Genomic DNA, 105,477 nt, shown 5'->3' with positions numbered 1-105,477 from the left:
CTTGAAAATCTTTTGTGTTGCTTGATTGGAGAAACATATGGGTAACTGGGATCTTTTGCTGCCCCGAGCCAAATTTGTATATAATAGCTCTGTTAATAGGTCCATTGCATGAGTTCTTTTGAAGTAGTTCATGGATATCAACCTAGAAAATTAATAGACCTCATCCCACTACCCATGCATACTAGGATTTTCAAATCTGCAGAGTCATTTGCACAGTATGTCAAGAGTCTGCATAAAGAGATCAGTAAAAAAATTAGTATGAGCAATAAAGTTTATAAACATAATGCAGATTCTTATCGACGGTCTAAGAGTTTGCAGAAGGAGACTATGTGATGGTTCGATTGAGGCCTGAACGGTTTCCACCCGAAATTATGAAGAAGTTACATGTCCGAGGAGCAGGTCTGTTTAAGATCATAAAAAAAATTGGATCAAATGCATATGTTGTGGACCTAACTTCTGATTTTGGGATTAGCTCTACTTTTAACATTACAGATCTTGTTGCCTATAAAGAACCAACTCGGATACCTAGTGAGCCATTTGAGCCTGAACCAACCTTTGAGAGCGAGCCTGTCCCTGAGTGTCCACCAGCCCAAAATGTCAGCAAAACATGATCAGATAAGAGAATTTTGGATGAGCAGATCCTCTCCATCTAGAGTCGAGGCTATCAGCGGTATCTGGTCAGATGGCGAGGCCGACCGGAGTCTGAAGATACCTGGATCACTCGAGAAGAGCTGCAAGTATTGATCCCGATCTACTTAAGCATCACCAGAGTGGAATCGACCCACACTCGACAGGGTCGAGATTTTCTCACCTCGAAAGAATTGGTGTGGACACCAGAGCCATCAAAAATCGACAACATGATTTAAATTTGATTTGGATCGAAGAAGCCTCATTAGATTGATTTTACATCAGTTATTTATTTTCAGTCAATAAATTTTTAATGCATTTAGCTTTGGGTCTATAGGGCCATACTTAGATTATCCATGTCACCTTTGGAGCCACCACTCTCCACATGCCAAGAGAAGAAATATGCATGCCAGCATGTGCCGTGCTCATGCTAAGTTGTCAAGCATCAAGCACCCACATAGAGTTTCATTTCTTTCCTAGAATTTCTTAAGAGTTCTTGGCTACTTACTTATTTGTTGAGGACTGATTTCTTTTCCATGATAGATTATTTTATCACATATAATTCTTTACTTTTTGTGGAGGACTGATTTCTTCCTTGTAAAAGGTAAAAGATTCCTAAAGAAACAGACCCTTAGAGTCCTATATAAATCTTTGTATCTTTCATGAAGAGGACAATGAATAATTTTACAAACTCCACAAATACTTGTGTTAATCACTCAGAGAGGGAGAGGGTGTGAGACCCAAATCACCCCACAAGGGGAGGGTGTGAGGTCTACTTTCTATCCTACTCCTTCTACTTAAGATCCAGTGTTCCTGTGACTCTGATTCGACTCCACCATCTACCCACGCAAGCCTATTTCTGCCAAGAAAAGATTGTCTCCTCTAGAATTTCATCTATCGTGCTGAGAGGGAGTGATTTCTTATTCTACATATCATATGCTATCAAAGACCTTCGTTCCTTAACAGTTGATCTTTGATTTTTTTTTTAATCTGTTTGGTTAAAAGATTAAGAGCCCTAATCAGAGTAATTCTTAACTACCACGATCCGGATTCTTATCATCTTCTTGAATTTTTCTCATGGGTTTAATATTTATTTTTTCTCGTTCTATTCATATTTCTTTTTGTATTTACTCGTGAGCATGTTTAATTTCTGCTATCTATTTATGAAATTCTCTATTGCTAGTTATTTACTGATCTCTCGAATGGTATTCATCTGTATCATTTAGATTGATCTCGTTTTAGTCTCGTATCAATCAATCACGCCTCCTGAGCAGAGTGTAGGCAACTATACTGTCTGTCCTGAGAATAATGAGTCCCTGGTTGGACGTGATTTGTGTTGATGAACAGAAGAGAGCTTGATCATTATGATTGATTTTCTTTTTCTCTCTCCTTTAGGATTGTCCCGCATCAAAAGTTTATCAAAGAGACTTACCCCGATGATGGTCGGATAAAAGGACGAAAATATTTCGACCACCGACCGTTTCCTCTGACGTTCCCGATCGGTCGGAAGGAGAGTTGCCTGGCAAAGTCGCTTGGCCAGTACAGATTTAGCCAGGGCCGATTCATCGACGGGCACTTGGAGGTTGAAGTACACTGCATGGCCCTCTGATACTGCATCATCCGCTAACGCCATCGGAGCTTTTCCCCGGTCTGTTGTTGGTGGCCCCACGTTTGAAAGCGAGGGGAAGCTTGAGCTTGACTGTGCCCCAATTGAAGGAACAACTGGCGCAACCGTAGATTGTTCGGGCTCTCTTGCCTCGACCCAAACCTCAGGTGGTGGAACTACCGATGTTATTTCGGTAGTTCCCCTCGCCGCCCTTTCCTCGGATGATGTAGTAGGGAACACTGTCGGAGCTGACAATGCCAAGACTGGTTTAGAAACCGATGTCGATGGGACATCGGGTTCCACGACCGACTGGAGCCGGTGCTTGATGCCTCTTCGGTGGTCATGAAGCCCAGCCTCAGATGCTGTCCTCTTCTTGGCAGCGTGCAGATGAATGTCGGCATTCGACACATGCACCCTCTGCTGCATGGCTGCAATTACAACGGAGATCAATACAATTCAGTAATTAAAAAAAATCAGAAATAACCGACCAACTATACTATGCCTAGACGAGAAACTGAACTAAGACCGGCATCATAAAGGGCCTGTTCGGTTACAAGCTCTTTCTGCTTCGGCACCGACATGTCCTTCAGTCGGTGAAAGTCCTCCTAGTCGTCGACCTCTATCCGACTGTTGTCGTTGGGACCGGTTCGAGGATCACCCCAATAAGAAGAAAAATCCCAAGGAAGGGAAGAAGAAGCAAAGAAAAAACTGATTCTTCCATTCATGAATGGACGATGGAAGATCGGTGATAAAGGAAAGACCTTTTCAAGGGTTGAAGAATCACCACCCTCAGGCCTTCAAATGAGGTTAGAAGATGAAGAAAGCTCGAAAAAGAGAAGGGTGGGGCATGGTCAGCAACATCCGACACAATAAAGCAAAGCTAATTATCAGTCAGACCGAGTTCAGTGCCAACTGAGCCAGAAAAAATCCATAATAATCTAAAATATTTCGAACAACTTTGAAATTAAAAATCGGAAGATCCATCTGAAGATCTTCAATGTAGAAGGCCACCTGATCCGAAGATGGGTTATTCACCCGACCATCGGTCCTAGGGGCGAAAAGTTGAAACTGCTCCAGGATACAAAACTACCTCCGAAGCTGTTCAACATTCGATCCTAAAAGTGAAGAGGACTCCACATCCGGACTCAACTGGGATTCATTAGTCGGATTCTCCAATCGATCTTTTTGAGAAGGAGAGGCCCTAGCCACGAGAACAACTCTGAAGAAGACAAAGACTTTAGAGGAAAGAGGAAAGGACTCGAAAGAAAGATGAAGTTGACCTGAAAGTTGGGAGTGATAATCTTAGACGTTGGGACAACAATCCGGCAGAGTCCCAGCAGCAAAAGCAGTAAAAAGTAAAAATTTGACTGAGAGTGACCCTATATATAGGATCCCTCAACGGTCGAGATGAAGGCGGTCAAATCGAAGATCTACCAGATGATGACACGTGACAATATCTGGACCGACCATTGATCGGATGGTTCGACGCATCTCCCCCAGATTGAGCCACGTCATCTCTATCCACGTGAACAATTCTGATCCAATAACATTTCGACACGTGGAACAAATCTACTTGTCAGAATCATATCGTCAGACGTCGAATCGATTTTTCGAGATGATGTCTGACACTAACAACTAATACCGAATCATCCGATCAGTACGACAGACGATTGTACCAATCAACACGATAAAATAGCCGATTATCCATATCTCGAAGAAAACGGCATCAAAATCGAGATTCGATGTGATAAAAAATAACTTCCTTCGTCCAACGTGACAAACTACATGGTAATATACACGTCGACTCACCTTGGACTTGAAAATAGGAAGCAACTGTTGGGGTAAGTCAATCGACCCCTGACTCAGTTCAGCCGACCGATCGGACATACAACTCCGACTCTACATCGGCTGAATATGCGGTTCCGATTCTTCATCGATTAATTGAGTGAACCGCACCGACCTATTACCGGCTGACTGACTAATGATTCGACTTTTACCGATCGATAGCAGACAACTTAGACCATCAACATAACAGAATTACTAGCCGATGGTTGCTCATGAATTCTATCGATATACGGTCGGTTCTACCGATATATGATCGGCCAATCTGCTCAACATACCATAACCGTCACGAACGGTTACCAACTACATATCACAGCGCGATCAGTAGAAATGAACAATCCACTACATGATTATGGCCGATGATTTAGCGCCATAAACACGGGACCACATCCGACGGTTACGAAAATCTCATTTATAAAAAGGGAGTAAGGAAAACAGAGCTGGTAAGCTTACGCTGGGTCAAAACTCTGCTACTGTTTATATTCAACTTCTATTCACCAACTTCCCTCTCTGACTTAGGCATCGGAGGATCTTCGTTGGACACAAATCCGGTTTGCGTGGATGCTATTTTGCAGGTATTCATTCTCGATGACAGGCGACGAAGAGTTGACCACAACAAGATACTTAAACCCAACCTGTAAAATTTTACTAGATCCATTTAAATCTATTATTTTGAAATTAAATTATAATACATGAAGATCATATATCAATAAAAATGAACTTCATAGTAAGCTGGATTGTCTGGAAAATAAAGACTCCAAAAAATTTGGTTCTTTCACCTTTTAAGGGCTTCTAAGCAAATAAAGATCTCTTTTCCTTAATTTAGTAAGAGAGATTTAGGTTCCTGTTGCGGCCAATCGCCTCGTCGTCCGATCGTCGGGGAACGTGCACCTGCAAAAATGAGAAGTCCACACCGACCGGAGGTGGCTCCAGCGGGGGACCCTCCGACGGTCAAGTCAGAGAGGTGACTGGGCAACAGTGAAATGAAGACAGAGAGCTCGATCGAGGGAGAGAGGGAGAGAGGAGCGAGCCTGTAGTTTTGGAGTCGAGAAGTGGGTGGGAGCGGATCCCTTGCACTGTTGCCTTCCCCGAGTTATATAGTGGAGCACGGTATGGCGCCATCATTAATGACGCAGACAAGTGAGGAACTGTCAACTCACTGTAGACTGTCAGAGTCGCCGTGAAAGTGTCATGTCGCCGTGGGGCTGTCAAATCGCCAGGGTTGACAATGCCCTCGACGGGACAATGTCCTAGATGGCCGCGTCGCACGCGGCTGTCAGGACTGACAAGCTCTGACGGCTGTACGGCGATCGGAGGAGTCGACCGACCCTAGATCGGTGGCCAGCTGAGTGGCGTCGGGCCCCTCCGTTGGTCGGCGAGTCTTACGCGAGTCGGCCATCAACCTCCGGGTTTAGTCGGTCGGGAAAGGGTATGCCCGATATATCATCAGTCGGTGATGGGCCGTCAATTGGCCGGTGATGGCACCCGCCAGTCGGTCGCTCCGGCTGTCAGTCGTCGGTCGGTACCCTCCGACCGTCGGTCGGTCGGTCGGTCCCTCGACCGTAATCGGTCGGTCGGTCGGTGGGTATTTCCCAACAGTTGCCCCCCTCCACTCCTGAGTCGGACGGTGAGCTGGCCGATGCTTTATTTGGGCAGCAACCATGGGCGAACAGGAGTGGATTCGTCGCATGCCAGATTCCGACCGTACCTGCGGGTTGATCCGATGTCAGGCATCTCATAAATGCCAAGCGATTCGTCGGTCAGATCTAGTCGGTGTCAGATGTCACATCGGCGTCAGGTGTCAGACGTCGTTCTTGTCATCGTCAGATTCGTCACAGTCGGGTGCCGGACGATGCGTGTCAGATGACCGGATACCCGGCGCCGATTCTGGGAGCGCGGGGCACTGTCAGGCGTCCCATCGAGAACGCGAATCGACGCGGGCGCATTAATGCGGAACCGCGGCCCCGCTTGCCGCGTGTCGAAGGTGGTTGGCCGGCGCCCCCCGCATTTAATATGGGCGGTGCGGCCGTCCTGGGATGGGGCGCGCCGAATCCTCAGGCCACCCGGAAGCCGCCACGTGTCGCTCATCCGCGAGCTCGGTCGGCGGCGGAGATCATCTCGACCGTCGGACGGCCCTATATATATAGGCCATCCGGACCCAAGACCTCACTATGCCATTTTGCTGCCGAAACTCTGTCCGGGCGATTTCTCAGTCGTCGCGGGCAGAGCTTTCCTGCTTCCAGAAGAGTTTCTTCCGGTTCGTGGTCTTCCCTTCATCCTCCTCTTCTTCTTCTTCGCCTCTCCTTCTTTCTCTTCGCCTCTCCTTCTTTTTGTTCGGTTCCGGTGTAATGGCCGGAATCCGACTCGGGGAGCTCGGTCGGGAAATCCGACTGACGACTCCCGGTCGACTCCGAAGTTGAGGTTTCCTCACTTTCGGGGCCGAATGTTGATCGCTTCGGGAGCAGTATTGCATCCCGGAGCAGTTTCAACTATCCGCCCAGGGGCCGGCGGTCGGGTTAACAGCCCTCCGCCCGGCCAGCTGGCGCTGTACGTCGAAGACCTTCGCGCGGGTCTTCGGCTCCCGATTGGAGTTCGTCTGGAATCTGTGAACTATTACGACTCTGTCCGGCGCAACTAGCGCCGAACTCCGTCCGTCTCATAATCAGTTTGCGCTGTTGTGTCAGCTCTTGCCGACCAACCCTCGCATTTCGCTCTTTCGGGCCTTCTTTGTGCTCCGACCCCACCTAAAGCCCGAGGGTGGTGGCTCTTCAACCCCCGGAAGGGCCTTTCCTTCATCACTGGTCTTCCATCGTCCATTCCATGGGTGGAAGAACCAGTTTTTCTTTGTTTCTTCTCCATCCTCTTGGGGCTTTCCTTCCCATGGGGCGTGCCCCGAACTGAAGCCAATGACAACAGCCGGGTGGAGCGGACGACCGGGAGGACTTCCACCGACTAAAAGATATGTCGGTCCGAAGCAGAGGGAGCTTGTTACCGAACAAGCTCTCTATGACGCCGGCTTAAGCTTGGTCCCCCGACTAGGTATCGCCCGATCCCCGGTCTCCTTTCATTCGGCCCTTGTCCGGTTCTTTAATTAACACTTTGTCGGTATCGCAGGGACACCTCCAAGAATGCGGCCGACAGACGCGAGATTCGGCAATTCACGACAAGGAAGAGGCCAGCATCGGGGGCCGGACCTTCCGCCCTCCGAAGAGGCCTGCTCCAGCGGCGCCGATCGTCGAAGCGTCGGTGACCGATCCAATCAGAGCCCGTCATAGCGCTCGCGGCTCCGGGGCGCGTACGGAGGAGAGGCCGGTGGAAGAAGCGGCCGAAAGAAGTCGGCAGCATCATCCGGAGGCGGTGGAGCCGGATGTCGTTCGGGAAACCGAACATCATCCGGCGGCGTCTGTGGCCGCAACGGGGGGTGCTGGTTCTACTTCGAGCATCCCCTCGCTGCCGGTTCGTCGGTCGGGGCGACCGATCGAGGGAAAGCCCCGATGGACCCCGCGGATGAAACAAGGTCGGGGAGCCGCTCTGTGCCGCCCCAGCGCACAGTTTCCCCGAAGGGGCGTCGGCGTTGGCCGACCACAACCTGGCGAGGAGGTTGTGCCAGGGGATCCTCCTCCCGGCCGATGTGGAGTCGCTGAGGTCTCGGCAAGTGACCGAGATGCTGTCCAAGTTCTACCCGACCATGGTCGAGGTAAGCTTTGTATCGCCTTCTTTCTCCTTAGAAATTTTCTCATTATGATTCCTGACGAAGCTTTGCAACGACAGCTGATCTACACAATGTCGGACTCGAGGCCGGATACCGGAGGTTCGGAAACGTCCGGGCGGCATGGAAGGAGAGGTCGGCGGTGGCCGAAGCCGAGAAGGCAATGTTGGTCGACCATCTACAGCAGTCGGCCGACCGGGAGGCCAAGTTGGTAGACGAGGTCTCCCGGCTCGGGTCGAGCTAAGGTCGGCCAAGAAGGAGGCCAGACACAAGGGCCGGGCCGTGCGTCGTCTGCGGCATGAGCGGGACGGCGTTGCCGGCCGAACTCCAAGGCGAGCGCGAGCAGCTTCGGGTCAGCCTGGAGAAGCTTCGCCAAGGCTGAGGAGGAGCTTTCGTTGCCCAGGCCGACGCCGACATAGCGAGGCGGAGGTGGAGTCGGTGAAGGACGCGCTCGGCAGGGCGGAAGAAGAGGCAAGGTCGGCGAAGGAGTCGGCCGATCCGGGCGGTTGAAGACTTCCGGGCCTCCGACCAAGTATCGGGAGGAGATGCTCGAGTCGGGCTTCGCCTCGTACCGGGTGGGGTACGAGGACGGTCGGGATGCGGTCCGAGCCTTGTACCCAGAGCTGGACCTCAGCAGCATCGTCCCACCGGGGGCTGAGGAGGAAGCCACCGAGGAGATGGCCGACCAGCCATCGGGAGGCGTCGTCACTGCGGAGGAAGCCGTCCCGGAGCAAGCGGCACCGACTGCCAGTCTCCCGCCGATCGAAGGGCCAGCTTCAGCCGTCGACCCAGCCCGATCGTGGCCGACACACCAGTCATCCCCGATCTTTCGTCGGTCGAGGAGATCGACTCAGAAGGGTGATCGGGCCTTACCGACTTTCTTTTGCTTTTTCTGTTTTTGAAATACTTGTAATCGGGCCTCGACCCGACTTTGTAAACCTTCTTTGATGAAACTTTGAATGAAAACTTCTTCCGCTTTCCTTTGTCTACTTCTTTCAAATGTATGGTTGAATGCCTTAGTGAATCACTAACTTATGTAAGTCGCTGACTCACATAAGTCGGTAGGACGTTCGGCAACTCGTGCCGCTACGAAGGTGGGGTAAGTCCCGACTTTGGATCGGCTTCTGATAGTCAAGGTCGTCAATCGGGCGCGTCTGTTGAGTCGGGAGCCGACCGAACGTGGCAAAGGTTCGGTAGTCGGGTCTCCCCTGACGAGTTCAGTCGAATGTCGTCCGGCGCATTGTCGGGTGAACGACAACAAGTCGGATCCCGATGCTCTTGCGTCGGGTATTCATGATGTGTCTTTTGATATACGGTGGTAAGCCGAATATCGTCCAGTCGTGGCTCGGTCGGCAAGTCGTAGATGCGACTAAGGTCGCGTTGTGCGATAGATGGTGTTAAGCCGAATATCCTTCGACCGGCCGTAGCTCGGTCGGGAGTCGCGACGTCAGTCGCGTAGGCTTTCGCCTCTCTTTGGTCGGGGCCCGGTCGGCTTGTTAGCCGATGGTTTGGCCCGAAAGTCCGACCGTAGAAGGAGTGTCAACTCCCGTCAATGCAGATGCATCGGTCCTCGCAAGAGTCCGATGTGTCGTCGAAGGTCGAAGGAGTGTAACTCCCGTCCTATATGGGCGCATCGGTCCTTGTAAGGGTCCGATGTATCGTCGACCATCGAAGGAGTGTCAACTCCCGTCCATGTAGATAAGTCGGTCTTCGCAAGAGTCCGATGGATCACCGACGTAAAGTCGTCGGCTTGAGGGGATACCGAGTCCAAGTCGGTATGTCGGGGCTTGGCCTTGGTAAGCGCCGATCATTAGTCGAAGAATTAAAACTCCGAGATTTCAAACCGAATTCGTATTCCGACTGATCAATTACAAAGTTCACGGGTAATACAACTTCAAGTTGTCGGCGTTCCAAGTCCGGGGAATGGGTTTCCCTCAAGGGTCTCCAGTCGGTAGGCTCTCGGACCATAAGTGTCTGCTACTTGTAGGGTCCTTCCCAATTTGGAGCCAACTTCCCTTGGTCCAAGGGCTTCGAGACTTCCGCCTTCCTCAAGACCAAGTCACCAGGCCTGAAGAGCTTCGGTCTGACCTTGGCGTTGTAATACCGAGCGACCCTCTGTCGGTACGAAGCCATGCGAATTTGAGCCTCGTCTCGCAGTTCGGGGAGGAGGTCTAGGTCGGCCCTCCGACTCTCGAGTTGCCCGGCTCTTGATACCGCTCGACTCTTGAAGATGGCAGTCCAATCTCGAGCGGGATCATGGCCTCCGTCCATAGGCCAAACTGAAAGGCGACTCCCCGGTCGGAACGCGGGGGTCGTTCGGTAAGCCCACAGAACGGAGCCTAGCTCGTCGACCCAGAGGCCTTTGGCTTCGTTTAGTCGGGTCTTGAGTCCGTGGAGCAAGGTTCGGTTGGTCACCTCGACCTCGCCGTTGGACTGTGGTGCCCGACTGAAGTCAGTCGGTGCTTGATGTGGAACCTGGCGCAGAAGTCTTGAAGTCCTGGTTGTCGAATTGCCGTCCATTGTCGGTGACGATCGTATGCGGCAACCCGAACCTGAAGATGATGGACTTCTGGATAAAGTCCTCCATCTTTCGCTCGGTAATCTGCGCCAGGGGCTCAGCCTCGACCCATTTGGTGAAGTAGTCGATGGCGACGACTATGAACTTCCTCTGACCCGACCTGGTGGAAAAGGACCGAGAATATCGACCCCCCACTGGGCGAAGGGCCATGGAGCGACAATAGGAGCAATTTGGCTGGCCGGTTGGTGTTGAATGTTGGATACTTTTGACATGGTTCGCACCTCCGGACCAACTCGGCCGCATCCTTCTTCATGGTAGGCCAGTAGTAGCCTTGTCGCAGACTTTGTAGGCCAGAGACTTGCCCCCCAAGTGGTTCCCGCAAATTCTTCGTGAACCTCTCGGAGAGCGTAGTCGGCGTCGGTCGGTCCCAAGCACCTAAGCAGGGGAAGGGAGAACGACCTCTTGTAGAGTCGGCCATCCATGATACATATTGAGAGGCCGACCATCGGAGTCGCTTGGCCTCCGCGGGATCTTCGGGACCGATCCCGTCGTCAGATACCGAACGATCGGGTCCATCCAACTTGGTTCGGCCGTTAGCTGCTGTACTTCTTCGACCCGATCGATGCTCGGCTGCTCGAGGTTCTCCACGAACGTCCGACCCAAGGAGTCGAAGCCGAAGTCGCCAGTCTGGAAAGTGCGTCGGCACGGGCGTTCTCCGACCTAGGGATGTGAAAATTTCAAAATACCTGAGGCATGCCACGAGGTCCTTCACTTTCTGAAGGTATTTGACCATGGTCGGATCTCGCGCCTCGAATTCGCCCTTGACCTGCCCCACGATCAGCTGAGAGTCGGAGAACGCTCGGAGGCTGTCGACGCCCAGCTCTTTCGCCATCCTCAAGCCAGCGAGGAGTGCCTCGTATTCGGCTTGGTTGTTGGAGGCCTTGAAGTCGAACCGGAGGGCGTACTCGGTGACCACCCCATCCGAATTCGTGAGCAGGAGCCCGCCCCGCTTCCCTGAGCGTTTGAAGCTCCGTCGATGTGGAGTACCCAGGTGGAGATCGGGTCTGGCTCAGAGACCGCATCTCGTCCCGGGTCTTCAGCTCCCGACCCTCGGTCGGTTGTCGGGCACTCGGCGATGAAGTCGGCCAAGACCTGAGCCTTCAAGGCAGGCCTTGGTCCGTACTGAATGTCGAACTCGCTGAGCTTCATCGCCCACTTCGCGAGTCGTCCAGATGTGTCCGGTCGGCGCAATATGGCCCTCAAGGGCTGGTTGGTGAGCACCACTATGGCGTGGGCCTGGAAGTATGGACGGAGTCGTTGCGCGGAGACGGTCAGGGCGAAAATCATCTTTTTCGTCTCCGAATATCTGGCCTCGACCGTGGAGCACCTTGCTGGTGTAGTAGATAGGTTGATGGGTTCGGCACTCGTTTTCTCAGACGAGCACCGAACTGATCGCCTCAGAAGATGTGGCCAAGTAGAGATACAAGGTTTCCCCGACCTGCGGCTTTATGAGCAGCGACGGAGAAGCCAAGTACTCCTTTAGGTCTTCGAAGGCCTGTTGGCACTCATCCGACCAAGAAAAACCATTTGCGTGGCGCAAAGTTTTGAAAAATGGGAGGCACCTTTCAGCTGATCAAGAAATGAATCGGCTGAGAGCGACGATTTTTCCGTTCAGCTGTTGGACCTCCTTCTTGGTGTTCGGATGACGCATGTCGAGGATTGCCTTTATTTTCTCAGGGTTGGCCTCAATCCCTCTCTGAGAAATGAGGAATCCGAGGAACTTCCCTGAGGTCACCCCAAAAGCGCACTTGGTCGAGTTGAGCTTCATTCGGTGTCGTCGAAGGGTGCGGAAGGTCTCCTCGAGATCCTGAACATGATTCGAGATCTGCGCACTCTTCACCAGCATGTCGTCCACGTAACCTCCATGTTGCGCCCGATCTGATCTTTGAAGACCTTATTGACAAGTCGCTGGTAGGTGGCGCCGGCGTTCTTCAGTCCGAAGGGCATCACCCGATAACAGTAGAGGCCCTTGGGAGTCACGAAGCGGTATGCTCCTCGTCTTCAGGCGCCATCCGGATCTGGTTGTATCCGGCGAAGGCGTCCATGAAGCTGAGCAGTCGGAATCCGGACGTCGCGTCTACCAGCTGGTCGATCTTGGGAAGTGGGAAGCTATCCTTTGACAGGCTCGGTTAAGGTCGGTGTAGTCGTGCAGATCCTCCACTTTCGTTGGCTTTTTTGACCATGACAACATTGGCAAGCCAATCGGGATACGTGGATTCTCGGATGAAGCCTGCTTCGAGTAGCTTGTCCACCTCTTCGTCGATGGCCCTCTGCCTTTATGGAGCGAAGGACCTTCTCTTCTGCCTCACCGGCCTCATCGTCGGATCGATGTTGAGTCGGTGGGTTATTGTTTCCGGGGGGATGCCCGACATGTCTGCTGCCGACCAAGCAAATATGTCGGCATTAGCCATCAGCAACTCCGTCAGTCGGCGTCGTTCTGGGTCGGACAGTTGAGACCCGACCCAAACCTTCCTGTCAGGATTTTCTCCTATCGGGATCGCCTCGAGCTGCTCGGCCGGCGAACCTCGCTCTTCCTCCTCCCGTTGGTCCAGCTTGTCGATTGTCAGGGAACCCCTCGACTCGTCGCTTTGAGCGGAGATCTGGAAGCATCGTCGGGCGAGCTGTTGATCTCCGCGCATCTCTCCGACCCCATTTTTGGTCGGGAACCGAACGAGGAGATGGTACGTCGAGACAATCGCTTTAAGGGCGTTCAATCCGGGTCGTCCAAGGATGGCGTTGTAGGCCGAAGGAACTTGGACGACCGCGAAAGTTAAGTGGACCGTGCTTTACTGTGGTTCGGTGCCGGCCGTCACGGGCAGGGTAATTTCTCCCTCTGTCGTGACGGCGTCTCCGGCAAAGTCGATCAAGGGAATGGAAACCCTCCTAAGTCGGTCAGTTGACAGTTGCATCCGGGAGAAGGTCGAGTAAAACAAAACATTCGTCGAGCTTCCATTATCAACAAAAATACGTTTTACATCATAATTTGCTATTGTCGCCGACACAACAACAGCATCGTCGTGGGGAGTTTGGATGCCCCGAACGTCGTCCTCCGTAAAGGTGATTACGTCGTTCGGGCGTGGCTTTTTCGTCGGCTCCCCTCCCGCAGATGTCCCCGGGCCCAGCCGCTTGGAGATCATGTTGATGACTCCGGCCGTCGGCTGATTGTTCGCCGCTTCTTCAGTCGGCTGGGGTTGTCGATCGACGACCGGTTGGGTCGGCGGACCCTTCCGAAATTTGCCGAGATACCCCCGGCGGATGAGAGCTTCGATCTCATCCTTCAGCTGGATGCACTGCTCGGTGTTGTGGCCATGGCCTCGGTGAAATCGACAGTACTTCCGACGGTCGAGGCCCTTTGCCTTCAGAGGCGGAGGCCGTCGCAGGTATTCTTCCCCCTCGATCTCCATTAGAATCTGTGCACGAGGAGCGGAGAGAGGAGTGTAGGAATCATACCTGGGGCGTGTCGGCCTCGGGGTTTGTTGCCGGGGCGATTTTTGGATTCGTCGGGGTGGCGAGACCCGACTATCGGTCGGGGGCCTGCTGGGTTCAGTGGGCTCCCGACCTTTCCTCCGCTTCTCTTTCGGGCCTCTGGGCTCGGCCAAGCATCGGTCGGATGCTCCTTCATCCGCGCGCATATACTTGTATGCGCACTCCAGTAGCTCGGCATATGTCCGGGGGAGGGTCTTGTCCAGAGAGTAGGTGAATCGGGATGCCCTCAGGCCCCGTTTCATGGCTGAGACAGCCATGTCTTCGTTGAGGTCCCGGACCTCAAGCGTGGCCGTGTTGAATCACGCCACGAAGTGCCGGAGTGTCTCATTTTCCCCCTGTTTGAGGGAGAAAAGGCTGTCCGACGTTCGCGGCGGCTTTCGGCTGGTGCCGAAGTGGGCCACGAACGAGTGCCCGAGCTGCCCGAAGGAGTGGATACTTCTCGATCGGAGACCGGAGTACCAGGCCCTGACAGCCTTGCGGAGTGTGGCGGGGAAGCCGATGCAAAAAAGAGCGTCGGTTGCCCCTTGAATCGTCATGAGAGTTTTATAGCTCTCGAGGTGGTCGACTGGGTCGGTGGAGCCGTCGTATGGCTCCACGTGTGGCATCTTGAACCGACTGGGAATCGGTTCGTCGAGGACCAATCGGGAGAGAGGTTGGGCGGTCTGGAAGTCGACGTCATTCGAAGACTTCTGGCCGTCCATCTGCAACTGCGCGAGTCGACGGTCGATTTTCTCGAACTGACGCTCGTAGTCGTCCGCTCGTCGATGCTGGGAGACCCCGGGAGTGGAGTCTCCGGAAGATTCCGAGAGGGAGGCCGACGGCGTGCGCGATCGTTTCTCCCTCCTCGCCCGTTCCAGCGGGGAAAGAGAGGGCTGCTGGGACCGTCGGTCATCACGCCAGGGCCGCTCCTCCTCTTCTCCGTGGGAGCGTTGTTGAGGGCGCTCGTACGGAGGCGACAGGGATCGGCGCGGTCGGCGGCGGCTGCTCCTGGAGGGCATCGGACGGGCCGCCGGTTGTTGCTGGAGGCTCTTGACTGCGTCCGTCAGTACAGTCATCTGCCGTACGATGGCCGCGATCTGCGCCTCCGTGGTCACCGCGGGGTGTAGAGAGCTGAGCTCCGCCACCGGCGGTGGCGGGGAGGCCTCTTCCCGACGGGAAGAGCGCCTTGCCGATCCGGTGATCCTCGATCGCTGAGCTCTTGTCTTTGTCATTCTGTCTCCTTCCTGGCGCGCCAATCTGTTGCGGCCAATCGCCTCGTCGTCCGATCGCCGGGGAACGTGCACCTGCAAAAATGAGAAGTCCACACTGACCGGAGGCGGCTCCGGCGGGGACCCTCCGACGGTCAAGTCAGAGAGGTGACTGGACAACAGTGAAATGAAGACAGAGAGCTCGATCGAGGGAGAGAGAGGGAGAGAGGAGCGAGCTTGTGGTTTTGGAGTCGAGAAGTGGGGGGAGCGGATCCCTTGCACTGTTGCCTTCCCCGATTTATATAGTGGAGCATGGTATGGCACCGTCATTAATGGCGCAGACAAGTGAGGAATTGTCAACTCACTGTAGATTGTCAGAGTCGCCGTGAAAGTGTCACGTCGCCGTGGGGCTGTCAAATCACCAGGGTTGACAATGCCCTCAGCGGGACAATGCCTCCAGATGGCCGTGCCGCATGTTGCTGTCAGAACTGACAAGGTCTGGCGGCTGTACGGCGATCAGAGGAGTCGACCGACCCTAGGTCGGTGGCCAGCTGAGTGGCGTCGGGCTCTTCCGTTGGTCGACGAGTTTTACGTGAGTCGGCCATCAGACCTCCCGGTTCAGTCGGTCGGGAAAGGTGCGCCCGACATATCCTTAGTCGGTCGTGAACCGATGATTGGTCGGTGATGGCGTCAGTCGGTCGGTCCGACTGTCAATCGGTCGGTCGGTCTGACCGTCAATCGGTCGGTCGGTCCTTCCGACCATCGGTCGGTCGGTCGGTGGGTATTCCCCAACAATGGAAATCTTACATAATTTTAGAGATTACACGAATATCATAGAAATATGCTTCAATAATTCTTTAATAAAAAATATATGATGATGGATTCAGAAAATATATTTTGATAATTTTTTAATATATTTTAATAATATTTTCCAAATGAGGAATTTTCCTTTTGAACACAAATGAGGGCGATGATAATTGGTAAATCCTTGGAAAGTGGATGCATGGCAAAGGTCAAGCATCCGGGCCAAGTGGCTAATCATCGCCTTTATTTGGTAACCAGAATCATGACCATATCATCACGTGTCTTGTCGAGGATTTTTTTTTTTTTTTTTTTTTTGGTGTGTGTGTGCAACAATTAAGGATGGGTTCACTTAGCATGCATGCATACATCAAGAGAAGATCCATAGCAAGCTACGTCTCTATCCAATCCAGCAATTTATTGTTTCCTTCTCCACTGAAGCAAAAGAAGCGATCTAGTTTCGAAAGAAATTTTGGCATATTAGGTGGAACGCTAGGAGATACTACGCACCGGGGGATTGATTGTTCTAGACATAACCATAAAGCAAAGTTACATGATGGCACTTAAATATATAACTGACATAATATGTTTTTTTCAATTGTTTTAACATAAAAATAATTCATGAATATGTTTTCAAGAAATTATTGTGATACATGATAATATTGATCGGATGCCATCAATTGATCGGCGAGGAGTTGCTTTAGGAAACGGGCGGGAGCAGGCGGTAATTTGCAAATCCCTTGGATGGTGGATGCATCCATAAGACCGGGCAAAAGGTCGGGCGTTCGGGGGTCGGCAGGCCAATCATGACCTTTACATGCTGACCGGACTTATGACGCCACTTCTTCACGTGGCTTGTCGAGGATGGGCCCGTCGAGCACGTTTGCGCCAGGCTGGCGCCGTGATTGGTCTGCCATAGTGGTCCCCTAACTGGTCTCATCGTGGTGGGTTTTTTTTTTTTTTTTTTTTTTGGAGTAATCATCACTATGCGTGTCAGGACTTGAAACCATCTAATATAATTTTATTATGTCAGTTGTATCAGCTGCTACTGGAAACCGGGGGGACCAAAAGAGGACAAAACGTGGAGGACCTCCACTGGGTGATGAAGGTGGAGCCCAGTGGTCTCATCCAAGGCCAAATTCAAATCCGGAGCCTAGTGTGCATGCCAGTCTCACCATTATTAGTCAATGAAGTCAGCCTTTTCTTTACCCGGATGTCCTTCGGAATATTCTGGTGACTGATGCGTCCGTATGAATTTGCTCCAAAACTTTGCAAGGCAGCCAATCCACCCAAATAAACAAAAAAAAAATTCTGCGGTATCAGCTCCAAGCACGTAGGCTCTCTCTCTCGCTCTCTCTCGCGCACACACATCCGATGTGAGAGCTGAAATTACCTTTTTTTTTTTTTTTTAATTTTGGTAAGGAGTTGAAATTACCTTTAATGGCTGTTATTTAACACTCAGATTGTTTTAAGGTTTTCATATCATTTTTTAAAATTGTTAAACAAAGATATGTCAAGAAAAATATCATATAAACAGGTGATGAATTTTATACGAAAACATGAAAATGAAAATGAAAACATCGTTTGTTTCTCTCTTTCCATAAGCTCCAAATCTCTGCTGAAAGCAACATATCCAAACCCCTGATTGAATTCTGCCTGTGGCTCTTTTGCCTCCAAACACTCCGAAGTTCCAATTGGGAGAATGGCAGGTCATCTGGGTAGTAATCTTTCAGGAGTGAACACCATATCGTTCTAGCGAACGGACATTGTAAAAATAGGTGATCAACCGTCTCAAAAGAAGCATCGCATAAGGAGCAGCGATCTGATCTTTTCCATCCTCGCTTGCAAAGGTTGTTTTTGGTCAGGATTGTGTCCTGATATGCGAGATATAAGAAGAATTTAATTCTCTCCGGTATGCTGATTTTCTAGATCACTGTACAATAATGCGGTCGCAGCCCTCCATCAAGAAGGAATCTGTAGCAAAGTCTGATCGAAAAATTTCGTGCTGTAAACCACCTCTCTTCAATTGAATCCTGCTGTTGAGAAAGGTGGATAGTTGACAGATCCCGTCTGAGTTTCTGATGTTCTGGAAGTGCAACTGATATTGCGTAAAGAGACGAACTGTGATGATCCGCAAGAGCATTGATAGCTTCCGCAACCACCATATCTTTATTATGAAAGCAGGCGTAAATCTTTGGGTATTTATTCTTGAGAGAGTGCTCGTGAAGCCATATATCATCCCAAAACAGAGCACATAAACCATTTTGGATTTTAAACTTCACAAAAGAACGAAACAGTGGTTTAACCTGCTGAACAACCTTCCAAAAGCAAGAGAGCCATATTTTGTGTTAATCATTCCAAGTCGGCGCATCATGACCGCTACAAAACAGTTATAGGTGCTGCAGCATTTTAATTTGGAATCCAGTTTGAATTGTGCATGGGATCAAGACTGCTCAAAATTGAACGCACTAAACAAACCACACTAAAAACATAAAAATACACCTTTATCCACAATGAACTTGAAAAATCGGATATCTTGCATCTCAGCATCTGTACTTGGAATATACCATGCAAAATTACCAGCATGGGAGCTCGGTTTCAAAGACAACATTAGATCTTATTACCAAAAAAAAAAAAAAGACAACATTAGATCACCCTCAAGCTGAGACAGGGTGCCGACTGTAAGGTTCTTGCTACTAAACTTCTTTTGGTCTAGCTAATAAGTTCATCTTTAACTTTTATTCTTAAATATCATAAAACCTGATGCGATTTGCTGCAGTAATGATGGTATGGCGCCCTTTTTTTTAATCCAAAAAATGGGTGCGCATTGGTATCCAGAGACGCAGAAACAACTACTTGCAGTTTTGCCCAAAGGCATCACATGTGCCAGTTGTATGATGCCAAATTATGCATCAACTTTATTTTAGCATGAGTTCACTCACAGACTCACGAGGCAAGTCACAAGGGCAAATTGGATGACGGACTTTGAGCTCCAACAAAGAGTTCAATATGCTTTAGAATGAGCGCATCGTCCACTCATAGATTTGATGGATTTCATATGCTTCGGTCCCTAGGGATTTCAAGAAGAAAATGAAAAGGAGAAGTGTAAGCACAACATGATGTAGAAACGACTGCTATATCGCTTTCTAGGATTTGATGATGCTGATACTTTCAACACATTATATAACTCGCAAGCTTTGTAATGCAGGAAACAGGCAGCCTGGGGCATAGTAGGCAGGTGAAGGCCCGGATGGGGCAATCATATCAGTTGTTGCCGATCATTTAGGTTCAAATACAGCTACCAAGTCAAAAACTAAACCTAGGATACGGCCTACACTGCAAACCCTAGTGCTGGATTATCAGGATGTTGCTATCAACCTTAACCACTGGAACTCTGAAAGTTCCTGAAACTCCCACCAATCTTCCTAGTCTACCGCAAAGTATATTATCCAACTCGAAAAAAGCAGCATCCCATAAAAAATAAAAAAAAAAAAAAAAAAAACCACGACAAAGATTGCAATTGTGAAGGACCAAAATGCACTGACAGATCTGATACAGATGAGTAAAAAAAATGTGAAGTGGATTCTAGTTAAACCATGCAGCCTTCAGACAAACACACGAGATTTGTGGAAGCTAACAACGGAACCATCAATTACAAAAAATTTTTCTTCCAGTAATATGGACATATTGATCAAAAAAAAAATGAAACGTTCACACCAATAGCATCACATTCATAAAGGTTGCACAAGGCATTTTTATTTCCATCAGCCTTGTATATTTCCAAACTCAATCTCAATTTCTTCTATGACAAACTTCAGACATGTTACTACTGCATCTAAAACAGTGACCAATATACCAACAGCTTTTGCACCCTTATGAAAGCAAAAGATACAAGGCATGCTCAAGCACCCCTAACTTCAACAAAGACTGACGTTGTTCTCCGAGGAATAGTGAAACATCCGGATGCAGCCTTGTATGATGATTCTTTAACTAGTTCATCTGCTAATTTCAACTGCACCAGTTCTCATTAGTCAGAACTCATAATCGTAATTTTGTCCTTTATCCAAAATAAAAAAACATGATCACATCAAAAAAATTAACTACCTGCACAGGATGCAACTGAAGCATTCTTGATTTCAATGCAGGAATTTGTAATGAGATTTCAGTGGGGCATGCATTGAAGACAATAACAATATACGAATAGCTGCAGCAAGTAATAAAACTATTAACATCATGTAAAATTGCATGATCTGCCCCAAATTATTTTCTTTTGCGTGGGGGTACATTACATTGGATCTAGCTGAGCCATGCCAGGTCTTCCTTCATGTCCATCTTCAACACTCATAACAATGGCTCCCGGGACCCATGAGGGCCCTGTATTATGAAAGCGGACTCTTTCCTAACAAACATGAAAGTCAGCAGTAGAGAATTGAGACAATATAACTATTATAAACGATGAAATTCAAAGTAGATCAGTGTCATGCAATTGCATGTACAATTCTGCTTTGATGAATATATCACTCAGCTTGAATCAAAAACTGGCTGCATAAAACTAACTCAGAGGCAGAAATACATGGCCCACTGGTTACATAAACTATACCATGTGTTTGTTCCCACTTCCTTATAGGCAAGAACACAGAAATCCAGATCGCTTAGCTCCAGTGCATGTTGGTAACATGATTCAAGAGGATAAGCTCTCTAACTCATTGCATATAAGCATGGACGCGCATGCACACACACACACACACACACACAGAGATACATACATATACGTGTATATGAAGTTATGCTATTTTGTGCTCGGGTGGACCAGGAAATTGGTCCACCCACCCTCAAATCAATGACAGGTCAAAATTATCCTGGTCCACCCACCCTCAAATCAATGACAGGTCAAAATTCAAGATCCAAAGTTCCAAACTGTTGAACATGATTGACACTACAAAAAGGCCTGAAACCAAAATTCATGTGTTTTGGAGGTCTCTAATCTAATTATCGAATAGGTATGCAAATGGATAGTTTTTTATAACGTAGGTCATGGTCAGCAGTTTGGATCTTAAATTTGGATGGTCTATATCATCGATTTTGAAGGTGACCCGACCAAATTCCCGGTCCATCCAAGCACACAATAGCACCTCTCTGTATATGTACATGTTTCCGTCCAAAGTATTAATTGAAAAAAAAAAAAAAAACAACAAAAAATGCTTTTTGGTAATTAAACACCAAAAAAAAGTTTAGGTCAAGCATTTCTATAGCTTTCGAATTATAAACATGATTCTAGTTTATAATAACTTTTAGTGTGTGTGAGTCAATTAGTTTGATATTTTTTACAGCTTTGATTGTCAGCACCAGTATATTAATACCTGAATGGCATTGGCTGTCCTCAGACGGAAAAGAGGTGAAGAGTATCTAATCTTCAAAAGATCTACAAAATTGTCAACTGCAGCAAGAATGTGATGTTTATGAGGCTTGAAGGATGGATTTGCTAACCGTGGCTTAATCCTGGGAAAATTAAGTTTGCAATTACCAAATTAAATATATCAAACTGACAATAAACCAAAAAGAAAAACATAATGTTCATATACTGCTGCAATGGCTTGGATAAACACAAAATATGTATGTCTTCAAAGAAAAGAAATAAAACTATGACCTGTTTGAAGTGAAGAAAATGCTATACTGAATCACTGATACACTAGTTAGTCAAACAACAGGCAGATGCATACTTACAGAGGCCAATTCTTTTCATTCTTTTCTCTTGGAGGAAGTCCAACACCCCAGTTGTTTGATTCATAACTAAAGTCAAGCCTTAATATACGGGAAGAAAAAACACAAAGTTAAAATTAGGTCAATACATACAGTAAAAAGTGTACCAATATGTAATTGTTTTCCCCTAATATGGTGATGTTACACATCTAATCTGAAAGACTGAAAGTTAAAACAAATATGCTTGGACAAGAGAACATGAGAACTAGTGTAGCATAGCCACTCCAGCTCTAATAAAAATAGCAAAGCTAACCTGTTGAACCAATCACCAGAGTTATATGAGTCACGATCAAGGGATTTTGACCGCAACAATTCATCGCCAGAATGGAAAAATGGTATTCCCTAATGAAAGAAAAATAACATAGCTCATGCTGATGATCTTAATTCCAAGATATTAGACACAAGGCATCGTTTAATAGTATCACTATGAGATGAAAACTGGTGGAAAAAATAAAAGTCAAGCAACAGAATATGGAAGATGCAAGGCTTCAAAATCATATGTTGGCACAAATGTATACAAGTTTCAATTTAAAGCAGACCTCCATCTTTGTTTTGGTCTAACTAAAATTACTCTATGACCATCAGATTGTAATATCATACCCACAGTTTGTTTTCATAGAATCACATAGAAGATATGATGTTTCACATTTTATAGCATTAGGCAGGGTTGCATCAGAACATTGGGAATTAGTATTGTAATTGAGAAAAGTCAGTATAAATTTTGGGTACCCAGTTCTTATCAATCAAGGCAAAGATAAGGATCATTTAAGTTTCCTATTCACGTACATCCATTTAAATGATGATACAAGTTGACATTTATTAGATAGATGCTCATGATTTAGAAAACCTAGCTTATGTTTTTAATGCTTTCTTTTTCCAATTCTTCTTTGAGTGTCTTTCGTCTTTTCCAAGAAACTTGTTTGATCTGGTGGTCAAGACAGCAACTCTTCATGAAGAAATCATGAACTGAGTGCAGATAATATTAAGATCTAGATTCTGTTTCTCGATTAACTTGATAGGACAACTTCTAATTCTAAGAATCCCATATTAAAAGAATAAACTAAACTTTCACTATATTGTGGAATCAGTGGCTTAGGAAGATATCATGAAAGAAGTACAACAGAAAAATATGAGCATTTATCATCGGTAGTTCTTTACCTTACCGAGGAGACAATGGTTGGTCTTTACAGCTATTCACTTAGTGTATCCTTTGCCATATGGATTGGTTGAAAATTGAAACAAAAATAAGTAGGATAAGTGTTAATGTTTGAATCATGTCCTACCATAGTATTTACTCTTTAAATAACAGTTTTACATAATGGTGCTTATAAAAAAAAATAATAATAGAGGAACAACTCTTTTATTACATATTGGAACTTAGATCATTGCAAACTTGACTGATTATCAAGGCAATGGATCTGCATCACCATAGACCGGATGTGTGCGTAACACAGACAGAGAGAGAGAGAGTTTTAAGTGCAAGGTTTTAAATACTGATACCAAACCCTGTACCCTTTTTCCATCAGCATATTACAGCACTGATATGGTGGTACCAGACCATACAAAACCAAACCAATAGCTACAAAGAAAAAAAAAAAACCATTGGTATAGACTGGTACCATTGGTACGGCTGGTATGGCACCGTGTGTATGCACCAGTATGGCTGGTATGTATCAGTACACAAAGTTTCCATGTCTCAACACCTGTACCACTACTGATTTGCATTGGAATGACAAGGTACAGGTCGTGCCTCCCCATTCTGGTGGTTCTTGAATTCATGGTTTAGTGTTTTAAATGGCATCCCCAATATGTGGCTGGTCAGGAAATAATGTAATGCATATGTCGTACATAGACACATTAGCATTTTGTATCTTTTAAATATTAAGAAAGCACATAAAAGTACAATAGTAACATCAACAAAATTAAAAAAAATTAACAATACCCTAACAAAGATAACTATAACGTTATTGTTCTTAGAATTAGTACTTTATACTACAATATTATTAACAAACTAATTATATTAACAATAAGAAGAGTATTAGCAGCAATTAAACAACATAGCAATAGATTAACACATTAATAATAACAGTGACAACTGATTATATGGCACAGCAACAAAGGCAGCACATTGATAATAACAACACAATGACATTCATTGCATCAACACCTTTCTAAAAGAAAAAAAAAAAAGAAAGAAAGATAACATTGGACTCATAGTATCTTACTATTTATTACCATCTATCCATTGTCATTTACCAATGCCATAGCTGCCAATGACTGTTGTCATAACCGTGATTGGTAGTGCCATAGCTACTGTCCTACAATCTCAAAATCATCTACCTCCCCTACAGTCCTCTCTTGAGTTTAGGAGATTGGGGCCTAGGATTCAGGGTCTTAAAAAAGAGGAGTGAGGTTAGTAGCCAGGTGAAATCCTTCACTTAGTGCTCAAAACTCGCACTCAATTTGCATGAACCCACCTTACCTGCATGGCTAGGATAAGAGTGGGTAGCATATGCGGTTGCATAATGCTGAGTATGCCCACCTGTTTTGCTCATATGTAGTCTGGTCACATAAAATAACTGCATTGAGGGATCATGGTCACATAGCCACATATGCAGTCACTACATTGATTTTTAAAACAATGAGAGAAAACTAGCTGGGTGACAACATGCTGCGAGTCAGAGGTAGCTTAGGAGAGGGGGAATTGTTGGATGAATCATAGAAATTGCTGGGTGACAAACTAGGACTGTATTGGATGGGTCATAAGACATTGTCGATCCAATTTGGCATCACATGACCACAGGAATTCTTTTTGGTTACCAATATATAAATTGAAAAGGCGAAAATAATGAGTACATGGTGGAACAATGCAAAGATGCAGTGAACCATATATGTGAATGCTGAACACCTAAACTAGGCCATAGCCACAGTTGCAACAATCACATAAAATACGAGCACCTTCATATGTACAAAGCCTCATACAATCAATATGCTAATAAACAGCCAAATACCATGATAGATCATCAGTCAATAGTTCCCCAATGCATGTTAGAGACATGAGATATTAGGGGTCTTAATGAAGAGGTCTACAAGTTGCTAAATAGACACAATACACTAAAGCAATAAAATATGCAGGCAGGAGTGGCAGACAAAGCAATGTTCAATCTCATTCTACTGCTTTCAGAAAATAGGCTTGCTGTATGAAAACAAGTGAGGATGCCACAGTAAAGAGGTTTAGGACTAGCAAATGTGAGACCCCTCTACATGAAAGATGACAAAACAGAAAAGCTTCTATTGTGTAGTAAGTAATCATAATGTACTCAACCTGTCAATATCTTGTCTCCTGGTTGCTCAGAAGATGAAGAAACCACCAAAGAAGGATATAAAATCTAGTAACTGGTACATTGATCAATCACTAACCCAATCAGCACTGATAAGTATCCAAGGAAGCATAATCAGCTACATTGTCAACACACACAAAATTTGGGTGACTGCACACACACACACACAAGAAGTGCATGACAAGTTTGCTTTATTTCATTTTTTAGGCAGAGGGGAATCCTTTAACAAAATGAGATCAGCTGACAACTCCCATTACTAAATGAGATTTTCAAAGACCTTGCTATATATAGGATAGGGTAACATTGGAGCAGAATCCCTAAGTACTGGGTGGCACACAAGCCTAAAAACATGCAGCAGCAAGCACCCTTAAGGATATAGGTAACCACAAGCCTTGTCAAACAGTTAACAGGCTAGTGATTGATTAAGTACTGATAGTCTGATACGATAATCAGATTCTTCAACATGCGGAATGAGACAATGCCACCTGCAGTGTTTAAAGATGGCATGATTCTGAGAGCTAATAATGGACTGAAAGACAGACAACATGATGGGAAGTGCTCAAACTAGGAAAGAGAGGCTAAAAAGGTGCCAAAACTTGTGGGAGTGCAGAAAAGGTCAAGAAGAGGCTACATGTAGAACTTAATAAGAAGATCAAATCAGGATCCTTCATGCTTGTATTTGACAAAAAAGGGTCAACTCATAACGAAGACGATCATCAGGAAAATGGACGAGGTTGTCATTCCAGCAAAAATGAAGGTCGTTCATCCTTGGTACCATATTTTGCTAAACCCAGATGTCCAAGCAATTCTTGTCTTCATGAATGGCTTACAGTTGGTTGAAACCTCGCTTGTAGGGAGGGAAATGGAATTCAAGAGTTGTTAGCAGACAAGCCTAACCATCCAGATTCTAACAATATTGGATGTTGGTTACTGTGACATTTGAGCTTTCATGAATATATTGGCTTTAAAGTGAACTAAACTGCAGACAGCATTGGTAGGTCGGAGCAAAATCATAAAGTTAGTGCCTTATGTGTGCACTCAGATGAAAGTCCTAGTACCTTAACATAGAAGAGGAAGTGGGAAAATTGGTGCTATAAAGGACAAAATTTTATAGAGACATTGGAATTAGACGGATCACAAGATCTCTAGGGCAATTAATGAAAGTTCCCACACAAGAAACCCATTCCCAGTACAGTTGATTGGCTCCAGATAGAATTCTAGCATTATAAACTACTTGTTACATACTGAGAGAAATTCTATAGGAATAAAACAAGGACAAACAAGCAAGGTCTCTAGATTTTGTTCTTACTCCAGTATTTAGGTCACTGAAGCCAGTATATCCATTATTGAGATCAAAGTCATGCATCAATACTCTTATCTCCAGCAAAATTTCACAATGAGATTCCATGGTAGATTTTTGAAATATATTTACCCATGGTTAAACTATATTATCATAATTCTATGGAATTTATTGCACAGCCAACATTTCTATTACATTTCGATTAATCCTAGCAAGACTGCAATATGGTGCTTTTCAGTACCCTCATGTAAGAAATGAAGGGGTCAATATGTAAATTTCCCCCTATTTCAGTTAACATGCATAGAAATCTGAGGATGAATACACATGGGAGTTAGTCCAGGAAACCAATCACCAAATCACCTGAGGTAGCAACAAAAAGTTACTTTGAAATTTAATAACCTGTATTTCTGGGAAATTATCAATCACTCATAAAGGTTGCAGACTTATGATGGATTTTATACTTTGGTTATGGTCCTCTTGACTTGCTGCAAATATTCAAATGGCCTGGTTTAATAACTATAAGTCAGAACAGGAATTATTAACAAGAGGGACTCCGATGCATATGATCAATTTAGTATTTTTGATCAGCAAACAAAAAAAACTGGCCTACAGAGGTTTTGCCTTCTCTGTACATCCACCTTTAGCGAATCTTATAAATTGGTGATAAATTTGAAATGTCTAGATACAATATAATGATATATACAGCTGGCCTCATTTGAATCAGCCATCTGTACCATCCCCAGCATATATAGTTTAAGGTCCAACTCATGCATCAGAAACTAAATTTCACTTCAACAACCCAAACAAACTCACCACTGTTATATTTTATAGCAGTCAGTGGTTGTGGATAAAAATTAAAGCTTGGCAATCTCATGGCATATAATATTAGGAGACACGAGATTCTAACATCTTAATATTTTCCAACTTTTTGCTGCTGTTCTATTCTATCATAATGATGTAGGCAGCATTCTGCAGCTGCTATTCCAAGACTAAAACACCATTTTTATCTATTTATTTATCTGGCCCAACATAATGGACTTCTGATCTTTCTCAATTGAAAAACAAAGATCAGATCTCTGATCATCTAGGTAGACCCATCTTAAGGAAAAAAAGATAAGGTTATTTGCCATTTTATTGAGGAAACATAACCTTTTATCATGCATGCTACAGACTACAACCTTCACTACTCATTCCTTGTTATTTCTTAGAACTGAAAAACCCTAACAACCCAAAGTAGCATACTACATGACTCAGTCAACAAATGTTTATTTCTTAAAACATTCAAATACCAGTAGTGAAAATCAACAAAGCAGATGCCGTTATAAAAAGATAAAAAAACCCCTCCCATTTAACATATGTATGAAATCTTTGAGGAAAAAATCAACATAAAAAAATGAAAGATTATATATAAAATACAAAGTATGCATGACTAATAAGCACAAGACAGACCTGTGAAAGAGCTACAAGACTGGAGGCTAAATGATTCATCCTACATCTGTCATCTACACAGAGTTCCAGTACAGTCTGCAAACAAAATAATCAAATTCTATGTAAGCAGAAAAGGTAACCATTTGAGCGACAAGTACAAAGGCATGTATGATGCATGCTCTCATTGCATGAAAAACAAAGAGGTGAGAATGGTTTGAACATATAATCTAACTACACAAGAATTTTAAAAAAGATAATAATGAAGAAAAGCATGATAAGAACAAATTTAGTGACCAAGAATTTCTTCAGCATCATGCACCACCTGAACCATCCATCAGCATTATGCACCACCAGAACAATTGGTTATAGGCCTTCTATGTTGAGCCTCATATTCATTGCTGACCATTTCAGCGAGGACCCTGGGACAAGTTTAGTCTCACAATGGTTGTGTGCAGGAAGATCTTGGGTGCCTAAACAAGACCAAGGACCCCAAATTATAACTTTTGGCTACCCTTTTTGGGAGGTCATTGGGTCATTACAGAAGGTATTAACAAGGACTCGGGCCATGACCCATGCTTGACTAGGAAACACTGCAGCACGTGCCCTTTTGGGGCTGACAATGAGCTAGTTGTGATATCTGGATTGAATTTGTAATTAGACCCTTTCTATGGCAAGGGCACTGAGGCCTAAACGATAGGTGGTGCATGAGGATCTGTGTCGGCATGTCTTTACTCCCATATAGGTCATGCATTATGTAGATCTTGGGTACTTAAAACAGGACCAAGGATCCCAAATTGAAACTTTTGGCTAGCCTTTATGGTTGATATGTCATTCTACTTTTCTTATCAGCTTGAGCTTTTGGATCAATTGGTTAATTAACATAGTATTAGAGCTCAGCAAGGTTTCAAATACCGGTAGGATGCTAGGACATCCCACTATCCGTAGTTTGAAGACAGGATGAGTTGGGAAATGAACCTGCATGGGAGGATACGTCATGAAGCATCCCAGTTTATGAAAAATCTCAAATGGCCTCATCCCACGGCATTCAAAACCTTGGTGGCTCAAGTTCTTTGAAGACTCGGAGATTGTATCACTCCAACTTGGTTATGGATTTAATTGTCCTTGATTATCTATTATTTTGACTCTTGTCTCAACTTGGTTGACCTTCCATGTGCATGGTCTAGGGTGCATGCAAGGGGCTAGGTGTAAAGCCTAATACTCTTTGTTGACCCTTTCCTTATGACTTACACTTTTGGGTTTAGTTGGCTAGCGACATTTTATACCACTTAAGATATGAGGACCAATGTGAGAGTGTGTTTAGTGCCAACATCTGTTATGCATTGGTAAGATTATAGGTATCTATATAAGGCAAAAGAACCTAAATAATACCCCTTCCAGCTATCCCTTTTGGATAAGGCCTTCGGTTATTACAAATTGTATTAGAGTGGACCCAACCCATGGCCCATGTAGATTAAGGGATGCTGCAACATGGGCCCTTTTACTACTGGCCATGGAACGATCATGGCATTCGTGATTGGATTTGTAGCCTTAGCCTAATGAGGATGCCAAGGCTTAGACAAAGGGAGTATTTGAGGATCATGCAAGCATGTGTTCCAGCTAGACCAAGTCGTGTGAGTGCTGAGAAAATCTTGGGTACTTGTATAGGCTAGGGAACCTAAATAATACTTCTTGGCTAGCCTTGCTGGGTGAGGTCTTGGATCATTAAATGATCCATCACTACTACACCTTCACAATCTTCCATCACAAACTCAATATTCTTTGGAGATAATTGAGCTCTTAGTTGCCAGATCGAGAGCCAAAGGAAGTATGAATGAAGAAACAAATAATAAATGAATAATGTAATTGAAGAATATGCTTAGGAGCATGTGCGGGCTTGAATTTCTAAGAGTTTCCAAAATTGTATATTACCTCAAATAGAAGTTTTATACTCCTAAAGCCACAGTCATGGTTTGTTGAACTATCTTGAACCAAATAGTTTGGGCCACATTGAATTGAATTGACATAGAATCAAGATGATTCAGGCTCCCAAAAACTAGGCAAGATACAAAACCAGCCAAAACTAGACCACATCGAGCTAAATAGACTGGATTGCCTCGTTTCAAGTAATTTTGACCAAATTTGCCTAGATCAAACCACCCCTATTGCATAAAAGAGTCACGACCCTTTCTCCTAATCTTGATCTAACTCCTCTCCTCTCTTCGATCCTTCCCCTCGTCCCCCAATCCCGATCTCGATCCTGATCCCCTTGGTATGACTCAATGTTGACCCCATCAAGCATGTTCACCATGGCTCTCCACCTATATGCCAACATTGCAACTCGCTGGTCCACCATTGCTTTTGACATTCTCATCTTTCACAGCTAATCTACCATTTCCACCACCGCCATCTTCTCTGCCAATATCAATAGAATGTCGAAATAGTGCCCCCTTTCCATTTCCCCCCTCTCTCTCATGATTTAAGGGTAAGGCCTAGGGTTTTGAGTGAATTGGCACCTAACACACTGATCTGAGTATCATGTGTCGATACAATACAATATGGTACCATGTACCTAATCAGTATGACTCATGATATTTGGTTTTGTGAACCTTGGCCAAAGTTGTTGCATTCAAAACTAGAGCTTTAGATGCAAGTAGTGATGATCAGGAGGAGACTTAGAGGGCTAGATAAACTCATAGCTTGCTTTGGGTCATATAGCTTGGGTAATAATGACCTGGTGGGTGGCATTTTTTAAGTTGGCAATGACTGCAGTGACAATTATTTAGTGTTAGAGAAGGTAATGATTCTAAGCTGAGAATAGTCTATGGTTGCATTCAAGTAGGAGATGAAAACTACACTCACATTGGTGGAGGATATGGTATCAAGGTATGCCATCTTGGTACCGGCTCTGTGTCAGTGCCACCCCCTTACTGTGACATATGCTTAGTATGGAGGGCCAATTTGGCATATCGAGTGTCAGTATGCTTCTCATACTGCATATCGGTTTGGTACCAATACGGTATGGTATGCCTTATATGGCTTACTTCGGGATGGTATAGCATACCTTGTGTAGTATTATTTGGGATTTGATGGCCAAGGCTAGATCATAAGATGCTCTTAAAGTAGATTTGGGTCATGGATTTAGAAGCTACCGCTATTGCGGCAAAAACTATTAGAACAGAGGTGTACATTTGATTGGTTTTCTTTTATAATACTCAGCCTTTGTGGCTTAATATTGAACTAGGCTTGCTCCATTTGACTAGCCTAGTATGCTAGAATCAGTCCAAAACAGCCAAAGAACCAAAACCCATATGGTCCAAACTAGAAATAAGAAATAATAAAAAAATTGAAACTTTCTTAAGCTTGACACATGCTCTACACATGCTAGGGGAGAGGAGACACATGCATCACACATGCTATGAAGAGGTAGACTCCCGATAGGAGTAGCCTCCTTCGACTCCATGCAGGAGTCCGCTAACTGGGGACCTTCATGAGCACTAGATTCCCTCGAATCCACCTCTATTTAAGCCTACCCTAGTTCCCTTTGATCTTCAACACAGTTCTCAACCTCAAGTCGGGAGACCACCAGTGTTTTCCAAGCTTCGTTCCGAATGTCATCTACCATCGCCGTGGCCGAAACATTGCCGGAACAAGGTAATAAACCTCCAAGCCTTTAATTAATCATCATCCACATCTTTGCTTAGTCTTTAGATGAAGGTCTTCGGCTGGATGGTCGTTAGATTCCATCTCAATAGGGTGCTCTATTTTAATTTTGAAGTCCCCTATTTTTGGTTTTTTTTCTTCCATTGGATGCTCATCACCACCGGCCACTCGCTGCTACTCACCATCATTGCATGCAGTTGCTCTCTAGCCACCGCCATGTACTGACCAGATCATCCTCTATTTTCCCAATTGGAGGAGGCTAAAGCCCCTCTGCCTGTTAAAGAAAAAAAAAAGAAAAGGAGAGAAGAATCACTTGTTTCTCTTTCTTTCTCTCTCTAAGTTCTCTTTCTCTCTCCCTCTCTCTCTACCTATTCTATGGACCTAGAAGGGGCTCCCTAGCCCTTTGCTTTGAACCTGAGTTGACCCCAATGCAAGGGCCTTGAACCACCCTATTAGTTGGGTCATGTGTCAACACCACCTTGAGTCCTGGCCTTTGTTGAGCACCACGAGATTTAGTCATTGATCTCTATTAAGTCCTTGTATTTTGGTTTGACCATGATCAAATGAAGTTGCTCTGATCAGACTGACCCAAATCGTTAGGCACTATTGTCTGGTCAGTGCTATCCCTCCACCATCCTTTTCTCATACTTTTCCATCATTGTCCGAATTTTCAGTCGATATTCTCTGATTGTTGGAATTGAATCCATATAGGGGATACTATGATATGGTCTATAAGTTAAACATTTTGAGAAAATATTTTACAAGATTATATGGATTTTTTCATAGACTTGTAGGTTAAGTAATGTAACTTTTTTTTCAGATTTATCGATAAATTATAAATATTTTCTGAATCAAACTATTCATAATTTATGAACCTGAAGCATAGCATTTTATTATTGAATATGCCTTTTTCTGGAATATTATATGACTCATGGTTGAATGTATCAATTTCAATATGGATTATGCTCGATTGAGTTCGATATCGCATGATTTTATGCATCTTTCAATTTGGAACATAAAACATATTTTTTTTAAAAAAATATTATTGGAGATGGATTTGGACTTGCAGTCAAACTATGTTTTAATACTCTACTAGTGCCTAGTAGGGTTATATTTTGGCACTTGATATCCTGCTATTGAGGTTTATATGTTGGCACTTCAATGCCTTGACAATGAAGGTTATATGTTGGCACTTTGATATCCTGCTAATGGGGGATTATGCATTGACAATATGACTATTTCTAAATTTATTATCTAACCTAGCCACAAGATATAAGTGTGATCATAGTTCATAGCTAACAAGACGGACTTGACGTTTTGAAAGAAATTGGATTTATGAACGAAATTTAAATTTTGAAAAGGATTGAGTTCGCATGCATAATATTTTGATAATGCTGCACATATAGATTTCGCTTTAAACTGATATACTTCATATGCTTATTTTAAGTACATTATTATTTATCTTATTATCTGATTTATCTAGTTTAAGTGTTCATTACTTACTGGACCGTCCAGTTCATTATTCAATATTTTATTATTTTTATAGATTTTGAAAACTAAGATGGCATGTGGGTGTTTTTTGGAAGAGTGATTAGAAGCATAGTTCTGAATTTTTTTTTTAATTTTAGATTAGGGTATTATTAAAAATATGATGCAAGACAATTGGATATTATTAGAATTTGGTAATACCAAGGTTTTAAATATCGATACCGGATTTCGTGCCGGTAGCCGATCGTACCGTATGGTACCGTCTATACCGACAATAAAAAAATCAAAAAATATTCCACAACCAGCAAAAAAAAGACATCGGGCCGAACCGGACTGAACCGCACCAAACTGGGTGGTTCAACCCGAAACCGTACCGAACCAACTGGTTCGGACTATTTTCGAAAATCCGGCCAAAATCGTCCCGATTCCTTGTCGGTCCGATTCGACACGTCTCAAACCGTCCGGTTCGGGATGGTTCTGAAAATCATGGGTAATACAGTAAGTTCGATTTTAGTTTATTTAAAATTTAAACTTATTTAGATGACTATTTGATTTCGCTACTTGCTTTATGATATCATAATGAGATGCCTTCTATGCTTGTGGAGGAATTCTGTATAAGCATGTAGTGGTTACTGCATCCCGAGCTCATGAAGGTATGGTATCTTTCTACCCATATTAGCATTGTAAGTTATGGGACCAAAGATTTGAGGCATATAGTCCAGCTAGAATAAAAGAGAAAGGAGTAAAGAAAGTTTGAGATATCTTCCTCTATTTATTTTTCTTTATGTTCTTGTTTTGTTTCAAATAAAAAATCTCTCTATTCTAAAAGCCAAAATAGTAAAAGCATCCATAACTTAAGAAAATGGAAGGCTAATAGATAGTATGCTATGTGGAAAGGCATGTGTTTGGTCACATATGGCTATACATTGTGAAGATCTTGGATACTGATACAAGGCCAATGAACCTAAAAAAACCTTCCAACCAGCCTCTTTAGGTAAGATCTTGGGTTATTAGTCATTACAAATAGTACTAGAGTAGACCAAATCACAGCTCATGTAGACTAAAGGATGCTACAGCATAGGCCCTTTTGGGATTGACCCATGGTCTATCACAATGTCATACTGCCTGATATAGGGTATGTACCATACCATACTGGTATGGTGTTTTATATTATACCAATACTTGGTATGCTATCTCATACCATGCCGAACCGCATACTGACACTATAATAGGCTGGTACTGATACGGGATCCGATACCAAGATGGTAAACCATGGGTTGAACATGAGCTGAACATGGTATGCAATTGCATTTGAAATGTGATTCTATTTGAGATTAGACAAATGTATGCCATACCCTACCAAACTAGATGGTACAAAGCATATTGTGCCATACTAGTTCGGTATCAATACATGGTACAGGGGGCATTACAAAACCTGCCCCATACCAACACAGCAACAGGATGGCACTGGTCTGGATCCCCGTACCGAGACAGCATTCGTTGGATTGGATCCTTAGCCCGGTAAGGATGCTAGGATTTAAATAGAAGAGTATGTGTATACCCATGTGGGCATGTGTTTAGTTTGAAATCAACTATGCAGTATGAAGAACTTGAATACTTATGTAGAGGCTTGATCCATTGACCGACCTATAAGCATGCACGAATCTTGGCATAGGACCGAAAAAATTTCAAAACCGCATGAAATTGGCACATGAGGCAGAAGAGGACTCTTAAGGGGAGTCTGCCTCCTCCATAAAGTCCGATGGAAAGAGTCCTAGGGCTCGTTAAATTCCAACGAAACCTTAGGAATCACTCTATAAAAGCCATCCCCCTCACTTCTAAGAGCTCTCCATCACTGGTATGGCTGTCAAGTGCCATCGATTTCATCAAAAAGTCCCCTTGGTTTTCTATTGAGTTTTCTTAGCAAGCGACCATCAATTCTCATCGAGAAGAGGAACAAATACTTCACAAGAGATGAGGTATGGCAACTAAACCTCTTTCCCCTTCTTTTTTGGGGTACCATGGATGTCATCGCTCGTTGGGTGATCATCAGATTCTATCAATAGGGTCTCCCCTATTTTTCTTTTCCTTTTTCTTCCATGCTGGCGTGAACCATCAGCCACAACTTATCATACAAGTCGTCACCATTGCCTTGCCGTCCGGACAACACCATGCGTAGCCCATCAGCCCGTTGCAATCCTTGGAAGCATTAATCTTTCGTTTGTTTTGGAAGAAAGGGGTAAGAGACTTTCTTTTGTGTCAAGGAGAAAGCCCTCACTCTTCTATCTTTCTCTTTCCTCTCTCACTCTTACTTTCTCTCTCCTCTCTCTCTAGTTGATCCAAATGATTAGTAGAAGGGGATTTAGGGACCTAGTGATGGATCCTTGGTGGACTCCAGTAGGAGGTCTAGGTTGTTAATATCCACTAAGCAATTTTGTCTTGATATTTGGGTTTGATTCTATAGTGAAGTCATCGATGCAAGAAGGCTTTGAGCAGGGCACACAACATCTTGGTTTGGTAGATCACAGCGTGGGACTATACTTACCGAGTTATGTCTGCCGCTAGTAGAGGTAAGGATTCCCGAACATTGATCATTTATGTATATACACTATTTTCATGCGTTGATGATTTTCACTTTGCATGGTATATAATAATTGTTATTATACAATTATCTATTGAAGATTATATAGTTCTTAATGTAAATATGTAGCATATGTTGCTTTTGGTTTGTTTGGATTTTGATACTCATGAGCATCGAATTTTGCAAAGAATATGGCTTTGAATTATATTTACTTAACAAGCATAGAAATAAATGGTATCTAAATGGTTGATTGTGGTACTCCAGACTAGCCATGTTATTGATATCCTCCCACAGGCAGCAAATATGGTACTATTGATGCCCTTCGGAAATATGGTACTATTGATGCCCTACCATGGACTGAAAATGCGGTTCTTGTTGATGTCCCACCATGAGCCAGAAATGTGATTGTGGTAGTCCAAAGTGAGAATCTAAATATTATCAGATCCGATATATGCTAATTTAAGATAGTTATTTGATGTGATTTATGTATTTCAGTGTTCATTGTATGGGACATACCGAACGGTATGGGACATACCGTATTGTACCGATACATCGAACCGTCCTTTACCGACACCATCATACCATACCATACCGCACACTAACACTATACTAAGATTTCATCATTGCGGGTCTTATATTGAGACAGCGAACCTTAATGTATTTGCTATGCACATTTTATGATTGTGATATTTTGCGGCAAGAAATTTATATAACTATCACTGATAATTTCTCATTAATTATCATTATATTGGTGTTAGTGTGTGAAAATTCTTGGTAGACTGTAAAGCTCACACCACCTCTTTCTTTTTTTCTTGCAAGGATGCTAGATACTTAGTACTTGGCTATGATTGGGATCATGGGTGACAGGAGCAATAGATAGAGCATCATTGATGCCGGTCAAATGATTGAATTTTGTAATTATACAAATTTTGTTAATTATTATAATTTGAGATCATTATTGTTCACTGATATTAAGATTATAATGAATTTTCAGGCCTTACATATTCTCTTGGGTCTTATCTTAGAGAGTGCGCACGCGTGTCAAATGGTCGACCTAGGCATTAGGTTAGAGGAGTGACAACTTATACATGGCCAAGGAACTTAAAGAAATACCTTCTAACAAGGTTTCAGGAACCGATATTGAGATCCGTACCAGTTCCTGCTTGGTACAGCATGGTACAGTACTGTATCATACCACCCGTATCGATATTAATAAAATCAAAAAAATTTCACCCACCGCCACTAAAAAAAGAAAACCGCGTTGAACCATACTAAACTGGACTCGTATCGCACTGAATCAGACTGAACCGTCTAGTTTCGTGCGGTTCGGGCCCGTACCGTGCCGAACTGACTGGTACAGTCCGATTTGGGCCATATACCGAAAAATTGGTCTGAACCATGTCAGTTTTCCATCGGTACGGTACAATACAAGATGTATCGGCTAGTTCGAGTCGATACAGAATACCATACCTTCTGGCCAGCTTGTTTGTGTGAGGTCCCGCCTTCTTGGTTTGTTACATATGTTATGTACAAGTCCGTTTTAGTCAAAAATCCCTTAGATATATTTTTAGATTGGGAGTGCGAGAATGAAGACGGTTACTTATGAATTAGAACTGCAAAAGAGAAGCAACAATGATTTTCTTATATAAATGCATCCGCATAATCTTCTTCTAATTTTTCTTGCCTATATTTATCTAATATGCTATTAAACTCAATCTATAATTTCCCCTTAACTTATTATCAAAGAACTTCTAATAGAACTTATCATCATACATCTTCCACTTGCTCACATAGATGAGAGACGCAAGTACAATAGAGTTAAGGGCACACTTAAGTGGGAATGGTAGAGGTTGGAGGGTCACAAAAATGTGCTGACCCAGTGCCAACATGATAAATTGTGGATCTAGAGAAGGATATTGTGCTAAATAAAATTGAGAGATAGTGATTTAATCTTATAAAATAATCTTAAGTGGCAAAAAGAAAAGTAATATATGGAATGAATAATGTGTGAATAGAGAACTATATATCAGAAAAATAAAGTTTTACTATACCTTCAAACTGACTATGTCGAACAAAGTTTCATTGTCATGTGCAGACACATAGTTGACCTGACAACGTAACAAGCATCAGCCATATAAAGATCTTTTAATTTTTGACATATTGATATAATTCATTAATAGTGAACAGCATAAAATCCAAATCTTCCCTTAAATCCACTGAGTATAGCTCAATAAAACATTCAAACAGAAGAATTTATTAGATGCCCAAGATGAAGTGTACTATTAGACTCTTCCAGGAAATTATCAACAAGTGCAAACTGGAATTACATCATGCCTTGATGCGAATGGGTGATATCTGCTTGTGTCACTATCCAAGCTAACAATAGAGTACTTATAGTTCTTACTGTTTCCGTGGGGCTTAAAGCATATCCAACTGGCACTCCATCATGAGTCAAAACTTCGGATCCTTTCATCTGTTAACAGAAACCATACCAATAAAACAATCAATATATGGCCCCCTCCACTCTGAGTCAAAGACTTCGGTTGAAAAAAATATCCACAGAATGCAAAATGTACAACGTGGCCATGAAGTTTATTTAGAAACAAGACTTGTGAAGCCCACAAGAAAAAAATCTAGATTGAAAAAAATTCTAATAAATCTACTAAAAATACCTATGGTAAAATAGTAGAAAGATAAAGGCACTCGTCAATAATAAAATATTAGGGTGATGGAATTGATAGCATATACAGTTTATGTGCATAAATCACATTGTCATGCATTGGGGCCACTTGCATCTGACTGGTGCAAGATATATTTGACATACTGCATGCTGATATAACTTTTTACACCCAGCTGTCCTGTTTAGACTCCTGAATAGCATCCAAAAGTAGATCATACTAGTTACTATCTAGGAGTACAAGAGCATAACATTTAGGATTCTTTATTTGTGGGTCACTTTCACCCCACAAAACAACAATACCATCATAGAGAAAGCCACAAAGTGATTTAGGACTTAAATTCTTGGTGGACACACCTAAAAGATCTCAGCAAATTTTGCAGCTTGTTTGTATTTTCTTCAATGTAAAAAAAAAAAAAAAGAGACTTGTGCAGTGCATGTTTTCCATTTTGGAGCTACCGGATCATCATATTGAATCTTCTTAGAAGGGTGCCTGTTCATAAGGTTCTATGAGTTACTATCAGTTCAGGGTCTCCATTCTCTCTCTTCAATCTTTGGCTAATCAAAGCAATGCTTAGTTTGTCTTTTTTTCTGCGACCCTGCTTAGCCAGATGTAAGACCTTTTAGCCAATTACTCAAATCTTGCACATGCTAATAATTTAATATTCAACCTTTCAACCATCTTTTCACTGAATCATCATCAACACTTAGAATTATGCTTTTCTTCATCATAATTGTCTCCCTATCATGTATATTTAGCTCCCTGCATTGAGTGACACTGTCAGTCAACACTCAAGCAGCTACATGTCCACCACATCAGCTCCTTCAGGAGATTCAGATATGTATTTGACTGAATTCTTGTCTATTTCAACATCTTCAATGCAGCACACATAGCTAATGGATGATGACATCAAATGTTATGATATCTTGTGAGTCTTCTGTTTGCCCTATGATTTATCATGCTTACATTGCATATAGGACTTGGTTCTCTCTCCAGACAGTGCAATCACCTGGCCATGAAACATGTAATTCTCCCATCTCTTATCCAAGCATTGATTTTCTACAATTTCGAGGTCATTGGCTTTAATAACTGCATTTCCCCCTTTTTTATAACTATAATTCACCTCCTTAGACTAAAATTATGATATTTTTTTGATCCTCGGAAAGATAAAAGGTCCGATTCTTCCATAGTCCAAGGTTCGCCAAACTAGTACCAAAGGGCATATCAATTGGCGATCAGTTCGGCATAGTATGGGTCCCCACCATGCTGTTCCAGTGTGTACCAAGAAAGGGGGAGGGAGAGCGAGGAGAAAGAGGAAGAGAGAGAGGGAGAAGGAAAAAGGGAGGGAGGGAGAGGAAGGGGAGAAAGAGAGGCCAAGAGAGAGGGAGGGAAGGTTCGGAAGCCCTCATCAGAATAGTGCTCCCCCTTCCTCTCTCACTGCCTCCTCCCTTCCTCCCCCCCCTCCCCCCCCCCCCCGGGTCTCTTCTCCTCCCTCCCCCTTGATTTTGAACCAAGATAATGAAACATGCCGGTAACCAACCAATCCAGTTTAGTACACCCCAAAACGGCTGGTTTGGCATGGTTCAACAGACCTTGTTATAGACTATACAATAATAAACTGAAATCCTAATATCATCTACTATTCACATGTAAAATATAATGCGTGCTAGATATGTAGCTTCGAGCAATAATGCGAGCATCAATTGTGTAGTATCTCATAGCTACAATCTTTGCAAATGCAAGCAAGGATGGGTAACAAACTTGATGCAGGAGAGTCTATGGAATGGGACTTCTAGGGTTTAGGATAGTAGGGTTATTATAAATGTTCACTGAAATTTTTAGTTTAGATTGGTTTTTTTAGTATAAGTAAACCAGACATTAATGTTCTTGAAAGAGAAGGCAATGGATAGCCATTATTTTTACCGAGAGTTAGGAGTCCAGGCCCTAAACTAGTCCCTAAGGGTTTATATGGTTGAATAATCAAAACTAAGCTTGCTGAAATTTCTGTGAGAAATCAATCTACAAGAAAAGAATGAAAAAAAAAAAGCAAATAGATCAAGACTTAGTGGCCTCATACAACAATGAAATTAAGACTCAGACCTAGGATTGCAAGCATCACACTTCTAAGGCTTCACATTATGGAAGAAACAAGAATACATTTTCATTCATATTCTGGAGGAATGATTGGATAACTCAAATACCTTTTTTTTTTTTTTGGAAAGGAAAAGAAGAACCTTAATAGCACTTTTATACTCCCTGAAATATCCTTTAAAATGCATCAGTTACTTTTCATGGTTACTGAAGTGAACAATGATCATTAGTCCATTACAGCATTTTGCTCACCAACTTATCAGTGACTGATGAGGCTTACTAATATTATTATTAAGCCGTGACACATATTGCCTTAGTTTACTGTCTCATATGGCTTTTTGATTATGTAATCTTAGCCACACACACATTACGATCCAACAAAACTAAAACTAAACAGAAGTAAAAGAAAAATAGAACAAATTAAAGAGTTAATTAGATCTATACATGGTGTTGAAGATCAACAGCTCTTGAATGCATCATTCTTCAAATTATAATACATAGATATGTGGAATACATCAACACTTGGATCACTATCAAAGTGCATAGCTTTAGAAATGAAATTTCTACTTAATAATTAAGAGGGAAGTCTACACAGGCATAAAGGGCTTGATCTATATTAAGTGTTAAATTACCTGACCAGATTTTAAGTTTGGTTTCAGCAATCTGTATGGACAAAGATGAATCCATTCATTTCATACATCTTATTTGGTATATCATCTTTCCAAAATATATTCATTAACGTTTATAAATTAATTCTTGGGCTGCTTCACCTCTGAGCATCCACCTCAGCACTAGATGCCCCCCTAGGAGCCCATCTGCCACTTATGGTCTTTTAAAACAATGGCAATGGCTTTATTAAGAGTTAACACGCTCGTCACTTTTCTATAGACTGCACAAACTTACTTTTATGTAAAGATGGCTCCTGTTTGGTCTCTATCATATGGATATTTGGACCATTTTTCTTCATGAAAGCTTAGGAAGACTGCAAATTCTTGGTGGACTCCAACTATAATGAGATTCCTGATTTGCATTATACAATTCTAAAATGCATATCCTAATACATCACAACTTAGCTTTTGGTAGCCAAAGGAGAAGAGATTGGCAAGAGAATGGGATCTTATTTCAGGAACTATAACTTTTATGTTACTTATAATTTGAAATAGCACAAAGAATGTAAGAAAGAGGGATTGGCTGGGGAATGAGTTAGACATTATGATTAATGATCACTATTTTCATGCCAAAGTATCATTTATGGAGGATCTCTCATCCTTTAGTTGGGGCAATGGTACACATCTAAACCTATACCTAGATCATTGATATTTAAAGTGATATTTGTATGTAAACAACATATGATATTCCATAACCAAATGAAATATATTAGTATTGATGGTCACTACTCATGATTATTCCCTGTTAGTGGTTCAGACAGCCCTGCATGCATTTGATTGACAAGAAAGCAAACTCTATTAGAAGTCTCACACAGTCACACTGTCTCACACTTTCAAGTTTCATAGGCAGAGCATAATGTAAAAAGTATCGGGCTCTAATAGGCTTAATAGACCTAAATCAATAGAGTATGTTGTGTATACAAATAATATAGATTATATTATCATGAATAAGTGCATTATTACTTATTGAAGCAATAAAAGTAGGCAATCACACCCCAGCTGTGAAGTTTGTTTGTGTTACATTCATACAACACATTCTCATGTTTCAATTTGGAGAAAGAGAGGACAAAAATGGTTTTTTCTTGTATACCCATATAAATATCTGAAATTATGTGTGTACCCTTGCAATTTTACTATTTATGTGTACACCATTAAAATTTCTTTTTTTGCATGTGTATATCCTCATAAATTATTTCTTTTCACATGTATATCCTCACACACACACACACACACACACACACACATATATATATATATTTTGTGTGTATGCCCTTAATAAGGGAAGATGCGGAACAAGAAATAATTTATAAGGATATATATGCAAATAGTAAATTTGCAAAAATATACATGCAATTTCAAATATTTATAAGGGTATATATGCAAAAAGAAATAATTATAAATGCACAAATAAATTTGCAAGGATATACACACAATTTCATATACTTATAAACGTATACACTATGGTCTGCCATACCACCCCGTATCGCTCAGTATGGACCACACCATACTGTATCAGAAGAAAACTAGTACAAAACTCCACTCCAAGTTGGTACAGACCCTGAATCACCCTGCATCAAAGCGAACCGCCCTATACTAAGCAGCTTACCGACTTGTACCGAAGCGTACCAACCTATATCGAGGTGTACCTAGATAAATATTAAGAAAAATAATTTGAGAGCTATTTTGGTATAGGATGCATACTGTACCATATGGAACAGATAAGGTACCGACACAATATCTGGTACCGAGATTGTGGACTTCACATCCTAACACCCTCCCCACCACCCCCCATGTTCCCAAGAAAAGCAAAGGTTTCAGCAAGGATTGCACAGAAAAAGGAACAAAATAAAGTTTAGCAAGTGAATCCAGGAATATTTAGTGCTTCAGCTCTTACAGCTTTTCCTTCATGATTTGTAAGAACAAAGTCTCTCAAATTAGCTGCTAATCCAACCTGAGACATTAGTAATTAATAATTTCCAGTCAATAATAAATTATAAAAACTAAAATAGATAGCAAACGAGAAATGCAGTCAACAGAATGCAGGAATCATCAGCATAAATATACTCATCATTCCTTTATCCCATACAAAGGACATATAAATCCGATTTACAAATCATTTTCTATCATTACTTCTAGTCAAGGGTTATATCCATTGGCAACACAAGTCACTATAAAGCAATCCTCTCAACCATGGTTTGTCATACCAGTGTGTACAGTCTTGTACTGGTTGTACCGTACCATATTAGTACCAAACCAAGACTTGGTATAGGGCACATATCGAGTCTCAGTATGCAAATGGACCTCCATACCAGCGTACTATCACTGTACCAGCATGGTATCGGTATGAGGTCTAATACCGATATGGCAAACCTTGATCTTAACAATGAAAAAGTTTGTTTGCTTTTTTAATTTTGTTTTGACCACTTTGGCTACAAAAACAAAAAAGAATTGAAAATAAGAATATTGATCAAGGACCAGGGACGTTCCAAATTTATCCAACTACTTGTTTCTTTTAGTCAAATCATCTACCTTCCTCTATCTTAATGGGCTGCTAATCACATGATTGATGCCCAACTAGAGTGAAAATATGGTATACGTCAGACCGAGTGACAGAGCCCTATGTCCCATGGAACTGGACACCCTATGTCCTAGCACTTGGGAGTTGGGAAAATGAATGGCCCATCCAATCCCAATCCAGTTGCCCACTCATCCCATCCCACTAATATTTAACTGGGGCCAAGTTAATCCATCTTTGTATTTTAAGTGGCTGGTCACTTATGCAATACACATGATCAAGGAACTATATTAAACGTTTTCTTGCTTCCTCACAAGACTCATGCTTTCTTCTTTTCTTCAAATCATTTATCTTCTTTAAAGAAGAACTCAAACCCTAAGAATCAAACAACAAGATATAGGGACCTTTTTTTTGCCGCAGAAGCAAGGGAAACCTAGACATTGACATATGATTGAGTCTATGCATATACATACCATAAAAGTTTGTAGACAACTAAATGAATGTGAGATACAAGGTTTTAAATACTAGTGGGTGGTGGGGCTTCTCACCATCCTAGGTGCAAGGACAGGATGAGTCAAGAAATGGACCAAGATGGGATGGACATCAACCATCCTAAGTGATGAGATGCGGGTTTCCATTCTATGGAAAAATCGAGATGGTCTTATCCCACGATATTTAAATCCTTAGCAACAAGGTTTGCTGAACCGATACCGCCGGCCATTTCGACCGGCCGGTGGTACGGTATGGTTTCATACCGTACCGAACCGACGACCCGAACCGGAAGAAAAAAGAGAGAAATAGAGAGAAAAAGAGAGAGAGAAAGAGGAAGAAAAAAAAAAAGAGGGGAAGGAGCCGGCGGGGCCGCTGGACGGCCTCCGACTGGCCGTCGTGGCCGTCGGAGGGCGCCGTCCACGCGCGCAGCGCCGCAAGCGTGAAACAGGGGCATCGCCCCTGTTTCGCAATTTTTTTTAAAAACATGATTTTAAGTGAAGTCGGCAACCGATTTGCCGGCTTCACGATTTTTGTTTTTTTAAAAAAAAATTCTTAAGTCGATAACCCAGTTGCCGACTTCATAAGTTTAAAATTAAAAAAAAAATCGAAACAGACGTCGTCCTCAGGCTGTCGGCGTCGGCTCATCGGCCACCGGGAGCCTCGCAACGGAGGCACCGTCTGTCCGGTAGATTCTCCGCCCCCCCTCCGAGTGCTCTCTCTCTCTTTTTTGCTCTCTTGAAAGTCCTATCGGGCGATACGGGGCTCGAAAGCCCTCCGACGGCCGCAGCCGGCCACCGCCGGCCTCCGGCGGCTCCCGCCTCCCTCACTTCCCTTCCCTCTCTCTCTCTTTCTCACTTTCCATTCTTTATTCTTCGGTACCGCCAGTGTATCGATTTTATCGATCGAATCGTGCCGGTTCCCCGCCGGTCCGGTACAAGATGGGGTGTACCGGCCAGTTCGGCACGGTATGACAAACCTTGCTTAGCAAGATAGGTTTCCAATCTTTATGATTCTCTAGTACCATGCTTGCGCCCAAAACGTGTTTGACTTTTTTCTTCTTAGTAAACAAAGCTTGAATGTATTTGAAAAATGTACCAAGCATTTTCTAAGTAGGAATCTAGTATTATTTCAATTGCTTTTTAAGATGTAAATTTTAAATTTATTATAGATTCTAAGTTGTTTAGCTCGTGCATAAATATGCATGTCCTTGACATTAGCATGAATAGAAAACCACAACTCAAGCACTAAGATAGATTCTCTTGCCTTATTTTTTGCAGAAGAATAGCACGAGGACAAGAAAACATAATCAGAAAATCCAAAATAAGAATTTGGAGGCTAAAATATGGGATACAGAGGGCACCTTTGGTGTATCTATGCACACTCATTGATAACCTTTGTCAGTATGATACTTGCTAACACATGCACTATACCCATCCTTAATTGGTATGAGTGAAATTCAAATCCTACTTGTATTTTATTTGCATGCTTCTTAGTTTTTATAGGATTTTGCCCTAAGAACAACCAAAAAAAGGCATTTGGGCTGCTGAACCTTGTTCGACGGATGTCCAGATTATCAATAAAGAAAGCATAATCCTAATGAACGATTCACAATATAGATATTATAACACAATATCAAGCTAAATGTTCTCAAGCTTTATAGATCAAACATGATAAAAATTTGAGAATGTATAACTTTACTATAAGGCGACATTTGTCAAAGATAGTTAGCATGTAACACCTAAGTTGAGCCAATAATAATAGATGAACTCTATACCTTTCTCCAATTTTGCAAAAGCCATCTTGGGAATTAGACATCAATATTCCCCCCCACATACCTCATCTCTTTAGTTGAAAATATTTATCAAGCTGGTAAATGAATGCTATTGGTGTCTTTCTCGTGAATCAAAGACTGCATATTAAATTCTAATTATCCGAATATATGCACATTATAAAATGATTTATTATTTTGTGAACATTTATTCTTTTACTGCCATCATCTCTTTTACAATTGCTATTTTCTCATGCATCTATATACAAAATGGTTTAATTTTTCTTGAACATCCAACAGTTCATGCAAGCATAAGAGATGTTGACAAAGTTGCAAAAATATCCTCTACTTATTCCATGCCACAACTTCAGGTTTGTCCAAGAAAGCCAGGTGAAGAGCTAGAAAAGAGGAAAGTGAAAAGGACTCAATGTAAGTGCAGTGGCTTTGGAGAATATGTTTCTTGGTTCGTATCACTGTTGAAACTAAACTTCTAAAACTAACCATAAAGATGCTGATCTTTTTATTGGATAAGTACACTTCAACTTTTTGTGTAAGTTTATTCTTGGGCAATATCCATATCTAGCAAGAATTGACAAGCATTTCCCTTAAATTTTAGTTTCAAACATGTAGTTCAAGAACATAAAGTTAGCGAAATTCAACTTTGCAGTCAATGGTACAATGCTGCACTCAAACCATAGGACCCGTTTATCTTTTAATTAGCAAAATTTTAGCTGGAATCTGTTTCTGAGCATTTGCGCTTACAATGAAAGTGAATTTTACATCTAACCAGAAAATATCATGTGCTACATGGCAATTTTTTGGTTGATCTCTTGCAAACAGCAACTTGGTAAACACCCATCGCTGTTTTTCCTCCAACAAGGTGATGATATTTCCTATTTGAAGAAAATTTGTTCACCAATATTAATTTAAAAATGAAGATTTTGTGCCGGTATCAAGATTGAAGGCATTAAGCTAATCCAAAGGCAAGTATAGTACTATTATTTAGTTGAATGCCCCAAATAGAAGGCTGTAACTTGTCATTTATGGCTCTACCACTGACATTTGTTAGCTTACAAAAATTTGATAAGTAAGATTATAATCCCTAGTAAAAAATATGCTACAACTGATGTAAATGTATTAGAGACATGTGCTCATGGTTATCCTTCTACAAGGCATAGTAAACTCTTCTTCCACTGCCAGATAAAGAAATCAGGTTGCTCCTCTGATCTGGAAATCTTGAGTAGTTTTAGAAGAACACATACTTTTTTGTCAAAATGTTCAATATCTGCAAGAACTGGCAGTTTTTCAAAGCAAGAATGGAGAAGTAGAATTATTGGCTTAGCCTCTTACATCAGTAAGCTTTTTTCCTTAATTTTATTACAGTTTAACTGTGTAAGTATGGATACATGAACAACTAATATGTGACTAAAATTCAATTATATTCTGGATCTCTAATCACAAGAAACCATTATGTGAAAATCAACATTAAGGCAAAATTTTTAATCACTTTTTGGTATTGAAAAGCTCAATGTCCTAAATTTATACATTCATCTGTAAAGCAACAATAATGAAATTCACACATGTGGATAAAGGGGACACTGGTAAATAGTCAGCTTAGCATTCTAGGAGGTTATTTGAGATCCAAATATGCCCTGCATTGCTTTATAATTGAAGCATTAGCAGTCTTGAGTATTAGCATTCATGTCAACTATAGCACTAACAAAAGCAGCTAGATATACTTTATGATTAAAAAGTTCCATAGAAACTATAACCTACAGGCTACAAGCAATAAAAGTGAAGGACAATGCTACTTTTTGAATGGTCACATAGAAATTTTGTGCAGGCTATGAATCTTCAATTTTCAAGATCATATGGTAATCACTTTTCTTGGGTCTAGTGCCATACACCAGCAGATGGCATGACCTCATGAAGTTAATGCTTTACAGAAGATCCATATCCTGCATAGAAATTTCTAAGCAAGTTTCCAGAAGAAAGCACAGTTAATATTCAGAAAGTTTACGACTTCAATAATATCAAAGCAAGCAACCTGTATATGGTCTGCTGATGATGAAAGCATTCTGTCTGTGACAGATTTATCACCGTGATCATACCCATTAGGCTACATAAAAAGAAAATCAAGAAATGTTAGGTTTTAAATGATCAAGAAAAAACCTCTCAGATCACTATTTTAGAATTAAATCTGAGCCATTTTCACTAACATGTTGATAATTTTTTTAAAAAAAATCAGTAAAAATGCAATTGTAATTAAAAAAATTACAGCTACCTCCAAAGATAGACCTGTAACAAAGCCTTGTTGAAGTGGATGACCAAATGGTGATCCACCAAGAACTGCATCTCGCATTCGATCATTGAAACTGGTCCAAAAAAGAAAAGTCCAGAAATAAGCAAAAAAAAAGAGAGAAGCCTACAACACACCCAAGGCTTTTATTTGCTGAAATACTGTGAATGTGAAGTACTTTTTTTCATACATGTGCAAGCTTTCATGTCAAATAATCTAATTTTTACTTTTCTGTTTTCACTTTTCAATTGTTTGTAATTCATGCACATAATATGAGCACAAGTTTAAAAGACTATGGCCTAGTTTCTCATATTGAATCTCTTTCAGCTGTACTTCACATGGTGATAAATAACTATCTAGAAAAGAGAAATACTAACTCTGCCCGTTATAAACAGTTATGAGGCCTAAAATCTGAGATGAAAATGAGAAAAACTACTCTATATGTGAGGAGTTGTTCTGGTGTGTACGTGTTGGAGAGATCTAGGGTAGTTAAACAAGGCCAATGAACCTAGATAATAACTTTTGGCTAACCTTCTTGGACGAGGTCCCAGGTGTTTACAAATGCTTATAGAGCAAACACAGCCCATGGCTGGTACGAACTAGGGGATATTACAGCACAAGCCCTTTTGGGGCTGACAACAATCCAATCATGGCATGTAATTGTGTTTGAGATTGGACCTTCAGTTTGGAAAGGACACCAATGCTTATATAGGGAGAGTATGCGAGAACCCATGCATAAGTGCACTTAGTCCCACATGGGTTATGCACTAGGAAGATCATGGATACTTAAACAAGGCCAAGGAACTTCAATAATACTAGCTAGCCTTTTTAGGTGAGGTCTTGGGTTGTTACACTACAATTACCCACAAAATATAATAAGATCACGTTCATAGACACAATGTACTGCACACCATAATGGATTAGCCTTTTTGTCTTTCAGCTGTACTTCACATTGTGATAAAAAACTATCTGGAAAAGACAAATACTAACTCTACCCATTATAAACAGTTGTGAAGGCCTAAAATCTGAGATGAAAATAAGAAAAAGTACTCTATATGTGAGCATTCATTCTGGTGTGCATGTATTGGAGATATCCAGGGTAGTTAAACAAGGCCAATAAACCTAAATAATAACTTTTGGCTAACCTTCTTGGATGAGGTCCCAGGTGTTTACAAATGCTTACAGAGCAAACACAGCCCATGGCTCGTACGAACTAGGGGATATTACAGCACAAGCCCTTTTGGGGCTAACGATGATCCAATCATAGCAGGTAATTATGTTTGAGATTGGTCATTCAGTTTGGAAAGGACACCAATGCTTATATAGGGAGAGTATGTAAGGACCCATGCATATGTGCACTTAGTCCCACATGGGTTATGCACTAGGAAGATCATGGATACTTAAACAAGGCCAAGGAACTTCATTAATATTAGCTAGCTTTTTTAGGTGAGGTCTTGGGTTGTTACACTACAATTACCCACAAAATATAATAAGATCACATTCATAGACACAATGTACTACCCACCATAATGAATTAGTCACTAGTCACTGGCATAATCATCTATACATTGAAGTTCTATTATCTAGAATGGAAACCTAGAATCAGCATTTGTACATATCTGCAATCATAGTTACAAAGGATCTAGAATTTATTGGCCAGTGGCAAGCACTAATTGGCATAGAAGATATTGACAAAATCATTAATAATAGACACCATAAGAAAAAGACAAACTCATCGTGAATGATGGATCCAACATTACGAACACTAAATTAAACTACTTTAGTAGATTCCAAATTTCATTATGAACAATAAACGTTCCATGGGTCACTCACAAAAATATTACAATATTCCCAACAGAATATATTTTGATTAACATTGATAAAAAAGACAACTTCTGCAAAGAAACTTGGGAAACAGAAATCATTGTGGGACATAGTTCTGACTTCAGATAATTCTAATGCCGGGGTGGAGAGAGACAAATGGAGATACAAAGACCAAAAAGATTAACTTATCAACACTTGGTGCTCAAAACATCAACATAATTTAACTTCCTTTTAGCATTGAAAAAAAGCTAAAACCATGGTTGTATATCTGTTCATAAGGCTCAAAATGCTACTGCAATGTACCTCTGACATATTGCAAGGTAGTGCATGTACTATTATATGCTATGCATCATGGTCTGCTGAACCATTTTGAAGTGGGCGATTTGAGGTGTATCAAAATGAACCAGCACAGAACTGGGCTTGGCATTTGGAAGTTGAAAACTTGGCTCGCGGCCAAAAACCAAGGTTTTAAACTAAAGTTGCAAAATCAACATTTAATTCTTAAGGAATTGAAACTTTCAGGTATTTTCCTTCAATTCAAATAGGAGAGGTACTTATTTACACGTAACGTCTTAAAACGACAGTTACTTAAATGATAGTACATGTAAATAATGTTGGAAATTGTATCCTAAAACCAATCGTGTGACGATTGAGTTCATCCTTATATATGAATTATTGATTATTGAATAAAAATTATTCTGACATTTTTCATCACAAAGTTACATCTTCCTTGAACTCTTGTGTTGTAATGAAGTCTTTAGAACTATGCTAGTGTGCGATAAAGAGAGGATTTATCATATAGTTCTTAAACATATTTGCGACCAAATGATACGTCATTACAGAACGATGACGTTTATCGAGTAGAGATCGTTGTGTGCCATATGGATTGATTGTCCTCTTAACCAATGAGTGTGGTGACACTGGTATGGTATACAGATGAGATATAGGGGTACATCGTCACTGAACAAGTGACTCACCTGCTGAGCGTTCTGCTGTCAAGAGCTGCTCGCAAAACATATGAGTATAAGTATCTTTCAAACCTGAGATCACCATAGTGACTTGCAAGCAACTCACTGTGCTTTGGTGCCGGACTATCTGGATTTCTAATCCAGTGACGGAAGATTACTGGGTACAGTCAAGTACTTGCGAAATCTGTGTGTGGATCAAGATGGGATTGACCCCTCCAGATTATTGGAATTGATGTATCGTTGTATTTCAATTTAGCAAAGCCTTGACCAGGATAATCCATGAGATGGATTTGAAAGGTTGAAATACAATACGGATGAAGCAATCTCGGTTGACAGTTAACCTGAGACCATCCTAGAGCATTCAGGATCAAAAAGATGAATTATGCAGTAACCATGTGTATGGATTCTGAAATATTCTTTTGTGATAATTCGATATGTCTGGACGTCGGGAACCATTGCTAGATGATATCTCGATTAGTGCAAGAATTGGTTCCTGTGCTACCGGCTTAGTGTTTGAACCTATGGAGTCACGCACACAAGTCAGACAAAATAGAAAAGAATTGATCTATGTTTATATGTCCAATTTGGAAGTACTTAACTTGATTGAACAGATAAGCTAACTTGATTGAGAATTAAGTTATGGGTCAAACGAGATTGAAGAGTTGACTATGTCTAGCTAGCACTACACATGAGGTTCAGGTTCGAACCCGGAGATGAATAGTTTCTGATCTATGATCCATGGAGCATATGAAAGATTGGATTTAAGTGCTAATTAATTTCAGATTAGATCTGAATTGGGTCCAAAATCCAAATTAGACTTGGTACAAAAATCCTAAAGAGTTTGAAATTGACAGTCTTTTGAAATTATTTCGAACCAGCTTCGAATTGGATTCGAATCAGATCCGTTTTGATGAGATATGAGTATTCCCACTTGCACTGGGATTCTCCTCTCATGGAGGACGACCAACACCTGATTTGATGTTGGTTTGGGGCGTCCTAAGTGGGTGTGGGAGTGGGTGCAAAATGGATGTCATAAGTGATGGCAATTCTATCTCATGTACAAATCCTTCTTTCATTAGTATTAGACTGATTCAAATCAGATTTGAGTTAGGAGTCCTACTCTCATTGGGTCATGAGAATCATCTATAAATAGAGAGGGTCTCTACATATGGATGCATAGAAAATAAATCAGATTGAGAGGAGAGAAAGAGAGAGAAAGGCGTGAGAAGAGAGAGGTCCTTCATCTTTTTCTACATCTCTTCCTTTGTTGCCGCCTCCTCTCCTTGGGCGTGGATCCTTCTTGGGCGTCCCATCTGCTAATGTGAGGTGTCACACTAGCACATCTCCTCCCTCATTTGATTGGCTTTCGAAGGCAATTGGATTGGAGTTCATCTTGTTTTCCTGCAGCATCTGACGTGCATGCGAAGTAGAGGGTCTGTACATCCAGACCTCCGTGAAGGTTTATATCAGATAATTTGAGATTTGATCCCTGATTCCACTGCAAATCAGGTAAGGATTTGACCCTTAATCATGTAGATGAATAGAAAAATTTTTAGATGCAATCTGTGCTTTTCGAGGAGAAATAGTTTCTTTTTCTTCAGTTGGTATCAGAGCAGGCCTGAAATATATGCATGCATGACGGAATTTTTTGTAAATAATTACATTAGATGTAATTGAGATTTTCTGTGGGACATTAAATCTGATTTAAATCTGTTTATATAAAATTTCTGATCGGATTTTGATCGGATTAGAAGTACCTAATCAATGGTTGATTGAGATTGTTATAAGCATGTTATAACAGAATTCTGTTGTTGCTGAATTTCTGATAAAATAACAACGTGAATTAAAATCTGTTTTAAATTTATTTTAACAAAATTTTAATGTTGTTTTTTTTCTTATGAAGTGGGATTTATTTTAGATCTGAATTGGATCCATTTCGATGGATATTTAAATCTGAATTTTATCAGAATTCAGCACTGCGCGAAAATAGATTTTATCAAAAATTTATTCTTTATGCATTCATATTTGCATCTAATTAATTTTCTATATGATATCAAATCTGAAATTGATGTTTTATAATCAGTATAAGATGTGTTTCAGATCTGATATGATGTATATGATACATTAAATCTAATTAGATTAGATGAAAAACATAATTGATAAGATCAAGGATATGTTCATGACATAAAATAGTTTTGTCAATAATTGCATGTTGATGTAATTATATATGAAATTAGATTTCAGATCTTAGTAGCCTAGTACTCGGATTGATGAGATCACCAGACCGTCCGATCATAGGAGATTGAAGAGATTAATCTCTCTTTTACCTATTCGATGGATTCTCTTATGACGTGTAGGGATGTCATTGTAATCCGATTTCATGAAGAAAAAAGCGAACAGATTTTTATGTATTATTTTGATCATAAATATGTTTAGATTAGATCTAAAATGATTTATGCTTCATTACAATAGGATAAAATTCAGATATAAAATTATTTTAGATATGAATTACATGTTACATATGATGTAATCGGTATTGATCTAAAAGTTGTCATGATACATGAGATGTATATATGAAGTTTAGATCATACCTATGTATATTTAATTGTTAAACATATTATGAAAATTTAGTTTCATGTGTTGAAACATATGGTATGCTTCATCTGAAACCCTTGTAGAATAGTTCTACAAACTAAAACACATGTTTCACACACTTAATTATGAATTAAGTTTTGAATGATCTAGATTTGAAAATTGAAGATCATTAAGACACCACATAAAATGATGGGCAAAGGGTTAGCATGAATCAGATCCTTCTAATGGATTAGATCTAGGGTTAGAAACATATATGGACCAAATAAAGAAATTGATTAAATCTAATCAAGGGTTGAATTAGATCAAGTCAGTATTTCTCTAAATCAATCTCAATAGTTGTAGTTTGATCAAGTCCATATGTTTGATTCTAATAAATAGACCATGATCATGGCTCCGTGGTTGAGCCCAAATCTTCTGGTAAACCAAATCGAAACTAATTAACCAGTTGGTGTCTAAGGTAAGTTTGACAGATTTGATCAAGTGATTTTTAATTGGGAGCTATTCACTTAGATGCGTCTACGATGAGTTAAGGACATATCTCTCCCACTAATCTTACTTATCTGACCGACATGATAGATTATGTTTTGATTAGGTCACTAGTCGATTCGTGTAGACCCATGCCATTAAGGTGAATCAATGTGACTGATTTAGGTGTCTTTAGACTAGCTTGTGTCTAATCCTTTACATGATTTGGTGAAGTCAATGGGAGGATTTGCAGCTTGCAGATCAACTTCTACTCTTATTTTCAGATCAATGAAATCAAATTCTCTAAATTATTAGATCCATAAAGTGATAAAGTTATGAGATAACTTGATCATTGCCTCTCATTAAGGTACGTGATAATGAGTCCAATATTTTAAATAGGTATTGGAGGCGTCACACGTCTGGTGTCTATTACATATTGAAATTGTCATTCATCATATGATCATCATGATGTACCTTCAGATCAATGCTCAGGTTGGCTGAGCCACACTCAGGCCTGGACATCTGTTTGTTGGATGCACTTAGTGTGCCATGTTAATGGTTGGACCTAACTGGGATTTTCAGTGGAGGCGCCACACACCTGCTGAAGGAATACCTGGGGCAAAACTTATTGCTAGAAGTTGTTTAGAGAAACAATTGGTTATGAACCTACTCATGGATATATTAAGGTTGGCCGAGCCACACTCGGATCCGAATGCAGTCTGTGTGGATTCTAGTATCCATTAAAAAATTAGTGTAATTCTTCGAGTTAGAGGTAGAGGCTACCAATTCGTAAAAATAATGGGAAGACCTTTAGACTAAAGTCCATATCTTCAGGATCAAAAATAATTCATATACTAATAAGCTAATATTTTTTCTTCAGTTATGGCCAACACACTATCCCTCCGCACGCTGTTGGATAGCGATAAGCTCACCGGACCTAACTTCGATAGCTGGTATCGAAAGTTGAAGATCGTCTTGGAGCACGAGACGATTTTGTACGTCCTTACGGATCAGGCACCTGAAGAACCTGCAGCCAATACTCCTCGTGCCATGAGAGACACATGAAGTGGCTCAATAACCGCATGACTGTGCGTTGCGTAATGAAGGCAGCCATGAACGACGAACTTAATCATAAGTCGAGGATGCACAGTCGAGAAGATCATTCAAATGTTGAATGAGTCCTTTGGCACCTCTGAAGATGCGGAGAGACACAAAACCTCCTGTACAGTGTTCAATGCCCATATGCGAGAGAAAACTTCAGTCACCAATCATGTATTGTACATGATTGAGCAGATTGAACGTCTTAGCAAACTTAGCTTTCCGTTGCATAAACAGTTAGGCAAGGATGCTATCCTCAATTCACTACCAAAATCCTAACTACCCTTTCTCAGTCATTATAGAATGACGAAGCCTGCGGTAAACTATCATGATTTGCTAGAATTACTGCAGACTTTTGAGAAGGATCACCAACTCCAGAAAGAATCAATGAATTTAGTGGAGGTTCATCTGCAGGGCATCGATCCTCTAGGAGAGGAAAGAAGAAAAAGGTACAAAAATTCCATGCCGCCGATCCCAAGCAGAGCAAACCATCAAAAATTGACAAGAGTCAGGCAGAGTGCTTCTGCAAGAAGCTGGATCATTGAAAAAAGAATTGTCCTGCTTATATAGCCATCCTTGACCCAAACAGGCCTAAAAACAAGAGAAAGAAGAAAGCAGTTGCTTCGCAAGGTACTTATACGATAACATCTAGTAATTTCTCTATTTGTGATACTACTACTTGGGTATTGGATACCGAAAGTTCTATTAATATATGCAATTCATTGCAGAAACTGCAGGTAAGTAGGAAGTTTCGAGACGACGAGCGGTTCCTTAACGTTGGAGATGGAAGTCTTATTCCAATTCTGGCCTTGAAAATTTTGCAGCTTGTTTTCGAGTCCAGTAATGCCATATTAAATAATTGTCATTATTGTCCCTCTTTTTTTATGAATGTCATCTCTGTAGGCCTTTTGGCCAAACTTGGTTATAAGTTTATAATCAAAGATGATTTTTGTGATATCATTATGAATAATACTACAATTATGAGTGGACAATTGAAACATGGCATATACATAATATCACGGCCTGTTAGTGTAACGTACACACCCAGTAAACGTCCTAAATTAGATAATGTCAGTGAATCCTACCTTTAGCATTGTAGGCTTGGTCATATGAATAAGAATAGGATTGACAGGTTGATCAAGAAACGTGTCCTTAAGATAGATGATTGTGAATCATTGCCTACCTGTGAATTCTATCTACTTGGTAAGATGACTAAGTCACCTTTTAAGAGAAAAAGTGAAAGAGCCAGCGATGTCCTAGGCCTAATACATACTGATATATGTAGGCCTATGAACATAAGTGCCAGAGGAGGATACTACTACTTCATTATATTTACAGACGACCTATCGAGATATGGATATGTCTATCTTATGAAGCATAAGTCAGAATCATTTGAAATGTTCAAACAATTCCGTGCTGAAGTAGAGAAACAAACTGGAAAGAGTATTAAGATCTTTCGGTCAGACCGAGGAGGTGAATACCTCACCAATGAGTTCCTGACATATCTGGAAGAAAATGGGATTCTCTCACAGTGGACCCCTCTTGAAACACCACAATATAACGGGATGTCGGAGAGGAGAAATCGAACCTTGTTAGACATGGTCCGATCCATAATGGGCTTTACGAGTCTGCCAATCTCTTTTTGGAGATATGTTCTAGAAACTGCCTACTACATTCTGAATAAGGTGCCCAACAAGTCTGTCGATAAAACTCTATATGAGATATGAACTGAGCGTAAGTCGGTGCTCTCACACCTTAGGATCTGGAGGTGTCCAACTTATGTCAAGCATTTAAAGACAGATAAGCTTGGACCGAAGTCCGACAAATGCTTATTCGTAGGGTACCCAAAGTAAACCAAAGAGTACTACTTCTACCTCGCTGTAGAACAAAATGTGTTTGTCAGCAGTCGGACAGTCTTTTTGGAAAAAAAGTTCCTTGGTGAATGAGCTAATGTCTGTAAAATTGAACTTGATGAAATTCATGAGATGGAAGGACCGACTCACAGAATTGGATTTGATTAATGAATCAAATCCGGAGCCAGTAGAGGCGTCATTAAAGAGATCCGATAAAGTACCGCGTCAGCCAGACAAATACTATGATTTTTTGATCCGAGACGGTGACCCCATCGAACTTGATGAGAACGTGAGGATCCGATCACCTAGATGAAGGCAATGCAAAGGCCCGACTTCCAGAAATGGCTTGAGGCCATGAAGTCCGAGATGGAGTCCATGGAGATCAATGGTGTATGGACACTAGTTGTCCGTCCAAAGAGATAAAATTCATAGGATATAAATAAATTTTTAAAAGAAAAAAAAAAAAGCAGACGGAAAGATAGAGACCTATAAAGCCTGTCTAGTTGCTAAGGGTTACCGTCAACATTATGATATTGACTATGACGAGACGTTCTTTCCTGTGGCACTACTCAAGTCTATTCGGATTATGCTTGCTATCGCTGCACACTTAGATTATGAGATCTGACAAATAGATGTCAAAACAGCTTTCCTTAACAGGGAGCTAAAAGAAGAGGTGTATATGATACAATCTGAAAGATTCACATCCATAGATGAGTCAAAAGTGTGCAAGCTGAAAAAGTCTATTTATGGACTTAAGCAGGCATCTAGGAGTTGGAACATGCATTTTGATAAGGTGATCAAAATGTATGGCTTCGTTAGGAATGGAGAAGAGCCTTGCGTCTACAAGTGGGCTTTCGATTCTGTAGTCATCTTTCTTGTGCTGTATGTGGATGACATACTGTTACTAGAAAATGACATCCCAACTTTACAGAGTGTGAAGCTGTGGTTATCATCACAGTTCTCCATGAAGGACTTAGGAGAAGCATCCTACATCCTAAAGATGAAGATCTATAGGGATAGATCTAGAAGGTTGCTTGGATTGTCTCAAACCACATACATCGACATCCTGTTGAAGCGGTTCGACATGGATAATTCAAAAAGGCTATCTTCCGATGGGCCATGGAATTGCTCTTTCCAAGAAAGATTGTCCGACAACTCCTGAGAGAGAGCGTATTAGTAGAATACCATATGCTTCGATGGTGGGATCTATCATGTACACTGATATGTACGAGGCCGGATGTGGCCTATTCACTAGGAGTAGTGAGTAGGTACCAGTCTGATCTGGATGAGAAGCATTGAAAGATTGCGAAAGCAATTCTTAAGTATTTGAGAAATACTAAAAACCAATGGCTTATCTATAGAGATACTGATCTGAAACTTGTGAAATATACTGATTTCAATTTTCAGTCAGATTGTGATGATAGCAGAAGCATGTCGGGCTACGTATTTATTCTGAATGGATGAGCTGTTTGCTGAAAGAGTTTCAAGCAATATACTGTGACCGATTCTATATGCAAAGTGAAATATAATGCTGCATCGGATGCTGCAACATATTCTGCGCCACTATCACCTGGTGCGAGAGATTGTGAACCGTGGTGACGTCAAACTTCAGAAGATCGACAGAAAGGAGAATCTAGCCGACCCCTTCACTAAAGCTCTCGGGATCAAAGACTTCGATGATTTCAAATAGAAGATGGGTATAAGATACTGTCCCGATTGGCTTTAGTTCAAGTGAGAGTTGTTGAGAATTGTATCTTAAAACCAATCATGTGACGATTGAGTTCATCATTATATATGAATTATTGATTATTGAATAAAAATTATTCTGATATTTTTTATCACAAAATTACATCTTCCTTGAACTCTTGTGTTGTGATGAAGTCCTTAGAACTATACTAGTGTGCGATAAAGAGAATATTTATCGTATAGTTCTTAAACATGTTCGTGATCAAATGATACGTTATTACAGGACGATGACGTTTATCGCGTAGAAGTTGTGTGCCATATGGGTTGGTTGTCCTCTTAATCAAGGAGTGTGGTGACACTAGTATGGCATACAAGTGAAATGTAAAGGTACATCGTCACTGAACAAGTGACTCACATACTGAACATTCTGCTGTCAAGAGCAGCTCGCAAAACACATGGGTATAAGTATCCTTCAGATCTGGGATCACCATAGTGACTTGCAAGCAACTCACTGTGCTTTGATGTCGGACTATCTGGATTTCTAATCCAGTGACGGAAGGCTATTGGGTATAGTCAAGTACTTGCGAAGTCTGTGTGTGGATCAAGATGGGATTGACCCCTCCGGATTATTGAAGTTGATGTATCGTTGTATTTCAATTTAGCAAAATCTTGACCAGGATAATCCATGAGATGGATTTGAAAGGTTAAAATACAATGCGGATGAAGCAATCTTGGTTGACAGTTAACCTCAGACCATCCCAGAGCATTCAGGATCAAAAGGATAATTATGCAGTAACCATGTGTATAGGTTCTGAAATATTCTTTTGCGATAATTCGACCTATCTGGACGTCGGAAACCATTGCTAGATGGTATCTCGATTAATGCAGGAATTGGTTCTTGTACTTCCGACTTATTGTTTGAACCTATGGAGTCATGTACACAAGTCAGACAAAGTAGGAAGGAATTGACCTATGTTTATATGTCCAATTTGGAAGTACTTGACTTGATTGAGTATATAAGCTAACTCGATTGAAAATTAAGTTATGGGTCAAACGAGATTGAAGAGTTGATTATGTCTATCTAGCACTACACATGAGGTTCAGATTCGATCCCGAGGATAAACAGTTTCTGATCTATGATCCATGGAGCATATGAAAGATTGGATTTTAAGTGCTGATTAATTTCAGATTAGATCTGAATTGGATCCAAAATCCAAATTAGACTTGGTACAAAAGTCCCAAAGAGTTTGAGATTGACAGCCTTTTGAAATTGTTTCAAACCAGCTTCAAATTAAATTCGAATCAGACCCGTTTTGATGAGATATGAGTATTCCCACTTGCACTGAGATTCCCCTCTCATGGAGGACGACCAACACTGATTTGATGTTGGTTTGGGACGTCCTAAGTGGGTGTGGGAGTGGGTGCAAAGTAGATGTTATAAGTAATGACAATTCTATCTCATGTAGGAATCCTTCTTTCAGGAGTATTGGACTGATTCAAATCAGATTTGAGTTAGGAGTCCTACTCTAATTGGGTCATGAGAATCATCTATAAATAGAAAGGATCTCTACCTATGGATGCATAGAAAATAAATCAGATTGAGAGAAGAGAGAAAGAGAGAGGCGTGTGAAGAGAGAGGTCCTTCATCTTCTCCTACATCTCTTTCTTTGTTGTCGCCTCCTCTCCTTGGGTGTGGATCCTTCTTGGGCATCCCATCTGCTAATGTGAGGTGTCACACCAGCACATCTCCTCCCTCATTTGGTTGGCTTTCGAAGGTAATTGGATTGGAGTTCATCCTACTTTCCTGCAGCGTCTGACGTACATGCCAAGTAGAGGATCTGCACATCCAAGCCTTCGTGAAGGTTTATATCAGATAATTTGAGATTTGATCTCTGATTCTGCTGCAAATCAGATAAGGATTTGATCCTTAATCATGTAGATGAATAGAAAAATTTTTAGATGCAACCTGAACTTTTCGAGGAAAAATAGTTTCTTTCCCTTCAAATAAATCTCTTTGTCCATCCTTGTCCTAATTGCTGAGTCACCACTAACTAAACCTCCTTGCCCAATTTTCCTAAATAATCGATTGGTGAACCGACCTACTAAGGTGGTCAGGGAACCGATCGAGGGAAGGAAGGGTTGCATGCGGAGAACGGAAAAGAAGAAGAAGATAAAGATGATGATGATACAATGATGGTAATGATGATGACGATGATGAGGTCCTGAGGATGAGGATCAGGATTCCAATTCCAATAATTAGGCAACACCTTTGGCCATGGCTTTGAAATTAAGTTTTTAGAACTAGAATTTTTTTTGAATCTCTTGATAAATTCATGCATGGTCTTGAAATTCTAAGCTGCACGATCTTTTCTAAAATATGTGATTTTCCTTCCAAGTAGCTTCCCAACATTCTTCAATTCAATTTTTGTACCTTTAAGTCTTGAGATCAATCTCAAGTTGATGTATTTGATTTCCCTATAAAAAAGCCCGCTTCATGCCTTTGAATTCATTAGTGCTTTTGAATCCAATAATCACTTTTAAGGTTATTAATGGATCTGAAATTCTTTTGAAACCCTAGAGTTGAATTATGATGTTGCATTTGGATGTTGAGATAATAAATTCATTAAATCTTTTCATATCAAGTAGCATTTTGATACCTTGGACCCTTAGGCACCTATCAAAGCTAGGATTTTCTTGAATTGTGGACTCTATGATTGATTTAGCTTATAAAGCCATATTCTAGTTTGACGATTTTGAATTGTTCATCGTCCTATGCTACCTTCCAATCATGTTTTAAATTTTATATGAACTTATTCAATTGTAGGAATCCCCTAACTAATATTTTAAACTCATTTTCCTTGACATTCAGTTGTCATCAGAAGCTCTTCCACATGTGTTTATTTGTTTGAAGCTTTCTAATAAATGTTTCATCTGATATTTAAAGAATACAAGCGAGCCCTAGCCAGTTACTATACGAATGGCCTCATTCAAATTTTGATGAGGAACCTCTGTCTCAGTAGTATTTATGGTTTCTGGATTACTGATAAGAACATAAGAGGACCCCTAGCCAGGTGGTACATAAGTGGCCTCACTCAATTTTTATGAGCAACTTCTACTTAGATGGTAGTTGGGGATCTTAATTAAGTGGTGTGAGTGAACCCCAAGGATATGAGTGGCCTCATCTGCACTAGAGGAGCTGGTAATGCTCCGAGGATCTAGACCATGGTCTGTCGTATCACCCTGTACCACCCGATACAGGACATGCCGTACCATACTAGTATGATGGTACCATACTGGTAGGCTGTCTCATACTGTACAAAAACTTGGTATGTTGTCCCATACCATATGGAACCGCATACAGATACTATAATAAATGGTACCAACATGGGGTCTAGTACCAATGCGGAGAACTTTAACCTAGACAGCATGACACGATCCCACTACCTTAGCTTTTGCTTTTGGAAACCTTTTGCTAATGTGGTTGTTTGTAGAGCTTGTCAAACCTTGGAGTATTTTATAGACTTGTTTTCATGGTTAGCTTATGCTACAGTTAATTGTGGTTATTTTGGCATTGTCATGTGGTTAGTTCAAGTTATTAGATATATAAATAGTTTGAAACTTTACCACCTGAAATGTTAGTCAGATAGTTGTTGGAATTGGTTTATAACTGTTGTTTAGCATGTTATGGCCTCACATGCCTGTGGAGGCAAGCCTTATGCATGTGAGGTGGTTGTCACATCCCTTTGCGTGCGACATTAGGTCAAGGGCATCATGAACAAAATGAACTCCTAAATTGATCGGCCTATTTTAGAAAGCAAACAGAAGATATGGCTAAGAGACCAACTTCTAGTTGACAATGTGCATGGCATGTGATTGTTTCTTTATATATCTATATTTTGTTGTGACTTGTCAGCCAGTCAATACCAAAAATGAAGATTACATCAAAACACATTTTACCCAAAATTTGATGATAATTCTCAAATTAGATCTTGAAAATTAATGCAAATTCTAGAACACCAATATAAACGTTCAAGACTTAGTGAAATGTTTGCTCAATTTAAATTAATAATGTTTTTCAGATCAAAGGGAGAAGCATGAACAAAACCTGCTATAGCTATAAACATATCATCATAAATAACTATTTTTAAGGAATTCCTTCCTTGATACAACATTATAGCTATAAAACTTTCTACAGGTATCCATGACTTCCAAATATATTGTAGTATAATGGAAGATATTACCTCCCAATGCCTGTTCCAGAGATATTAAATTGTGATGCATTTATCCCACGTTTGTTTTTTGCAATCTCACCAAAGTCCCATCCTTCACCATATCTAAGGTAATAGAAATATTATTAGCTTGACGCCAGAGTTATTTGTCATTAATATAGTATCAAAGCAATAATTCCAAAACAAATCATACAATTCCATATAGAAAACTATATTGATTAACAAGAGTGTCCAACCACAACCCTTACATGTAGATTTTTGGTCCATCCACTCCATCTTTATCTTTTGATAAGCTTTGAAGAGTAGATCTTGCCTTCACCTAGACTCCAAAAAAAGAATTTTTTTTTTCACATGGTTTACACATAAGATAGAAATATAAGTAAACATATAGCTATAGCAAAAAATTTTGTTGGATATCGTATGCTTCAAGTTCCACTATTAGGTTGTTTTACATTCAACATTAAATACTGAGTAAATTATTTAAACAGAATAACATACAATATTTAGACAAGAAATACCATTTCAACAATCCTAATCTTGATAATATGAATCATCTTCATGTATCTTTCATCATTCTTGCCAATTAAAGTCCACTTCATTAACCAATAGCACAAAGCAAGCATTTTCAAGTCCTTTAGCACAATGTCCACTTAAATTTATATGGGGGAATACCCTAATCATTCTTGACCCTTCACAAATTGAGCCCCTATACACATAGTGGCCTCCTTGTGTCTTCCATATACCTTTTCCATACATCTCAAACAATTCTCAGCCACATAATTCTCGGTACATTTCCCCTTTCCAAGATGCTTCTGATCCTAAATTAGTTGACATGCTTTTATCAAAAGTCCATGTGAACATTCTGCACTACATTACTTTGTGTTTTAACCATCTTTATTGAATAAAATTTTTATTTTTACATAGAACAATATGTCAATATCTTTGTAATAATACATGTATTATGTGCTTCAACCATCATTATTGAATAAAATTATTACACATAGAACCATACCACCTTAGACTATCTTTTTTCCTGGTGTCAAAGCCCTGTGGCGACTTACAAAACTACCAGTAGGCCTCTCCCCTTCATCTACTCTGCTCTAATTCTAATGAATGACAAATGAAAGCATTTTCCACTATACTCACATGACACCCACTCATCTTCAAAGGATACAACATATTATCTGCAAAAATGCAGCAAACAGAGTACTAATCTTCTTTTTCTATCTTCATGAGTATGTATTAAAACTAGAACTAACAATGAGGGATTAGCTCACACAAACAAAAAAAAGAAAAAGGCTGTAACAACCACTAGGCAACAGCATATCACATGACATAAACATAGACCTCAATAAAGACCTAGAGAAAATTTCTTGATTCCAGTTGGGAACAGACTAACTTACATAGAATTTATTGTACAATAAGCATCCTCGTATGGACAAGTGAGTGGAAATATTCTAGACAGCTTTCTTTATAGGTTCACATGTAGAACCATTTCAATGATCAAGAGATTGCAAGATATATATAATTCACTAAACATGATGCAAGATCTGTTTCTACTTTCTACCATGTACCATGTAAAGACCTTGTGAAAAGGAAATTACCTCTTGAATTTACATGAAAAGTCACCAGTAACAAGAAAACTATCGACATCAAAGTCCATTCAAAAAAAAAAAGAAACTAGTGATATCGGAAGGTGAAGAAGAGCGAGAACCTCTGGCAAGTTGTAGCATAATCAAAAATAGTATCATCTAATTGTTAAATTCAAAGTACTATTTTCATATTCTTGCATGAACCAATCAGATATCAAAGAGCATACAAATAAAGCTGGGAATAATTCCCGCATCTAACATCAAGGAAAAGATTTCAATGATATAAAATCAGACAATTTCTATTGGTACAACCAGCTTGTATAAGCAGCCAAACCAACTGCAAGTCATGCTTGCTTACCATGGTGCTCTTCATGATGTGTCCCATCAGATCAAACCGGAAACCATCAACCTATCACAGGAGCTATAGTAAGTATCTTATCAAAATTTCTAATTTCATTTGTGTTCATGTACAAAGTAGAAAAAAAGGGATATCACTCAGCAAGGCAAAATTGCATGGACTGCTTTTACTGTGGACTCAAATATCTGCAATTTAAGAATGGGGAAAGAATATGGGAAACTGACTTTACTATCAGCTAAAGCATATGCAACTAGTGAAGGGGGAAAAAAGTAGCCTATGAAGTTCCCATGTACCATTCAACTAAGCAAATATATTCTAAAATAGAACATCCATAACAATAAAGCAGATATATTGTTTATAACAAGTTCTCTTAAGTGGACAATTATGTAACTGAAAAAGATACCATAGCTAGACAATTTAAAACAGAATTGCTAAAAACAAAGAAAACTTTGACAGGACAGTATAGTTGAATAGTTCATGCTGAAAGAATTAAAAATGCAGAATTGACTAGGACATAGAAGATAATGAAAGCAAAATATAATTCATGTATGGTTCTCCATAAAGCAGCTCATGATCTGCTAAGTAAATACAGAGAAGCAACATTACAAAGATACTAGCCCCAAAGAAAGTGCTATTGATTGGGATGCGCCAACACTCATGAAAAGCCAGAAGACGACCCACAATATATGAGCAAGAGAACATTCCATTTCTTCCTCTTTTGATGTGCAAGGAAGCTTTTAAAAGGAATGAAAGGATATAAAGGTGATCACCATAATCAATCATCTCAGTAAAGATGCATATTGGCTATTATGATATCAAATGTTGAGTGAGGTGGATGGACAAAAGGAAGCCACAATCAAAACTAATGTTATCCAGGACATATTCCAACGTGCAGTGCCTTTAAAACGAACAGATTACTGAAGAGAGCCACGATCAAAAATTAATCTTAACTGGATGAATGATGCACATGATGTGATGCAGGCAATGGTCAAGCAGATAAGGCCATGCACCAACTACACGCTGCCAATAGAGTAGGATCCTGGAGGGATTAAAGAGATGAAGCCACATTGAAGCTCCAAGGATGAATGATGCATATATCAGAAAATAAAACATTTTCAGTTGGAGGTGACTCACATGCTGAAAAGGAACTTGAACTTAAAAGGAACCTTGAGACCAAGGAATTAGTCACGTGACCAAATGTTTTCTTCTCAAAGAAGCTGAAAGTGTTGGTTCAAGCAAGCATTAGTGTAAGCGCTGCACTATGATCATATCTTCAGAATATGCCAAGTGTATAAAAGCATTAAACATAACCACGTACAATCACCAATCACCATTGCTCCAGATGAAGAATGCATAAAGAATGGTACAAGGAAATGTACAACAATGCAGGTCCTTCTTATTTGGCTCACAAATTTCATAATTACAGAATAAAACTATATATAGGGTAATGAAGGTCAAACAAGGGCTACATGTAAAGCACCTTAGAAAGAATTTTGTGAGAAGATACTTTTCATGACCATATGTTGGAGTAGCCAACCAAAGACATCAAGTCATCAACCATGGCAATCAAACTCACATGATACCCATCTTTAACAGAAAAGCAAAGCACTTATCCATAAGCACAGTTTTAAACTTGGGGAAACTAGTAGATGAGCACACGCTGCACACCATAACACTCCAATAGTCCAATGAGCAATAAGAAGAACTTGATTTTTCAGATCCAGTCGCAGCTGAGTATCTTTCCCCCTAGAAGGGACCAAGATTTTGTATATTTGGTCGCAAAGAACCTAAAGCTACTTAAAATACAGCTACCTAGCAATTTAGATGTTTGAGCCACTCTATAATAGAATTGACGATGCTAATAGTACAAATGGCTATAAAGTCAATGAAAGGCTGAACTTATGGATCAAGGGCCATACATATCATGGACTCAAGGTAATCGCATGGAATATAATATAGCATTAAACTTTGCTACTTGTACCACCAGCAAGGATTTAAATATTACGTAAATACACCTGCTCATCATGGTTTGATGATGTATTACATCATACATTTCAGCATCATGCATGCCAGCCCTTGCTCATCATGTGAAAGAAGCAAAAGATGGAATTAATATTAGCATACTCCATTGGACACAAAAAAACAACACAAACTTTGAGATAATTGCATTTTATAGATCATTGTACCATGGCCATAACCGAAGTCAAGGTATATAATTGCATGGAATGGATCAATGTGGTAATGTAACAATTTTAACAACCCAACATGTACTCAAGAAAGGTGTGTAAGATCTAACCAAATCTTTTTGTTGGCATGCTATGCAATGATTGCTTCCATATTAGAGAAAGATTTTGGTAACCAAAATAATATGACTTCTCTTTCGTCATCTTTGGTTTTAAAAATGTCTGAATATAAAAGAATTTATCAGCTTTAAGATTTGATAAAAATATCTTAACATATAAGTCACCCAGAATTGGAGTTCCATTCTTAAAAGTAGGTTTGCCGAATTGATATTGAGAATCCTACCAGCCAGCGACTGGTTTAGTACTGTACATGGTACATACCACACCGAACCGAGGCATGCTGAAACTAGGGTTGGGAGAAGGAGGGGGGAGAGGAAGGAGAGGAGAGAGAGGGAGAGGACAGAGAGAAAGGCCGAGACCAAATCTAGCAACAAAGACCAAGAGAGAGCGAGAATTCACCTGGCTAGATGTCATCATTAACGGGCATAGATAAGACATTGTCAGACGGCATCGTCAAAGGACAAAGACTAGGGGAGGAGGCAAGAGAGGGAGAGATGGGAGGTGAGGCCTTCATGAGGGTTCAAGGGTTTCAAGCCATCCGACAACTCCAGATCTGGCAATGGGGACTGAGAGAAAGCAGTCACCTAACCAGGGTTTGCCATATCGGGCCGAACCCGTCCCGGCGGGAAACCGAGATGGTTCCGGCATGCAAAACGGTACACACCGTTGCCGAGAAGAAAAAGAGAGGAGAGAGAGAAATAGAGAGAGAGAGAGGAAGGAAGGAAGGGGATCCGCCGGAGGGGCCGCCGGAGGCCCTCCGGTGGGCAGCCGTGACCGTCGGGCGGCGGAACGGCCTCCTGCGGCTCCGCGCGGGGAACAGGGGCGGATCGCCCCTGTTTCTCGGATTTTTTTTTTTAAAAAGCTTTTTCAAAATGAAGTCAGCAAGTGGTTTGCCGACTTCACTTAATTAAGTCGGCAAACCACTTGCCGACTTCATTTTGAAAAAATTTTTTAAAAAAAAATCGAGAAACAGGGGCAGATCGCCCCTGTTCCCCGCGTGGAGCCGCGGGAGGCCGTTCCGCCGCCCGACGGCCACGGCTGTCCGCCGGAGGGCCTCCGGCGGATTCCCCTCCCTCTCTTTCTTTCTCCTTCCCTCTCTCTCTCTATTTCTCTCTCTTTCTCTCTTTTTCTTTCCCGATTTCCTTCATCGGTTCGCCTCGGTTCGGAACGGAATGGAGGCGTGCTGTATCGTACCGCCGGCCGGCCGATCCGGCCACCGGTACCGGTACAGGAAACCTTGCACCTAACCAAAACATCATCATAATCAGATGTGGATGGGACACCATCGGATGGTATCATCGAAGGACAGAGACTGGAGGATAAGGTGGGAGAGGGAAAGAGATGGGAGGTGAGGGCTTTAAGGGTGTTGGGAGAGCCGAAGATGACTTCGGGAGGTATTTATAGCATTTTGATTCGATCGGCTGAAGTGTACCGATAGCTGACTAGTCCAATTCAGTACGCCTTGAATGAGCTGGTTCAACACAATCCAATGAATCTTGCTTAAAACGATATTAAGTATCCAATAGGTTTGAAGTTGCATGAATTACGCAATTTCAAACTTCAATCCTCCAAGATATCATGCTATGGTTTGCTCTTCGGGCTCCTTAATGTCGCACACTATGAGAAGTTGCTCGAATTCCATTTAGTACTCTTCTATGGTCATGTCACACTGCCTAAGATTGTGAAGCTTAAAAAATTTATTCTAATGATAATCTTTGGTGGGAACTTACGTTTGACTTCATAATGCATCTTGTCCCATGTTCGGATCTTGTCACACCCTTCATGCTCACATCGTCACTTCAAATTTTTCCACATGTGTACTTCTTATGCTTGATGGCAACTAGCTTCACATGTCGATCATCAAGAACTTCATTAAGCTTGGAAACTCACATAACAATGTGGAGCCAATCAACAAACTCATTAGGTTGCAGAAGTCCTTCAAAGTCAAGGATGTTTGTTTTGATATTGAAGTCACGATGGTTGCGATGTCGTCTTTGTTCACATTGGTGGCGGATATCTTCTTCGCTTGACGAAGATGATTTTCCATTGTAGAACGGATTGAAATTTTCTACTTCTTCATTAGAACACATGCTTTCATAATCAAAGGGCTCTTTATCAAAGTAGTGATTGGAACCTTGTGATGGCAGCATTCACGTTGCTCTTACCATCGACGAAGATGCTGATTTTCTTATTGAAGTTGTTTAAGCTGCCGACGCAATTCATCTAATTTGATATCTCATGAATCTTGCTCACATTCAACATGCTCTTCAATGTTGCGGCGGCAAAGTGGCATCTTGAAACCGTGCTCTGATACCAACTAATGCTGAGAAGTATTGAACTTGGGTGGAAACTCAAAGGAGGAAATGTATGTTCACACAATCGTTTGCAGCGAAGTAGAAACCCTACTCAAGCATTTGCGGCGAAGTAGAAACCCCACTATGGCATGAACATAGGAGCGGATAGTAGTTGAAAGAAGAGCAAGGATGGATCACTCTCTTCCAAGGCCAAAAATACCATCTTGGCAGGCCACTCCAAAGATATAGCTCTCATGTGCTCATTCGCAAGCCCTAGGAATCCACCAAAAGACAGAAAAGAGAGACTAAAGAGAAAAATAAGGGAAGAATAATTCCCACAATAGAATCTCCACTAATCAATATCTCAAGTATTTCTAGAATGATTATAAGAGGAGCTCCAGTGGGGATATTTATTAGTACAAAAGGACTCTTTTCTTCAACTTTCCAATGTGGGATTCTAGGTCCTATTCTAACTCGAAGAATTCTAACTACTAACTTTCCTAATAATATCAAAAGTTATTAAAAAAATTTCACAAAAATCAAACTCCCTAGAATTGACTCATATCAACCTTTCCTAACTGAGGTAGGAAAATAACTAATGATCAAATACTAGTCGTGTCCCGAGATCCATGTGTATGGGAATGGGACTGTGACCCATACGCCTAAGCCTACGACCTGTGCGGCCAGGATCTGTGACCCATGTGACCAAGACTCGCAATCCATGTGGTGGCCAGGACTCGCAACCCATATGACCTAGGCGCTCTAGCATTAAAGAGGGAGGAAGAGGGAGAGGGAGGTAGGAAGGGAGAGAAAGATGCAAAGGATGCCAACTTTCCTTAAAAAAATTTCAAAAGATTGGGTTGAAGTCCATGTTTCTTTTTGAAACAAGGGCCCCACCCCCATTTTGATGCCACAAAGAAGCGAGGGCTTCGAACGCACTCTCGACCCCTCCCTCCGCCTCTCTCCCTCCGCCTTCTCCCTCTCTCCTTCCCTTCCTCTCGCTCTCCCTCTCCCTCCCTCTTTTTCTCTCTTTTTCTTTATCTCCTTGTCTCTCCTTTCCTTTATCTCCTTCTCTCTCCCTCCCTCCGCCACCCTCTCCCTCTCTCCCTTCCTTTCTCCCTCTCCCTCTCTTTTCCTCTCTCCAGTCCGCCCTCAGTACGGCTTCATACATCCCAAATCGAGCGGTTTGTAACAATACCGCCGACCTTGCTCCTTACCTCTAAGAATTTGGCCTATAGTAGTTAGATTGAAGGTGAGCTAAAATCATATTTTTATTAATTAATAAAATTATAAATGTTTTCTCCCACTTTGCCCTAAGATACACAATTCAAGACTTGAAAAGAACAAATTACACAAGTAAATCAATAGCAAAACTAGCTCATAAATTTGATTAGAATTCTTTAACCATATAAATTCCAGAATAAATTACTTGATAAGAGTTACAAGGCTAACTGGCAGAATCTTTTGGAATTTGGTAGCAGATCATAATGAGGGCAGCTTAACAAGTGGATACAAGTACTCATGAGATGTAGCTATAAAGAATCACCTTATAAACCACCGCCCAATTTAGGAGATCATCGAGAATTAAACGCTCAACCATAAAGTGCTCGCTAGCTGTATTATTCATGCAAGCACTATTCTCGATGGCTCCATCAGTATTCCTACGAAGATAGTATCCAGGAACAACCTACAATGCAAATTTTTAACATGATCAAATAGGCAAAAGATACAACTTTACTAGGTATAGATAAGAAGGAAGAATAACCTTCCCTGTGCTTTTAATTCTTACTAACTTTACATGAAAACTAAAATTGCATTTCAGCATAAGCACTCATGTGTTCATTAGTTTCTTGTTAATTAAAAAATTCCACCCATTAAATTCATCATGTGTCCCTCTACCTCCATATTATCCTTATGTCCTCTGCAGCCTCATTCTATTAGTCAAATTTGTTTTCCATATGTGAATGTGTGAATGCAATCATATTATGATAACTAGTACCAAAGTAAAAGAAAAAGAAAACATGTTCCCTATGCAAAGCCAATTCTTTTCTATGAAATGGAAATATGCTGGCAGCATATGAGAAAATTAAGGTAAACCATTGAAAATGTGGTTAGTATGAAAAGAAATGGAGGAACTCACTTGTTTCTTTTTTTTTTTTTTTGTGGATGCATGCATATATATATATATATGTATCAGATAAATTATTAAATAAACTATTAAAAGCACAATTATTTCTTTCGGCACCTCTGTTAACCTGAGTGTGCATTCCGTTTATCTCTGTTTTACTAAGAGATGCCTGTAACATGAGAGAGTCCACTTAAATAAGCATGTCACATTTTTTAACTCGACAAAATCATCACAGAATATTCACCTTATAACATCATGATGTCATTTCATGAAAACTGTACTTCAAAACTAGTATACAGGTAAACTTGGACAAACTTCTGAGTTCTGACCATGTCCTTTATTAAGTGAGTGTAAAAGCATACTTAAAATCAATGACCTTATCAAGAACAGAGTTCTCATTTAAGGGGCCGCTTGAAGCCAAATGATTGTAGACAACATCCAACACAACACGAAGACCAATTCGATTGACCGCCTGAAATGGAGCATCATCCTTAAAAAAATATTATTGTATCGGGTATGTTGGATAGAACATTGATTGAACCCAAATATTTGCACCTGAATCATCTTTCGAAATTCAAGAATGCGACTTGGTCCGTTCGGGTTGCCAGCATAGCTTCCCTTTGGAACTCCCCAGAGCACAGGATTGTATCTTCCATTGTCAGTCAGCATATATAAGCAGAAATAGATATCCAACTACAAAATCTTATCAACATACTAGTTGACTGGAAAACATAGAAAAACATGTACCCCCAATTATAGCCATCTTCATTTTGGATGCCTATAACTTCAGCTTGTTGTTTATCAGAATCTGCGGGCAACTTAGCCATCTCTCCATCATCTGTTCAAGCAATACAAAAGCAATATAAATTAACCACATGGGAAAAGCCTACCATAAGCACCAGTGGAGGTACATGTGAAATCTAAAACATTTGAAACTACAGTATAAATGGAAAGCAACACCAATAACTATACAGGAGTTTAGTGGCAAAGGATCAGAGTGATTTAACAATACAATAACAAAAAGACAATCATCATCATTTGAATTGTGACAGTAAGGCTACTGAAAAACACCTCAGGTGAAGAAAAAAACAACCTAGCTTGAAGAGAGACAGTGTTATGGATTCTACTTAATTTTTTTTTTTTATCCAGGCAAGGGCAACAGCCTCTAATGCAAGTGCTCTCAACTCTACTACCAAAACATATAGCAGAAGTGCTGTTAATGTCAGTCCCAGTCCTGCACTCGGACACTTGTAATCATGGTTCGCCGAACTGTCCCAAACCGGGCGGTTCAGAGCGCTCCGAGCCGTACCAACCACAAACCAAGACGGTTCGGCCCTCTAAATCGGAGAGAGAGAGAGAGAGAGAGAGAGGAGGGAAAGAGGGGACAATGTCCCCAGAGGGCCGATGCCAAGGGCAAAGTAGAATTGATGGGTTTTAGACCTTTACCAAGATATTTCCAATTACTTTTATCATCATCAACACCAGCAAAATGAAAGCTTGGAAGCAGATGTACATGAGTCAAGCCAGCATTCGACAATTTCTTAAGATGGCATATACCAGCTGATTCCTGCACCAGAAAGTACTGAAATTATCATAACTAGAGTACAAATCCATGCAAGAGTAGAATTTACTGAAAGATGGACCCAAAAGTATACAGTACAAATTACATAATTCCTGCTTAATTTAGAGATAAAGAAGAAGAAAGATAACACAAGGAAGAACCAAAGATAACAGCAGAGAAATGCAGTATCCATGTTGGCCATCTTTAATATTATGTGGGAATTAAACAAAAAAAAAGATAACCTTACAAGGCACTGAAATACAGAAATGTAACATATCAACAATACAACGGCTTAACTAGCTGGGTCAATATAACATCTATCCGTTATAACTTATAAACATAAAAAAAAACTCCAACTTGAGCTAGATCATAAACTTATTGATGCCCAGAATCCATTAGTGAAAGTTTCCAATTGCTCCTTTGATTACATCCGCCAACTAATTTTGCGAGCATGTGAAGTTATTACATTATTGACTGCCTCATCACTCAGAAAGTAGCAACCCCCAATTCGGTGTTTTTTTTTTGTCTCTCATAGAAGACAAGATTGTTGAATGCCCAATGCAGGAGTCTCAACTTTGGCTCCCAAATTTCCATACAAAATAACAACCTCATCTCAATGACCCTGTTAAAGAAATCATGGCCTAATATTTTATGTATGTTCATTTTATTTGAATCTCAGTAGGCTCCTAGATATATATTTCTTAAAGCCTTATTTCCAATTTATAGCCTCCTTGGAAACCTTATAGGCAACTTCTCTTCATTTTCCCTTCTTCCAAAATTTGGCCATTAAACTTGCTTTTTATCATGGTGAACATATTGAGTATGAACCATCACCTTAAACTGCAACTTACAATAATTTTTAGTTAATGAAATGTGGAAAGAAAAAAATTGGACAGTCAGATTATACATATTATTCCCAAAAAGTAAATAGAAACTATGAGACTATTAAAAGAACAGCATCTTAAACATCACTTTTTGTGAAAAGAAGGGAAAAGTTCCTCAAATCAGGTCGGGGACCCTAGACAAGGATCTTTAATGATGTTGTGGGATAATATTTACAGCCTATCAAAATTCATATCTAGACTTTCAAACTAGGGTTGATGCTTAGCTTCCTAAACCAGAAACTGTGAAGACCATGTTCAGGTGCCCAAGCAAAGAAACAAAGCTTTCATAAGATTCTTATAATATGAAATAATGAAGTTGTATTCAATCTATTGTTGCAATACAAGAATTAAACTGTTGTAGATCACAAAATGACAAATAAAATATAACTTCAGCGATTAAGGTTACAACAGTCTCAATTAGTGACTAAATATGATGGCAATGAAAAGTTGTCATGGCAAGTAAGAGTAAGGTGCTAATGTAGTTCTAGCACTGGAATAAAATATTCCAATCAAGATTTGCCGAACAGGTACCGAAGGAGTTGTTGGCTGGCGCGACTGATTCGGCATGGAACAACACCATACCATGCCATTCTGGGGCATACTGGCACAAGGAGAGCCGAAGAGGGAGAGGAAGAGGGAGGGAGGGAGGGAGGACGAGAGAGGCCAAGAGAGAGAGAGGGCTCGGCAGCTCTCATCGAAATAGGGATCCCCTATTTCATTTCAAATCAAGGATCCCTATGCCGTTTCAAAACGGGGATCTATATTTTTTTGCCGATTTCAAACTCAAATCACCAAATGGTTTGCTGACTTCACTCAAGTGATAAAAAATATAGATCACCTGTTTTGAAATGAAACAAGAGATCCCTATTTTGATGAGGGCTTTCGATCCCTCTCTCTCAGCCTCTATCTCTCTCTCTCTCTCTCCCTTCATCCTCTCTCTCTCTCCACATCCATTTGAACCGAGAGAATGAACCATGCCAGAAACTGACCGATCCGATTCGGTACGCCTTGTCCCAATGGTTCAGCATGAGTTTGCAGACCTTGACTCCAAGTACTAAGAACAGATGCAAAATAATTTATGTTCAAGAGTAGTTTGACTTATGGGCTTGGTAGAAAAAGTGCAAACTCAAATCACCAAATGGTTTGCTGACTTCACTCAAGTGATAAAAAATATAGATCACCTGTCTTGAAATGAAACAAGAGATCTCTGTTTTGATGAGGGCTTTCGATCCCTCTCTCTCGGCCTCTCTCTCTCTCTCCCTCCCTCTCCCTCCCTTCATCCTCTCTCTCTCTCCACCTCCATTTGAACCGAGAGAATGAACCATGCCAAAAACTGACCGATCCAGTTCGGTACACCTTGTCCCAATGGTTCAGCATGAGTTAGCAGACCTTGACTCCAAGTACTAAGAACAGGTGCAAAATAATTTATGTTCAAGAGTAGTTTGACTTATGGGCTTGGTAGAAAAAGTGAAGTTTAGCTGGCAGGGCACCACAAAGGACAATTTTTTGAGCAAAGAATTGGATGGAGATGATACTAAGCTAATGCCAACAAATAAAACAATTGAGACAGGAACACAAATAAAAGGAAAGGATGCTGAAGTTTATTCATCATAAGGAATAGTACAATAAAAATTAAATGGAAGAAATAGAATAAAAAATTAACTTGACTAAAGATTCACCATAAATAAGCAAGGAATTACCACTTAAGGATTATAGGGCTCATGTTTCCCACAAGGAATTACACCATTGGCACACAGGTTATCCAACCTAAACCAGTGGACATTGTCCCAGATACATTGGGTTTACCTTTAAGGATCAAGAAAGGCTCTCAGCATCCCTCTCAAAAACTTAAAGTAGGTGGCACATATTGTGATCCAATTCATGGTTATGCAATTTATGCATGCAATGGGAGAGCTAGGGAGGTCAAATTTAGAAAACTACAGCCATATCTGCAGCATAAATCATAGGCCCGATGGGTACAAAAATCCCATTAAGAAAAAAACTTCTAATTGAACTTTCATGTAAATCCATAAATATTAATGAAATGGACAAGTAGGCCTACAATATTTCTAGGCAGAATACCATCATATTAAAGTGCATCTTCCTAATATAGACCCCAATAGGGTTCTTTTGTTTATCAAAATAGGAGTCCATTATAAACAAATATTATGTCATGGCAGAGGCAAAAATTACATTACTAACTAGAAGTCATATAACAGCCTAAGCATCAAATAGTAAGTCACTCCGAAAATTGACCTAAAAAACCAATTTGATTTTTTGACCACGATATAATGACCCTCAAAAATCTGTTTGAACTTTGAAGGAAAAATGTGCAATAAAACACTTTTCTGAACTGTGGTCAAATAATAATCATTCCATTAAGATACTTTGATATGTTAACTAATATCTTTATAGCATGATAGTTGATACAGTATTTTACAAACATTTGGTGACCATCAAACAGTTCCAAATGGCTAACTTTACCTTGATAAAGTATGCTACCCATTAATTTTCTTGAAACTTTGAAATAAGATCATGTGTTTATCTGATCTGACTAAACGTCTGGATAATTGCCAAGTTTTTGTCGATTTAACTTTGCCCTAATAAAAAGATAAAAACAAAAGAAGCAATAGAATGTAGAAAGCAGAAGAATAACTTCTTTAGTATCCTTCTCCTGTGTTAGGCAATTAAACCTATCGGATCTGCATATCTTAATAAAAGCTACTTTGCTCTTACAACTAGCAATATTCACAACACTGCACCAAATTCATACTAACATTCCCTTCCAACATCTCCTAAAGGCAACAGGTCTACAAGCCAATCTTCAGCTATTCTAATCAAGAGGGCAAAAGGAACAAACTGCTTTTAAAACAAAAGATACAACTAGAATAGCATAACAGATATTAAAAATTTCATTCATTAGTATGAACCGTACCTGAGAAGTAAAAGCAAGATAACCTCCTTGAATATCACAATTCACAGTGTGGTCACTGGCACTGCAAATGAATTACATTGTTAGAGAAACATCAATAATTTCATCACTAAGAAGGCATTAAAAAGCAGCCAATTGCAAGCAGCCATAATCTTGAAGGCATCAAAAAGCAGCCAACAGCAAGCAAACTCACTTTACAACCAGAAGTACTAGCTTAATAATTTCTTAAAGAAACAAAACAGCAACTATTCAGGACAAGCGAATGCATATGGAACGCGGATATTTTATGTCATTTCAAAACTTTCATACATATCCTTATCTCTAAAGATTTTTATGTGCCAATGCATTTTAATTATAGCATTTTATATATTAAAAAATTAGGCATACTTCAGATATCCAACAACAGTCTGTTGCATGCATGTCAAATATGTGATTCTTCTTATGTTGTCAGACAACTCAATGACTGAATAATACATGCACGGACGAACAATTAAAGAAGCAACAAAAGCAGCGCATGGGCAATAGTTCCTAAAGAACAGCATCTCCTCAAAATAATTATATAAGGAGGAAAATTGGTGAGTCAATCTAGCTTTTCACACTTAAATGCCTCATCTTTTAATTAATCTAGCTTTTCACACTTAACTGCCACATCTTTTAATTGATCACTTCCAAATGGAATCCATATGATAAGAAGGAAAAGTAGAATCAGAATGTAAAGTGGTTTTTTAACCTACACGTCCTTACATGAGGCTGATCCCTCCATGCTCATTCCCTTGTTTTATGTGTGTGACGAATGACCCCTGCTCTTTCTCTTTCACAAATTGCCCCATTCCATTTGCAAACATTTTTCAGAGGAAGGGTAGTTTAGGCAGTCACTGCTGTGAGAGAATTGTGAAGCAGGCACGAAGTATTGAAGATGCCAACCTAACAATGATATGAGATACATCCTAAGGCACTAGTGACCCAAATGGAATCCATATGATAAGAAGGAAAAGTAGAATCAGAATGTAAAGTGGTTTTTTAACCTACACGTCCTTACATGAGGCTGATCCCTCCATGCTCATTCCCTTGTTTTATGTGTGTGACGAATGATCCCTGCTCTTTCTCTTTCACAAATTCCCCCATCTCCATTTGCAAACATTTTTCAGAGGAAGGGTAGTTTAGGCAGTCACTGCTGTGAGAGAATTGTGAAGCAGGCACAAAGTATTGAAGATGCCAACCTAACAAAGTAATGATATGAGATGCATCCTAAGGCACTAGTGAGCAAGGTTTTAAATCCCGTGGGATGGAGATGTCTAGGTATCTTCATGGAACAAAATGTCCCACAATCCCGTCCCATCCCGATAGTCATCCCAATCGTGCATCCTGATAGATATCCTCCACCTCTCTCCCCTTCTTTCCTTTCTTTCTTTCTTTCTTTTTTGCTTTCCTTCCTTCTTTTCTTTCTTTTTCTTCTACCTTCCTTTCTTTCCTTTTTTTTCTTTCTTTTTCTTATCCCTTCCTTTCTTTCCTTTTTTTCTTTCTTTTTCTTATCCCTTCCTTTCTTTCTTTTTTTCTTTTTCTTCTTCTTTCTCTTTTCTTTCTTCCTCCTTTCCTTCCTTTCTTTCTTTTATTTTTCTTCTTCTTCCTTCCTTTCACTTTTTCCCTTTTTTCATCTTTCTTTCCACTTTCTTCTCCTTTTCCTGCATGGATGGGTTTCAAAGTTCCGACCCTTTCTCAGTCCCGTTTTCTCTTAGGAACAGGATGGGATGGCCGGGATGCCCCAATCCCGCGAGGACCTAAAACCTTGCTAGTGAGGTTAATTCATTCATTTTTCAATACATATGTTTTAGTCATTTAACTGGCATGTCAGATAAATATAGCATAAATGAGGTAATTGTAGAAGACTCTCAGTCAGTTGCTTCAGGTACTTGAGAGAGAACCTTGGTTTCAATTCCTTGTTCCTTGAGCTTGTCACAAGTACTGATATGGTTGGAAGACCTAATTCATATGATTTTGGTAGCTGTGGATAGTGAATCCAAGAGGTGGCAATGTTTCTAAATTGCTGTTAAGTAGTGACTTTACATCATACTGGAATATCTCACGACATATTGACCAGCTTACTGGAAAATAAGTCTCGACGGAATAACAATGTTAGGCAAACCATATTCTCAATATATAATCCTCTTTGCATGTTTCCTAATAGAAGGATCCATGCAACTAACATGAGACATAATCACTTACAGTGCTAAACTGCATAATAGACTAAACAGGAGTTTGCTCAGTCTTCTGGAAGATTGTTCTTCTTTGCAGTTACCCTTTGCTCTCTTTTTTCTTTCCAGCTTTTTCTTATTTTCTTAATCTTTTGTGTTATATGTCTTCAAAAAGATGAGGTTTATACTGCTATCCTTTTTTTCGACATTGAATCACAACACTTTGGTGTGTGTGTTAGTATGTAAGACCTGAAGCCTGAAGATGCAAGGAACAGGTATTTTAAATGCATAGATGCAGCATAGTAATCTGCTCACTCAAGCAAAATGAAAATAAGCAGCGAGATTTTGGAACAAAAAGAAATGACCTGAAATCCCTAATGTGCAGCTCATAGATACTGATGTCTGAAAATGAAAGAAGGTCTGGCTTTTCATCTGCCAATTTATCCCAGCCCTCTGGTTTTAAATTTTCACTGTCAAGATTTATCAACCATGTCCTCTTCCCATTTGATGAAAGTCTATTCCAACAACGAGAAAAGAATAAAATATAAAAAGTCAGAACATGCATAAATGTATCTATGAGGCTCTATGTTTTATATATCCTTTTTTCTTTTTTAATGGAGATCCCTCATGACTGAAGTCTTCATATGACAATATGCATACCCTCTAGCGTAAGGATCCGTTACTGTGCATTTCTCAATTTGTGAAGTGCTCGGATGGTAGACTGAAACTTCATAAACATAATAACAACCTTCCCAACTTTTTGGTCCAACAGCACTCCAGACACCACCAAACTCCTCAAGTTGAACACTCTCCAATGGTTCCCCACCTGATGGCTCCTTGTAGATGCATACACTCACCTCCTACTCTTGTAGGCCAACAAAGGACATCATTAAATATATGGAAATAGAATAATGACCCAGAAAAAATGTTTATACGTGAATGCATATTATATGCATGGGAACAGCTCTAACTTTCACAAGGAATAAACAACTTAATTATGCCCTCCAGCTACACTATGTGCTCGGAGATCCAAAACGATGATCCATACCATTCATCATAACTTAAAATGTCCAAAATGTCAATAAACAAGTTCACAGATGAATAAAAAACACATTAGTTAAATATCAAATGATTAATAGACAGATGGTTTCTCAATGATCAAAAGAAAGATTTTGTTTGAAGTTATGGTTGAGAATGATCCAAATTCCAAACCACTTAATTTCTGGTCTAAATGTATTTTGGACAATGTAGAACACAATGGATGGTGTGAAGCATCAACTTGATGGCCCTTCACATAATTTGGCGAGGCTTTTATGCCCTGAGAACACTAAAATAATTTATAAATAAATCCATATTTTACATGTACATTGTATATACATTTGGATGTGCATGGATATGTAATATGCATATATATGTACATACTATATATATATGTGCGTGTAAGATAAAATCTCATACTTGAGCTGTAGGAGCCCAAAGATGAAGTGTAACAGCTTCCTTACTAAACACAGCTCCAAGTGGGCCATTGTATGCAAATAAGTCATCTAACACACCAGGCAACTGCAGACCAGTAGCATTCTTGCATTTCCCATCAACTGTTTAAAAAGGGATAAAAGCATTTACAATGACGCATTAATAGATTTTAGTTAGTCTTACTGATAAAGCTCATATCAGAAATCTAATGCATGGCATTAAAAAATAAATTAATAGATATCAATTGGGTAGTTTAAAAACTAATGAAGAACTTTCTCATTCAGGAGAATGTCATGACAGATGCCATGCAAACCCAACTCTTCATTGAGCCTAGTTTTGCTTCAGTATATTCTCTTTCCCAGCACTGTCCAAAGTTTTCAAGTGAACAGCCAAGATTTATTTTTTCTTCCAATATAGACATCAGTGATACGTTGCAGGTATTGGTCAAAAAGGGCAAATTATCTATAGTGTGGGGCCCACTCAATCAGGACCTACATGATACATGACCAGCCATAATTGCTGGAAAGTATCCGATATCTCTTTCATTCCACCTCTCTCATGCAAAACTCCTCTCTCTCATAAGCATGTTCTCTGGCCACTCTTCTCATCTCATAGTCTCTCTTATTCTTTCTTGAATGATCTCTCTCACAATCTATCAACAGTACCATCTCGATTCTCTGTCACTCTCAATCTTTCCATGATAAGATCTTGGTTATCAATCATAAAGCTGGAGAGGCCAGCTTTCTTTGAGAAAGATAATGGAATGGAAAACTTGGGAGTGAGGCTTCATGACCAACAGAGATACCGGAGAGTGAGAACTAATCCGATCTTCCTAGTGTTAACAGGCTGAACCAGTTCACAAGTTAAAAACCCATTTTATCCATAAGAGCTGGGATATGATTTTCACATTTGTTACCATTTTAAGAAATATGCACCAAAGCAAAACTCTTCCTAGGCCATGTTCCGAGTCATTCATCGATTTAGAGTTAGAAAAGAAATATAACGATTGAGATATCCAGAAAGAACCTAATTGTTTTTCCATGCTAGACAATGAGATTAGCACAATTAGGATATGGTCTAGTAGATTTTGCTACCCTAGAAATCATTACTAACTAAATTAGAAAATAATACAAATGCAAAAGAACAGTATGATCATGTCGGGAGATTACATATTTGACCGTAATTTAAGCTTTCCAATAAGAAATACAAAAAAAATTAAAAATATATAAAGAAATCATTCCTCTTGTGTTCTCATAAAATAATTTTAAATCTAGACGAATAAAACCAAAAAGAATTTAAGAAAAAAAAGAATACATGACATTCAACTTTAGTGGAATGCGGGTGGAATCAACGATGCAATAACTTGTTCAAGAGATTTGTTCCATTAAACAAGACAATGAAGAAATCATTCAAAAAGGTAATGAAAGCATTACAAGAGATATGGCTTTCTCTAGCATCATTATGACCGTCAAACGTCCCATAAAACAAGAGGATCTTAGGGAATAAGAATCTTTAGCATATTAATAGGGTTTGCCATATCGATCGGTACCATACTGATACCAACTGGGTATGCAGTCTCATACCACATCAACACTCAATACATCTCATCATCCCCTACCACATGCAAACTGACACTATAATAGGATGGTACCGATATGGGGACCGATACCGAAATCATGAACCTTAAGAATAATGTATATAAAATATAGAAAGGATGCATTTCACTGATGATCTAGTTTATGTAAGCTTATCAAAGTTCGCCGTTTCAGTATTAGGACCTGTAAGAGTGCCAACTTGTTATTATGTCAATATGGGACTAGGGCCTGTACTAGTGCCAACTTATTATTATGTCAATATGGGGCCGGTCCGGCATTCCGAGGGTCGGTACCCACCTATACTACATAAGGGGATATATATACATAAGGTTAGGATGTATACACACACACACACACACAAGGTTTACCTATCAATCAGTATCATACCATATCGAGCATACCACACCATACCAATGCTGAATCGATATGCAATCTCGTACCATACTGACACTCAGTACACCTTATCGTCTCGTACCATATGCAAACTGGCACTATAATAGGATGGTACTGTGACGGGATCAGGTACTAAAATAATGAATCTTGAAGATAATGTACATAAAAAAAGAAAGGATGTATTTCACCGATGATCTAATTTATGTACACTAATCAAGATTTACCGTCTCCGTACAGGGCCCCATACTAATGCCAACCTATTACTATGTTAGTATGGGGCCAATTCAATATACTGAGGATTGGTGCACCCCTGTACCACATATGGATACCGAATCAGTACAATACAGTATGCCTCGTACTGCCCGATTCGGTATGGTACAGCAAATCTTGATGTTAGTAATATCATGCTTTTGAATAGAATACGATCAAAGCTAAATTCTTCAAAGAGAGATTGCAGAACTTTCCCTAATATAAGGTCATATAGCAATTATCATAAACTATTTAACCATACTCTTTTAAAAGTTGCACCCTAGTTTGAGAAGAATGATCCAAAGCATCAAAGCAATTGATCAAGGAAATAAAATTTTAAATCACTTTGGAATTCCACTTGCAAATACTAAAGTTCTTAAATAGGCATACTTGGATCTTTTTTAGAATGTTTGCACGGTTGCACCAGAGTTGTGTGCAAACAAGGCTCCAAACTATAGCTCAATATGTGTTGAACACAACACCCACTCTGAACTTTATGTCCCGGTTGCAAGAAAGATTTAAAGATTCTTTTGGAATCATAAAATTAGTAGGAAAGGCAGACGTACACTATTGCTCAAGAGTCAAGACTACCTTAACCATAACCATACAGCTATATCTGAACCATTTGGATATTTGGATCCATTTCATCAAACTTTGGCATGTTTTTATAATTGGCTGTCAACCAAACTTCAACCCTCCATGGCTCCACCTTTCTTATCCAGGCTTGAGACTGGCAATGGCAATGATACATTGCTGCCTGAGACTCCATTACCAAAAATGACTAACAGAGATTAGCAATTAAGAGAGTTCTAGAACAACTGGAATGCCTGATTAAAGGCTGCCCTGGCTTCTAGCCAAGAACAAGCCTAACAATGAAATTGAGAAAGTGATGTTAGGATATGTCAAAGATTAAATATGATTAAGGGAAGAGATTGTCCTAGATAGGTACAGGCCTGGTGATGATTGAATAAAGAAAGGTAAGGGCAAAACATCTTAGATTTGGAAGATGAAATTTAATTTATATCCACATATCTCAAAGTGATATTATATATATATATATATATATATATATATATATATATATATATAGAGAGAGAGAGAGAGAGAGAGAGAGAGATTGGGTCAAGAAAACCAAGTTAACATCATTGAGTCTAAGTGGAATTGACGTTTAAACCATCGCTACATGGAAAATTTAGTGCAAAAAGCACAAATCAGAGCTCGTTTCTACAAACAAGAATGTGGCACAGGCATCTAGTTCATCAAACATTTTTCACTAGATATTATTAGGCAGACTTTGAACATTCTTTTGCCTTTAAATCTAATAAAACATGCCAATATGTGCTCTAAGCAAAAGCATCCCCACTACAAAGCCTACATATCATATTTTTCAAGCATTTAATGATGAGATGCATGCAAGGTTTCAAAAGGCAACCTATGTTGGTCAATGTGGGTGACAATATATCATGCCAGCCCATGCTAGCCAGCATGTTCGATGCCAGGCCACTATCAGCTACTAGAAATTAGCATGGCACCCTTTAGTTCTTTTTTTATTTCTAATCAAAAAAGGATGAAGTGATTTTTTTTGCTACTTTTATTTCAGCACCACATAGTTGCCTAACATGCCTCTTACCCATCAATAGAACGAGTTGGATTAAATGGGGAAATTGAACAGGTTTCGGACCAAAGTTTTAAATAGCAGTAGGACAGTAGGGTGTCCCAACATCCCAAGTGTTGGGATGGGAAGAGTCAGGTAATGGACCGAGTTGGGACAGGACGTCCACCATCACGTGTGTTGGTATGGAGAGCCCCATTCCACGGAAAAACCAAGACAGCCCCATCTCCCACCCTTAGCATGAAAGAGCTAGCTCCAGAGTAAATGGTGACAAATAACCACTATGATGGAGTAGTAGTCTCCCTCTCCATTGATACATGTACATTCTACAAAATTTAAGGGGGGAAAAATGTGATTTCATTGAAAGCTTGTCAAGATGTGAGCAAAATTATTAAGCCTATGTACTTTTAAAATTCAATTTTCTCTAAATACCTTCCTAATAGAGATTTGTAAAAAGCGATGCACTTCTAATACATACAACAAAATTTATTTGACCCAACCTCAAATATCAGTAGCAAAGTTGATATCAGCCTCCAATATGTAACTAAGTTTGTGTTCAAGCATATCAACAACAAAGTGATCGCATTATTTTCTCCAAGTCTAATGAGCTAACATAGTAATTGACTAGAGACTTACCAGTTGTCCATTAAGTTTATACCAAGGTTTTAAATCCCGTGGGACGAGGTTGTCCCGATTTTTTCATGGAATGGGACGCGTCGCTGTCCCATCCCGTCCCGACACTTGGGACAGAGGATGTCCCAAGACGTCCCGATCAGGGTGCTAGGACACTAGCGGGACGGCCTGTCCCAACACATAGAATGGTACCCTATCTCGATGTCCCACGGGACGTCCCGTTGGGACCTGAATCCCTGGTTTATACTACATAGGCATAAATAGTTTATGACTTACCATAGAAGGCAATTGCTAACTGGCATTTGAGAAGGTTTTCAAAATCCACAGATTCAGAAATCTTGAAAGCACTATAGTTTACAATATGAGGAAACTTCTCGGTTACCTGAAATTATGACAAAAGTAGAGTTAAAGACACATGAAGTTGCTAGTCTCAGTAGAAAATGCTTCTCGTAGTTGGTAAGTGATCAACAAGAAGCAGGTCATAGAAAATCTTGACAAAAACTTTTACTATCAGGTCTACCAAGAGATTGCTATCTCACATTTGCTGGAAGCCCATAATATTCTGGTTCAAGCAAAATTTTCACATCATACCCTGCCAACAAGAGAAGAAATCATGACTCAGAAAGAGTGCGCAAGTTATTCATATACATGATAGAACATCAAATCTGCAATGCAGTAATGCACATCAAAAATATTGCCTAAGCAAGAGGGTTTAAAATCCATAGAGAATTATATCTATGAAGCACAGGCAGATGAACTCCCATGTATCTTTAAAAGAAAAGGCAATAGAGGAAAAAGCTCTCTGGAATATATGTCTTGGATATGGATAATGAATGTCATGACACATTTCATGGGAGTCTCGAATGAAGAAAGCAGACTAATGTGGTAATTTTTACCACCTTCAATACCCTCCTCTGTGAGCGATATGCTTGCCTTTCTACTAGCATAGAGATAAACATAAGCATCATCATCATAATTGATATTCCAAGCAATCAAAATTCTGGAAACCCAGTAAGCCCTTGCATATGATAGAGTTTCCTGCACATGCAACTTCTAAAAGTGAGTAAGCCATTATCAATAAATTAAGTTTAAGAAACATCACTAAGTCAAAATATGACATTAAGGTTTAAGCATATATGTAACCTTTATAAGAGAAATTAGACTTTATTAAACTGAACTAGTTAATATTTCTAGGAGATAATGATAATCCAGTTCAAAAATTGAACCCAATAAACCAACTAAATGACAAACATGAGAAACAAACTCGATAAAATCTTGATTAGAGAAGGCTTTGTCCTAGACAAATTATTCAGAAATACATTTGGCTACTAGTTAGTGACTCAAAAGCGTGGAAAAAACTGAAGGCAAAAGTCCTGTAGAATTTCATCATTTCCAGATAAAACAGCATGCTTTTCAACTGTTTTGGATACTTTTAGACTGAGAAGTCTAGAAAAGAAAGCATCTTCCCCACAGATTTTTCAAAGAGAAGGTGCGGTAAATTCTTTTCTTGAATATACTTGTACCACATATTGGTCAGGAAATGCTGTCAAGGGGAAGAAATGATCTGAGAGCACTCCATCCATGGTAAAATCTTATGGGATAGGTACTTTATATTGATGAAAAAGGTTGGTGCCGCCATAACATTACCTTCATGACAGAAGAGACAACATAAGAAGGTTTCACTAATTTGTGAATGAGAAACAACAACTTCAATCACATGTACTTATTGAAAGAACATAAAAAATGTGAATTTTTAATTCTCTTTAGTCAACAAAGAACAAATATTTATGTCCTTGGTGAATAAAAAATTTGAAATACTTGAGATTCATCCCATTCTCTTGAAAGTCAAGTTTGATTTTATTTCATGTCAAAGAAATCACACAAAATTATACGAAAAACTATAATATTACTTAACATCCCTACAACCCATACATCTTCTGATTTCCAACATTCTCTAATTACTAAATCCTCCTAATGTTACCATTACTGAATATATGGTTGACATATAAAATTGACTAATTATTCATATCTTTTTGCAATTAAAATATGTAGCATTTTCTCTTTAGAACATTTCCCTTTTCCTCGTTGAGAGATTAAATATATTGAAAACACAATAAGCAACATTTCAAAGGAAAAAAAAATTGCTCCCATTAAATTGGTTTTCCTAAAGTAAAGGAAGAATATAGTAATGCTTAACAGAAAACTCTTTGGATGTAAAATTTGCCATTGCTTATATTTTCCTGAACGAATTTCAACAATTGCATGAGGCTACACTTAGCAAAACATAATCTCCAAAAACATGAACAAAACGCAAAATTAATTGCCTTGCATTCTACTCATGTGCAGACTGATTGGATCTGAAATTTGATTTTGAAATTCTTCTATAAGTAAACCTATTACTGTTATTCTTTATTGTGATTATAAAGTTAAATTGATTTGATATACCAAACAGCACAGATAAGAAAATGAATAAACAAATGAATTAGACATAAATCTGTGAAACACCATCAATAATTGACATGTGATAAAATTCGATTATGTGAAATATGAATATATATGATTAACTGCCAAGAATCTTTCATAAAAAAAGTATGGTCCTAAATATATAAAGGAGAATAGTGTTGAACACACAAGAGAGTCACTTAAGGTGGAAACCTAGATTTTGTGATCAGAGATCTCATGAAAAAGGATTAATGGGTAGAAAACAGCAATTCTAAGAATGAGTTCAACTTTTAACGAATCAGAAGGAAACTTTTGAATGTCGCTGCATCACATGCACTGATGAAGGCTCACCTATATAATAGTATTCATGAGACTGAAACTATGGGATTTGGGCAGCCTCCTCTGGTTCTAAGGATAAAATCAAGGTACCCACATATAGCCATCAATTGCACTAACCCTCCTGGAGTTTGGTTCACCAATAACAAATATTTGACTCAATGTAAGTTTAGATGAAAGTACCAGTAAAAAATCTAGTTCACTGTAGCTCCTCAGATTAAGCCCAAAAACATTGAGTACACATTCAGGTTCTGAAAAGACCTAATATTATTGCACCAAATTAACATTGCTTTCCCATAAAACATTTATCCCCAAAAAAAAGAAAAAAATGGAACCCTGTGGGGAACTACCATGATTTAAGGTTTTCTCTAAATATTTATGTTTTTCAGATTTTTCAATCATTCATTTAGTGGTTTATTTTAGTGTGTAATACACTGAATCCTTAAATTTGGCAAAGCTTTGAAACTTTGATTTCCTTATGTCAATAATTTTCAGTACTATATTGGCAAGGAAAACTTCCATTTTACATAGATATGTCAATTCTCCTCCAGAACCTAAATCAAGTGTCTGGAATTTTGTGCTAAAACCCACAGAGATGCCTGTTTATTTGGCTGCTTGTGCATGCCTAGCTGCAACAAGGGTTTGGTTCTGGGTTGTTCTTACCTGGCTTTCTATAGTTTAATAGTTTTTAACTTGAACTGTAAATCTTCATAATCACTAAGAAAAAATTTCACTCATACAGATGCACCTCAACTGAAAAATATCTGCTTTCCAGTTGTGATACCATCATGCTTCCAAGAGAGGGTGCCTATACAGTCTTTGGCTTACAATAGGAAGAGGTCTAGCATAACCCATACGAGCATCCGTACTCCAAAGCAAAAACCCTCAACAAGAAGCACCAAAGATTAAAATAGAGCTAAGTATTGTTGTTCATGATTTTTTGCATCTAGAAGCTCCAAAAAAATTCCCAAAAGATATCACTTTACTTATTTTATCATCTTATTTTCATTGGTCAACAAGACCGCATGATTCATCTGACCTCCTATATACAAACACATTAAGGAGGTGACTATAATCTTAGAGCAATCTTTCCATACCTTGATCTCAAGCCATTAACCCTCTCACTTACTCATTTATTTCTTTTTCTAAAAAAAAATATTTTAATTTAAGAAAATATATTTTTAAATTAAAACAAAGTTTGAGAAAAAAATCCATCAATTAAAGACCCAATTAATATAACAGAAGCTTCTCCAAAACCATTAATTGAAAATTATGCAAGTAACTAAACAAAGCTAATGAAGTTGTGATCAATGAAACCAAAAAAACAAAGCACAAGTAAAAAAAAAAAATTCTGGTTTGGGTTCAAGGCACATATTCACTGCCCTAAAACCACTGATTCCTTGATATAAGCAGGTATTATTGGCATTCAGCATGTCCACAGGGAGATGGAAACCAACTCTTGTCTCTAAGCAACTCAAAGTAAAAAGGGAAAAGGAAAAAACCAAGAAAAGTGGAAAAGTTTTTCTCTTATATGAGAAGAGAGAAGAAATAAAAGGAACCAACTAGGAAGAAAAGTAGAGAGATCCGTAGCTTTCTGTGTTGGTTGCCTAGTCACATAAGAACTCCTTCCATATCCCACATTCAGGGTTTAGGGTTTAGGAGGCCTCAACAATACAAAAAGGAACTCCTTCAACCAATCCTGTATCCCCCAAGATGCCACATAAACATCTCAGCGGACAGGACTTGTGACGTTAAAGAGAATTAAAAATAATAAAAAAAAAGTTTCTATAATCAATTCAGGAAAACAGAAAAATAGAACATAAGAATTAAATAAAGTTTCTATAATTAAAGTCTTATGATCTTGAAAAAAATTCAGAAAAACATAATTCAATTCTAACAAGCAAGCGTTTCTATTTGACCATGATCACCCACGCTCATAACATTTTTTTCTCCCCACGATACATCAGAAGTTGTTAAATTCTATAAACACTAGCCATTAAAATGCACGGACACATTAACTCACGGTTCAAATAATCATTTTATTTCCTAGTACCTGATTCTGAACCTTATAGCAGTCGCATGTATACAAGAACAAACAGATTCCACAGGAAAGAATCTTTTTCCTATTCCTCCATCAAGATTTTAAACGAATCATAACTCAACGCTAAAACCTCTATGCTTTATATGTTCCTAGGAGCTATTCCTTTGCAAGAAACTTCAAAAACGAGGGCAAAAAAAAAGATTCATGGTTATGACCCTCAACCCACATTCATGGATGAACACAGACGTTGCGGCAAGAAATAATCCTTTTTCTATTTTTTTCGCTTCTTTTTGTCAATATTTCTTTTCTGGGGGCAAGATTTGTCAAGATTCTTTATGAGTGATGAATTAAAGCTAAAACCTGTATGCTTTATTTTATGTACGCCTTATATGTTCATGAGAGTTATTCCTTTGCAAGAACTTCCAAAAAGATTCATGGTTCTAAACCTCAACTCACATTCATGGATGAACACAGAGGTTGCCGCAAGAAATAATCCTTTTACTATTTTTTTGGTTTCTTTTTGTCAGAATTTTTTTTCCGCGCGCAAGATTTGTCAAGATTGCTTATGAGCGGTGAATTAAAGCTAAACAACCCCATAAAGCAAATGCGAGAAACGAAACGCGAAATCACAAGGTAGCAGAGAAGAGAGAGGGCACCTGAGAAAGAGAGCTCTCGGCGATGGCAGTTCTTTCCATCGCGGCAGGCACGGGGAAGCAAGAAGTGATGGTTCTGCCGCGGCTCCGGCGAGAAAGTCGAGCTCCGACAGGGGCCGAGGGCGGAGGAGAGGAGGGCTTTGGAATCGCGGTGGAGAGGGGCCGGAGGGAAGAAGAGGGCGAGAAGAGGAGAGGGCGCTGGAGCAGGGGAGACGGGAAGAGAGATGAGGGGGAGGAGAGAGACGACATGATCTGCCCGGGGATGCGGCGAGTGTCGCTTCCGGGCCTCCGTTTTATAAGTTTCCGCCTGTAGTCGGCACGTGCGCGCGCGTATGAAGACAGAGGGCCGTTGAGGTGCCTTTCTTGGCAAACAGAACCTCAAAGCCTCCCTTTTCATGTTACTCTTTTAACGATCCAGCCGTTTTTCACTTTTCCTCCTCCCATCTTCCTAGGAAGACTATACTCTTGGCGAACAGCAAACTCCCTTCACCTGTTGGATGATAAATTTTTTTTTTTTTTTTGGTAAAGAGAAGGGCTTGTGTCCACAACATCAAGATGCAACACATAAAGGGGAAATCATAAGTCCACCGTTTGGATGCCGAACAAGCCATATTAGCAAAATAATCAGCAACTCAATTGCCCTCTCTAGGAATGGAGGAAGCTTTGAAGTGATCGAGTTTGGCAGCCATATTTTCGATCCTCATAGGAGCCTTAGAGTGCAGTCGCTTAATCACTAATCCACCAAAAATCATCCTTTTTTATTTTTATTATAAACAGGAGGAAGTGGGGAACCTACCCTAGCATAGTTTATTGAATAGAAAAAAGAAGAATGTATAAAATAAATGAGATAAATGGAAGTTATAAGAGATTAGTGGCTACACAATAACAATAAAGCAGAAAGGCATTAGAGCCAGATGACTATCACTAGCTTTTTCACTACACAAGATGCCTCACTTTTGAAAATATGTACCATCTTAGAAAGAGTAACATTAATAGAAGTTTTCTTTCTAAGAGTCTGAATTCCTCTCCAACCAAATGTGCCAGCAAAGTGTCAAAATAAGTTGGTCCCAAGCTCTTCAAAATTTAGATTTAATCTTTCTACAGTGCCAAGAAAATCAAAGATCTCGAATGTTTGGAGGCCACCATAAAATCTTTCTGAACAACCAGTGGTTCAATTGCAATTATTGTACTAATCATGGATGGCTGTGATTGGACAACTAGCACTCTTATTTAATCCCACACAAACTACTAACCAAAGTCCATATGAAAACTTGCAAATGAAATTGCCACAAATATTTTAGTGCATCATTGAATACCAAGTTTTGTGCCATAATTAAATTCAACTAGATGCTGAAAACATCAAAAGTAATCACCTATCATACAAATTATTATTCCCATCAATACACAAAAACATTTGTGTTCATATGAGAGCTCTTAGGTTGAATTCAGAGAAACTAACATTCACTACCATGAAATTCATCATCTTTATAAAGCCCGTTCAACAGCCATCTAAAAGAAAGTACCTTCTGCATTTGTCCTTTGTTAATAGCAACTACATCAATATAAGATCATGCGCTGCCTACAAATGATAATTGCATCAATAAAACCTTCATCCAAGGCAGAGAAGGCAATGGGTGAAGACTGACTTCTACGCTTGCAAGTGTCAATTCAAGATTGACTTTGAAGCTGATATTTGACGTGCAAGCAAAGATTCGTTCCCATGCAAACTAATTAGCCTCGGCAATTTTTAGATCAAAAATTTATTGAGAAATAGGATAGAAGAAATATTTCTTAAAATCAAATGAAACTAGGACTTAAACCCCGAGTTCTTTGTCTTAACATCTATAAACTTTACCAACTACAGTAGGTCGCACCCTTAATCTATCTATATAATATACTACAGCAGTTCCATCATGGGCATTTAATGGGGTATTTGAGGCTTATGTGTCAAATTTTCAGCCCTCCACCTTAGATGTACATATAGATCTAAAAAAACATTATGCCGCCCAATTAGTTCTCTCCATACATGGCACTTCTTATATCAGCAATTTTTGCCCCAAATTTTTTAACAAAAACATATTCTTTTAAAAATTTTAACATCACATTTTTATTTTTTAAAAAAATTCATTTCTATATCAAAGAATACCTTTACTAGTATATTTTAACATAAATGGAGAATTTTAATAAATGGAGAATTTTTCATATCAATTACTCATTTTTCTTAATTGTTTCTTTCAATTTTGGGGCCACGAGCTATAGATCAGGTAGAGAAAAGAGGATAATTAATATTATAACTTAGTATTTTTGCATCTTGGGGAGCACAAAATGTTTTAAAAATAGGAATTATTGGGAAGCATGAATAACAGCTCCCAATTTCTTTGGTTTCCCCAATTAACACTTACCAATAAGAATTATCTAAATAAATAGACTTTCATTTTGAGAATTATCTAATTAAGTAATATATTTTGATCAATCTTGAAAAAAAAAGTGTCATTATTAACAACTGGACACCATTAATGCTAATTCCACGGACCATTAATGAAAGTTTTGAAATTAACCAATTACCTAGGTAAGCATGAATAGCGGCTTTCATTTCCTTTTCTTCAACCATTATCCATGATTTTACATTCTTTACTCTATTATAAAGCCCAATAGATAGAATAGTATTTAGACCAAATTCCTCATTCTGTCCATTGCATTGAGTATTATTATTATTCTTATACATTCTCATTTCTACATGCCATGAGATATGATTCTATAAACGACATAACTTCACTCAAGGAGACTTGGAGGATCAAAGCAAGAGTGGTTCGGATGTGGACGATGCTTGGATTTAATCTTCTCGAAGAGGTTAATACTATCGAGATGGTTCTTCAAGATGTAATGGTGAAGCACTATCATAACAAGTATTTTTATATTTTTCTATTTGTTAATCAATAGTTAATCTTATATTTATTTTTTTCATCAGGAATCGAGGATTCATGCAATGATAAAATATTTTTTTATTCAAAAATTTAAGAATATTATCTCAGAAAGAAAAATATTTATTATAAGTCTGTTCAAGGTTGGTCAAAATAATGGTTCTTATAGGACTGCTAAACATCTCTTTAAAATTAACTTTCAATACTCCACCAGTGTGCATGTTACTAAGGATGATTCTGGAATATCCATATATAGTTTTGAGTTTACTCAGTTCATAGAGATAGCCTCAAGACAAGCCATGAGAATTATTTAATTAGTAAAATCACTGCATTATATGCTGTTTTTAATATAAATATCACAATATTCTTTAAAATATCATCCTATTTTTTCATATATAAATTAATTCTTATTTCATATTTGTTATGATTCTTATAGATGTTATTGGCAAGTTATCCTCTATTGATGAATTGGAAGAAAGCTGTAAGGATGGCAGCAATCAAAAGAGAATAGGAATAGAGCTTGAAGATATAGAGTAATTTTTATTTTTTTTAAATATAATAATGTAGCAAATCATTGTTGATGCACATGTATCATGTTTATATATTTGATATTTTTTTATTCTATTAACATGTATTCTATTTCACTCTTGATGCACATGTATTCTGTTCACTATTGTTTTATACAAAATAAAAAATGGGCCACGAGCTCAAAAAAGATAAATACTCGATACTATTTATATTTTTATATAGAATTATTCAAATATTTACAGAGGCAATATAATGATTTGTACGCTATGGGGGTCTTTTGCCAATAATGTTGTTGGAATGATGTCCAATACCCAAAATAGTCCTATTATTATTATTGTCGAATGGTGTAAGATTAAAGACTTCTCTAGTATACATTATCTATACATGAGTTTTGTCTTATGAGTAATTTTATCAATATATGATTTTATATATATTTGATTATTTTTATTTTATTTTATATAGGCAATATAAAGATATCAAATTCTCTGTATGCATTTAGGATGCTCATAAACCCTACCATTCTAAAGGTCACCGAATTTCTATCTCAGTAGAATACCAAATTCTCTCTATACATCTATAGATATGTGAATGTATGTAGCATGATAATCATCTTTGATACTTCTTTTTGTAACGGTCCATTATTTATCATACTCTTTTTTTTATTTTAATAAATTAATTATATAGATTTAATTGATCTTTAACTCGAATGAATATTGAAAAAAAAATGATAGTACCGATATGATTAATAGACATATTAGATTTTAGGATTCTCGATTCTTTACACGTCATCTTTATTTATATAAATCCAAGATTAATGAGGTTACTTTATCACAGCAACCTAGCCAGCTTTATAGTCAGACAACTATTTCTACCGTTGATGACCTTTTGCAGATTCAGAAGAGAAAGACCGTTAACGAAATAAAAGAGTATCATGATATATGTTAAACTATTGATTTTAAAGTTGACATCCATCCTTCATATTATCTTCAATCTCTTATTGGTGCATTTCAGGAGACTATGTGTGTGACACTCACTATGGTGATAAGCATCGACACAGAGCGTAGGTGATTTTATAACTCTTGCAAGAAATGTACCAAAAAATTATTTCGGATGGCTCTGGGTTTTACTGTGAGAAGTGCAATGGGCTCGTGATATCTTTTGTACCTAGGTAAAAATATAAAACAAATTGACTGATGGATATTTATGTTAATATCATTTACACTAATTTTATCTCCAACCATTTTGTATCAGTTCAAGATTGAGTTGAGGGTGATTAATGAAGCTGGTAGTGCTGTTTTCATTATTTTTGATCGTCAGGCTGCTAAGTTCCTCCAGTGCACTATTGCTGAATTAAGAGATTTTATGTATATAATATGTACCTAAGAGATGGAGTGCTGTGTCGGGTTTGATATATTCTATTCTATTTACTGTGGTTAATTTTTTTGTTCTCTGATTCAACACAAAATTCTGATGATATCAATCAAACTCCCGAGCATTTAGATCAATTTCTTGACAAGAAGTTCATTTTCAAAATGCAAATCACTAATAGGAACATTAAGGGTTATAGCTACATATACTTGGTAATGCGTATAACCAATGATAAAGATTTGATTACAGTCTATTGTTCTAATAATGATTCAGCATAGGTACATATTTATTCGAAATAGTATTTTTTTTCTAATTATATATTCCTCATATGATTAATGTAATTTTTATTTTAGGTATACGAGGAAGATATTAATACTCAGAGCATGAGCGGGATGATATCTGCTACAATTGAGTCTAAAGTGAGAAACACCTCTGATGGATTAACACCTACCAAACGTAGTTCTCCATAATTAAGCAACAAGTTAGATAACAATGAAAATCTCACAGCCCAAATGTCTTCCAATACCAAGAAAAAAATCAAAGTGGAGTAGTAGTTTTATATTTTATTGGTTAATTAATTAGAAGTACTTTTTTCTTCTACCATAATGATGTATCTTTTTAGTGGTCTATTTCATAATAATTGTAATTTTGTCAAACTATATTGGTATTTAATGTCTGTGCTTTTGTTAGTATTTATGAATTTTTTTTAGTGTTATTCTTGACTGTTTTATATATTATTAAGCAATTAAGTAACATTTTTGTTCAATCTTGACATTTTCTCTATATATTTTATATATTTATATATTTATTTACTTTATTGCTTAATTTTATTGAGCAATTATTGTATTAAAAATAAATTGACACTGGACCTCTAACCCCTTTGCTTAGTGTAAAATATATTAATTAAAATGACACTTGGTATCATTCAATTCATAGACCCTTTTTTTATTATTTATATTTAAATCATAAAATACTTTAACTTTTGGGATTTTTACTAAGTATGATACTTAAACCAAGAATTATATAATGGCAACATTTATATATCAACAAAATATAATACTATCATCCATGAAAAAAGAGATAGAACTAAAATGGAACCTACTGATATTGGGCTCAACTTTCATGCATATTAGAACCAAAATGGAACCTACTGAGTTATTACCTTTTTACTTCTCTTTTATCTATATTATTAGAACCTACTAATATTAGGCTGAGCTTTCGTTCATGTTAGAATCAAAATCAAACCTATTGAGATGAATGTAAAAATAGATAAAGAAATTTGGTATTCATTTTCTCATATTAACGGATGTCTATTGGGAACATGTGAAAAAATCTATTTTGTTGTTAATTTACCGATAAAATTGAAGATTTATGATAATTTATTAGCTTTATCCATAAGATTAGGTATTTTCAATGAATTGTCTAAGATGTTTTCATTTCTGTAGGCCTCATATTCACATTGTATCAAAGATTTTTTTTAAGTAGGCAGTGTCATTAAACCTTGTAAGTATATTGCATATTATATCACTATTTTTCATTGACTTTTTCGGCATTAGTACACAATTGCAGCATAACCATTAAAAATCTAGGTGTAATCAATGCATATTGGTAATGATTTTAAAATGAACCAATTACTTCTTTTCCTTAACCGTTTCTTTCAATTTTGGGGCCACGAGCTATAGATCAAGTAGAGAGTAAGAGGCTAATTAATATTATGACTAAGTATTTTTGCATCTTTGGAAGCATAAAATATTTTAAAAATAAGAATTGATTGATTTCTAAACTTTTCTATGAATACTGACGAATAATAAGGATCCAAATTAATAGATTTTCATTTTAAATTTTAATTATCTCAATTAACACTAACCAATAAGAATTATCTAAATAAATAAACTTTCATTTTGGGTTTTGGTATTTAATATCTATAATTTTGTTGGTATTTATTAATCATTTTTAGTGTTGGTTGTGACTATTTTATATATTATTAAGTAATTAAGTATTATATTTTGATCAATCTTGAAAAAAAGAATTAACAGTATGATTATTAACAACTGGCCACTATTCATGCTAATTTCATTCTGGTGTTGCCTATATGGATTCAAGAGAAGCAGCATTTGCAAAGATCCGAAGAAGAAGTATATTGAGGAATAAGAATGTCTTATCGTCTTCTTCTCTTTATCGTTTAAATCAAATTTCTTCAAATGGTATGTTTATGATTTTTGAGAAAGCCTTAGTAAATAACTTCGAGTTTTTACATATTTCTTTATTGTTCATACCACTCTCATGCAAACAAAACATATAGCATGAATATAATTATGTTAATCATGTGCTATAAAAATTTATAATTCATCTTTATATCATTATATTTTGCTAACAGTTGATAGAATTTATCTTTTATATTTAACAAATATTATTCTTTAATTAGTAACAGAATTTTAATTATATGTGGTAAGTGAACTTCATAAGACTTTCACAAAATGTCCATGATTATGATTCTTTTGATGAATCATGGATACTATGTAATTTTATAGTTTGTCTTTATATCATTATATTTTTCTAACAGTTGATGAATTTTTTTTTAAAAAAATATTATATTTTAATTAGTAATAAAATTTTAATGCTATTTATTACCTCAACTTCGTTAAATTTAAAGATTACTTATATATAATTTGTCATATACAATTTCTCATAACAATTATGATTATTATTTTGGATATATATTACTTTATCTTATAAATTACATATTTACAAATACTAAAACACTATTCAAAAAAAATTAAATAAAAGATATTTAAAATTACCATATATATGTGTGTGTGTGTGTCTTCAGTCATTACTAACAAATTGACTCACATATTTATAAGTTCATAATTTTTTAATGTATTTTGCTGTGAAGGAAGTGGCTTTATTATACTGGAACAATGATTTTCGTTATCTTCTCTATAAGTAATGAAACTACTATATACTTTTTAATTAATTATACTCAATATTAAATTAACTCAATTAAAAAAAAATCTTTTGACAATACAAGGGAGCTAAAAAAGGATGCAATCAGATTTATTCTCATGTAGTATAGAATATCAGTCGGAGAATGTGCGAGATATGAATAATAAAAAGAGAAGCAAGTAATTTTTATCATCTATTTCTAATATCAATACAGTAATCAATCACTCTGTTCATATACAAGCAGTAGAAGATGGTATTTATAGTACACTCATTATTAAATTATTTATTTTTTAAATATTATCATTGACATTAGTATATCATCTAATTTAATGGGACTCAATTTTATTGATATTTTTATTATTACAAACTTTATACAGGGGGCTTAGATGCCATTGGTGATGATGGTTTGAATACTTTTTTGAAGTCTAATATTACACAAGTTGAACATAGTATGTCATTTTATTTATTTTTATTTATCTTTTTTATTATGATATAAGACATAATATATTAATTAAAAATTAGATTATATGATATATGACATATTATTTTAATTTCATACTAGATAATTTTGACAAGGATATTTATCATTCTGAAGAAGGTATATTATTTATTTATTTATATTTATTTTATTTTTTATACATTGATTTTATTTATTCTTCAAAGTATAAAGCTCACTATTCATTGGTTATATATATATATATATTATGAAATATTAGATTACTGGGATATAGGTGATCCTCTATCAACATGTGAGTATTGCAGAGCAAAGATGTAGTATGAAGAGAGAAGCAAGAAAAATGTTAAGACAAGAAATTCAAAATTTTTCATGTGCTGCATGCAAGGCAAGGTTGAGCTACTATTTTTGAAACATCCTCCTTATGTGCTGTATAAGTTGTTACATGATAGAGATGTAAGAAGCAACCACTTTCGTAATCACATAAAAAGTTACAATAGATGTTTGCCTTCACGTCAATGGAAGGTAAAGTGGATAAGGATATAAATAGAAGTCGTGGTCTCTATGTGTATAGAATAAATGAACAAAATATTCACATGATTGGTAGTTTGCTCTCAAATATTGGATCGACTCCAAAATTTGCACAACTCTATATTTATGATACAGACAATGAAGTATCAAATAAAATTTCTACAGTAAGATATTTTATATTCTAAATACAACTATAAGTTTAATATATATTTTTATTTTCAATAATTACTTAATTTATTTAATTATTGCTTTAGGAATAGAGATGACAATGGCCAATTTGATGTTGATATTGTGGCTTGATTGAAGAACATACTAGATACATCAAACCCATTGGTTAAGACTTTTAGAATGGCAAAGGAAAGAAGGCATGCTAATATAATTGATAATTTGAAGATTAGATTGATACGCAAACGTTCTACAGACGAAAGGAGATACAATCTACCAATGTATTCTGAAGTTGCTGTTTTGATAGTTGGTGATATTGGATCTACACAATATAAGAGAGATATTGTTGTACAAAATAAATTAGAACTGTTACAACGTACCCATGAGGCTCATCCACTATATCTACTAATGTAATACCCATTATTGTTTCCATATGGAGAAGATGGATATAGAGATGATGTTAAGCTCGGTGCAACAAATACCGACTCTGCTGCTAAAAGGAGAAGAGTGACACTAAGGCAATTCTTTATCTTTAGAATCCAAGATAGAGACAATGAGCCTCAAACCATTGTGAGTGCGAGTAAGTTTTTTCAATAATTTTTGGTAGATGGATACATAATGGTTGAGTCTGAAAGGCTATCTTGCATAAGAATGCATCAAAAAAATTTGAGAGCAGAGCTTTATAATGGCTGTTGGTGTAAAAATCTGCCTGCACTGGAGAAGCTGGAGTCAGAGGAGTCGCGGTCGCCGTCGGGACCAGCAAAAGAAGTCTAAACCAGAGGTGGGGTTGCTCCGGCAAGATCCTCCGACGCTCAAGTAAGTTCTCTGCCTCAACAAGAATGGAGTGCTCGAACGAAAATTTTAGCAGAGTTTTGGGATAGAAAATTAGGGCTTAGAGAATAACGTATCTGGAGTCTCCCTTTTATAGACGGCGCGGGCAACAGACTGATAGTGATGTTTATAACCGTCTGGCAGTGGGCTGTCAAGGGTCAAGAGAAGTTTGTGGCGCAGAGTAGTGGAGTGAAATCGTGGGCATCACCGGGACATGCCATGTGGAGTCTGTTACGGAGAGTGGAGCGGCATCCGTTGTCGCGACTTGCCAGAGGGTGGAGAAACCGCGCGGTATCCGTCGCGGGAAGTGGAGCAGAATCGTGGCCACTATTGTGGCATGCCAGGGAGTGATAGAGCCGCGCGGAATCCGTCGCAGGAAGTGGAGCAAAGTTGTGGCCGTTACTGCGGCCTGCCAGGGAGTGATGGAGCCGCGCGGAATCTGTTGCAGGAAGTGGAGCAGAGTCATGGCCGTTACTGCGGCCTGCCAGGGGGTCCAGGTCTCCGTAGAAGCCCGGACAGGGATCATTTGTCGAGGAGTCTCGGTCAAGGCCGCTCGTGATAGAAATTTGGAGTAGATCATTTGCAGCGGAAACTCAGTGTGGGTCGCTTGCGGTAAGGGCTTGGAGTCCAGCTCCCGTAGGAGTCCGGACAAAGTCTTCCTGCAGCCAAAGTCGGGGATGAAGTCCGACTTCCGTAGGAGTCCGGGCGAAGTCCTCTTGCGGTTGAAGTTGGGGATGAAGTCCGGCTCCCGTAGGAGTCCGGACGGAGTCTACCTGCGATCAAAGTCGGGGATGAAGTCTGGCTCCCGTAGGAGTCCGGACGGAGTCTACCTGCAATCAGAGTCGGAGGCGAAGTCCGGTTCCCGTAGGAGTCCGGACGGAGTCTACCTGCGATCAGAGTCGGGGGCGAAGTCCGGCTCCCGTAGGAGTCCGGACGGAGTCTTCCAGCAGTTGAAGTTGGGGGCGAAGTCTGGCTCCCGTAGGAGTCCGGACGAAGTCTACCTGCAATTGAAGTTGGGGGCAAAGTCCGGCTCCCGTAGAAGTCCGGACGAAGTCTACCTGCAAGTGAAGTCGGGGCGAAGTCCAGCTCCCGTAGGAGTCCGGATGAAGTCTGCCTGTAAGTGAAGTCGTGGGCGGAGTCCGGCTCCCGTAGGAGTCCGGGCGGAGTCTCCCTACAGCCGGAGTCGGGGACGAGATCCGGCTCCCATAGGAATCCGGGCGAAGTCTGCCTGCAAGTGAAGTCGTGGGCAGAGTCCGGCTCCCGTAGGAGTCCGGACGAAGTCTGCCTGCAAGTGAAGTCGTGGGCGGAGTCCGGCTCCCGTAGGAGTCCGGGCGAAGTCTCCCTGCAGTCGGAGTCGGGGACGAGATCCAGCTTCCGTAGGAGTCCGGGCGAAGTCTACCTGCAATTGAAGTTGGGGGCGAAGTCCGGCTCCCATAGGAGTCCGGACGAAGTCTACCTGTAAGTGAAGTCGGGACGAAGTCTGGCTCCCGTAGGAGTCCGGACGAAGTCTCCCTGCAGCCGGAGTCGGGGACGAGATCCGGCTCCCGTAGGAGTCCGGGCGAAGTCTACCTCCAATTGAAGTTAGGGGCGAAGTCCGGCTCCCGTAGGAGTCCGGACGAAGTCTACCTGTAAGTGAAGTCGGGGTGAAGTCCGGCTCCCGTAGGAGTCCGGACGAAGTCTGCCTGCAAGTGAAGTCGTGGGCGGAGTCCGGCTCCCGTAGGAGTCCGGACGGAGTCTGTCTGCAAGTGAAGTCGTGGGCGGAGTCCGGCTCCCGTAAGAGTCCGAGCGGAGTCTCCCTGCAGCCAGAGTCGGGGATGAGATCCGGCTCCCGTAGGAGTCCGGACGAAGTCTGCCTGCAAGTGAAGTCGTGGGCGGAGTCCGGCTCCCGTAGGAGTCCGGACGAAGTCTGCCTGCAAGTGAAGTCGTGGACAGAGTCCGACTCCCGTAGGAGTCCGGACGGAGTCTCCCTGCAGCCGGAGTCGGGGATGAGATCCGGCTCCCGTAGGAGTCCGGGCGAAGTCTGCCTGCAATTGAAGTTGGGGGCGAAGTCCGGCTCCCGTAGGAGTCCGGACGTCGTGAAGAATCCAGTTGACGCTGGCGGGGGCTTGTCCGTCGGCAAAACTTGGGAGCGTTGCGGAGGCTCGGCCGCCAGAGGGGCTCGGAGAGATGTCGTCGGAGGTCGGAAGTCGGTAGGATCTCCGGAGGGTCACTCCTGTCACAAACTTCGGCTGGAGGGTATTTTATACCCAACAATGGCCTTGTGGATGCTGTGCTTAGAGGAGAGATAAATCCATCATCTCAAAAAAAACATATTGTTTTACCTTCATCCTTCATAGGAGGTGCACGATATACTATATAGAATTATCAAGATGCAGTGGCTATACATAAATGAGCTGGATATTCAGATTTATTTATAACTTTTATATATAATCCAAATTATCCTGAGATTTTTAAATTTTTAGAGTCAAACCACTTAAGAACAGAAGATAGATCTGACATTGTATACAGAGTTTTCAAGATCAAGCTCGATCAGTTGATCAAAGATCTAAAGAAGAATAATTTCTTTGAAAGGGTGAAAGCAGATAATAATTTATAATTAGTTCGTATCATTTTCACTCAATATAATGTTTTTACTTAATTTTATATGCAAAGTCATTTTTATTCCTCTATGCAGTGATATATATAATTGAGTTTCAAAAGTATGGATTGCCTCACGCGCATACATTGTTGTTTCTATGCAAGGAAGATAAATATCCTATGGCAAAGGATATTGATAGAATTATATCAGTTGAAATACCTGATAAGTGAAAATTTTCTGTATTGTTTGAGGCAGTAAATAATCTGAGGATTCATGGTCCATGTGGTCAAGCTAATGGCAGTTCACCTTGCATGATTGATGATAAATGTTTAAATTTTTTTTGAAATCATTCAATGAGTTTACTGTCATTGACGAAGAAGGCTATCTGCGATACAACATATCAAATAATGATGCGATGATAGAGAAGAATGGAGTGATTTTGGATAATAGATTTGTTATATCTTACGATCTAAAATTGCTGACAAAGTATATGGCTCACATAAATGTCGAATGATGTAATCAATCCAGATCCATAAATTACCTTTTTAAGTATGTGAATTAATGTCATGATAGAGTCACTGCAGCCTTTTTATGCTGGTACGGAGAATTCAGGATATGAATAATATAGGGACGAAATCAAAATATTCTACAATTGTAGGTACTTATCTCCATGTGAGTCTGTCTGGAGAATTTTTGGATTGACATTAACTACAGAGAACCCCCAGTTGAAAGTCTATCATTTCATTTGTCAGACCAATAGATAGCGATTTTTCTTGATGATGAGCCGATTGATTCTGTTGTTCAGTGTAATACACATCAATGCTTGGCTAGAGGCTAACAAGAAATATTTAGAAGCAAGAAAATTGACTTATGCTAATTTTTCTACAAGATTTATTTTCAAAAAGAATATCGTTAGTGGTCTCCTAGAAAATATGGTTTCTCAATTGACAGATTGTACTACACTCCACCTGAAAGTAGAAAAGTTTGTTATCTATGTACTCTGTTGAACATAGTCAAAGGACCAACATGTTATGAAGATAGCAGGATAGTTGATGGAGTTCATTATTGTTCATTTAAAGATGCATGCTATGCAATGGGCTTATTGGATGATGAAAAAAAATACATTGATGGAATAGTAGAAGCAATTTCACGGGTATCAACTGAGTACTTAAGGCATTTGTTTGTCATGTTCCTTTTCCCTGACATTTTGTCTAAGTCAGAATTTGTTTGGGAGAAAACTTGAGAATTATTATCCAACGACATTATTCATAGGCAAAGAACACTACTGGGACATGATTGTAAATTTTTTTTTAATATCTCATAGATTTAAATATTTAATTTAAATATTTTAATTGGTATGAATTTATGTTTTTCTTTAATAGCTAACTATTAATATGTTACAGCTTTACAACTTATAGATGAGGAGCCAAAGAATTATGCTCTTCTTAAAATTGAGAATTTATTGCAATGTAATGGGAGAAGTCTTGCTGACTTTGAATCAATGTCTTATCCAGACATGAATATAGCACAAAGGGATGGTAACAAGTTGATGCATGATGAGCTAAGCTATAATAGAAGTATTTTAGCTGAAGAGTTTCAGTACCTTTTGTAATAATCCAGTTTAAAAAAAAAAATAAAATAAAATAAAAAATAACCGAGGAGGAGGAAGACTCCTAGCCGGAGTTTTCTTCCTTCCTATCTCCGGCAAAGTCGGATCGATAGAGTCCGATTAGGGGTAGGAAATCATCTCTATAAAATCCTCTTTCTCTCTTCTAAAGCTAGCCATGACGAGCACCAGATTTCTTCTTTTATTTTTTCTCAAATTTTTCCGTCGAAGCCGCGGATGTCCTCATCGTGTTCATCTCAAATACTCACCAGAGACCTCATCGGAGTCGTAGGTAAGTCCTTCTCCTCTTTTCCCTCTTCCTTCCCCTTCTTTCCGTGGCTCGCACACCCTTGCCGGCCGTCGGGATCGTCGGAAAAACTCATAAAAAAGGTAAGACCCTGTTTTGCTCTGTTCGGCCGAGCCATCTCCCTCCCTTTTCTGGCCACCAGCGCCGCTGTCCATGGTGCCGCACCCCTAGTTTTGGACTCCCACCTCTCTGCCTATGTTTTTCGAAGGTCATGGCCGCCGGTGATCAGCCAATGACCGGAGAAATTTAAGAAAAAAGGGGCGGTCCCCTGTTTTTCAATTTTTTTCTAATTTTTTTCCACCGGCCGAACCTCATCGCCGGCCATCTCTGGCTCCACCGCCGTTGGTTGCTGCTGGCCGACCACCAGCCATACCACCACAGTCCGTCGGACCATGGGTAAACATCCCTCCGGTCCTCCCCTGTTCGGCCAACGAAAAGGAAAGAAGAAGAAAGAAGAAGAAGAAGAAAAGAAAAGAAAAAGGAAAAAGGAAAAAGAAAAGAAAAGAAAAAGGAAAAAGAAAAATAAAAAAATAAAATAAAATAAAATAAAATAAAATAAGAAGAAGAAGGAGAGAATTTTTTCTCTCTCTCCTTTCTCTCTTCTTTCTCTCTCTTTTCTCTCTCCTCTCTCTACCTTCTCTCTCTACATTTTCTCTCTCTAGATCTTTCTCTCTTTTTATGGATTTTATCTCTCTAGAATCTTTCTACTCTCTCTCTGATTACATCACAGACCCTAGGATAAATTTGAAATAAAAATATGATGATTTGAGATTGCTCCGAAATTCATGCGGTAGATCTGATCCCAGTCCGATTCTATTTGAAATTTGTAATACTTGATTCATATTAAGTCACCCTGATAGGACCTCTGATGGTCTCGACCATGATTGCCTCATCTGAAGGATACGAAGATTTCTCTCTCCACTTTCTCTCTCTACTTTCTCTCTCTAT

At 39.5% G+C, this 105,477-nt stretch overlaps 1 protein-coding gene across 2 annotated transcripts; it reads right to left on the bottom strand.

Annotated features, from left to right (window-relative positions):
- Positions 1-19,566: 19,566 nt before the first annotated feature.
- Positions 19,567-90,663, bottom strand: LOC105043173 (pullulanase 1, chloroplastic). Of its 2 annotated transcripts, XM_010920617.4 has the most exons (28): positions 90,298-90,660; positions 85,722-85,860; positions 85,362-85,414; positions 85,099-85,204; positions 80,326-80,462; positions 79,528-79,727; positions 79,233-79,382; positions 76,679-76,739; positions 72,745-72,865; positions 72,046-72,136; positions 71,854-71,947; positions 71,675-71,770; positions 70,717-70,857; positions 64,574-64,624; positions 62,872-62,942; positions 62,636-62,728; positions 47,891-47,981; positions 47,654-47,725; positions 42,726-42,782; positions 37,799-37,867; positions 37,446-37,502; positions 27,687-27,761; positions 21,850-21,938; positions 21,561-21,638; positions 21,197-21,335; positions 20,126-20,235; positions 19,941-20,040; positions 19,567-19,848 (listed from the first exon to the last, which is right to left on the bottom strand). In XM_010920617.4, exons 1-28 carry the CDS (start codon positions 90,541-90,543, stop codon positions 19,738-19,740), a joined length of 2,898 nt encoding a protein of 965 aa, XP_010918919.1. In that variant the 5' UTR covers positions 90,544-90,660; the 3' UTR covers positions 19,567-19,737. The 2 variants fall into 2 exon arrangements, with proteins under 2 accessions (XP_010918919.1, XP_073112224.1); XM_073256123.1 differs by lacking the exon at positions 42,726-42,782 and having other exon boundaries at positions 90,298-90,663.
- Between the last annotated feature and the right edge of the window lie 14,814 nt (positions 90,664-105,477).

This window comes from Elaeis guineensis, chromosome 4 (assembly GCF_000442705.2).
Source record: "Elaeis guineensis isolate ETL-2024a chromosome 4, EG11, whole genome shotgun sequence".
NCBI lineage: Eukaryota > Viridiplantae > Streptophyta > Magnoliopsida > Arecales > Arecaceae > Elaeis > Elaeis guineensis.
The sequence above is the reverse complement of the archived record's forward strand: the minus strand, read 5'-3'. Positions and strand labels throughout refer to the sequence as shown.

Excerpts from the sequence above, each read along its gene's own strand:
- LOC105043173 (XM_010920617.4), bottom strand. The coding sequence starts at position 90,543 with ATGTCGTCTCTCTCCTCCCCCTCATCTCTCTTCCCGTCTCCCCTGCTC. Across the intron at positions 62,729-62,871 it reads GATGGACCAAAAATCTACAT|ATATGGTGAAGGATGGGACT; the intron begins GTAAGGGTTGTG and ends CTATTACCTTAG. Across the intron at positions 47,726-47,890 it reads TTACAGGTCTATCTTTGGAG|CCTAATGGGTATGATCACGG; the intron begins GTAGCTGTAATT and ends CTTTTTATGTAG.